Consider the following 144,179-nt stretch of genomic DNA (forward strand, 5'->3'; position numbering starts at 1 on the left):
CTGTACCACAACATCTAAGACTTAATAATCCATTGCATATATTGTCCTCTATTGTTCTGTATTATGTCTTGCCCAGGCTTCCTTTACTAGATGTTAACTTCCTAGAGACTAAAGAGACTACTTTGGAGCTTCACGTTGTGCCTAGAACAGTGTTACATAGGTAGGAGTATCTCAATAAGTATTTGAACTAATAGATTTTCATCTGAGATTTGGAATTGTGGTGGCAAGAGAAAGATAGACAGGATCATAATTGAAGGTTTAAAAAATTCATCCTTTTGCAGCTGGGCATTAGTTTTGAAAGTGGAGGAGAATAGAGGCTCCTTAAGGAATTGGAGTTCTTTCTGGAACTAGAGGAGAAAGAGGTAGAATAATCACTATCACACTGTGAACGGAGTAACCCTCTAATCAATGAAGGCAATAAAGTTTGCTTTAGGATCCTCTCTTTTTCCTTTTCTTAGTGTTTCCTTGTTCAGGACTATCATTATTTTGTCCCTGAACACTTAAAGATTTTGTTTTGCTTCAATCTACAAAATAAAACTAATAAGACCTAACTCAGAATATGGTTCCTCAGTCTAGAACACTTGTTCAGCCCCTTCTCCCCATTTTTAAGGAAAATATGTCTCTTTTGTTTTTGATGAAAACTATAATTTTTGTTATGATTGCCAAATGTATAAATAAATTTTTATATATTAAATTGTGGTGGGTCAGTCCCCTGGAGACTGTGGAGGGAAAAAAATACCTTATAGAGTGGGTTTAGAAAATGAGTTGGTTTTTCACTGAGATTCAGAATCTCATTTAGCTGTGTTCTGAAAATGATTTGAATGAGGGCCAAAGGATGTCTCTGAAAGGGAAATTGATCTTTGTGTAAGATCCAACAGGAGGTTGGAGCTTTGAAACAAGAAGATATAAGGAGCTTGCTCAGCCCTTTGGAAGGTGCAAATGAGATGTGGATGGGCTCCAGGGAATGGTGGTTGAAGGGAAAGTATTGCAAAGTGTAAAGAATCAGGGATATGATGTAATCAGACAAGCGTGCAATATCTATTTCAGCTACTTAGTAGTTTTGTAATCTGGATCGAGTCAGCAAACATCTCTGAACCTTTCCTTTCTTTTTTGTATGATAGGGAGGTGGGAAGATTTCTAATTCATATTCCTCTATGAATGTTACCATTAGCTAAAAAGATCACTGGAGAGCAAAAGAAAATTATGAACAGATAAAAGCTTAGGAACATAGAGAAGAAACTGAGCTTCATTCATTTTAGTAACTGGATAGTAATGAAATGGGCCTGAAACATAGTAGGTACTCAACAAATATTTGTTGAATGAATGCATCAGAAAAATGGAATAGATCAAGAGGAAGAAAAGCCAGAGGAAAGCATCAAGACCAAAGAGACTCTCAGGCCAGGCATGTAAGAGATAAGAGGAAGGAACTTAGGAAGGCAGTAAGAAATTGTCCTCTTCACCCAGGTATCAGGACCAGGAAAAGCTGAAGAAGCCAGGGTAGCTGGAGCATAAAAGTGTTGAGAGACCATTACCTGTAGAGATTGACAGGCACATTTTAAAGAATTAAGATTCACAGTAGTAATGCCTACACAAATACACCTTAAACAATGAATCTGAATATTTGGATTTACATTTAAGATAATTAGAAAGCAATGTGAGGAGGAAGGGAAGTGAGGAGTCCCATGAAATCGTCATAGGTATTCAGACAGACTAGAGTTTAAATCCAAGGTACCATTCACTAAAAGTATAAAATATTAGCAAAAAAATTAATCTCTCTGAGACATCTAGAAATCAAAGACTTTAATTCTCAAAAATGAAAAAGAAAATTATAGTATCTACTTGGTAGAGCTGTTTTGAAGAATAAATAAGTGAATATATGAAAAGGACCTAAAACATGCCTAATATGATTTTTTTAATGGTTACTATTATCCTTATTATTGTTTTTGCTGTTACTATAGCATTTATGCCCAATAGGGTGTGTATCAGCCAACTCCATTTTTTGGCTTGCCTTCAAGAATTTGTGATTTGTAAAGTAAATTGTTTATTTTTGGTTTTTCTTCCAAGTGTGCTTTTTTCCTTCTCAGTGCTCTTTTAAAGCACTTCAATGCCCCCACGATTCTCACTTCAGCCTTAGCAGCACCAAGGAGAAAGGACCTTTCCATACTCAGTCCAGGGTGACTAAGTGGCAGGAAAGGCTGTGGGCTGGCCCATTAGGTCTAGGATCTCAGATCTCAGAGGAACAAAAGAGCCAGGGCAGAACCAGGGGTAGGGGAGGTGTTGAGACAGGGCTGTCTCATGATTCCATATAAGAGATGGACTGCACCACATTCAAATATACTTAGATCATCTTCCCAATAAGAGATGGTGCTGCCCTCAAGTGCTTGTTTACTTGTTGATAATGCCATCATTGGAGTGGAGAGCAGAACTCTCGCTTCATAAAGGCTACTGGTTCGTAAGATACATACTTCTAACGGTAGACAAAGTTAGATATGATGCCAAAACTTTGTAACTGAACAGATTAATAAGAAAATTAATATAAGATTTGTTATGGAAATTACATTAATACTGATAACTTGCCGAGAGGTGTACTGGAGTTACCTGACGATATGGCTTGCTTATCACTGCTAAATCAAATTTCCAAAGACATTTAGTTCTGGTGAAATGTGTTAGACTGTTAAGCAGAGGTTTTAGCTAGTTTTGAAGTTACCTTCATTCCCAAGAGATTTTCACAGAAACAGGCCTCGTTCTGTCATGTATAGGTTCGTTCCTGCCTTAAACTTCCTGATCGAGCATAGTTTTGATGTTACCTCATCAGCTGGGAGACCTGCATTCTACTTTAGTTCAAGAATGATCAAATCTGGGGCCAGGGGAGGCCAAGAGTAGCTGAAGATGAAGGGAGGGCTGGGTTTCACCTCTTTTTGGCCCAAGCTTTCATGCTGAGGAAATTGTTTCTAAGTACTGAGAGGAATCTCAGTTCTACAATCCCAGTTAGAAAGTATGGTTTCTGTAGGAAAAAGGTCCCTTAACTCATAAATCTGTGTGTAAAGATAAAGTCTAGGGAATACACTCAGATAAAGTGTGACAATAGCGGGTAACACAGAGGGTGCTGCTCAGGAGTGTGTAGGACGTGGGCTCTGCTTGTTTGCTTCAAGCCCTCAGAGAGGGACAGACGGGAATTCAGAACTGCACTGACTGAGGGACTGCGGACGGGAACCCTGAGGTGCTGAGATATTCTAAACAGGAGGATAAGGCGTGAAGAAAACAAGGCTGGAATCGAACAAAGGCGCCGTGGGACGGCAGGAGGCAAACCGAACCGCTCTAGGATTACTCGGAGGACTACCTCGAAAGCCTAGCGCCGAGAGCCAGCTGTGCAGCGGCAGCGGGAGAAACTCCACCCCGAGGCCCCGCCCCCAGAAGCTCCGCCCCTTAAGCTCCGGACCAATAGGCGCTCGGAATATTAGCGGGTGGGAGGCGCGGCCGGGTTGCTACAGCCCGGGCGGCGGCGGCGGCGGCGGCGGCGGCGGCGGCGGCGGCGGCGGCGGCGGCGGCGGCGGCGGCGGCGGCGGCGGCGGCGGCGGCGGCGGCGGCGGCGGCGGCGGCGGCGGCGGCGGCGGCGTGGTGCTGTTGGAGGAGTCTGGCGGAACTCGAGGCGGTGGCGCCATGGAGTCACTGGAAGGTGAGGAGGTGAAGGGATGCGGGCCGGGCGTCTGGGGGTGGGGTGGCTGGCAGGAGGGGCTGCCCTGGACCTCGGTACCGGGGAGGCCAGGGCAGGTCCGGAGAGATGGACCCCGCCGCTCCTCGGAGGCCCGGGGAACAGGCGGGCGCCCTGCAGCCCCAGCGCGGTCGAGTTAATGAGCCTCAGGCTGCCCCTCCTCAAACAGTCTTCACCTGATGCTTCCCCACCCCGGGCCTGATGCTGGTAAACGCCTGCAAATCCCTTCCTACCATTTTCTGGTCTTGCCTGACTCCCAGAGGGTCCTGTTGGTAATCACAGCCTCCGGCCAGATTTTATTTTCCTTGCAAAGTGGACTCTCCGTTAATGTCTACCGCCTCCCCACCGCCAGCCTTTGCTGGAGGCCCGTGGTGTGTCTCCAGCCTCGAGCTTCTGATACTTTTCTTGGCCACTTCCCTTGGTTTCCCTAGGTAACCGTTTTTCCATTTCTACAGCATCTTCTGTGGGAGCGATGCCAAGAGCATCTCCCAAGGAAGTGTCACTGATCAGCTTTAGAGCCGGGACAATAGATTAACCGCAGGATTTAAGGGTTTATTCACGAGGACTCTGTAAGGAAGAGCCAGCATTGATTCGTTATCTTTAGGTTTATCTTTGTGCTGTAACCACGACTCCACATTTTGCTTTGTTCCCAATTCTTTCACTTCTCTATTCTCTTTACCCATTTTATCTTGTGTAATACAACATTCGCTTAAAAACAACAAAGGGGGGAAGAAAACCCAGCTAGCATTAGCAACAACAGTGTCAAAATTCCTTTTCAAATTGTGGTCAATCCTTCTGATGAATAATAAGCCTGCAGAATTGCCAGATCCTATTGTCTTGATTTAGCCTTGATTTTTTTTCCCCTCTTAATTTACATAGATTCAGGTGGAATTAATAAACAGAGGCACTGAGTCCTGTGTATTGTTGCACGCTAGAGAGTAAATTGTTTCAGGTTGTGTTATGAAAGGAAAAGTAATAACTGATGACTGTTTACAGTGACCTAGGGTCACCAAAAAACAAATGCAATAATGAGTGTGATAGTATTTCATGCTTTTGCTCCTAGGCGAAGCTCTCATAGTAAACACCTTGAGGATGATAGATAATCAAGAATTCTGATGATTTTTCCACTTGTGAGCTGCTGCAGTATACTACGACAAATGAAGTTCTTGTTCTTTGCTTAATTTTAGGCAGATCACTCAAGTTTCCATGAAATAGGAATTGTAATGAAAGTATTCCTTACTCAAGATACTTTTGTTTAGAGAACTCCTGGAGGCAGCTTTTATTTTTTTTTAATAAATTTTCAAATGTGGTATTATAGCATAGTGGGTAGGATCATGGGTCCTGGAATTCTCATGAAATTATCATAATATACATAAAGTACTTTAGAATAGTTGTTTTTCTGCAGATTTCTATTATTTTATTCAACATTTATAATTGAGGCAAAGATCTTCATCTGATTTTTCATTTATGTGTTCTAAGCATCTAAAACAGTGTCTGACACAAAGTAGGTATTCAGTAAATATTTCTTGTTAGATAAATGACTTTATCTATGAGAGGCTCTGGGGATGCAGAAAAAAATAAAAATTCAAAGCCCTGTTCTCATGGAGCCTACGTTTTAGGGAATCTCATATTTTAGCAGTGCTAAGACATTACTATTGAAATCTTACCAAGGATGCTTTTAAAATATAATGAAAACGTATTATAATACTCAATTACATGGGTGGAGGAAAACATGAATTCTGGTGTAATATGGTATGTTATCGTGGGCGTGTTTTAGGGGGCCAGCTTGTGATGTTTCATGTTAAACGGTACTTGTTCTTTACTCATTTTTTTTTTAAACAAAATAAGTTGCTGTCATTAACTATGATGTGTTTAATTGTAATGAATTAGGTTAAAATATATGAAATTATTCTTGTAGGCCAAAACAGTTGAATATTGGTAACTTCAAATAGTAATGAAATAAAATTTTTTATTTTAATAAAATAAAAGCTCTAAGAGTCTTTTGTTGAAGTTAGTGCCTTTCTTTTACTCCTTTTTTAAAATTAGTCCTTGTTAGGTCATACTTTATAAAGATGAACTTTGAGTCTCAGGGTTACCATTCATTCATTCATTCATCTACGCCTTCGTTTAATAAACAGTGATACATTGGTACAGTGATAGTTAAGATAGTTCTTCCCTATTGGAAATTAAAACCTAGCACTTTGAAGGTGTCTAATGAACATTATATTACAGTAGAAAATCTTTAAGAGTTTGCTTAATATATATCATAGTAGTTGAGCAAATATTGTACTGCTTGGCATTAGACCCATGTTTTTAGTTGAAGCTAGTTAGCAGACTAATCTTGATTGTAAAACCAGAAAATATACGGACCCCTGAAAAATTTTATTGAAGATTATCATACTCTTTATTTTTAAAATAACTTGCATGTAGATCATATATCGCTTACATTATTTTTGGTCTTTCTGGGACTTTTATATTTCCTGCATTGTCAGGAGTTGAGCTGTTAGGTTGAACACTGTATTTCAAAATAAAATATTAAATTATTGCTCATGATTTTGTATACTCTGTATCTGAGCACTTCTGCATTGTGTGTGCAATTAGAGTAAAGCCTTTAATTCCTTTTCACCTAAAGCTCGTGCCCTTTAGGTATGTCTAAAGGCAATAGACGTATTTCTAGATTTGGGAGAGTTCAGTCTCTCATAAGCTTTTCATCTGTAAAATGGAGAGATGAAACACCCTAAGCAGATTTTATCCATATTATTTTCATTCCTTTCATAATATCTTAATAAGCAGTTATTAACAAATATGACAGAGATCAAGCTGCCTATTCCTCTTTTGGACTGCTAAAATTAGTAGATCTTAGTGTACTGCCCTCTAAAACTTGATTAGAAGTCTGATTGCTCTTTTCTAATGTAGCTCTTGATGTAGTTGAAGACAGCCATGCTGTCCCATTAGGGTTTTTTGTTTTGTTTTTCCCTAATCTAAGCAATGGTTTAACTGAATAATTCTTCATCTTTATTAATTTATCTAGATTCATTTTTTGTGTGTGTGCTGAATCTGATGCTAGGTTATTTTAATAGTCAACATATTGGACAGGTCTGTGTTTGGATTCTTGCTTTGTTTTGTTTTGTTTTGAGCTCTGTGATTTGGTTAATCTGAACCTCAGTTTCCTCAGCTATAAAAAATGGAGCTACTAAATACCAATCTACCTGAACTATATTAAGAATTTAATGATGAAAACATGTATAAAGCATTTGGCAAGCCGCCTAGTACATAGGAGGCCCCCTCCTGTACTTGTTTGTTGGATGGATAAAATCACAGGACATGTGTTAGGACCTTGAGAGTGGTTCAGTATAGGTAAAACATAGCAGGCTTGGAAGGGACTGTGGGCAATCTCACTAGATAATTATGGCAGCAGGATAGATTGGGGAAGGGAGAGGCTGGAAATACATATATGTGATAAGGATTTGAAGTAAGGCAAAAGTAGCAGAAATTAAAAGGGGTATAGATTTAGAAGATATTTCTGAGATGGAAAGATGAAATAGAACTGCTCGAAGTGAGAGGGAAAAGGAATCAAAGATAAAGCAGCTTTCTAGCTTGGACTTAAGAGTTAACATTAAGATCTTTAACCAAGAGAAAGACAAATTTGGAAGATGAGGTAATGATTTTGGCTTTAGAAGTGTTGTGTTTGTATGGTACTTGGGGCATATCTGGTGGAAAAATTTTATAGCTACTTGTAAATATCTATCTGGAGTTTTTAGTTTAGTAGTCATCAGCATATAAGTGACAGCAAGTGGATGTGTTTGCCCAGGAAAGCTATATTTAACAAAACAAAGAAAATTGTGAGGGACTGATGCTTTAGGGTTGAGCAAGAAAGGAAGTTGGAGTGGGGAACGGTCTTTACAAAGGTTTAAAATTGTCAAGAAAGGGAATTGGGGGAGAACAAATATTTACTGAGTAATGAATATGCTAGAAAAAGCCTATAGCACCTGGTATTCCTGGAGATCTAAGTAGTAACTAGGTCAAACTCTGCTTAGTTGTGAAATATGAAAAACTTGGGCTTAGGAGAGAGAAATACCATTGAAGCCAAGAGAGAAAGGACTTTAAAGGCAGAAGGGATTGATCAGCAGAGCCTCATGATGTAGAAAGGTCCAGTAAGGTGACGATTCAAAAGAGCGCTTTCAGTTTGACAATTAATAGGTTAACAGTGATCAGTTGCCTCTGTTTCTTAAGGTCTTTAATGCCTCATTTTTTTTTTTAACAGTGAGTCTAAATTACTTTGTTTTCAAATTTCTTCAAACATGAAGGAATTTGAGTCTATGCATTGTTCCCTGAATATAAACTCAGTTGGTTTAATATAAAGTGTTAAATGTGAAGTATTCTCGTTTCCATGCTTTCTAGATAGTATGTAATTTCAGTTTAAAATTTCTCTCTGATTCAGAGGTTATTTATGAGAGTGTTCCTTAACTTCCAAAATGTTAAGATTTTTTTTTTTGTTAAGATGTTTTTAGTCATTAGTTTTTATTTACTTTTAATTTTGTGTGTTCTATGAGTAGTCTACCTTTCAAAAAGTTTTAAAAAGTTTTCTTTGTGGTCAAATACACCATCAATTTCTCCATGTTTTATAGTCATACAAAAATGCACACTCTGAATTGGTAGGAAACAAAGTACATACAATTTTTTAAAATACATTTATTTATTTATTTTATTGTTGGCTGTTTTGGGTCTTCGTTGCTGCTCGCGGGCTTTCTCTAGTTGTGGTGAGCAGAGGCTACTCTTCGTTGTGGTGCGTGGGCTTCTCATCTCGTTGCAGAGCACGGGCTCTAGGTGCGCAGGCTTCAGTAGTTGTGGCTCGCGGGCTCTAGAGCACATAATGCCTCCTTATTAAAGAAGCTTTCAGTGATCTTACCCACTTCTCAAACACACACATAACAAAATATATAAAATGTCAGGTAGTGAAAAAAAGTGATTTTTTTTTTTCCCCAAAGAATAGAAACTCCATAAGATCAGGATCTTTGTTTTTTTATCACTGTTTGCCTAACTCCTAGAACAGTTCCTGTCTCATGCTAGGTGCTCCATAAATACTTGTTGAATCAACAAATGGGTCTATTTTAATATAGTGTTTAATCCTGTTAAAGCTTGCCTGCAGTTCAGATAGGGGGAGAATGAGAGGTAGAGAGGAGCTAGTCAGTAAATGTAAGCCAGTGTTTCAAAAAATATGATACTTGGGGCATCAGTCCTAAATACCTTTTAGGGGCAGAAAGAATTTCTGTTGGGGAAATAACAGCATACTAAATCTTTCTCTGTCTTTTTTTTTTAAGACTGAGGAAGTTCTGTTCTAAGAAAACCTGTTTGTTTAATTTAGCATTTTCCAAACATTTGACCATGAGCAAAGGATTTAAGGGTGCTTGGTAGAAGTAGTGGACATGACTAGTCAGGTTCAGACTGGATAGGAAGGGAAGTGCCGTCAAGAATGGGTTATCAAGAAAATGCAAGTCACTCTGAGATCAAGAAAGTGATTTAGAGGTAGATGGTAGAAGCCTGTGGTTCCGGAGGGAGCTTGTGTATTTTAAGAGTCCAGAGGTGGATCATTCTAAGTTGTTTTAGCAGTGGTTGTTTTATGCTGAACTGGAGTGCAGGCCACTGAAGTGGAGTGGAGGGTGAAGGATGTGTGCTGAGTAGGTTAAGCATGAATGTTGAAACGTTGAAATCTAGGATGAGCTGAAAAGGAATATCTTGTGAGATATTAGAGATTGCTGACCTGGAAGTAATTCGGTTTTAAAAAAGGATTGTAGGAAGAAAGTAGTAAAACAGGTGCTGTGTACTTCGAAAGAGAGGTTTGTTGAGTTTTAAAGGTTGGTTTCAGATAAGCAGTGACCAGTGGTGAAGGAATAGACATGAAACACAGAGCCCAGAATTGTTCTTGATTGCCAAGATTTTTCTTTTGGAAATGTTCTCTACTATTTCTTAAATATATACATTTTTAGAATGTCATAACTATTTTAGATAAGAGCAAATTATTTCACATCACCTGTATAATAGTATTATATAAAGATACCATTTTAAGTCTTATTATCGTGCAGATTTTGAAATTACTCAATACAGTAACTCATAACAGAATCAACAGTATGTACAGGATAAATTTTGTAAGGAGAGGTTGGCTTCTTTAAAGTTTTAGAATATTAAATACTTATTCACTTGGTTCTGTCTATCAGTTTGAATGCTTCTTTCAGCAGTGAATATCATCTCTCTCTACTGTATTTATATAAGCCGCACAATTCTCTAGCATTCGCCACTCAGGAGAAAGTAGTGGAGTTTGCCTGTATGCCCTGGAGAGTAGTATTTTTTATTTCATTGGTTGTGAAACATTTTTATATATAACATCTCAGTTGATCCTTTTAAATTTTCAGGTAGATTGAGCGGACGTTATCTTCATTTAACAGATGTTAAACTTCAGGCTACCTATATGATTAGTCATACATTTTCTTGTAGTTCATATAGTGAAAACTTTTCCAACAAGGAGAGAGACATCATGTTCTTTGCTATAGGTCCTCGCAGATTCTCAGTTCTATATATAGACAAGTGGAAGTGATTTCCTCAGCATCCTGCACACTACCTGAAACATTCATTCTACTGTCCACAATTGGTCAATTGGTTTAATCATTCTTATGTGTGACCAACTTTTTTTTTTTTAATATAACATCAGTAAGGGAGGTGTCTTATCATCATTTACTTTTCTTATTAATGTGGTCTTAAGGTAGATTTTATTAAATAAGTATGCTATATTTATTATGGCATAATAGAGGTAGAAGCGGGCCACATAGTTCATTTAATCTAACTTTCTTATTTTATGCAAGAGGAATGTGAACCTTAGGTTAAATATCTTGCCCAGCAAGTCATAGCTCTAAGTGACAGAGCTGGGACGTGAACTTAGATAGTATGAGACAAATTCCAGTGCCTTTTCTACTACACTCTCCTGTCTTTTAATGAATGCCATTAGAACAAAATGTGGTGGTGTGACTCTAAACCCTAAGCTGCTTATCATTACCTGTCGGTAGAAGTTCTTTTCAGGGGATGTTGATACCAACACACATGATATATTTTGTGGATTATAGGGCTATACTCTATAAGAGGAAACTGTAAATTTATTTATTTATTTTATTTTGAATAAAGTAATAACTTAAAAAATTTTTTTTGTGATAATTGTTTTTAAATGTTTTCTCTTTAATGCTGTTTTCTCTTTTTTATGCCTTGTAGTGATAATAATTTTCTTTTCCTTTAAAGACAGTCTGAACATGTTTGATGACTTGTAGGAATTAATCCCAGGAGTTGGATTTTATTTTATGTTAGTATTCTAGTTGCTGTTATATTAAGTTTTAAGCTTTTGTATTAAAAAAAAAAGGAAGATGATTTGGCTCTTAGATATAGTGAAGAAGTAAATCATGTAGACTGTTGGCTTTATGAAGCAAAGATTGTGTGACTCCACCCTTGTGTCACTGTTACTTGGTACATGCTTGGCAAGTATTGATAGTAGGTACTCAAGTAGACACTCACATTATTTCCATGTGTTGAATTGATTTTTCTCAATAGTTAATTTTTTGTAAGATTTTGCTTTGTTTTCTATTTAACAAGGAAATACTGAAATATACTTTTAAGCAAGTAACATAGTGGTACTTTTCAACATTTTATATGGATACATTTTTAAATTATTGTTTGGAATTTAAAGGAAGACATGAAAACTAAATAGGCAAGCCTAATAGATTATGCAGTATGTGGTATCACTTTGACAGTCGTTATGAAGACATTCTAGTCTTCATATACCTAATGGATTCCATCCAGCAACTGCTTCAACTTTTTGGATAGTTAATGGAATTAAGTGATCCAGATAAATGAAGCTGCTTTGCTCTCCCTCCCTAAATAACCTCGTCTTTGCCATTGGAAAACACAAATCAGGCAAATCTTAGTTTTGCTTTTGTAGTGTTCACAGCTTACCCGCCACCATACAGACTTTGGCCTCCATCTATCTGCCACTGAAATAGTGCAGTAGAGTACTTGGAGAATGAGAGAACAAAACAATTCTTCTGTTACTGTTTGATTGCGTTCCCACCAATGTCTTTTTTGATTCTCCTGATAAGTTTTCTGTGGACTCACTAAATGCCTTGGAACAACACATTACATGAAGTCCATAATCGTACTATTTCATGAGTTTGTTACTTCTGAAAGAAAATGTTTTTTTACTTTCATATGATAAAAGAATTTTAACAGAAATTCAGCAGAAGATATAAGGATATCATTTTTGTCGTTTTTATGAAAATTACAAGTATGGAAATAAATTTAGGTGTGATGTTTGGCTGGATAATAAAATGACAAATTGACTTAGTTATGTAGGATTCCCAAAGAATGTAGTTTGTGTGTGTGTACATGTGATGAAATTTGTTCAGTGCAAGTACATGATAGATGCATTAACTTCTGATTTTGTAAAAGTTGCAGCTATTTCTTCCTTATTTAATCAGTTGTGCCGATAAGGTCAGATTATCTCAATTTGTTGGTCCAGTGAATCTTAACATAATATTATATGTATAAATTAATGAACAATTCACATAATGCGTAGTAACTAGGTGATCTTTTACTTAAAACCTAATACTTCTGTTGTCGGGGAGGACAACATTCTTTTTATTCTAGACTCCATAATCATATCAGGAAGCCACCTCACTGATCTCCAGGGTTATTTCTTACTTTTTTTTTTTTTTTTAGTTTAAAAAAATGTTGTATTGTGGAAAAATAGACATAAAATTTACCATTTTAACCATTTTTAAGTGTACAATTCAGTGGTATTTAGTATATTCACATTGTTGTGCAAATATCATCACTATCCATCCTCAGAACGTTTTCATCATCCCAAATTGTAGCACCTGGTTTTTTTGTTTGCTTTTTTTTTTTTAACATCTTTATTGGAGTATAACTGCTTTACAATGCTGTGTTAGTTTCTGCTTTATAACAAAGTGAATCAGTTATACATATACACATGTTCCCATATCTCTTCCCTCTTGCATCTCCCTCCCTCCCACCCTCCCTATCCCACCCATCTAGCTGGTCACAAAGCACCGAGCTGATCTCCCTGTGCTGTGCGGCTGCTTCCCACTAGCTATCTACCTTACGTTTGGTAGTGTATATATGTCCATGCCTCTCTCTCGCTTTGTCACAGCTTACCCTTCCCCCTCCCCATATCCTCAAGTCCATTCTGTAGTAGGTCTGTGTCTTTATTCCTCTCTTACCCCTAGGTTCTTCATGACATTTTTTTTCCCCTTAAATTCCATATATATGTGTTAGCATACGGTATTTGTCTTTCTCTTTCTGACTTACTTCACTCTGTATGACAGACTCTAGGTCTAACCACCTCATTACAAATAGCTCAATTTCATTACTTTTTATGGCTGAATAATATTCCATTGTATATATGTGCCACATCTTCTTTATCCATTCATCCGATGATGGACACTTAGGTTGTTTCCATCTCCGGGCTATTGTAAATAGAGCTGCAATGAACATTTTGGTACATGACTCTTTTTGAAGTATGGTTTTCTCAGAGTATATGCCCAGTAGTGGGATTGCTGGGTCATATGGTAGTTCTATTTGTAGTTTTTTAAGAAACCTCCGTACTGTTCTCCATAGTGGCTGAACCAATTCACATTGCCACCAGCAGTGCAAGAGTGTTCGCTTTTCTCCACACCCTTTCCAGCATTTATTGTTTCTAGATTTTTTGATGATGGCCATTCTGACTGGTGTGAGATGATATCTCATTGTAGTTTTGATTTGCATTTCTCTAATGATTAATGATGTTGAGCATTCTTTCATGTGTTTGTTGGCAGTCTGTATATCTTCTTTGGAGAAATCTCTATTTAGGTCTTCTGCCCATTTCTGGATTGGGTTGTTTGTTTTTTTTGTTATTGAGCTGCATGAGCTGCTTATAAATTTTGGAGATTAATCCTTTGTCACTTGCTTCATTTGCAAATATTTTCTCCTACTCTGAGGGTTGTCTTTTGGTCTTGTTTATGGTTTCCTTTGCTGTGTAAAAGCTTTGAAGTTTCATTAGGTCCCATTTGTTTATTTTTGTTTTTATTTCCATTTCTCTAGGAGGTGAGTCAAAAGGATCTTGCTGTGATTTATGTCATAGAGTGTTCTGCCTATGTTTTCCTCTAAGAGTTTGATAGTTTCTGGCCTTACATTTAGGTCTTTAATCCATTTTGAGTTTATTTTTGTGTATGGTGTTAGGGAGTGATCTAATCTCATACTTTTACATGTACCTATCCAGGTTTCCCAGCACCACTTATTGAAGACGCTGTCCTTTCTCCACTGTACATTCCTGCCTCCTTTATCAAAAATAAATTGACCATATGTGCGTGGGTTTATCTCTGGGCTTTCTATCCTGTTCCATTGATCTATCTTTCTGTTTTTGTGCCAGTACCATACTGTCTTGATTACTGTAGCTTTGTAGTATCATCTGAAGTCAGGGAGCCTGATTCCTACAGCTCTGTTTTTCGTTCTCAAGATTGCTTTGGCTATTCGAGGTCTTTTGTGTTTCCATCCAAATTGTAAAATTTTTTGTTCTAGTTCTGTGAAAAATGCCAGTGGTAGTTTGATAGGGATTGCATTTAATCTGTAGATTGCTTTGGGTAGTAGAGTCATTTTCACAATGTTGATTCTTCCAATCCCAGAACATGGTATATCTCTCCATCTATTTGTATCATCTTTAATTTCTTTCATCAGTGTCTTGTAATTTTCTGCATACAGGTCTTTTGTCTCCTTAGGTAGGTTTATTCCTAGATATTTTATTCTTTTTGTTGCAATGGTAAATGGGAGTGTTTTCTTGATTTCACTTTCACATTTTTCATCATTAGTGTATAGGAATGCCAGAGATTTCTGTGCATTAATTTTGTATCCTGCTACTTTACCAAATTCATTGATTAGCTCTAGTAGTTTTCTGGTAGCATCTTTAGGATTCTCTATGTATAGTATCATGTCATCTGCAAACAGTAGCACCTGTTTTTATCTTATTTTTTTCTTCCAGTTTTATATATATAATTGACATAGAGCACTGTGTAAGGTTTACAGCATACTGATTTGATTTATATACATCATGAAATGATTACCACAATAAATTTAGTGAATATCCATCATCTTATACAGATACAAAATAAAAGGAAAAAAACCATTGTTTTCCTTGTGATGAGAAGCTCCTAGGATCCAGTCTCTTAACTTTATATACAACATAGAACAGTGTTAATTATGTTATCATATTGTACATTACATCTCTAGTACTCGTTTATCTCATTAGTGGAAATTTGTACCTTTTGATGATGTTCGTCCAGTTTCCCATCCTCCCCCCCGCCCACCCCGTGTAGCCACAAATCTGATCTCTTTTTCTATGAGTTTGTTTAGGAAGTATATTTGACTACAAAACTATTTTTGTTCCTGGTACACAATTTAGCAATTTGATGCTTCTCTACATTTCAAAATGATCCCCATGATAAATCTAGTTATCATCTGTCACCATGCAAAGATATTACATTATTATTGACTATTTTCCACACTGTACTTTTCATACCTGTGACTCATTTATTTTGTAACTGGAAGTTTGTTTGTCTTAATCTCCCTCACCTATTTCCTCCCCACCCCACCAACCCCTCTCCCTTGGCAACTACCTGTTTGTTCTTTGTGTCTATGACTGTGTTTCTGTTTTAAGTTTGTTCATTTGTTTTTTAAATTCCACATATAAGTGAAATTATACAGTATTTGTCTTTCTCTTTCTTACTTCACATAGCATAATACCCTCTAGTTCCATCCATTTTGTCACAAATGATAAGATTTCATTTTTTAGGGCTGAGTAGTATTTGTGTGTGTGTGTGTGTGTGTGTGCGTGTGCACGCACGTGTGTCATTTTCTTTATCCATTCCTCTCTGGATGAGCACTGATTCAGTCAATGCTCATATATTTTTCTAGGAATTTGTCCATATCTTCTAACTTGTCCATTTTATTGGCGTATAATTGTTCATGGTAATCTCTTATGATCCTTTGTATTTGCATGGTATTAAGTGTAACTTCACTTCCATTTCTGATTTTTTTTTAATTTGAGCCCTCTCTCTTTTTTTCTTGATGAGTTTAGCTGAAGTTTTATCAATTTTGTTTAGCTTTTCAAGGAACCAGCTCTTACTTTAATTGACATTTTCTATTATTTTTAGTCTCTATTTTATTTATTTCTGCTGTATTCTTTATGATTTCTTCTACTAAGTTTGGGTTTTGTTTGTTCTTCTTTCTCTAGTTCCTTTAGGTATAAGGATAGGTTGTTTATTTGAGATTTTTCCTGTTTCCTGAGGTAGGTTTGTATTGCTATAAACTTCCCTCTTAGAACTGCTTTTGCTGAAACCTATAGACTTTGGATCATCGAAGTTTTCATTTTCATTTGTCTCCAGTTATGTTTTTGATTTCTTCTTTGATTTCTTCAGTGACCCATTGGTTGTTTAGTTCCACATGTTTATGGGGTTTTTTGCAGTTTTTTTTCCTTGTAGTTGATTTCTGGTGTCATACCACGTGCCTGAAAAGTTTCTTGATATGATTTCAGTCTTCTCAAATTCACTGAGACTTGTTTTATGGCCTACCATGTGATCTATACTGGAGAATGTTCCATGTGCACTTGAAAAGAATGTGTATTCTGATGCTTTTGGATGGAATATTCTATATTTATTAAGACCATCTGGTCTAATGTGTTGTTTAAGGCTAGTGTTTCCGTATTGATTTTCTCTCTGGATGATCTGTTCATTGATGTAAGTGGGGTGTTAAAGCCCCCTACTGTTATTGTGTTGCTGTCCATTTCTCCCTTTTTGTTTGTTAATATTTGCTTTATGTCTTTAGGTGCATCTATGTTGAGTGCATATATATTTACAATTGTTATAGCTTTTTCTTGGATTGATCCCTTTATTATTAGGTAAAGTCCTACTTTGTCTCTTGTTACAGTCATTGTTTTAAAGTCTACTTTGTCTGATATAAGTATTGCTATCTCGGTTTCTTTTAAATTTCCGTTTGCATGGAATACCTTTGTCCATTCCCTCACTTTCAGTCTGTGTGTTCCTTTAGATCTGGACTGAATCTCTTGATTAGCATATATACAAGTCCTGTTTTTGTATCCATTGAGCCACCCTATGTCTTTTGATTGGAGCACTCTGTGTCCATATACATTTTAAGTGTAATTGTTGATAGGTATGTACTTATTGCCATTTTGTTAATTGTTTTCAGGTTTAGTTTGTAGTTTTGTTGTTGTTGTTATTCTTTCTTACTTTGCTCTCATTCCTTGTGATTTGATGACTGTCTTTAATACTATGTTTAGATTTCTTTCAGTGTTTTGTGTTTGTATCTGTTACAGATTTTTAGTTTGGTTACCAGAGGTTTATATATAGCAATCAATATATATGTGATTATTTTAAGTTGATGTGATGTCCTCTTAAGTTTGAATGTATTTTAACAACCCTGAGTTTTTACTCCCCTTCTATGTTTAATGTTTTTGACATCATAGTCTACATCTTTTGGGTATTTCTTAACTACTTATTTTGTGTATAGAAGATTTTACTAGTTTTGTCTTTTAACCTTTCTACTAGCTTTATAAGTGGTTGGTCTACTACCTTTACAGTGTATTTGCTTTTACGAATGAGATTTTTCCTTTGGTAACTTTCATATTTCTAGTTGTGGCTTTTTCTTTTTCACTTAGAGAAGTGCCTTTTCATTTCTTGTAAAGCTGGTTTTGTGGTACTGAACTTTTTTAGCTTTTAATATTTAAAATTTATTTATTTAATTTTATTTTTGGCTGTGTTGGGTCTTGCTGCGTGCGGGCTTTTCTCTAGTCACTGTAAGCAGGGGCTACTCTTATTTGTGGTGCGTAAGCTTCTCATTGCAGTGCCTTCTCTTGTTGTGGAGCATGGGCTCTAGGTGCACGGGCTTCAGTAGTTGTGGCTTGCGGGCTCTAGAGCACAGACTAAGCAGTTGTGGCACACGGGCTTAGTTGCTCCGTGGCATGTGGGATCTTACTGGCCGAGGGCTCAAACCCATGTCCCCTGCATTGGCAGGTGGATTCTTAACCATTGTGCCACCAGGGAAACCCCTTTTTAGCTTTTGCTTGTCTGCAAGACTCTTTATCTTATCTTTCTGAATGATAGCTTTGCTGGGTAGAGTATTCTTGGTTGTAGGTTTTTTCCTTTCATCACTTTAAATGTATCATGATATTCCCTTCTGGTCTGCAGGGTTTCTACTGAAAAGTCAGCTAATAGACTTATGGAAGTTCCCTTGTATGTAACTAGTTGCTTTTCCCTTGCTGCTTTTAATACTCTGTCTTTAATTTTAGCCATTTTAATTATGATGTTTTTTGGTGTGGTCGGTTTGGGGTAGATCCTGTTTGTAACTGTCTGTGCTTCCTGGACTTGTATATCTGTTTCCTTTCCTAGGTTAGGGAAGTTTTCAGCCATTATGTCTTCAAATATGTTTTCTGCCTCCCCTTTTCCGTTTGGAACCCCTATAATGCAAATGTTAGCATGCTTAGTGTTGTCTCAAAGGTCCCTTGAACTGTCCTCATTTTTTTTTTTTCGGTACGCGGGCCTCTCACTGCTGTGGCTTCTCCCGTTGCGGAGCACAGGCTCCGGACGCGCAGGCTCAGTGGCCATGGCTCAGGGGCCCAGCCGCTCCGCGGCATGTGGGATCTTCCCAGACTGGGGCACGAATCCGTGTCCCCTACATCGGCAGGTGGACTCTCAACCACTGTGCCACCAGGGAAGCCCTGTCCTCATTTTTTAAACTCTTTTTTTTTCTCTTCAGCTTGAGTGATTTCTACTACTGTCTTCCAGCTTGCTGATCCATTCCTCCGTATCATCTAATCTACTGTTGATTCCTTCTAGTATGTTTTTATTTCACTTATTGTTGTCTTCAGCTCTGTTTTGTTCTTTATATTTTACAACTCTTTGTTAGCTTCTTACTGTGTTTTTCCATTCTTCTCCGAAGTTCTTTGAGCATTTTTATGATCATTACCTTGAACTCTTTATTGGGTAAGTTCCTTAGTTCCACTTCAATTCTGGTATTTTATCTTATTCCTTTGTTTGGAACAAATTCTTCTGTCACCTCATTTGCCTAACTTGCTGTTTTTATTTCTGTGTATTTGGTAGGTTGGTTACATTTCTTGATCTTGTTGAAGTGGTCTTTTATAGGAGAGGTCCTGTGCATCTCAGCAGCTCACTTCCCTTAGGTCACCAGAGCTTTATGTTCCAGGAATGTCCCCTATGTGGGTTTCATGGGCCCTTCTTTTGTGGTGGGCTGATTTCTACTGGTGGTCTAGTAGGCATGGATGGCCCCTGGTCTGATTGATTGGCAGGCTCTGCCTTTGTGGATGCTGACAGCCGCTGGTAGGTAGGGCCAGGTCACAAGGTGGCTGATTGTGAAGGCTTGGGGGTCCCTAGGCTAGTGCTGGTCCACTGGTGGACAGAGCTGGACCCTGGTGTGGCTGGCTGAAGGTGTCTCACAGATGGTCTGCACGCTGATCGGCAGCACTGGGGCCAAGGGAGTCCAGTGATTGGTGCCTGCCCATTGGTGGGCGAGGCCAGGTTCTGGAGTTAGTGCCAGCCCTCTGGTGGGTGGAGCTGGGTCCTGGGTTCTCTGGTGGCAGGACTGGGTCCCTGGGTGACTGGGGGAACCAAGGTGCCTATGGTCATTGCCAGCCTGCTGTTGGGTGAAGCTGCCCCCACAGTTAGCTGCCTGGCCTGTGGGTCCCAAGGACTGTTGCAGACTGGCTGGTGGGTAGGGCTGGGTCCTTGCACTACGAAGCTAGAAGGAGGACTCCCTAATGTTTCTTGCCAGCACGAGCATTCCTCATGGTAGAATGAGCTCCAGAAAATGGCTGTCATCAGTGTCTGTGTCCCCAGGGTGAGTCCCACATGCCTCCTCCTCTCTGGGAGGCTCTCCAAGATCAGCATGTGTGTCTGACCCCAGGCCAGTTTAAAATGATTGCTTCTGCCCTGGGTCTTGGAGCATGTAAATTTTCTGTGTGCCCTCTAACAGTGGAGTCTTTATTTCCCACAGCCCTCTGGGTCTCCCGAAAGTAAGCCCCCTGGGTCTCATCTTCTCATTGCAGGACCCCCCGGGTTGGGGAGTACAAAGTGGGGCTTGGACCCCTTGCTCCTTGGGGAAAAACTCTGCAATTGTGATTATCCTCGTGTTTGTGGGTAGCCTACCTGTGGGTGTGGGTCTTGACTGTACCATGTCTCTGCCTCTCTTACTTGTCTCATTGTGGATCCTTCTTTATATCTTTAGTTGTGGAAGATCTTTTCTGCTAGTCTTTAGGTTGTTCTCATCATGATAGTTGCTCTGTAAATAGTTGTAACTTTGTTGTGCCCATGGAAGGAGGTGAGCTCAGAGTTTTCCTACTCATCTTCTCCATTCCACTAGCCACCAATGTTATTCTTTAATGCTTTGAAGATAAATAATGTATTTAACCTTCAGATAAATTTGGTTTTTAAACTTCAGTAATTTACAAAGAGACAGCCTATAAATTAAGAGACTGACAAATTGATTTGGTTAAAATAGAAGAAAACCAGATATTTCCAACATTATCAGTTTGGTTCTCCTTAAAGTATGAACTCTGTATTTGGCATTTGCCTTTTTGACCACTGATAACTTTAAGTCTTCTGCCCATTTTAATTGATGATGTTACTTATTTCAAAATGACATGACATTTTTCGCAAGAACTGACAACTTACATATGAAACTAAGTGAAGACATTAAAATTTGGAAGTTTCACAATTTGAGCCACTGAGTATATTGACTACATTCTTTTCGATTTTAGAAAATGGAAGTGTCCAAGTTGGAGAATTGTTACCTTGCAGGATTTGTGGAAGAACATTCTTTCCAGTGGCATTAGTGAGTACCTTTTTTTTTTGGAGTTTGGTAGATCTTTAATTGTTTAATAGTTCAGGACAATGGAAAGAACCTTTGGAATAATTTAAAGAGATACTGGCTAGTATTCAGTGCTCAGGAGTATCAGTTCCATCTTTTTTTTTTTTTTTTTTTTTTTTTTGCTATACGCGGGCCTCTCACTGCCGTGGCCCCTCCTGCTGCGGAGCACAGGCTCCGGACGCGCAGGCCCAGCGGCCATGGCTCACTGGCCCAGCCGCTCCGCGGCACGCGGGACCCTCCCGGACCGGGGCACGAACCCACATCCCCCTGCATCGGCAGGCGGACTCCCAACCACTGCGCCACCGGGGAAGCCCTCAGTTCCATCTTTGTCATTCTTCCAGAGTGCTCTCTTTCCTTCAGAGTTTGATTGGTCTTCAGAACTCCTCTCTGTTAAACTATTAAAGTGTTTTCTCCCTTTGTGGGACTATTAACAAAAATAAAACCAAAATAAACTCTTAGAAATACTGTTAGAAATAATGTATTTAAAGAAGCAGAAGGCTATGATGTATGGCATTTTCTTTAAACTTCAGGAAAAAGTGCTGGGGCTGGGATAGATGAAACAAGATTGCTAAAATGTTGGTAATTGTTGAGGCAGGGATGAGTAAATGGAGCTAATTACACTATTCTGTCAATTCTTATGTATGTTTGAAATATTCCAAAGGAAAAAATATTTTCGTTAAAAGTGCACCTAAAATATATTATGCATTCTTTAGATGCTTAGTATATACAAATAGAAGCACATTTAACTGATTTTAATATAAAATCTCTAGCTAAGTAGAGAATAAGAAAGTCAATATGCCGTATTTAACTTCAAGTATAAATATGTATTAATATTTTGATGTGGAATAAAGATTTTTCTTTGAGTATGGGTCTGCTGATTAGAGTTTTGCTACATTTTATTTTGCATCCTCTCATTGTTTCCAGTTTTTCTTTAAAGCAGTGAGGAATTAATGACCCAAAATGTCCACCTGACTGCAGACTCCTCTTAAATATTAACAGCTTTCTTTCTTAAACCTTTCTTGCCCCACTTAATTCATCCATTTTTTGTTATTAATTAGCTATTTTTCAAACCATTTTCAAAGCATTAAGCTGAGTTTTCACTGGGAAAATTATGCCTTTTTTTGGTCCTCATTATATATTTAATATTTAATTAAATGATATAATCACGATAACAACTACAATTTGTATACATCAGTTTTGGGAACAGGCACTACATACTTTTGACATATACAGCTCAATGTGAGAACAGACATTCTCTAGAAAGTCGCCCATTAGCCATCCTTTTCTTTTTTTAATATTTAAGAGATTTTATTCTAATAGTTACAGTTACTGTGTTTGTCAGAATGATATCCAAAAACAAGTATGTAAAACAGTTGTGTATTGAAAATATTAGAGACTCCATAACATTGAATCAACCAGTTCTGAGGTTCCTATTTTCCCAGATAAAGTTTAGCAGTTCTGACTTGTTCATTGTTTATCAAAATACAAAAGAAAAAAAGGGCATTTAGCATCCTCTATGTTATTAGTCAACATGTTTTATTTAGGGGAAGGAGAATTATTGTTTATCCAGTAGGTTAATTTGAGGTCAGTTAAGAGAGCTTCCATTATAATGTCTTTAAAATGAATATATGAATGACTGAATGAGCTGGCAGCCATATTAAAACAGCAACAGCAACAACAAACCCCCATCCCCCGCAACCAAAAACTGTAGGAGTGGGACACTAGGTAGCACAAGAAAAATCCTTGGTTAAAAAAAGGTGGAAAATTTGAGTTCCAGAGAGGGGGAAGGGATGATAGTGGAGTAAGGACACAAACCTGACCACCTTGTCCTATATTCTGTGTTAACAAACTACTATTTCGTTAACTTGAGTAATCCCAACTATTATTATTATGTTAGCTTTTGTAATCCTAATGCTAATGTGTTTTCCATTTACATTCCTTTTTCTGGTATCTATTTTCAAGTATTTAGTAATAAAGGTAACTTTTTTCCCACTTCAATAGCTTTGACTTGCTTACATTAGTTTCCTTATTCTTAGCAGTGTAAAAACCAGGAGACTATTAAATAACTAAAAAAAAATTTGGGAGAGTATTTATCAATACTTTCTTGTTGTGAGAAAGATAACTTGTAACATGCGTTGCATATATTTTTTTAACAATTTTAGCTAAAACATTTCTTATTTATGGATTATTATTTATTTCATCTTTCAGGTTTTTAAACTGGTCTCAAATGACAATTTAAAGTTTTATAGTCTTTTTGTAGAAAAGAAAATGACATGTTGTATTTCCTCATCTTGACAGAAAAAACATGGACCTATTTGCCAGAAAACTGCCACTAAAAAACGGAAGACGTTTGATTCAAGCAGACAAAGAGCTGAAGGAACTGATATTCCAACAGTAAAACCTCTTAAACCTAGGGTAATTATATGACCTTGTGAACAGTATGAACCTTGCTGCTATGTGTAATGAAAAAAATATAATAATCTATTATACTAAGATTGAAGAATAAGCAGAATTCTGTGTCATGTTCTCAGTTTAGAAGTGATCAGAAACTTGTTTATTTTGAATTTCGACAAAAGGGAGGCCAAAGTACTGTTCAACTATTACAGGGAGGTTTTTGTAGCATTGGAGAGCCAATTGCTTAGCTATAGGCTAGAAATAACTGAGAAGTCCTCATACATTCATTGTGAGTCGTTAATTACTTCAGCTATAATTAGGTTTATGTCTCAGTATGTTACACTATTACCAGTAGTGTAATCCCTGTAGTATACAAAAGGAAAGCTATTAGTTACAAACATCTTAGCATAATAAATATTATCTTGACTGATTGATTTGTCAGCATTTATCATCTTATTATGCTTTCTGAGGAAAAGTTTTATACATTGCTCAATTGTTCATATATGATCATTGTCAGCTTATTTTCTTCTTTGTAACTAAAAGCAATGAATCTCCTATGCTAATCTCTCCTTAATACCACCTTTCGTGATATGTTATTTGCTAAGAATAAATCACATAAATGCTTTGTCCGACATAGTTTTAAAGAGTTATTTCAGTGTAATAGTCAAAATTTGAGTACCTGACTTAAATAGGTTTTGAAACAAACTACTTTCAGTGGTAATAACTTTTCCCAGTGTTACAGGAAAACATTTCCCTATGGGGCAATTAATCTTACTAATAAAATCCTTTGATAACAGAAAAGTCAGTTCATCTTTGTTTTTCAGTTTATGAATATTTAAGGGAAGGATGGAGAAGCTTGAATAAGGTACATAAATTATTATTTAAAGTTTCTCTTGGTAACCTGCCAGATGTATGATTGTATTAGCTTTAATTAGCTTAGATAAATTAATTAAATCTTGGTATAGCATAGTGGGTTTGAAAGCTGGCTCAAGATTCAGACCGCCTGGATTTAACCCTGGCTCTGCTACTTTGTTGTGTTGGGTGAGTTCACACACAGAGGCCTTATTTGTATCTGTATCTGGTACATCAGAAAAGAGAACTGTTTTGTATAGCCTAGAAAGCTACCCTGGGCTGCTCTTTTCTCCCAGAAACTCTTGTAAATAGCTGTACCAGGAAAACCTAACTCATTCAATGATGGGTAATAAAAAACATTAGCTAAGCATTAATATAATAATATATATAATAATACTTTGAGAAGAAAAGGTAGATGAGAGCAGCAAAAATTAGTAATATTCACTGTGGAACAGATGAATGTTGTGATCAGAAATCTCACTATAAAGTAAGAAACTAAAGAATCAGTCATCTCAAACATCTAAATCTGCTTTTATTTAGTTAAGATTTTTGCATCTATATTCATGAGAAAAGTGGCCTGTGATTTTTCTTTTCATCAGTTTTGTTGCTGTCATAGGACTAGTTGGAAGGTTGTTCTCTTGTTTTCTGTTTTTCAAAGAGTTTTTAAAAGATTGGTGCTGTTTCTTCCTTAAATGTCTGCAAGTATTCAACAGTAAAGGCATCTGGGCCAGGAGTTTTCTTTGTGGGTCTTTTAAATAATAGATTCATTAAAAATAAATAAATATAAGACTATTATAATTTTTCTGTTTCTGGTATCTGTTTTGTGGTGTTTGTCAAGGATATTATCCATTTCATCTTAAATGTCCCATGTATTACCATAAAGTTTTTTTATAATATCTTCTTATGTTTGTAAGAACTGTTTTCCATTCCTTGGTAATTTTTGTTTTCTCTTTTTTTCTAGATTAGTCTTGCCTTATAAGTGTTTTTAAAGAACAGTCTTTTGACTTTGTTGGCTCAACATAATATTCTTGATTTGAAAAACAAAGACATAATAGGAATAATCAGATATTTCAATATTATAACAAAATAAATTTCTTTGTAGCACACAAGCCAGCAGTATGTTTAATGGAAAGATACTTAGAGGTAGTTCCATTAAAGTCAGGAACAAGATTAAGCTCCAACCAATACAGTAAGTGCTAGTCAGTAGAGTTAAATAATAACAAGAAATTAGTTGCATAGGAATTGGAAAAGAGGGGGTAAAACTATCATTATTAGGTGATGATATACCTGGAAAACCCAAGAGATCAACTGAAAAATTACTACAAACAATAAGAGAAATCAGTGAAGTAATGAGATGTAATGTTAATATACAGAAATTATCAGGTTTCATACTTCAACAAACAACTCCTTGAAATATAAAAATGATTAAAAGACACTTATAAAAGAACAACACAAAATATAAAATATTTAGGAATAAACCTTATAATAATGAAGGTGCAAGACTTCCACAAAGACTACTTTAAAAAACCACTGAAAGACACAAACGAACCCTTCTTCAAATGGAAATATATCTCATTCTTGGATAGGTAGACTTAGCAAAATAGAGTCCTTAAGTTCCTTAAGTTGTTTATGAATGTAATGTTTAATTTTTCTGGTTAAAATGTAGTTTAAAAAAATAGACAAGCTGAATCTAAAGTTCATATGGAAAAATACACATATAAGAATAACCAGAAAAGATTGAAAGAAAAGCAGAATAAAGTAGGTTTACCTTAGTGGATATTAAAATATTATTATAAAATCTCAATATTTAAAACACGGGTACTGACACACATAGTCAGAACAGTACAACAGAGAATTCAGAAATAGACCCAAATGCCAAAGAGAATATGAGAAAGGTGTTCTCTCAATTCACTGGGGAGAAAAGTTAATAAAGGATGGTGAGATAACCACATAGCCATGTTAAAAAAATAGAAAATAGAGTCCATATGTCATAAATCAGGATAAATTCCAAATGAATAAACAATTTAAGAATGGTTCTAGGTAGAAACATGGAAAAAATTTATTTTACCTTGGTGTGAGGTTGGGCCTTGCTAACTGAATGCAAATCTGGAGACTATAAAAGGAAAAGTAAGTTAAACTACATTTAAAAATAATTCTGCATATCGGAAGACCCTTAAACAAGGTTAAAAGAGATGTATTGTGGGGGAGGGGTGGGGCTAGTCTCCTATAAAGAATTACTAGAAATTGTTAAAAAAAAAAAAAAAGGCCAATAACCCAATACATACGTTGACCAGGCTTATAAACAGTTCACAGAAAAGACAATACAAGTGATTCTTTATGATATGAAAAGATGTTTGCTCTCATTATAGGAAAAAAAGCAGTTAAAACCACAGAGAGAACTATTTTTCACCTCTCTAATCAGTTAAAAAACCAGAAGTTTAGTATCATACTATGTTGGAGAAACTATGGGAAAATAAGGAAATACACTCTTAGTGGTGGCTTAAGTGTTTGTAACACCTACAGGAGGCAATTTAGCAGTGTCTGTCACAATTAAAATTGTATTTTAAAAATTGCATATAATTTAGTTGTCTAAAGTTTCTTTTCAAAATTATAAATTTGGGAGGGAGATCATTTAAGGACTCCTGATGAGGGAACATTTTAAAATAATATGGTGTTTTCTTGAGTTTTATTTTAATTTATTAAAAATTGTTTTGAAACTGTTTTTTGTTTGTTTTTTTAATTTGTTTGCAGCCCGAACCACCAAAGAAGCCATCTAATTGGAGGAGGAAGCATGAAGAGTTCATAGCCACCATAAGAGCAGCTAAAGGCCTTGGTCAGGCCCTTAAAGAGGGTGGCAAACTTCCTCCCCCTCCTCCACCTTCTTATGATCCTGGTATATGTCATATTGTTGACAGAAATTGTTCATGTGGGAAAGAAATATCGATAGTATTGATAGATTTCTTATAAATTTTAAGATATTAAACTTAACTTATAATAATTGAACCTAATGAAGCATGATCTTTAAAAGTTTTCCTACAAAACAATGGTGACAATCCAGGTATTTAGGCTTATAAAGACACATCAGTGTTGGACATAGAAATGCATTATCTTTTTATCTCAATACTTTATAAAGCATTTAATATCATTTAAAAATTATGGTAGTAACTGTTAAATGTTAATATTCCAGGAATTTTTTTTTTTTTTTTTTTTTTTTTTCCCCCCGATACGCAGGCCTCTCACTGTTGTGGCCTCTCCCGTTGTGGAGCACAGGCTCCGGACGCGCAGGCTCATCGGCCATGGCTCACGGGCCCAGGCGCTCCGTGGCATGTGGGATCTTCCCAGGCCGGAGCACGAACCCGTGTCCCCTGCATAGGCAGGTGGACTCTCAACCACTGCGCCACCAGGGAAGCCCCTCCAGGAGATATTTTAATCATGCATAAAGTCTATTGAAATGTAGTCATTCAGTAAGATTCAAATAATTATGTTGCCTGGTTCTTTGGTATCTTCTAATCTGGGAAGGGAAAAAAAAATCATAATTTTGCTTCTAAAAATGTATTATTCTAGTGGGGTAACCACCGTATAGATGGATATACCTAGATTATGCCCTAAATTCATGTATTTTTATATTTTCTTCATTGGGTGGGTAAAAGTTTCTTGTTTCTTATTCCCAAAAGCAAGGCAAGATGCTGGCAACCACATATGAGATAATTGAGATGATGAAAGATTTAAAATAGCACCGTTGACATTTTGACAGTGGTTAATGGAGTAGCCTCAAGAGGTAGTTATTTTAATATAACAAGTTAGCTGCATTAAAATTGTGTTAGTATTCTAAGTTGGGATTAATTTCTTAGTAAAGAGCAAGTTAGGTATGATCTTTATAAGGAGGGGTTGATACACAATTTCTATAAAGGACCAATAGTTAATATCTTAGGTTATGCAGTCCATAAGGTCTCTGTTTCAACTCCTCAACTCTGCCACTGTTGCAGGAAATCAGCCACAGAAAATATGTAAATGAATGAATGTGGCAGTGTTCCAGAAACATGCACCAGGCAGGCTGGATTTGGCCCATGGGCCCTTGTTTGCCAACTCCTGTTTGAGTCTTAGTAATTAACTTTAATGCTATGAGTATTTCTGGAATGTTCCATTTGGGTTTGCATCTCTTCTATTTCTACCTTAATTTTCCCCATGAAGTTGAATTCTCTCTTTGTTTTAGAGGTATTTGTATATTGCATCTTATTCAACACAGTTATATTTCTCATGTTTATGTTAAGTCAGAGCGGGGGCGGGGGGCAGTTCTTCAGGATAATTTGGACTTCAGAAATTTTTTGATCTCTTAGTCCTGACAGAACAACTTCTTTGTTATTAGAGATTTTAGACCTATTTTACTAGTTAGCAGGACTAATTTCTGAGATTCAGATGAGTGTAAATTCTAAAGGGCAAAAAACTCCATCTCAAAAAGTAAACCTATTGAAATAAATTGAAGATTTTTTTTGACACTGCTAAGTTGTTATATTTATTTCTTTTCTGTATCTTATAGAGTTGAAATCTTTCACAGTGCTATAAAATTTGGTTCTTTCTGGGATAACTTTAAGATTTATTTTGTGAGAAGTTTTGTTTGTACTGTATATTGCATTTGGGGAGAATATATAATCTGCAACATTTGCTGTTTCTTAAATTTGAATTAATTATGTTAGGAGATATATTTTTATTATTCCATCTGTTGGGATCTCTAAGAGAAAATAAAACTGTATAAAGTCTATTAAATTATTTCTTGACAGCTTTCCTCTAATTGAAGTTAAAGATTTTAACAGATGAGCCCAAATTTAAAATTTTTATTTTATGTAAATTTTTATTTAATGTAATGTGTTATTAACTACTTAACCTAGTCTATCTTATGAAAATATATATTTGTGATGAAAACATATGGTAATATAGAAGCAAAAAATAATTAACATTTTTCCTTATTCATTTTTATGTAGGGACGATTTATCTTTTTTTTCCCCTCAAATTTGATTCTAAGCTGGGAGAAAATTGCAGTTTATCGTATACTAGCATACTTTTTTTCTTAAATGTCTTTACTAAGTTTAGATAAGTCAGGTTGGGTGGTTATAAGAAAGTGAGAGTTTTTGCTTAGCAGTTGTTATTTATGTTATATGTCTTGAGTTACTAACTTATAACTCTTTATGTCCCATTTCAAGTATTATGTTACTAATCTGTTTCTTTTTTCTGTTTTAGATTATATTCAGTGTCCATATTGCCAGAGGAGATTTAATGAAAATGCAGCTGATAGACATATAAATTTCTGTAAAGAACAGGCAGCACGTATTAGTAATAAAGGCAAATTTTCTACCGATACCAAAGGAAAATCGACTTCTCGGACACAGGTAATCATTGTGGTCATTTCTACAAATAAATGAGAAAATGACTTTAAGTTCACAGTTTTGTGTTTATTCTTTATAGCACATTTAACTGCAGTTTCTCACCTGCTAAAATTTATATATTACTGTTCAGGGATTTAGTAAGAAATTTGAATGGCTAGTTGAGAACAAAATTTGAAGTGGACTTGAGTTAGTAAAGACTTAAAAATATACAGATTTAAAGAGGTTTTAGGAAAAAAGGGAGAAAATTAGTTTAAAATAGATGCAGCAGATTCAGAGGAAACTAGAGGGGTTAGATGAATGAGAAAATTGCAATAAAAATCCACATTTGAAAATCATGTAAGTTGTGAATGTTTCCATGTTATATATGAGTAACACATTTGAGGAAATGAAAACATGGGGTTACATCCAGACTGCTACTTTTGAACTTTTAGACAAATGACATTAATGTATGTAAGCCTTCATTTCTTCATCTGTGAAGTGGTAATCTACATAACTATAGTGAGAAGCAAATGAAATGATGTATGTGAAAGCGCTTAGAGAACCATAAACCATATAAGGATTTTGTTATATTAAATTTATTTTTACACTACTGTTGTTTTTCTTTAAGCATATTGTCACATAAAAACTTTGACAATATCATACTTTTAAGCAAATTTTATTTTTCACAAAGCTTTCATCTGTAAACTTTTTTTTAGTACTGTAAACTTAGCAAACAGTAAATAATCAAATCTATTTTTTTGTTACTTATGAATAAAATATTGGATTAAAAGACCACATTGCAATTGAGACCTCCTTGAGAGAATCCTCCTATTGAATTTTTGTTAATATCATTGGAAATGGAGTATATCATTATTACCATCATCATTGTGGGGAAAGAATAGCGAAGAAAACTCATTTAGAAGAATTTCCAAAACAGATGGAAAACAATGTATATCTTTTGAACAGTTAAGAACATCAATAGGATTTTGTTTTGTTTTAAGAATAAAATAGTAGAGCAAAGGAAATACAATAGAATGTGTGCATTCCAACAGCTTGGTGCCAGGTGATTTGTAAATGTAAAATCCAAGTAGTTTTTAAGTTCCCACCTTAAATTTTATCAGTTCTGATACCATGCCTAGTCATATTTATTTATTTATTTATTTATTTCAGTCTGACCCCATATTTTCTCATCTGTATTCATTCAAGAAGTTTCTGAGTATTCTCTTTGAACCAGACACTACCCGGTACTGGATCTACATTAGTAAACTAAGTAGAGTACTTTTCCTAAACACGCTTAAATGCTTCCTTGTCATATTTAGCAGCTGTAATCTGGCTTGATTTCAGCCCACTTTTTGACCCTGCTCTAATCAAAATAATGATACAAACACAGTGAAGATCAGATTTTTATAGGTAAAAACAAGAAGTTCTACCGTTCAGTTAAGCTGTCATAATCCTTCACTAGGAATTTTATCAAATTTAGGCATGGTTGTATTAAAGTAGACCCATGAAGACATAGGAACCAAAAATATCATCTAATGTATGCTAAATTACATGTCTTGTTATTTTAAAAGAACAAATTATTTTGAAATAACTCATGCATAATTTAGATCCTGCAGTAGTCTTTCATCAGATTAGGCTAGGCTGAGTTACCTTATGAGTTTAAAGCAATACGATAAGTATTTTATGATTTACGAATTTTCCTAATCATATTCTGATAGGAAATCATATTCTGATTTCCAAATCAGTATTCTGATTGATTCTTACCCTACTTATTCTAAAGTAATGAAGTTTTAAGTCTGGAAAGATGATATGCAATTTTTAATAAATATTTTTCTGATTATTAAAAGGATTCCTATTCTTTATGGAAAATTTGAGAAATATATATATTTTAAAAGTTATCAACATAGTTAACATTTTAAATATCTCTAAGCTCTTATTTTTTACAACACTTTTATTCAGATTTTTTCTTACAATTTTCCCATTATTTTTTTTGTAAATTATACACATAGAAAACAAAGCATAAAACATAAATACATACATAACCACAAGAAAGTTGAGAAATACAATATTGTTAGTCTTACAAAAGCCTCCACTAGTGTTTCACTCCCAGAATGTAATGTTCTCTCACTCCTAGCCCCCAACACCCATGAAGTAGTCACTATTTTGACTTTACATATAATCAATTTTTGTCTTTTTATATAGTCCCCAGACCACATTAATATTTTTATTTACTATAGCTTTATGAATTTTTTTAATTGAAGTATAGTGGGTTTACAATATTATATTAGTTTCAGGTATATAGCATAGTGATTCAGTATTTTTACAGATTATACTTCATTTAAATTTATCACATAATAATGGCTATATTTCCCTTGCTGTACAATACATCCTTGTTGCTTATTTATTTTATACATAGTAGTTTGTATCTCTTAATCCCTTATGCCTATTTTGCCCCTCCCACCTTCTCTCACTCCACTGGTAACCACTAGTTTGTTCTCTGTATGTGTGAGTCTCTTTTTTTGTTATACTCACTAGTTTGTTTTTTTTAGATTCCACATATAAGTGATATCATACAGTATTTGTCTTTCTCTGACTTCACTTACTATGATATTCTCTAGGTCCATTTATGTTGCTGCAAGTGGCAATATTTAATTCCTTTTTAATGGATGAATAATATTTCATTGTGTATATATGTATATACCACATCTTCTTTATCCATTCATCTGTCAGTGGACATTTAGGTTGCTTCCATGTCTTGGCTATTGTAAATAGTGCTTCAGTGAACATTGGGGTGCATGTATCTTTTAGAATTAGTTTTCGTCTTTTCCAGATATATGCCCAGGAGTGGGATTGCAGGATCACATGGTAACTCTATTTTTAGTTTTTTAAGGAACCTCCATACTGTTCTCCATAGTGGCTCTACCAGTTTACATTCCCACCAACAGCGTAGGAGGTTTCCTTTTTCTCCACTCTCTCCAGCATTTATTATTTGTAGACTTTTTGATGATAGCCATTCTGACTGGAGTGAGGTGATACCTCACTGTAGTTTTGGTTTGCATTTCTCTGATAATTAGCAGTGTTGAGCATTTTTTCATGTGTCTGTTGGCCATCTCTGTCTTCTTTGGAAAAATGTCTATTTAGGTCTTCTGCCCCTTTTTTTTTTTTGCGGTACGTGGGCCTCTCACTGTTGTGGCCTCTCCCGTCGCGGAGCACAGGCTCTGGACACGCAGGCTCAGTGTCCATGGCTCACGGGCCTAGCCGCTCCATGGCATGTGGGATCTTCCCAGACCGGGGCACGTATCCGTGTCCCCTGCATCGGCAGGCGGGCTCTCAACCACAGCGCCACCAGGGAAGCGCTCTTCTGCTCATTTTTTAGTTGGGTTGTTTGTTTTCTTCATGTTGAGTTGTATGAGCTGTTTATAAATTTTGGATATTAATCCCTTATCAGTCACATCATTTGCAAATGATTTTCTCCCACTCAGTAGGTAGTCTTTTTGTTTTGTCAGTGGTTTCCCTTGGCGGTGCAAAAGCTCTTAGGTTTAATTAGGTCCCATTCACTTATTTTTTCATTTATTTCCTTTGCCTTAGTAGGCATATCTAAAAAAAATATTGCTATGCCTTATGTCAAAGAGTGTTCTGCCTGTTTTCTAGGAATTTTATGGTTTCTGGTCTTACATTTAGGTCCTTAATCCATTCTGAGTTTATCTTTGTATATGGTTTGAGGAAATGTTATAATCATTCTTTTATATGTAGCCATCCAGTTTTCTCAGCACTACTTAATTACACAGACTGTCTTTTCTCCCTTGTATATTCTTTTTTTTTTTTTTTTTTTGCGGTACGCAGGCCTCTCACTGTTGTGGCCTCTCCCATTGCGGAGCACAGGGTCCGGATGCGCAGGCTCAGCGGCCATGGCTCACGGGCCCAGCCGCTCCGCGGCATGTGGGATCTTCCCGGACCGGGGCACGAACCCGCATCCCCCGCATCGGCAGGCGGACTCTCAACCACTGCGCCACCAGGGAAGCCCTCCCTTTTATATTCTTGCTTCCCTGTTGTAGATTAATTGACTATAGGTGCATGGGTTTATTTCTGGGCTCTCTATTCTGTTCCATTGAGCTAGGTGTGTTATTTTTGTGCCAGTACCACACTATTTTGATTATTGTAGCTTTATATTATAGTCTGAAGGCGGGGAGCATGATACCTCTGGCTTTGGTCTTAGCTTTATAAATCTTGATATCTGGTAGAACTTTTTCTCCTACCTTCTGTTTTTTAAGGTTGTTTTAGCTAATTTTTGTCCTTTGCATTTTCACATAAATTTGAAATTATCTTTTTAACGTCATTGCACACATGTGCACATACATACCCACCTGTATTCGATTTTTGATTAGGATTGCATTGAATTCAGCTGGGATTGAGTTTATATCTTCACTGTCTTGGGTTTTCCCAGACTCAGTATTATCAGTCTTTTTCATTTTAGCTGTTGTAGTGAGTGTGTGGTGGTGTATTGTTGTGATTTTAATTTACATTTCTTTGAAAACCAGAAACCAATTAGTTTTAGTATCATTTTGTGTTCTTTTTTTTTGTGGTACGTGGGCCTCTCACTGCTGTGGCCTCTCCTGCTGCGGAGCAGAGGCTCCGGACGCGCAGGCTCAGGGGCCGTGGCTCACGGGCCCAGCCGCTCCGCGGCATGTGGGATCTTCCCAGACCGGGGCACGAACCCATGTCCCTGCATCGGCAGGCGGACTCTCAACCACTGCGCCACCAGGGAAGCCCTCATTTTGTGTTCTTATTGGTCATTTGTGTTTTCTGTGAAGTATCTGGAAGGTTTTTCTGGTCCTTATTTTAGGTTCTCTTATTGAATGAAAGCACGTGTTAAATATTCTCAGTCTTTTCTCAAATGTGTATTAACAATATTTTCTTCCCTTCTGTGTCTTGGCTTTTTTTTTTTAAGGATGGCTTTTGAAAAGCAAAAGCTTAAAACTTTGATAAAGTCTAATTTATAAATTATTTCTTTTATGACTTTTTTTCTTCTTGGTTCTAAGGAATCTTTACCCTTACCAAGCTTGCAAAGATTTTTCTCCTTTATCTTCTAGAAATTTTATAGTTTTAGCTCTTACATTTAGATCTGTGGATTATTTCAAGCTAATATTTGTATGATGTGAAGTAAAGGGCAATTGTTAATTTTTTTCTATATGGATAATCTGTTGTTTCGGCACCATTTGTTGAAAAGACTTCTTTACCCAATGAATTTGCCTAAGCACCTTGTTTGATCATCAGTTGAATGTATATTTTTAGTTCTATTTCAGGACATACTGTTCTGTTCCATTCATCTGTATGTCTGTTCTTTTATCAATACCACACTATTGCCATACTAAATATTATACCATATAAGCCTTAAAATCATGTAGTCTAAATTCTTCAGCTTGTTTTTACTTTGGTTATTCTAGGTTGTTTACATTATATATAATTTTTTTTGTTTTGCTAGTTTCTACAAAAAAAGTCTACTAGTGCTTGATTGAAATTACATTAAATATATAAATCATTTGGGGAAAATTAACATCTTAATATTGAATTGTCCAGTCCATGAATTTGTTATATTTCTTGCTTATTTAGGTGTTCTTTTTTTTAATTGAATATAATTGATGTAGAACATTATATTAGTTTCAGGTGTACAACCTAATGACTCAATATTTGTTTATATTACAAAGTGATCACCACAATAAGTCTAGTTAACATCCATCATCATACACAATTACCTAATTTTTTTTCTTACGATGAAAAACAAAATTTATTTCAAGAGTGTTTTCCTTATCTTGTTTGATCTTGACGTTGTTTCTAATCTTGCACCCTACTATTTTGTTAAATTCACTTATTATAATAGCTTATTGTAGATACCATAGGGTTTTTCTATGTACACAATCATGTCATCTGTAAATAAGGACAGTTTTACTACCTCCTCTTCAATCTCTATGCCTTTTTCTCCCTGTAATAATTTATTACACTAGCTAGAATTTTCAGTCCAGTGTTGAGTAAAAGTTGTGAAAGAGAGTTGCTTTCTTCCTGTTCTTAGGTGAAAACCATTCAGTTTTTCACCATTGAGTACGATATTGCTGTGGATTTTTGTTGATGCCCTTTGTCAGGCTGAGAAAGTTCTCTTCTAATTGCTGAGAGTTCTTTTTTAAACCGAGAATGCATTTTGCATTCTGTCAAACGCTCTTTATCTATTGAAATACCATAGTTTTTCTGTTACTCTGTTAATGTGATGAATTGCACTTATTTTCAGATGTTAAACCAACTTTGCATTCTATGAATAAATTCTATTTTGTTATGAATTATTGCTCTTTTTATAAATTATTGGATTTGATATGCTAAAAATTAGAATTATTGCCTCTATGCTTGTGAGAAATATTGGTGTGTAGTTCTCTTCGTTTGATGTTTTTAGCTGGTCTCTTGGTATCAGGGTAATGCTAGCCTCATATGGATTTGCAGTTATTTCCTCCTCCATTGCCTGAAAGAGTTTGTAAATTCTTTTTTTGTAGACTTTTACAGTAATGGTATTATTCCTATTGTGTATGTTTGCTAAAATTCACCAGTGAAGCCATCTAGGTATGGGTTTTTCTTTTTTTCAGAGCTTTTCATCTACATCATTTTCTTGGGTAGATACAAAGCTGTTCAGATTTTCATTTCTTCTTGGTGTCAGTTTGGGCAATTTGTATCTCTTAAGTAATTTGTGTAATTGGATTTATTGACCTAAGGTGTTAACTTCTTAACGTAGAAATACGTTGTGATATCCTCTTTTTCATTCCTAATACAGGTATTTTGTATTCTCTTTTTTTCCCTCTGGTTAGTTTCTTTCCCTTGATTATTCTGTTTAGAGATTTATTGATTTCATTATATCTTTTCGGAGAAACAGCTTTTGGTTTTATTGCTCTAGCATTGCTTTAGCTACATCTCAAAAATCTGAATGTGTTTTTTTTTTCTTATTCAGTTCAAAACATTTTTAAATTTGTGACTTCTTTTACTCAAAGTCTAGTCAAATATGAGTCATTTACTTCCAGATACAGTCATCCCTTGGTATCTTTGGAGGACTGGTTCCAGGAACCCCACCCCACGCTCCCTGCCCCACCAAGGATAAGTCCCTAATGTAAAATTGCATAGTGTTTGCATATAACCTACATCCTTCCCACATATTTTAATCAGATCATCTCTAGATTACCTATAATATCTAATACAATGTAAATGCTATGTAAATAGTTGTAAATACAGTATAAATGATATGTAAATAGTTGTGTGCATGTGGCAAATTCAAGTTTTGCTTTTTGGAACTTTTTGGAATTTTTTTTGACCTGTGGTTAGTTGAATCCATGGATTCGGAACCTGTAAATGTGGAACCAGTGGATGTAGAACCCGTGGATACAGAGGACCAACTGTGTTTGGAGCTGTTCTAGATGTTTTGTTGTTGTTGTTTTAATTCTGTTCTGGTCTGAGAATGTACTTGGTAAGATTTTTATCTTATTGGGATTTGTTTAATTGCCTAGCATGTGGTCTCTTAATGAATGTTCTGTGGCATATGAAAAGCAGAGTGTATTCTGCAGTTGTTGGGTATAAAGTTTTGTAAATGTCAGTCAGGTAAGGTGGCTGGTAGCTTCATTCAGATCTTCCATGTTCTTTTTATTCCATCAGTTACTAAGAAATGTGTTAAAATCTTTATGATTGTGAGCTTTTCTGTCTCAGTAATTTTGCCAGTTTTTGCTTCAAGTATTTTGAATTTCTCTTATTAAATGTGTTTTACATTTACAAATGTAATAGCTTCTGTATTTATTGATTCTTTTATCATATGGAGTGTCCCTTTTTGTCTTTAGTGACATTCCTTGTGTTGAAATTTGTTTCATCGATAACATAGCTGTTTCAGCTTAATTATCCTAATTTTCCTTCTATTCTTTAACTTAAATTTGTAGGTTTGCATCTTCTGTAGACAGCCTATAGTTTTCTTTAATCCATCTGACAACCTCAACCTGTTTGTTGAAGTGTTTTGGCATTTACACTTAATGTAATCATTGATATGTTTGTGTTTAGGTCTGCTATGTTGCTATTTTCTATTTTGTCTTTATTTTTGTTTTTATTCCTCTGTTACTTCTGCCTTGCCTCTCTTGTTTTAGTAGAAGACATTTTATTTTCTCTATTGGCTTTCTAGCCAGAAGTCTCTGTATTTTTTAAAGTCGTTACTCTAGGAATAACAAAATGCATCTTTAACTTAACCCTGTCTATTGATACGTTTATATACCTCTCACCAATCTTAGTGCTGTTGTTGTATATATGTAAAACTCTGTAGACATAAAGCCATCAATACTCTTGATGCGTATTGTTGTAAGTGTTATACTTACTGCTTTAAAATCTGTCTTTTAAAGAAATTAGGAGAAAATAATATGTGAACATATATTTATACGTATATAGGCACACACACTATATATATTTATGCATACATGTATATACTCTGCATTTTGTATTTACTCACATATTATCATTTCCAGACCTCTTCATTTCTTCTTATAAATCTCTGTTGCCATATTTAGTCATTTTCCTTCAGCTCGAATAAGTTTCTTTAGCCTTCTAATAGTACAGATCTGCTGGCAATGAATTCTCTGTTTTTGGTTATCTGAAAAAATGCATATATTTTACATTCATTTCTCTGTTGAGATTCCCTATATTGTTCATTCACTGTTACCATATTTCCCTTTAATTCTTGTGTATATGTTCCTTTACTTTTTGAACATATTTATAATAACTGTTTTGAAATTCTTAATTACAAAGTCTTACACACCTGTGCCCACTTGAAGTCAGTTTCTGTTGACTTTTTTTGCTGAATATGGGTCATGCTTTCCTGTATTCATTTTCCTTTTCTTGTCTCCCCTTTCCCCTTCCCTTCCGCTTCCCTTCTCTTTCTCGTTTCCTGAAATTAAACCCAGAGATACACAGTTTCCAGAAGGACTGCTTTTGGATGATTTCCAATCTCTTAAAATCCTTTTTTTAAATCTATAGGAGGATTATATCTGTATCTATAAGGAGGATTATAGATTATCTATAGGAGGATTATACAGCTGCTTCATTTCTGCACCATTGAATTTGTAATCTGTTATTTTATTTTTAATTTCTTCTTCTAATTTTCTATGTTACTTTCTATAGTTTCCAATTCCCTGTTGATATTTTCAAAGTTGTCTTTTATATCTTTGAATGTAGTAAGCATAATTGTTTTATGTTATGTGTCTGATAATTGTTACATCGTGTGACCTTTATGGATATGTTCTTGCTTTCTTTTTCCATTTGTGGTTCCTTATATCATTATGTTTGTAATTATTATCGACCATTTTCTGCTGTTGCCCTTAAAATGTTATTCTCGAGGATTAATCTTGTGAAGTGCCTTTTTCAGAGAAAATTTGTACTTGTTTATTCCAGGTATCTACCAGTCTGGAGACACATTAAATTAAATTACTGGCTTTAGTTTGCTGTACCATCTAGTAATGCATAATCATAAAGCAAATCCATGTGATGGCCAGACCCTGTTACAATCTCACATGGTGTTGGCCTGGCAGTTCTTTTTCCTCTCATCTGACATTCAGTGCTTTTAAAATGATTTTTTATACTTTCCTGAGCATTTAAAATTTTTTAGTTGAGGGGTTGGTACAAATGGTACCTTTTACCATTTTATCAGAAATGAACATCCTCCACATTCTTTAAGCTTTTTCCAGTTTCAATAAAAAGTCTTCGTAAATATAAATATGTTACTAACACAATTTATTAGATTTGTGATCTGTATAAAAACACATGAAATAATCACCTAACAAATACTTACATGACGAATGAAATATGTATTGAGTATAACTATAAAATCAGAGTTTGTTCTTTTGATCATTAAAGTAATTTTATACAAAATGGTTGCTAGCTAGAGTCATCCTGAAAGCCTACCAGTAGAATTTCAGCTTGATGTTGTAGAATAGATAAAATACAGGTCAGTAAGGAAGGAGTCATATTATCTAGGTCAGGGGAACAGCAAGTTACTGAGAGACAGGTGAATATGTTTTAAACAAGAGGCATTCAGAGTAGTATGAGGATTCAGTAAGGAAACTAACGTGACTAGTTTGGGTTGAAAGTAATAGGAAATATTACAGGAGATAGATAAAGTTGGGCTAGGTTCTGGTCATCTCAGATCTGACCAAAAAATTGAGTAAAATAGTAGGAGGTCTCTACGGAGGGGAAAATCAAAGCACCTTTTGAAAGGAATATTCTGCCTTTTTCTGTTTGTAAGCCATTAATTAATAATAGTAATTCCTAATATGTGAATAAAAATTTCTAGTACTGGTATATAATGCTGCCAGGGCCCTTCCTGCCTAAAATTTGACCTCTCAATGTGTAATATGCTATACCAGTATCTTTTATTAATGCTAATCATTTTGCTCTGTTTTTGGTAATTAGCACAGTATGAGTGGGTCACCAATCCTGTTTCTTAATCCAATTTTATTGACCCTATTTTTAGTAGACATGCCTCTAATATTTTGACAAATCTTTGTTAGGTCTTTTTTTCCGTATTGTTAGTTTTAAAATCTTGCCTAATGTCTTCATTAGCATTGGTATTTTAGTAGGAGAGACTGACACTAACCAGAAATACCCCTTAGGTTTTCAAAGAAACAGTATATTTATATGGCTCATCTCCAAAGTCTCCTAGTCATTTGTTCATTTGACAGACAGTTATCGAAGGTTTTCTAGTTGCCAAGTGCTTAAGAAATTGCAGTTTCTGGCATTATACTGCCAGATGTCCATGTTATGTGTGTGTGTGTGTGTGTGTGTGTGTGTGTGTGTGTGTGTGTGAGAGAGAGAGAGAGAGAGAGAGAGCGAGAGAGAGAGAGAGACCATTTTACCAAGATTTGTTTTTGCAAAAGGTCAGATACTGAATTTTGAAGAGAGATAATGTTTGAGTTCAAAATTTGTGCTTAGCAGTTTTCATTAGTAGCAAGCACATCTTAAATTTTATACTGATTATAGGTTATAAATGTGATTTGATTTTTGAAAATTAGGTTTAAAAACAATTTTTCTCATTAAGTCCAAAGCAATCTAAATCATGCATTGGGCTCAAGTACACATACATGCAAGCACAGTAATCACCTTATAGTTGGAGTATAGGGCTAGAACTAAGGTGGCGTGAGTCTTAATTCCTATTTTGTTGTTAAGTTGGGGTGTAACCCTGGGCAAATTCACTTCTTTATCTTGGAGTGGGTGTTCAATAAGATTCTTTTAAATTCAGTAACAGAGCAAAATTTGGCTCAAGTAAGAGACAGTAAAATAAAATTAACGATGATATCTCTAGAGAAGAGAGAAAAAATGAGAATAAACGAGATAAGCTAAAATACCCTATCTTTCTCAGCCCACATCCCATTCATCTAACATGGTCTGGTGAGGTTAATAAAGCCAGAATTAGCTCTTTCTCTCCACACTGGGGCAATAATCCATTAAGCAGCTATTGTAAAACTTGTTCAGACTGATAGGTATTCTTATGAATTTTTATCAGTAAGAAATATGACTGGATTATATATATGAAATATAAAACCATACCCAGGAACATGTAAGAATATTGACCTTTAAAGCTACACCACTGAGTGAGCATCATTGGGTGTTTCGAAGTTTTTCTGTTATTATGGTTGGCATTTAAAATCTTAACATTGAGGGCTTCCCTGGTGGCGCAGTAGTTGGGGGTCTGCCTGCTGATGCAGGGGACACGGGATCGTGCCCCAGTCCGGGAAGATCCCACATGCCGCGGAGCGGCTGGGCCCGTGAGCCATGGCCGCTGAGCCTGCGCGTCTGGAGCCTGTGCTCCGTAACGGGAGAGGCCACAGCAGTGAGAGGCCTGCGTACCGCAAAAAAAAAAAAAAAAAAATCTTAACATTGAGGAAATTTTTTTTCCATTTCATCCATTTTGTTTTCTTCGAATGAGGAAAAGTTGCTCTTAGTTTATTTTAGCAGTACAACATCTGAGCCAAACTTTTAGTACTCCAGTTTTGAGAAGAAACATATTTTGGGAAACCTCTCTGTGAGGTGATATATTTTAACCTACACTTTCTAAATTTGGATAATTCAGGAACTAATAAAGAGATTGCTCATTTAAGGTAATGTATGCTTTTGAAATACTGTTTACAATCCATAATCAAAGAGTGATGATGATCAAATATTTTATTTTCATTATTTTAGTATAAGCCTCCTGCACTTAAAAAGTCCAGTTCTCCTGGAGCCACCTCATCAGGATCTTCACGATTACCACAGCCAAGTGGCACTAGCAAAACTGTTGTAGGTAATGAGATCCATAAAATAACTTGATTTTTTTTTCTTTTAACAGTGTTGGTACAAAAGGAAATGAATATAGTATTCTGTTCTGGATTATTCAAAATAGATTTATAATTAGGACGAGATGTGGAGGATAAGTAATTATTTTGGTTTAGAAATAAAGTAACTTTCAGTAGCTTCTACTTTAGATATTTTATAGTCCTTTTTTTTTTTTTAGCTATATGTCTACCCTCAGTGTTGTAGTGATATATCATCTCTTGAGAATAGTCAACCAAGTTCTTCTCTTGATTCTTTGACCACAGTATTTTTCCCCTCATTTCTACCTATCCCTCTCTGAACTTGACAGTTATCCTTAGTAGACAAATATTTAATGATTTGAAGGAAATATTGATTACTGAAGTGTATCTTTATTTGTATATAAATTGTAAGAAAGAAATACAGAAATTATAAATGAAGGATGTGTATGTTGTTCCCTGGAAATTTTATTTAATTTTTTTTTCTTATTTGATAACTCATTTTGTTATTTTGCCACAAAGATTTATTGCCACTAAAGCACTGTTTTCCTTGTCAGATGCTCTGTTTTATGTGATTTTTGTTTTTCAGACTGTCGTTAAAACTAATACCTTTTTTATTATAAGGTGTTCCTTCAGGTAAAGTGTCTTCAGTTAGCAGCTCTTTGGGAAGCAAACTTCAGACCTTGTCTCCCTCCCATAAAGGGATAGCAGTCCCTCATGTAGGGTAAGTCTACATTGAATTTAATTTATTAGTGATACATACATACATATATATATACACACATGATACTAAGGTTTTATTTTGTTTAGGTAATTGGCTTTTTCATTAATCTTAATTTCTAAGTTTGTCTTTTAACATATTGCTCATCAGGAGCTCACACACTGCTATTGAGAATCTAAATTAGTATAACCAGTTAGGAAGAAAATCTGGTGGCATTTATCAAGAGTCTTAAAAACATTCATATCTTCGATTGAATGATTTTATTTCTGGGAATCTAGTCTAAGGAAATCACTTAAAATATGGTAGATTTTTATAATCATTATTTTTTAAGCACGTATCAGGCACTGTGCTAGATATTTTACATTATTTTTATTGAAACTACCCACTGCCATAGGATGAGAGGATCAGAGAAGCAGAGTAATTCGCTCAAAGCTACACAGCTGTTAAGAGTTGGAAGCAGGATACAAATTGGAGTCTCTTTGGCAGTAAACACTGGTCTCTTTTCATGTTTTTTCTATAAAGTAAAAAAAAAAAAAAAAAACCCAAATGTCTAGCTTTGTTTGAATAGCAAATTGTGAAAATCTACAAAAGAATATTATACAATCATAAAATATATATAAATTTTAAAAAGATGATCCTGCTATTATGAGAAGTATGTGGGATACAAATTCCATGTATACTTTGATAGATGCTATAAAAAATTAATAATTTTAAAATACTTTTTGTCTTTCTATGGTTTTATATACATGGCTTTTAATAAAGTAGCATAATTAAGCTTTCAACAATTATTTTAATCTGGGAAAATTTGTTGATAATACTAGAGTTTTTAATAGAAGTCTTTCTATTCCAGTAGAAACTCATTTTCCATTTTGATAAACTAGAAAATTAAGAAATTGCCATATGATTATCTTTGGCAATGCGGCCTTATTCTTTATCTTTACACATACTGATAAAGTTGATTTAGGAAACATAGCGTACATTATTTTCAGATCTAGGTTCTCACTTTGGTTTTTATGTAGGAAATATATATGATGGTATCTATCCATAGAGACTAACTGCCTTTTGTTTCCTAATTTGGACTACATAGAAAGTGTAAGACCTAAAAAGAGTTTAATGTAATTATTGTAGAAAAAGAACGAGATCTGATTAGTTAAATGTCTTTCCTCTTTGTTGTGCTTCCAAAAAGAAGAGACAGGCTATCCTTAAGAAAGAGACAGGTTATCAGTAGAACAGGTGGTTGAAAAGTAAAAAGCTCATCTTCCAGTGCTAAAAAAAACTCATCGATTTTTGTTTGTTTGTTTGTTTTGCTTCTCTGCTGAGTTGACCCACTAGATATTTAACTGAAGTATAGACATAGCAATATGTTTTAACTTTACAAACAGTAGTTTCATTTAGTTGATTATGAATTAAAGGCTGGTAGTTTTTTAGTACCTTTCCTTTCATACTGGTAATTTTATCAGTTGACACTATTAAGTTGTACTGACACCGTTTTTAAAAGAGGACATGTGAAGCTGACTGGTAAGATGCAAAGGGTTACTGACTTAGGATTAGAAAGCTAGGCTTCTAGATCCTACTTTGCCCCTAAATACCTATATGACTTTGTGCATATCTCTTTTCTCTGTCTCGCTCTGACAACTTTCTGTGACTGCTTACACCTTGACAGATGATCTAAGAAAATCTGACCAACATTTATCTTTAGGAGAAAATTTTTTACTAACTAGCAAAGGCTTTAGGCACAAGAATTTTATAAGTTATGTGCTGCTACAGTGCTATAAAGATTTAAAATTTTTGGTGGTCCCATATTATATTAAACTGTCAAACATAACTGTTTAAATCCCAATTTTATATATGATCCTTATGTGTTAAAGGCGTTGTTTCCAACTACTGGAAGGAGAGTGGTGATGTGTGCTTCTGATCAATATATTACTGTATTAACTGGAACATTACTGTATTACTATATTGAATAGAATCCTTCATGACTATTTAGTGGCACAGCTGGTTATGTTTTTTAGATTATTGAGGTAATGATTTGTCTCTTGTCCTTACTGGATTATAAGCTCTGTGATAGCAAAGCCCTGTGTCTGCTTTGCTTACAGATATAACTACAAAATGTAAATAGTGTAATGCTTGGCATATAGGCACACAAATTTTTGGTGAATATATGAAAAAAATAGTGAATCAATAAATTCCTCATTTGTCAATTTTTTGACCCATCACAGAATCATGGTCTGGTAGTGGTAAGAAAATTACTAGAGGTTTATATGATAATAATCATTTTTATTGACACAGATAATTCAGGATTGAGTAAAGATAGAATTAAGACATCTGACTAGCTGTGATGTTCAAGCAGTTGAGCACCCTTCTGAGATTAGTAAAATGAGTCGTTTTAGTGGCTTGATTATTTAGAGCCTGGTATATATAATCTTTATTGTGGTCAGCTTTAATCATACATATCAGTGGTCTGTAATGTTTAGCATATATTGGAGTCATACCACAGAAAAATTTATCTTTTTACTTGGAAAAATTCTCATATGTTTGATAATTCTAGACAACCTGTGGGTTGACTGATTTAAACAGAATTTTTATTTAAGCAAAACATACCCCTGATAGAAAATTTTTTTCTTAGGTAAAAGATGATTTTCTTTACTCCTAGAGATTTTAGACGTATGATGAAACACAGAGCTTTTAAATAAATATTGCCATGCTTGAATTGTATCAGAGAGTTTACATAGTCATGTCTTGAGAATTGTTTTTTCTTAGTGGTTAATTACTAGCTTAAATGAATACTTCAGCTGATAATTTTCAATAGCTAAAGTGTCAAATTTCAAAGATTTACTTCTGTTCAGTTACTCTGAAAAACAGGAGTTTACTTTGAGATATAATGTAATAGATTTGGTAAAACTAGAGAAACAGAATGCATGTAAGGAGCACTTTTTAATTAAAAAAAGAAAAGAAATTAGTTTCTCATACTTTATATTAACAAAAGTGAGAAATAAATGTCTAGGTTTTTTTTTCTTTTTTTTGTGGTACGCGGGCCTCTCACTGTTGCGGCCTTTCCCGTTGCGGAGCACAGGCTCCGGATGCGCAGGCTGAGCGGCCATGGCTCACGGGCCCAGCCGCTCCGCGGCATGTGGGATCTTCCCAGACCGGGGCACGAACCCGTGTCCCCTGCATCGGCAGGCGGACTCTCAACCACTGTGCCACCAGGGAAGCCCAAATGTCTAGTTTTTAAGTATATTTTTGTATGAGTGGAAGCAGGCTTTTCTTATAAGTCAATCTTTTGATGTGTGTGGTTTGTGTGGACCATTATTTAGATTTTTCTGAATTTCTCTGTCTTTTAATATTGATATAGAAATGCCACAACCTAGAATTTCAGAGTTTGGCTTCTTTTGTGGATAACAATGATTTAGGCTGTTGGACTAGGGAAGCTCACTTTGCCATGGAATTGAGATACTACATTATCTATATAGGATTGATGAGTTTAGGATTAAAATTAATTTGTCATTAATTTTATGACAGATTTCAAAACTTTGAGTGCCTCAAATTATCAGAGCTATAGATGTCTACAAAGATACAAAATACCACTTGATAAATTTTTCCCCAAATTATTTCAGACATCATTTTTTTATTTTATCTATTCTGCTTTGTTAGTCGTACAGGACTGAGTGGCTTATTTTCTAAGGGTTCATTCTAATGGTATCAACAATAAACAAGGACCTTCCCTAGGTTAAAGTTTGTCTCAAATTAGAAATAGATTGATACTGTTGCCAAATATTTTTTAAAATGCTCATTCAGCTATGAATATTTGGAAAGCCTGCCAAAATATTGTTCCTTTCTAGATATGCTAATGATATCATAGCAGTTACATGCAACTAGAGATAGTCCTTTTAAAAAGTCTAGGTCAAAATTGAAGAGTTTATCATCTATAGAAATGTATTAGCTTGACAAAAAGTTAAGTGTTTTTGTCTAGGAATACAGGATAATCTAGTGATATTTATCATAACTATAGTAAAATTTTAAAGATCATCATTGAAATCTGCCTTTCATTTAGATTTTCAAAATCTTAAAACACTGGCATGCTCTCATGTATGGAATTTTGATATTTTAGAACAGGTGATCTTTTTGTACTTTTTTTTTTTTTTTTTTTTCCGGTACGCGGGCCTCTCATTGTTGTGGCCTCTCCCGTTGCGGAGCAAAGGCTCCAGACATACAGGCTCAGCGGCCATGGCTCACGGGCCTAGCGGCCCCGCGGCATGTGGGATCTTCCCAGACCGGGGCACAAACCCGTGTCCCCTGCATCGGCAGGCGGACTCTCAACCACTGCGCCACCAGGGAAGCCCCCAACAATTGTTTTTATTGGAACATTGCCACACCCAATTGTTTATATATTGTCTGTGGCTGCATTCATGCTACAGTGACAAAGTTGAGTGTGACAGAGATGGTGTGGCTTACAAAGCCTAAAATATTTACTGTCTGGCTTTTTACAGGAAAAGTTTGCCACTCCCTTTTTTTCTGAATGAGCGAGTTGTCATAGGAATTAGATATTTATAATTTGAAGGTATGGGTTTTAAGGATTCTTCATTTATTCCCAAGAATGGAACTGTTTTTAAGTCATGTGGAATATCTAGGAAGTTAGGCCAAAGATTAGTGTTCCCGTGAACCAAAGGGTTTTTTAAAAAAAACCTTTTATTAATCCATTCAAACACATTACTGTGGTTGAATTGAAAGAACAATAAGAGATTAAAAATACACTTTCATGTTGATTCTGACCAAATCTAGGTGCCAATTTCAGGACATATCCTTGAATTTCGTATGGGATTCTACGTTATGTGTAGAATTGCTTATTCTGCACCAAATTTACCCTGTGTAGGTGTGCTTGCTTGGCTTCAAAATACCTTCCTTTTTCTTCCTTAGCAGTAGCAAGATTTCTTTTACTGCTGAATGGATTTGTTTATTCCTGCCTTAATTTCTTTCATACCTTGGGTGTATCACTGTCATTACTGAATTGGACCCTTTAAAAGAAAAATAGCATAGAGGCACTCTAAAAACATTGATATTGATAGTCCATAATTATTACTATCAAATTGAAATTTCTCAAACTTTGTAAATAATGTAAAAATACATTATAAAGTAGATTTCTCATTGTACTTTTTCAAAATTTATTAACAGAGTAACCCCCAATGTAGATAGATGTATAAATTCAATATTAAAATCAACAAAGGTGATTTTTTTTTCATAACTTGAAACATCTAAGGCCCCTGAGGGCAGGCCAAACATGTAATAGAGAACTCCTGGTTCCTTTACTTGTTTTATTCACTTCCTTAAGTCAGTTACTGATGGTGTGCAAGACCAAGAAAGACATAGAGAAGGAAGGAACTTTGACCAAAGAGCAATCAGTTGGGTTTAAAACTTTAAATTGCTTTTGAAAATATGTCACTACTTTCGCAAAGATTTCAGTTTCTTTTCAAGTATCCCTTTATCTTGTTCCTGCTTTGACTTATCTTTAGTACTACTGAAGGTATAGGGACAGAAAAGAAGGGGTTTAATAGAAAAGGAGACGTGAGCAAAGAAGTGTTCTTGTTCACTAAAATAAATATGAAGATGGTAAATGGTCTGGATCCGAGTCAGTTTAGGGAACCGTTTAAGTATTTGAAAGGTCTTCTTTCATAAACTGATAATTTTACCTTTTAAATTTTTTATTGAAGTATAGTTGATGTACAGTATTATATGTTTCAGGTGTGCAACATAGTGATTCACAGTTTTTAAGGTTATAATCCATTTATAGTTCTTATAAAATATTGGCTATATTCCTTGTGTTGTTCAGTATATCCTTGTAGCCTGTTTATTTTATACATGGTAGTTGGAACCTCTTAATCTCTTGCCCCAAACTCTCCCTCCCTCCTTCCATCTCCGCACTGGTAACCACTAGCTTGTTCTCTATGTCTGTGAGTCTGTTTCTTTTATGTTATATTCACTATTTTATTTTATTTTTTAGTTTCCACATATAAGTGATACCATACAGTATTTGTCTTTCTCTCTCTGACTTATGTTCACTTAGCATAATAATACCCTCCAAGTCCATCCATATTGTTGCAAATGGCAAAATTTCATTTCTTTTTAAGGCTGTATAGTATTCCGGTATGTCTGTGTGTGTGTGTGTGTGTGTGTGTGTATGTATGTATTCATTACATATGTGTGTGTGTATATATGTACATATATATGTATATATCACATCTTCTTTATCCATTCATCTGTTTATGGACACTTAGGTTGCTTCCATATCTTGGCAATTGTAAGTAATGGCACTATGAACATTGGGTGCATGTATCCTTTTGAATTAGTGTTTTTTTTGGATCTGTACCCTGGAGTGGAATTACTGGGCCATATGGTAGTTCTATTTTTAGTTTTTTGAGAAACCTCCTTACCGTTTTCCACAATAGCTGCACCAGTTTACATTTTCACCAGTAGTGTACAAGGGCTCCCTTTTCTCCACATCCTCACCAACATTTGTTGTTTGCGGTCGTTTTGATGGTAGCCTTTCTGACAGGTGTAAGTTTTGATAGCTCATTGTGGTTTTGATTTGCATTTCTCTGATGATGAGCATCTTTTCATGTGCCTGTTGGCCATCTGTAGGTGTCTTTGGAAAAACGTCTATTCAGGTCTTTTGTTTGTTTTTTTTAATGTTGAGTTGTATGAGCTGTTTATATTTTGAATATTAACCCCTTAAAGGTCGTATTACTTGCAAATATTTTCTGCCATTCAGTTGGTTGTCTTTTTGTTTTGTTAATGGTTTCTTTTGCTGTGCAAAAGCCTTTAAGTTTAATTAGGTCCCAGGATAATTTTAAAATGTATTTAATTAGCCCAACATTGACTATTATTTCATGGTATTTAAAATATATATGTAAGCAAAATTTATATGTAAAAACACTTAAATATATAAATTCATTTATATAAAATTATATTTATTAAAAATTATAGAAAATACTTTATGTATAAATTTATGTATTATATAATCTTGATTACATTATGAAATTTTTAAATTTTATTTTTGTACGGTTAGACCTTGATAATAACATAGCATAACAGTAGCAGATTTTACTGGAACATAAGTTCAAGTGATTTGAGCTTAATACAACATATGCTAACATTTAGCCTAAGTAACATTTGAACACACACATACATATACATAGGTAGATATATCAACTGAGTTGAATTTCATAACACAGGTATGTGGTACAGTAAAATCATCATTGGAACTGCCTTTTAATTACGTTTTTAAAATCTGAAAAATACTAGCAGTTTTTTCATATATGGAAAATGTGTAATATTCCCACTAGATAATTACCTTTAGATTTTACTCATCTCCTTTGTTTTATCGTACATAAGATTTTAATAGTTCTTATCATGTTAGAGGAATTCATTTGTAAAATGTTTCTAAATTTTTAAATTTTAATTGCAATAACTTTTTTCTGAGGAAGAAAGTAAGATCTTTTATTTCTTTTTCCAAATCCACAGATGGCTTTTGTGAGATAAACACTGTTTGGAACAATAATGTTTTGATTGTTATTAAGTAATTTAAAGAGAAATCTGATTTCTTAAGTAAAATTCGAAATAGGTGAATTTTCCAGTAATCTCTCACAAATAAAGCCCATAAAATTAATATTCTGAGACATGAGTCTCAGAATTAATGTTCTGAGACTAATGTCTCAGAAATTTCAGAAATTTTGATATATATACATATATTTAATGGAGGCATCTAAAAAATCCTTTAAAATGTTTTTGGGAGTATGATGTAAACACCTAATTTAAGTATCACCACCAGCAAAATATTAATATCACCTTTTACATCAAAATGCCTGCTATGTATAGGATACTGAAGGAACAGAAAGTGGATAAAATGTGTCCTTCCTTAGAGACCCTTATTATCTAGAGGAATGAACAAATTCTTTTTAGACACTAAACTCCTTAGTAAGAACAAAGCATCAGGTCTGTCTTATTTGCCACAATATCCCCAGAATTTAGCATAGTGCCTGATACATAGTAGGTGCTCAGGGTTTAAATGAGTTAAAAAAAAAAAATCCCTTTAAAAAAACTATACCTTTTTTTTTTTTTTTTTTTGCGGTATGCGGGCCTCTCACTGTTGTGGCCTCTCCCGTTGCGGAGCACAGGCTCTGGACGCGCAGGCCCAGCGGCCATGGCTCACCGGCCTAGCCGCTCCGCGGCATGTGGGATCTTCCTGGACCGGGGCACGAACCCGTGTGCCCTACATCGGCAGGCGGACTCTCAACCACTGTGCCACCAGGGAAGCCCGATACTTTTTAAGTTATCAAGCAGTGATGTGTCATTCAGTAGTCATTTAAGATAGTTCTAGTTTCCTAATTTAATTTTCCCTGCTCCCTACTATGAATGGATATTGGTTGGTGATAATATAATTTGGTTGATGTAAAACAATGAGTTCTTTGCAAACCTGTAGTTTTTCTGTTATTCACTAGATGGAAATCCTTTATACTTCTGGTTTAAAAAAAAATTAGTAAGTTTCAGATGGCATGGCCACTTAACCTTTTTACATGTGATTTTTAGAATTGCCATCCACATTTTCATAGGATCATGTTTTACATTTCTCTGGATAAATTTTAGAAATAGTCATTCTTTGTTAGAAAGTCAGATAGAGATAAAGATAAAAATACATTATTTGATTCATTATTCTATATTTGGAATTTTTAAAGGTAGGGGAAATCATAAAATAATAAAGAAGAAAACAGAGAAAGGTTCTATGATTCAAGGAAGGGGAAAATTAGATTATTTGTGAGCTCCACAAGAACAAACGTCAAATCTGTCTTTATTTACCAGACCAACAACTTTCAGTTCATCTCTGGCTTCACAAATTTTCTTTGAAACAAATCCTTCTAAAGTTTTTTTTTATTGATTCCATTGCCCTGCTGTGTATAAGTGTGGGATTTGTTAGGATATTTATCAAAATTGGCAGGGTGGCCTGCATAGTCAGCATATTCATATCTAATAATGGACATTGTATGAACTATCTGAGGATTCTTTTTTGACGTTAGTCCTTACCCTGGCAGATAATTAAGAGCTTGGGGGTTGGTTTTCTGATGAACCAGAATAATGTCTTAAAAAATTTTTTTTTTAATATAAAGAAACAAACAGTAGCATTCTCCTTATGGGTACACCTTTATATATTTTAATAGTAAGATGGACAAGTTAGGCCCTCCACTTCGAACTGGAAGACATGTGCAAAGGTTGCATGACAGTGATACAAAATCAGACAGTGCCATCAAAAGACATGAGTTATTACCCATTTACAAGTAAGTATTTGTAACTCAGTTTGATTAATCTTTTTCAGATATTTCCTTAAAGGCTTTATATAACGGAACACTGTAAATTTGTACATTCCTATACTTAATTTTTTTTTTTATTTTAATCATTTTTAAGCCAAGAAGTACTAAATACTCTTCTAGGATTTATCACACTTTGATTTTTGATGAACATTTCTATTGTCCTAAATCTGTTTTTAGAGCTTTCATTTTATTCCATTAAATTTTAATTTTTAGGGGGTCGAAATAGGAGTCACCTTCAATAATTGTTATTTTTATGAAGCTCTTTTTTAGGAGTAACATTTTTTAAAGAAGAATACGGGGAATATTACATCATATATAACACTGTTAGATTATCTTTTAGTTAAGCAGACGATAAATTATTATAAAAAAGCTGGAGAAAAAAGAAATCTTAGAAAACATTCAATCCAGGATCCTCAGTCTTTTTGTTAGATGCTTACAAATTCCACATAAAACAGGGAAAAGGTTATGACACTGCCAAGCACACTCCCCTCTGTGTACTGGCCTAGCAGACTGAGTGAGGCAAGAGTGGCAGTGGCAGTCTTGGAGCTCTCCTGCACAGGCCTTCAAGGTTTACTAGTTTGGGCCCCCAAAGCAAGTCTAGCCCTCTCATCTTAAAATGATGAACTTAGGGTCTCATAAGTTAAACTACATATTAACATTGAAAAATATGTTGTTAAATAGAGTTTACTTAGTTAAATTTTAAACCAAGGCCCGCTACAACATTCTCTTAACACTAGATTATAATAAATTTAACTAGATATACAATAAAACAAAGATGGGAAAAGTCTTTGATGCATTAGCAGCCATCATGTGTTATTCTTAAGTAGTTAGTGATAAATCCTAGAAGGAAAAATTTGTGCCCTGAGCCTTTTTCTTTGTACTCCAGCTCTCTGTACTCTCTGAAGCAGATCTCAAAGAAACAGTGATTAGCAGTGAGGTAGATTAAGTGCAGTTCCAAAATTAAACCTTCTTTGTTATTGCTTGAACTACAGCAGGCAGACTATAGATACATAATATGGGTAGCACTTTTCAGACTCTGGCCAGGAAGAAAAATGTGTTGACCATGTGAGACTGGGGCAACGTGTTTTAAGTACTGCTCAAAATGGTTCTAGTTCTCCAGTCTCTTAAGAATGGTTCTCAACATTCCGATTCTACTTCATAGATGTTACTAAAAGTACACGATTGGCATTGAATAATGGAAGCTGTAGTTGATAACCTTATATTTTTCTTTAATTTTTAAAATTTTCTAATTATTTGAATAACTATTGATAATGAAGTTGTGTGTGTATATGCATGGGTTTGTTCGCATTATCTATATATCTCATGTACATATTATATGAAGGTGGTAGGATTTCTAACAAGACTTTATTCTAGAGCCCCCTCAAAAAAGAAATGTGTCCTTCCTGATTCTCTTATAACTCTTATTACTTGGAGGAATTGCCATCCTTTGGCAATGAATTTTCAGAGATTGAGTTCCTAAAAAGGCATGTGATAGTTCTACAACATCCCTAGAGAGGCTGTATAAAAGTAGAGTAGAATACACCTCATGGATGGGCTTGCATATTGAATATAAGATTTGTAATAAGACCCACCTAAATTCAAGTTCAAACATTCTGGCCATGTAATAGCTTTGCACTTCACTTAATCTCTGAATATGAGTTTCTTCAACTTTAAAATGGGAATAATATTTTCTGAGATTTTTGTGAAGATTAAAGAAGCAAAGTATGTATAGTACCTGGTATCATATTTGGCATGCAATGGGCATTTGAAAAATAGTAGATGTTGTTATTTCCTGCATGTATTTTGGAGATAGCCCTTTAAAATTTTGGGAGACTCTCTCCAACTTTGCTGTATAAGTAGAAAAGGAAGAATTTCAGCCAGTTTGAGAACTTCCAATATAAAGGCATTTTTTAAAGTATCCTACTTGATCATATAACACAACATTGCTTATCTCTGAAATGAAAAGATTTGACTAAATTTCTAAAGAGTGGGAGGGAATTAACACTGTATTGAACATCTTACCCCTGGTTCTGCAACATACTGACTGTGTCTGTCACCTTGGGTAAATTACTCTTTGCCTCAGTTGCCTCCTTTGTAAAATGGAATTATTAATCCTTCCTACTTCATAGGATTATTTTGAAGATTGAGTTTTATATGAAGGCAATTAGAAAAGTAGCTATACCAAACGTAGTAAGCACTGTTATATAAATGTTAATTTGTAGTAGCAGTAGCCATAGTAGTATTACCACCATCAACTATGCTAAATGTTTATAAAAATTACAATTTATATATCTAACTTTCTGTAAGATAAGCGATGATGGCCATATCTTATAAATGAGGGAACTTGGACTCAGAGAGATTGCCACTACCACAGAGTTGTTCAGAAACAGTTGGAATTTGAATCCAGATTCATCTGAATTCCAAAGCCTATACTTTTACCATTATTACCTCATATAGTTTACAAGCTTTCTTTGATTCTGACAGTTTCAGAAAGGGAATTCAGTTATGATCCAACCACAACTTCTTCTTTACTGGTAACAGGTAGCCCAGGCTGTATAGTTGGTGAAATTAAATCTTTATATTAACCCACTTATTTTAGCTGCTCTTTCCAACAACAGACTTTCGTAAATAGAATATTATCCTTTTAAAATGGTTAGCTGATTTTTTTAACCACACCTCATACGCTTTTAACATTATTATTTAAGTTATTCATAGGCACTTAACGAAACACATCTCTATTTTGAGGGAACTGTAGATTTCAACTTTAAAAAATTTGAAACCTTTTAGAATGATTAACTTATAAATTTCATCTAAAGAATATATACATATGTCAAATGATTTTATATACCATCAAGATAATGTTAGTAAATGCAGAATGCTTTGGTTTATCCTTAGTATTAAGGATTTCAGTTTTGAAATAATCATTTGGATTTTAATCTTTTGAATTTACCTCTCTACAGCTTCTAATTATTATTATTTTTTATTGGAGTATAATTGCTTTACAATGTTGTGTTAGTTTCTGTGGTACAATGAAGTGAATCAGCTATATGTATACCTATATCCCCTCCCTCTTGGACCTCCCTCCTACCACCCCCTCCAGCCTCCCCCATCTAGGTCATCACAGAGCACTGAGCTGAACTCCCTGTGCAGCAGGTTCCCACTAGCTCTCTGTTTTACACATGGTAGTATATTTATGTCAAACCTAATTTCCCAATTCGTCCCACCCTCCCCTGCCCCCTGTGTCCACATGTCCATTCTCTACGTCTGCGTCTCCATTCCTGCCCTACGTATAAGTTCATCTGTACCATTTTTCTGGATTCCACATATATGTGTTAATGTACAGTATTTCTCTTTCTGGCTTACTTCACTCTGTATGACAGACTCTAGGCCCATCCACATCCTTCACATGACCCAATTACATTCCTTTTTATGGCTGAGTAATATTCCATTGTATATATGTGCCTAATTATTTTTCTAATCATGTAAATAAGCAATTTGAGAAATAAATGCTTACTATTCAGTAGGTTTTTCATTATGCCATCTCTTTCTCTCTTCTAGAGCTAACATCAAACCTCGAAATTCCACACCACCTAGTTTGGCTAGAAATCCTGCCTCAGGTATGCTTACAAGCAAAAGAAAAACATATACTGAGAGCTACATGGCCAGGTATGTTTAGCTCTGATATTCTAATAACTAAAATAAAAATGAGTATATGCTGCTTTTCAAGGACCATATACAAAAATTTCTATCAGGCTATTTATAGAAAATCTAATTTTTCCTTTGCTATATGATTTAATTTGGCTTTTATGTTATACACTAAAGAAATAGTTTGGGCATAAATAATGTTTTCTTATACCTTATAATCTTTATGGTAAATACTCAAGGATGTTTGTTCATTTACAATGGATGCATTTGTTTTTTATGTCTTAATTTTAACTGCAACATGCTTATTTTTACCTCTAGAAATTGAATTGACCCTTTACACCACTGCTATTATAATTTTCAGCAGCGTTTTTAATACATTTAAATTCCCCTGCTGAGATTGTGATTATCTATGTACTTCCCTTTCTGATCTGTCACAGTATTTGTACAGCTTCGACATTCACTCTGTTTTTAAGTATATAATGAAATCATTTCAGTTATATTTATTTTTTATATGTATCCCAATTTATTCCAGAAGGTTTTAAGGAAAGGTACAGAAGGCCATGATGTATAGTGAGATACAGCATTTTTTTTAAATGAAGGAAGAATAGGAAAAGGAAAGACGAGAAATGGAAAAAGGAATGGGGTTAGTCCACAAAATGTGTGTCATGAGACCCTGGAGATGGACTAGCCCTGGGACACAAAGTGGAGTTTGAACTTTGTTTTAGGAGCCAAAGTACAGGAGAGGATAGGAGTAGTTACATGATTCATGATGTCTAAAACATAAAAATAAATCACTCTCTCTGTGAAAGTACAACTAGTTCTGAGGCTTCAAAAGTTCTCCTTTGATTTCTCATAAGGAGACACTGGATAACTTAATTGTTAACTTCTTAATTAACATCCCTACTGAATCCATACTAAATATGGCAGTGGATTTCATAGGGTGTTTTTTTTAAGATGCCCTCAATGCAAGCCTATAATGTGACATCCTATGATTCACCAAAACCAGTTGTGATGTGGGTGTGTTATGTGTAACTGTATATATTGTCTGCTTTTGTTGTAAGTATGTAACCTGTACATAGTCATTATTCAGATTTAATCCGGGGATAGATTTTCAAGTATCTAAGATGCTAGCTCTCCATTCTGGTTGCCCATTAAAAAGAAGCATCTGTGGAGCTTTCTGAAAATGAACACGTCAGGGTCCCTCCCTGAGATTTTGATTTCTTTAATTTGGAGAGTGGGATCTGGGCATCTGCCATTTGGAAAGTTTTAAGAGTGATGCCTATGCATAAGATGAGGACCGTAGAGGAATTGGTGAATTGCTGTCTTTTCAGCTAGATTCTGTAAGAAATATTGTTTGTCTCACCTGAGGTTTTAATACATGTTAAATATCAAAGAAGTTAACTTATGTTTCTTAGAGTCCTGGAGTGTGGTTGTACTATGTTGTTGTATATGTGTGGAACCATGTTTTGAATCAATGCTGAGTATAAGATTAACATTCTTATAAAATGGAAAACTTAATAAATACATATGATTGAATAAAAGGATCATTTTGTCTTTCCAAAGAGGTGGACAAAAGAAGTGTCAACAGGCAGGAGTAAAAATCACATTAAAAAATGTTTGGCTTCTTCTTTTTTTTTTTTACTTTTTAGAGCTTTATATGTGATAGGAAGGCTTGAGCCTTACTCACTTGACTTATACTCTGCCCCCATCCCAGACAGAAATAATTATAACCATAACAGATAGAGAATTCTCAGAGATTTACTTTTCTGGCAGAGTGATAGACTACATTTCCAGGACAACCCCTCCCACCCAAAACACCTAGAAATGCTAGATAAAAAAGAAAAAATATCTTTCTGAATGTATAGCTTAGCTCTCAGAAAAGTAACGGGAACTTCTACAGACGAAAATATAAAGGAAGCTAGAGGTCAAATTGTAAATTAACTGTCACACTGCAGCTACATTTGAGGTTTTCAGTGATCTTCACTATGTAGAGACTTGAGTTTTAAGGTCGTTGTGGTAGAGAGGAGTTGACTTCTTGGACTTGTACAAAATGAAGTGTTAAAAACAACTTTTCCTTACCCTTCCCGCCGTTCCCGCCGTGCCTCTTGCTCTAAGCCAAGACTCTTGAAAGATTCAGTAAGGAGTCTTCTTAGACTTAGCCAGAGATACTTATATGACAGTATATTACATTTGTCACTGGAATTGTGTACAGAAATATAGGATAATAGCAGGGCAGTGTTAGGTGTTTCTCTTTCATGGGAGCCCTTGCAGCGGTCCTGGAGCTCGTCTTCCTTGGCTGTCTAGCTGACAGCTTAGGTGTGAGAGAATAAGTTCTCATAGGTGGGTGTAGGGACAGTTTAATGAGAAATCCTTTGTCCCCAAAGGGAACCAGTATCTCATATAACAGTTTCATAGGCATAGCTTCCAGGTTATCCTGAGGGAGATATCCAGTTTCAGTGGACTGCTTACAAACACCGTTGCCTAGAAACACAGCTGGCATTTCACCTATGTTGGGTTTTCATTAAACAGAGCTAGGAAGTTATCCCAAGGTCAAATATGTCCACAGAAAAGGAGAAAGAGTGTGTTAACCCTTCTCTCACAGTAATCAAAGGGTTATCTCTCAGTGAAAGGATGGACTAGGAAAAACAATTTTTTTTTACCACCCAGGAATAAGAGACTCCAAGGAAACTTGTCTGTCTCAGCCATGGCTCAGAGGGATGTGAGAATTCTCACCAATAATTCATAACTATAGGCGCACCTTCCCATGAGTTTAAGGTTTGAAAGCACAACATCTGCATATTCTAAGAAATTCTTAACTGAAAAAATAGCTTAGATACTCTTGGTTTAAGAGCTTCCTTGGAGCTTGTAAAAGCAAAAGCAAAAGGAATCATCTCTGGTGTGAAATGCTGTTAACCCAGGCCTCCTGATTCTCACAGGTAAACATGAGCTTGCAATTCTGAATTACAGGACACACATGGAAATTTCACACTGTACAAGGAAACAAGGAATCAGTCATGAAAGCAAAAAAAACGAACACATGTGCCCATGACTTATGATACTGAAATCATCATAATTATGACTTGTAAAATAAGTCAGTTTGAAGTATATAAGGAAACAAGACAGGGAATTGAAGTCATTGACAGTGATAATATACTATCAAAAAAAGATTAGAGCATCTTTACAAAAGAACCAAACAACTCAATATAAGGGGAAAAAACCTCAAAAGATGGTGTTTAAATTGTAGATGAGACCCGGCTGAAGAAGAGAGGAGTGAACTAGAGGAAAGATTCAAAGACATTATCTAGAGTGTAGTCCTAAGAGAAGGAAAGCGTGAGAGAGATTAAAAATCATAGGTGGTAAAATAAGGTCTATGATGTGTTGAGTCAGAGGTCGAAAGAAACTAGAGTGAGTGAGAGGCAACATTTGAATAATTTATACCTGCAAATAATCCAGGATTAATGAAAACCATGAGTTCTCATAATCAAACAACAACAGTCCCAAGCAGGACAAATGAAATGAAAACAACATGTAGATGCATTGTAATGAAACTTGGGAAGACAGACCATGAGGAGGTCTTAAAAGTAGCCACAGAGGAAAGACGTTACTTAGACAATGTGAGGATCACCCAGCTAGTACAGAGCTAGCTTGCAACACTTGGAGCCAATAGACAATGGAAATCGATCCACACATTCAGGGTGCCGAGGGAAAATAACTGTGGACCTTTGATTGTTCACCAGCTGAACCAGTGGTTCTCGAGCTTTAATGTGCATCAGAATCCCCTGGAGCACTGATTTCAACACAGCTCGTTGTCCCCACCTGAGGATTTCAGAGTCAGTGGGGTCTGGAGTGGGGCACAGGTTTGCATTTATAGTAAATTCTCACGTGATGCTGATGCTGCCAGATTAAGGACATCTCTTTGTGAACCACTGAGCTCTACTGTCAGTCCAAGAATGAAAATGAAATAAAGCTGTTTTCAGACAAAAAATATTGAGAAAATTTACCAGCTGTAGACCGTGACTAAAAGAACCTTCAAAGGGGGTATCTTGGGAAAGAGTTAAGTGTCCAGAAGAGGAGGAATTTTGCAAGGCGGACCGGTGAAGAAATCAGTAATTAAGTAAATCGAAACTAATAGTACATGAAATAATAAAGATAAAACAGAAATTAATGAAATAAAAAGATTATAATGGAGAGCATTAAGGAAAAAAACTGGTGGTCAAATAGGAGCTTCCTCCCGGATGGTGCTCAGCAACTGCAAGAGATCCTGATTAGACCAGTAGATCCGAATCTTGGCTTCTGTATCTTTGTTGGCAGGAGGTAGAGAGGGAGCTTCAGAATTCTGTGTGGTACTTCACCTTTAATTAATTCAAATTCTCATCAGCCTGCTGTCATCAGGTTGAATTTTGTCAGGCCCTTTGTTCTAATTTACTTTGTTGTCACAACATGCTCCAAACTCTTTCATTCTTCATCCCCTCTACTGCAATCCTAACGGCTCTGACCAGTCTCTGCCACCCTTTACCATGTCCTCTTTGCTTTATTGTTTTCTAGCTGACATGCTATATATGTTATTTATGTTGTTTCTTCTCCATAAAACTAAGCTCCCTAGGCACAGGGATTCTTATCTGTTTTGTTACTGCTCTTAACTCTAGGATCAAGAGGAGTACTTTACGTAAACTAGGCTCCCAGTAAATATTTTTAAATGAGTAAGTGAATGAATAACACATGATGAAGACTCACAAAACGAGAAGGTTGGTTGATTTAAAATGATAAACTTCTCAAGATGGATCAACAAAAAAGGAGAGACGGTACAAATAATATGCAGAATGAAAAGAGGAATGCAACCACAGATGCAGCAGAGATTTAAAATTATAAGAACAACTTTTTGCCAGTAACTTGAAACAGATAAAATGCACAATTTCCTAGAAAAATATAACTTTTGAAAACTTATTTCAAATGAACTAGAAACTATAATCATTAAAGAAATTGGATCAGTAATTAAACTATGCTTGCTTCCTCACTGCACGAGTGCACGTACACACACATACGGTGTACACACACACACACACAGACACACACACACAAAATGGGCTCATGATAGTTTTATATAGTAAGTTCTACCAAACTTTTCCAGGGGAGTGAGGTGAAAAACAACATTCTTCAACTTATTTTCAAAGGTTAGTGAAACCGTGATATCCAGACTAATGAGAGAATGCAAAATTATGATCAGGCTTACTTATAAACTTGAAAATACATATAAAAATCTCCAAGAAATTTATCAAACCCAGGCCACAGACGTGAAATTCATGACACTGTAGATTCATCACAGAAAATGATTGATTTAACATTAGAAAGTCTATTAATATAATTTTTCACATCAACAGATGGAAGGGTTAAAAAATATTCGTCAAATAATAATATATGATTTACCACCTATTTTTGATTTTTTTTAAAAAAGCTCTTAGAAAATTGGGAATAGAAGGGAATGTCGTTAAATTGACAAGAACGCTAGATTTACTAGAACCCTACATCACTCTTCATATTTAGTGGTGGCATGTAAGAAGCATTTTCTGTAAAAGCAGAAATAACACAAGAATGTCGGCTATAATTTCTATTTTCATCTAGCTAGTGTAGTAAAAAAAATTAAAATTACAAGACATGGAAATAAGGACACAAAACTGATATATTTACATATATATATTATGATTATATATAGAATACCTAAAAAAAGACAAATTAATAAATAATAATGAAGTCTTTTAATAAATTTGCTGGTTTTCTTATTATTATATTGAAAGTTATTGCGATCTGTTTATCAGCAACAAACAGAAAATGCAGTCTTCAGAAACATTCTCTCTCTCTCTCTCTCTCTCTCTCTCTCTCTCTCTCTCTCTCTCTCACTTAAGGTATTTAGGAATCAATTTAAAAACCAAGCAAGAAGTTTAACTTTGATGGAGAAAATTACAAAACTTCAAAGATGAAATATACCTTCTTTATAAAATAGAAAATTCAATATTATAAAGCTATCTATTCTCTCCTAAACCAGTGTATAAATTCTGTGCCATTTTCAAACAAAGTTTATGAATCCTGACAAGTTCTTTACATATGAAAGAACGAAAGCCTAACATTAGCCAGGACAAGTTAAAGAATAATGCATGAATGATTTGTGAAGCTATAGTAATTAGTGTGATACTGATTCAAGGGTAGACAAATAGAACAATGGATCATGATGGAGTGGTTAGAAAAAGACCCCATGGATTTTGTTTAATCTGAACTAGAAGAATATTAACAATGAGATTAAGCAAGCTTTTAGTTACACTTAATATTATGTTCTGTTTCCCAAGGCTTACAGATTGAAAACTACTGACATGAACTTTGTGTTTCTACTCTCTTTCTGTACCTCCCCAGGCCAGATGGAGACTATGTCTCCTCACTTAATGGTGGAAACATTAAAGGCATTGAAGGAAACTCAGTGGGACACTTACCAAAATTCTGCCATGAGTGTGGGACTAAATACCCTGTAGAATGGGCAAAGTTCTGCTGCGAATGTGGCGTTCGAAGAATGGTTCTGTGAACAGAATCCAAACAGAAAAAGAGCTAAGTCCAGAATTTTATGACTGTTGCTGCTTGGACATCTAGAGCACTTCCTCTAGTGATCTTGTGCTAAAATCATTCATAATACTTTTTTCAACAGTTTTTGGAGCATAATCCTTTGGCTGTGTAATGTGTGTGTGTATATATGTGAGTGTACATATACTGTATATAATAAATACCTGACAACCTAAACTGTGCCATACAAGGAGATGTTCACTTATCAGTCAGAAAATAATTTCAAGTGGAATCATTAACTTAGGTATTACTTTTCTGTTGTTGTTAAAGCACATTAAGCATACCTCCACCAACTCTCAAACACTAGTGCTTAGCCCTTTAAGCTTGAGGATGATCATTACTTTGAGCAGAAAATCAGAATAAACATTTTTATTATTGGTACCTATTTTCAGATAGTATCATTTAGGATGGGATGCTTGGAATTTTGGAACTGAAGAGAATATTTTTAGTTACACTTAGTTATGTGAGGTCATTTTTCTGTAGAGCTCTTTAATTATTAATTTTATAAATATTTTTTAGAAGGAGAGGGGAAAAAACCCCCTATGGTCTCTGTTGCCCTTTACTCGGTGTATTATTGATTATATAATTTAGAGATCTTTGCTCAATTCTTTAAAATGCAATTATGCAATTATTTTTTTGGAGATACAAGGCTGAAAATACAGATGTATCTCATTCTAGTTATAGCTGAATGATTTTTTAACTGTGTATTAGTTGAACATATATTCTTTCTAATTTCACTTTTTTCCTTTCTTTTCCATAAACTCATGTCTGAACAGTAATTTTAATTTGCTACTTCATTTTTGCAAAGTTTGCATATTAATTATTTAATAGAAGATGCAAAAAACTCCTTGCAAAATCTTGCATTTATATCTATGTACTTGATTTAGAAGAAATCATATTAATGGATTTTAAAACAAACCATCTCACCTAATAGACAGTAACTTCCATAATTAATCATTAGTGCAGGGCATGCAGGTTTAAAAGGATTTGAATTTTAGTCACTTGAAGTATAGTTATATGTAGTTATGGGTAGGTTAAGAGAACATCTAATTTTTCCTACTCATACTTCCTTTCTAGTGTTAAACACTGGATCACCATTCACATCAGAATAAAAAGCCACTGAAAATGCATTGCTTTAATGGATAGCTGATTTATTATGTAATTAAACATTCACAAAAATGTAATTATACTTCCTCTTTAACTTTGACTAAAATACCGCTTTTAGTCATTGTCACTTTCAGTGTAACATAGTATTTAGTAGTAGACACCTTTGATTGCTTGTGCAGCCATATTCAGTAATTCAGTAGTAGTTTCTGTCGAATCAAACCTAACAGAGCCTTGATCTTATTATAAAGGTACAAGCAGAGCTATATAGGTAGTTTCTAACTTCTTATTTATGATTCTGATCAATTGTAAGGATCATTGTAGAAATTTGTGGCTTATAATTTTCTCTGAAATTTATTTATACATATACTTTATAATTTTATTCATTAGTTTTTTTGTTTTGGGTTTTTGTTTTTTTTTTTTCCATTTGGGCAGGGGATAACTTAGTAGGAATGGGAATTATTTACCTTATAGTTTCTTTCCTTTCTATTAATTTTTTTTCTGGTTGCCTTTATTCAATCATATTGGTCAAAAGGAAGGGTCAAAAGTCAAAAAAAATATTACAGCTTATTCCATCAACTAGAATAAGCTGTAATAAATTTAGGAGAATAATGTACATATTAGGATTCCATTTCAATAGTTTGTTCTTCTGTTCTAATTATTATAAATCATATGAAGAAGAACTTCAAACTCTTGTCTTGATCTAGAATTGAGCACTGTCTTCTTTCAAATATTTTTAAAGATCACATTTTTTGTCTGCCCAAGGAAGGGATAGGTGAATGAGCTTAAAGTGGCACATGTTTGTTTCTCACTGAATTTTACTGTGGCAAGTAAATGTTATAATGTACTACATGGAAATGGGTTGGTAAGAAATCATCTAATTCCAGAACCCAGAGATTATTATAAACAGTAAGTAGGTGAAATATATTTATGAATTATGAACCATGATGCAATGTATTTAAATGCATTTTTATATTACTTGCATATATTATTCTCATGTTGATTTGTTGTGCAATAGTTCAGTTTTTAAGAAATTTTCCTTGATCTATGCATCACTTATTTTATTTTTATTTATTTTCACAAGTATTTTCCATTGTGGTAGGATAAAAATATGACTGTAAGCATAAATTAAAAATGTAAAAATTGCTTATGTAATATTCTGAAAGTTATTAGCTTGGAAAAGTAAGATTATTATGGCTGTTGTTGTCTCTTGTTCACTGTTTTTTAATTACAAATAATGTCTTCATTTTTGAACCTGTTCAATAAAGACATGAAGCAAAAAAATGCTAGTTGGTTTTCACTGATGTCTTATCTTTTATCCAGAAACAGGTAGAAAGATAGGAATGTACTGAAATATAAAGAAAATATTCGAAGTCAGAATATAGACTTTTTAATGAGAAGAGTTCTCTTTGGCAGTTTTTTTGTGCTGTCAGCTTTTAAAAAAATTATTACTATTTTATTGAATTGAAATGTTTTATAACTTCAAAGCATTATAAATGTTTTTTCACAAGATTTTTAAGGCATAGAAACATTCTCTTCATAGCCAATAAAATTTAGCAGTTGAAAACATTAGGGAAATCAAGGTTGATAGGAAACATTATGGATATTTCTAATTAGTTAATATACAGTTGAATGGCAGAAAGTATTTGTGATGACTACTTAGTGATTTAGATCATCATATTTAAAATTTTAAACAGGAGCTGTCTCGTGAAAAAATCAGATTAGACATGTTTAATTTGCACTCAATTTTCCTTAGGCTAGAGGTGGACACTTTCTACCATGAGTAGAAGCTCAGGGAATGAAAAAATAGTAGAATAGGTACATAGCTACAGAAAGTCAGCAGAACTCTTATGTCTTTATTAGCATTGCAGATATATGTATTTTTATATGCTAAGTATATTTTCAGTTTTTTAATGGTAAGTGTATTTTTAGTACTAAGGTTGATTTTTTTCAACTGACTATGTTATTGCATAGAGCGGTGGAGAATCATTGAAACAAAGTTTATGGTAGCCACACTCATTTTTATTTTCATTTAGAAAATTTTTAGTTAAATGTTATTGTCATGACATTCATTATTTTTATACAATTTTGCTTTTATATGTGAATTGCTTTTTTGCCACTAGAGGGTGCTTTTGGATAATCTATATTGCCAGCCTCCAGCTATTACTTGAAGGCCGCTCAGCAATAAGTATATTTTTTTGATAACGTGAAATTACAGAGATTTAAAAGATGTAGTTTTTTGCTGTTTATTTTGTCATGATTTTAATATCCCATATGTTTTTTTGTTTGTTTGTTTTTAAGAAACCTAGTGTAGCTCATTTTGGGTACCAGCCTGGCAGGTTTTGATAGAAATATTTCATATTAACACCTCACATAATTTTGTTAGCAAAATTATGTATCTCAAACATATTACTTATGCACATTACCAAATAATTCTTGTACTATTACTTTAACATTTCATCTTAATTGTATAACAGTTACAGTCTCCTTTTAAGATGGGGATTTTTTTTTTCCTTCAATCAGCTAGTCTTAACATTATATCTAACATACGCAAGTGACATCGATTTAGATAGGTGCTAAATAAGTGGTTACACCAACTAATGTAAGATGCACAAAGCTAACACTTTCCAAACAGTTAAAAAAATGCTTTACATGTTCTTAAATCTATGAAATGCTAGGAATCAAGAGATATAAGTAAAATGTGATTTAGTCCCTGTCTTGAAGTTGATAATTTATTTGGAAAAGCTGTTATATAAACAGACAATTACAACTTAGGACAAAAAGAAGGATTTTTAAAAATTGAAGTATAGTTGATTTACAGTGTTGTGAAAGGATTCATCGTACTGGAACTTTTCCTTACCAAAGTACCAACAAAATGCTTTATTAAGCGTTGAAGCTTCTTATCACAAGTCATACAGTTGACCATTTCCTATTTTCTTTTTTTTTCCTTCCTTGTGCCAATGCTTAGGAGAAAACTTGGTAGAATATAAGTGAGAGCTGCACCACCTTTTAGTGGGGAAAAGGCAAGTGACAGTGGAGAAGGATATGTGTGTGGTGGGGTCTGTCAGAGCTGTAAAATGTGAACTTACGTGGACTGTCCTGAGGACTGAGGAAAATCAGTACTGAGTAAAAGTTACTGAAAATTCCAGCTGTTCAATCTTATCTCACATAACTCTTCACTTTAACTTTCACTGTCCTTTTTTTTTTTTTTTTCCTATCTGCTCCGTTTCTATGCCTGTTTTGAATCTGCAACAATAAGGCCAGGGTTAGGAGGCTGCCAGTATTGGTGAGTAGATTATACTTGACAATGAAATGCTGATTTTCACTCATCAAATCAGCGATCTTAAATTATAATAAAACTGAAAACCATCTGGGGCATTAAGATAAATGTCCTTATCTACTGATGGCGGAGATATAAATTGATGATACTTTTTGAAGAAGTTGACTAAAATTTACTTTAAAAGCCTTTAAAATACACATGCCTCATAACCCAGTAATTTTATTTCTAAGATGTATTTCTTCTTGAAGGAGTAATCTAAAGAAAAATATTTATGCAGAATACATTTAATAGTACTACTATTTGTAGTGATAAAAATTAGTAAGTTAATAAAGCACTTTCAAATAATTTTTAATGGCATGATGAGGTTATGTTTTATTAGGACAAACAGCCTAAAATAGGGAATGTGTGTAAAATATGATTCCAGCTATATAAAAGATTGCACAAATAAAAAGGCTTGAAATATATTCCTTATCATATTTTCCTTGTTTCTACTAAGTATTTGTGATGTTACATATTCTTTATATTTTTTGTATTGCCAATTTTTAAATGAATATATAATACTTTTTTAATCTTTAAAAAATGAGGGTTATGTTTTTCAGAATCACTTGTATGTGATAATCGTTTATTTAAAATCACTACCTCATCTTCATTTGTTTTCTGACATTCACAAATGTAGATGATAGCCCTTGTAATATAGTTAAGCTAGTTTGTTTCTGATACCTGTTGCTGAAAGTGGTTTCTGTCAACTCTATGTATAATTTTAATAAGATAATTTTTCTTGAATTTTAGTCGTATTATATTCTTGTATAGCCCTCCTTCCCTTAACTGTTTATCACCTGTGATTTGAAGAGTCCAAGGAATACAAGTGAAATTTTAATTTATAGAGCATAAAGTAAAAATTAAACCTGGTCTAAATATTTTAGAGGTTTTTTGGTTTTTGCCATTCCATTTTTGAGCTGCGGGGGCAAAAAAATATATGTGTGTGTGTGCGTATATGTGTGTGTGTATATGTGTGTATGTGTGTGTGTATGTGTGTGTGTATGTGTGTGTATATGTGTGTATGTGTATGTGTGTGTGTATTTGAAACATTCACATCTATTTTCACATACCTACTATACTTTAAAACTTTAAAGATTTTTTTAAGTTATCTTACTTTCTTCTTGTTATTTTAATCAAGAAGAATACTTTAAGAACCAGAAAGTTTTAAAAATAGATTTCCATTTTTACTAATCTTCCCAAACTTAAGAGTCCTTATAGGGAAAAGTCATATGTACCTCACAAGAAACATCAGAAATTCTTTATTTTGAACACTAATTCTTCAAGGATGATTCTCTTTGGAAACATACTATTCTGTTAATTTGAAAATTTAAAACAATAGGTTTGTTTTTCAATTTATTCCTTACTATAGACAAAATCAAAACACCATTTGAATGAGCAACACGTCTGCTAGATCAGCTCTGTATCCTTGGTGAGGCACTGTATTCTCATGGTCTTTACTTTTGATAAACAGTGTTATGATTCTCCCTCAAGTATCTCTAGAAAGATTGTTTCTCACTGATGCCATTACCAGAAAGCTGATATGAGGCGGAGGGGCACTTATCACTCACTGCCTTAGATACTTTACTATAATTTAAGTAGAAAACTTTGAACAATACTAGTAGTTAAACACTGCTCAAAACATAGCTAGTAGTGAAAAATTATCTTGATCTAATTTTAAACAAATTTTCTTACTATCTGTAATGGTCATTTGTCCAGTTTATGGACAGCATCTTTTGAAAATCCTGTGTTTGGTGAGTTTTCTGTATTGAATCTCACTGCCTTGAAATCATTGCCAGAGTTTAGTTTTCCATCCTTTCTTGTGGCTAAGGAGTAGTCATGTGACTTGGGAACTACGGACCAGACTCAGATTCTGAAACAAGTAATGCGGGGAAGCAGATGCTGTGTAGCATCTTTTTCTATTGAGGATGGTGGGGAGACACAGGACTTTGAAGGGGACTGTGGCAGAGTCAAGAAATTGCACCCTTATTGCAAGATGTGACTTGTTACTCTTTTTTTTTTTTTTTTTTTTGCGGTACGCGGGCCTCTCACTGTTGTGGCCTCTCCCGTTGCGGAGCACAGGCTCCGGACGCGCAGGCTCAGGGGCCATGGCTCATGGGCCCAGCCTCACCGCGGCATGCGGGATCTTCCCGGACCGGGGCACGAACCCTTGTCCCTTGCATCGGCAGGCGGACTCTCAACCACTGCGCCATCAGGGAAGCCCAGTTGTTTTAACTTGAAAATTTAAAGTCACATGTCCCCATGGTGGCACTTTAGCTGACTGTCCTCCACTGGAGTAGTGTTTCATTATGATTTGGGCATTGTTTCTGGCTGAACAACTGCCAGACTTGATTAGCGGGCTCTTCCAGAGATTCTGTGAGTTACCCAATAGCTTTTAACAAATTCCTTTTTGCTTAAACTAAGTAGACTGGCATCTGTTATTTGAACTAAAAAACCTTTCAAAGGTAGACTTTGGTATGACCTTGTGCTTCACTTTTGAAAAGTGCTTAAAACCATATTCTACAGCTGGACTCTTTAATGTACTGAGTTAAGACAACTTTCCTCATCCCAAGCATGGTGTTAGATAATCACAAACTGAATTTTTTTTTTTAAGTATCAAAAATGAGTGTTTATTTGAAATTATGTCTTCTTTACTTTTCTGTTACATAAATGCTACCATTTAAACAAAACAACAGAACTAGTCAATAACGGTGATTAGTAGTAACTGATAGTAGGATAATTAAGCAAATATGGTTAAGAAAAATATATTTTATAAAGTTTCTTTCTGTTTTTTGATATAGCATTTACTTTGACTTAAAAACTCTGTTGCTTATTTAAATTTTATAGGCTATATTATTATATATGTATTAATATTATGCATCTTAATATTTATGTATTAAGATACATAAATTTAAGAGTTAAAAAAATTGAATATAAGTACAATCAGATTGGTTAAACAGACACTTCATGTATTTATTTTTAACAGCTTTATGAGAGATAATCGATGTAACACATCGATGTAACATTATGTAAGTTTAAGGTGTACAAGGTGTTTATTTGATACACTTATATAGTGCGAAATGCTTACCACCATAGCCTTAGCCAACACCTCTACCGTGTCATATAATTAGCATTTATTTTTTTACATCTTTATTGGAGTATAATTGGAGTATACTTTATTGGAGTATAATTTTTACAATGGTGTGAGAGTTTCTGCTTTATAGCAAAGTGAATCAGTTATACATATACATATGTCCCCATATCTCCTGCCTTTTGCATCTCCTTCCCTCCCACCCTCCCTATCCCACCCATCCAGGTGGTCACAAAGCACCGAGCTGATCTCCCTGTGCTATGCGGCTGCTTCCCACTAGCTATCTATTTTACGTTTGGTAGTGTATATATGTCCATGCCACTCTCTTACTTTGTCACAGCTTACCCTTCCCCCTTCCTATATCCTCAAGTCCATTCTCTAGTAGGTCTGTGTCTTTATTCCTGTCTTACCCCTAGGTTCTTCATGACATTTTTTTTTCTTAGATTCCATATATATGTGTTAGCATACGGTATGTGTCTTTTTCTGACTTACCTCACTCTGTATGACAGACTCTAGGTCCATACACCTCACTACAAATAACTCAATTTCATTTCTTTTTATGGCTGAGTAATATTCCATTGTATATATGTGCCACATCTTCTTTATCCATTCATCCGATGATGGACACTTAGGTTGTTTCCATCTCCTGGCTATTGTAAATAGAGCTGCAATGAACATTTTGGTACATGACTCTTTTTGAATTATGTTTTTCTCAGGGTATATGCCCAGCAGTGGGATTGCTGGGTCATATGGTAGTTCTATTTGTAGTTTTTTAAGGAACATCCATACTGTTCTCCATAGTGGCTGTACCAATTCACATTCCCACCAGCAGTGCAAGAGTGTTCCATTTTCTGCACACCCTCTCCAGCATTTATTGTTTCTAGATTTTTTGATGATGGCCATTCTGACCGGTGTGAGATGATTTGCATTTCTCTGATGATTAATGATGTTGAGCATTCTTTCATGCGTTTGTTGGCAATCTGTATATCTTCTTTGGAGAAATGTCTGTTTAGGTCTTCTGCCCATTTTTGGATTGGGTTGTTTGTTTTTTTGTTATTGAGCTGCATGAGCTGCTAATAAATTTTGGAGATTAATCCTTTGTCAGTTGCTTCATTTGCAAATGTCTTCTCCCATTCTGAAGGTTGTCTTTTGGTCTTGTTTATGGTTTCCTTTGCTGTGCAAAAGCTTTGAAGTTTCATTAGGTCCCATTTGTTTATTTTTGTTTTTCTTTCCATTTCTCTAGGAGGTGAGTCAGGAGGATCTTGCTGTGATTTATGTCATAGAGTGTTCTGCCTGTGTTTTCCTCTAAGAGTTTGATAGTTTCTGGCCTTACATTTAGGTCTTTAATCCATTTTGAGCTTATTTTTGTGTATGGTGTTAGGGAGTGATCTAATCTCATACTTTTACATGTACCTGTCCAGTTTTCCCAGCACCACTTATTGAAGAGGCTGTCCTTTCTCCACTGTACATTCCTGCCTCCTTTATCAAAGATAAATTGACCATATGTGCGTGGGTTTATCTCTGGGTTTTCTATCCTGTTCCATTGATCTATCTTTCTGTTTTTGTGCCAGTACCATACTGTCTTGATTACTGTAGCTTTTTCGTATAGTCTGAAGTCAGGGAGCCTGAATCCTCCAGCTCCGTTTTTCGTTCTCAAGATTGCTTTGGCTATTCGGGGTCTTTTGTGTTTCCATGCAAATTGTAAAATTTTTTGTTCTAGTTCTGTGAAAAATACCAGTGGTAGTTTCATAGTGATTGCATTGAATCTGTAGATTGCTTTGGGTAGTAGAGTCATTTTCACAATGTTGATTCTTCCAATCCAAGAACATGGTATATCTCTCCATCTATTTGTATCATCTTTAATTTCTTTCATCAGTGTCTTATAATTTTCTGCATACAGGTCTTTTGTCTCCTTAGGTAGGTTTATTCCTAGATATTTTATTCTTTTTGTTGCAATGGTAAATGGGAGTGTTTTCTTGATTTCACTTTCAGATTTTTCATCATTAGTGTATAGGAATGCCAGAGATTTCTGTGCATTAATTTTGTATCCTGCTACTTTACCAATTCTACTGATTAGCTCTAGTAGTTTTCTGGTAGCGTCTTTAGGATTCTCTATGTATAGTATCATGTCATCTGCAAACAGTGACAGCTTTACTTCTTTTCCAATTTGGATTCCATTTATTTCCTTTTCTTCTCTGATTGCTGTGGCGAAAACTTCCAAAAGTATGTTGAATAAGACTGGTGAGAGTGGGCAACCTTGTCTTGTTCCTGATCTTAGTGGTAATGCTTTCAGTTTTTCACCATTGAGGACTATGTTGGCTGTGGGTTTGTCATATATGGCCTTTATTATGTTGAGGAAAGTTCCCTCTATGCCTACTTTCTGCAGGGTTTTTATCATAAATGGGTGTTGAATTTTGTCAAAAGCTTTCTCTGCATCTATTGAGATGATCATACGGTTTTTCTCCTTCAATTTGTTAATATGGTGTATCACGTTGATTGATATTTGTATATTAAATAATCCTTGCATTCCTGGAATAAACCTCACTTGAGCATGGTGTATGATCCTTTTAATGTGCTGTTGGATTCTGTTTGCTAGTATTTTGTTGAGGATTTTTGCATCTATGTTCATCAGTGATATTGGCCTGTAGTTTTCTTTCTTTGTGACATCCTTGTCTGTTTTTGGTATCAGGGTGATGGTGGCCTCGTAGAATGAGTTTGGCAGTGTTCCTCCCTCTGCTATATTTTGGAAGAGTTTGAGAAGGATAAGTGTTAGCTCTTCTCTAAATGTTTGATAGAATTCGCCTGTGAAGCCATCTGGTCCTGGGCTTTTGTTTGTTGGAAGATTTTTAATCACAGTTTCAATTTCAGTGCTTGTGATTGGTCTGTTCATATTTTCTATTTCTTCCTGATTCAGTCTTGGCAGGTTGTGCTTTTCTAAGAATTTGTCTATTTCTTCCAGGTTGTCCATTTTATTGGCATAGAGTTGCTTGTAGTAATCTCTCATGATCTTTTGTATTTCTGCAGTGTCAGTTGTTACTTCTCCTTTTTCATTTCTAATTCTGTTGATTTGAGTCTTCTCCCTTTTTTTCTTGATGGGTCTGGCTAATGGTTTATCAATTTTGTTTATCTTCTCAAAGGAGCAGCTTTTAGTTTTATTGATCTTTGCTATCGTTTCCTTCATTTCTTTTTCATTTATTTCTGATCTGATCTTTATGATTTCTTCTGCTAACTTTGGGGTTTTTTTTTGTTTTTCTTTCTCTAATTGCTTTAGGTGAAAGGTTACATTGTTTATTCGAGATGTTTCCTGTTTCTTAAGATAGGATTGTATTGCTATAAACTTCCCTCTTAGAACTGCTTTTGCTGCATCCCATAGGTTTTGGGTTGTCGTGTCTCCATTGTCATTTGTTTCTAGGTACTTTTTAATTTCCTGTTTGATTTCTTCAGTGCTCACTTCGTTATTACATAGTGTATTGTTTAGCCTCCATGTGTTTGTATTTTTTACAGATCTTTTCCTGTAATTGAAATCTAGTCTCATAGCATTGTGGTCAGAAAAGATACTTGAAACAATTTCAATTTTCTTAAATTTACCAAGACTTGATTTGTGACCCAAGATATGATCTATCCTGGAGAATGTTCCATGAGCTCTTGAGAAAAATGTGTATTCTGTTGTTTTTGGATGGAATGTCCTACAAATATCAATTAAGTCCATCTTTTTAATGTATCATTTAAAGCTTGTGTTTCCTTATTTATTTTCATTTTGGATGATCTGTCCATTGGTGAAAGTGGGGTGTTAAAGTCCCCTACTATGAATGTGTTACTGTCAATTTCCCCCTTTATGGCTATTAGTATTTGCCTTATGTATTGAGGTGCTCCTGTGTTGGGTGCATAAATATTTGTAATTGTTATATCTTCTTCTTGGATTGATCCCTTGATCATTATGTAGTGTCCTTCTTTGTCTCTTCTAATAGTCTCTATTTTAAAGTCTATTTTGTCTGATATGAGAATTGCTACTCCAGCTTTCTTTTGGTTTCCATTTGAATGGAATATGTTTTTCCATCCCCTTACTTTCAAGGTGTATGTGTCTCTAGGTCTGAAGTGGGTCTCTTGTAGACAGCATATATATGGGTCTTGTTTTTGTATCCATTCAGCCAGTCTGTGTCTTTTGGTGGGAGCATTTAATCATTTACATTTAAGGTAATTATCAATATGTATGTTCCTATTCCCATTTTCTTAATTGTTTTGGGTTTGTTATTGTAGGTCTTTTCCTTCTCTTGTTTTTCTTGCCTAGAGAAGTTCCTTTAGCAGTTGTTGTAAAGCTGGTTTTGTCGTGCTGAACTCTCTCAGCTTTTGCTTGTCTGTAAAGGTTTTAATTTCTCCATCAAATCTGAATGAGATCCTTGCTGGGTAGAGTAATCTTGTTTTTTCTCCTTCATCACTTTAAATATGTCCTGCCAGTCCCTTCTGGCTTGCAGAGTTTCTGCTGAAAGATTACCTGTTAACCTTATGCGGATTCCCTTGTGTGTTATTTGTTGTTTTTCCCTTGCTGCTTTTAATATGTTTTCTTTGTATTTAATTTTTGACAGTTTGATTAATATGTGTCTTGGGATGTTTCTCCTTGGATTTATCCTGTATGGGACTCTCTGTGCTTCCTGGACTTGGTTAACTATTTCCTTTCGCATATTAGGGAAGTTTTCAACTATAATCTCTTCAAATATTTTCTCAGTCCCTTTCTTTTTCTCTTCTTCTTCTGGAACCCCTATAATTCAAATGTTGGTGCATTTAGTGTTGTCCCAGAGGTCTCTGAGACTGTCCTCAGTTCTTTTCATTCTTTTTTCTTTATTCTGCTCTGCAGTAGTTATTTCCACTATTTTATCTTCCAGGTCACTTATCCGTTCTTCTGCCTTGGTTATTCTGCTATTGATCCCATCTGGAGAATTTTTAATTTCATTTATTGTATTGTTCATCGTTGCTTGTTTCATCTTTAGTTCTTCTAGGTCTTTGTTAAATGTTTCTTGCATTTTCTCTATTTCCAAGATTTTGGATCATCTTTACTATCATTATTCTGAATTCTTTTTCAGTAGACTGCCTATTTCCTCTTCACTTGTTAGGTCTGGTGGGTTTTTATCTTGCTCCTTCATCTGCGGTGTGTTTTTCTGTCTTCTCATTTTGCTTATCTTACTGTGTTTGGGGTCTCCTTTTTGCAGGGTGAAGGTTCTTAGTTCCCGTTGTTTTTGGTGTCTGTGCCCAGTGGCAAAAGTTGGTTCAGGGGATTGTGTAGGCTTCCTGGTGGAGGGGAGTAGTGCCTGTGTTCTGGTGGATGAGGCTGGATCTTGTCTTTCTGGTGGGCAGGTCCACATCTGGTGGTGTGTTTTGGGGTGTCTGTGGACTTATTATGATTTTAGGCAGCCTCTCTGCTAATGGGTGGAGTTGTGTTCCTGTCTTGCTAGTTGTTTGGCATAGGGTGTCCAGCAGTGTAGCTTGCTGGTCATTGAGTGAAGCTGGGTGCTGGTGTTGAGATGGAGATCTCTGGGAGATTTTCGCCATTTGATATTATGTGGAGCTGGGAGGTCTCTTGTGGACCAGAGTCCTGAAGTTGGCTCTCCCACCTCAGAGGCACAGCACTGACTCCTGGCTGGAGCACCAAGAGCCTTTCATCCACACAGCTCAGAATAAAAGGGAGAAAAAGAAGAAAGAAAGAGAAAGAAAGAAAGAAAGGAAGGAAGAAAGGAAGAAAGTAGGGAGGGAGGGAGGGAGGAAGGAAGGAAAAGAAAAGAAAGAAAGAAAGACAAAATCTCACACAGAAGCATACACATGCACACTCACAAAAAGAGGAAAAGGGTAGAAAATAATAAATCTTGCTCTCAAAGTCCACCTCCTTAATTTGGGATGATATTTTGTCTATTCATGTATTCCACAGATGCAGGGTACATCAAGTTGATTGTGGAGATTTAATTCGCTTTTCCTGAGGCTCCTGGGAGAGATTTCCCTTTCTCTTCTTTGTTCGCACAGCTCCTGGGGCACAGCTTTGGATTTGGCCCTGCCTCTGCGTGTAGGTCGCCGAGGGTGTCTGTTCTTCACTCAGACGGACGACGTTAAAGGAGCAGCTGATGCGGGGGCTCTGGCTCACTCAGGCCGGGGGGAGGGAGGGGTGCAGATACGGGGTGAGCCTGCGGCGGCAGAGGCCAGCGGGATGTTGCACCAGCCTGCGGCGTGCCGTGCGCACAAACTGAATTTTGAGAAATGTATTTAAGTTAATGTAATTATATCCATCTGGCAGGGCTAATTTTAGGATTAGCAGTAATGTGTATAAAATCTTTGCCACAAGGTCTGACACTAAACTGGTTTTCAATAAATGATATAAATTACTTACTATGTAATTTTGGATATATGTACATGTTATATGTTCCTCAAATAATTATTTAATTCCTATTATGTGCCAGTCACTATTCCAGGGGCAGTGAACAAAACAGTCAAAAGTCCCTGACCTTTTGAAATTTACATTCTAGTGGAGGAAGATTGAAAATAAAGAAGCTAAATAAATAAATATATGTTGTATTAGAATGTGATGAGTTCTATGGAGAAAAATGAAGCAGGGAAGAGATGGTTAGAATGAGATAGGAGGGAGAGTGGACATGAGTTGCAGTTTTAAGTAGGGTGTTGAAGGATGATGACAGAAAGTGACATTTGAGCGCACAACTTCAAGAGGGATGAGCCCTTACTGTTTGTCCTTTTTGTTTCCTGTGTTGAATTGTCTGTTGGATCGTTCCCCCTAATTTTAAGTGCTTTCTGTTAAGAGTATTTAATATCTTGAAGCATGCAGGTGGACAAGAGAGAAAAGAGTATTTCATGCAGAAGATAAAAAAGAACAGAGGCTCTGAGGTAGGACCCCTGGAAATATGGAATGGTGTGAGCAAGGAACAGAAGATTAGAAATTTAAGGTAGCCAGATTGTTCATGCTGTAGAAGCCACCAAAATGATTTTGGCTTACTCGGAGTAAGATAGGAATAGGGAGTGACATGATCTGCCTTAAGCATATACTCTGAGTGTGTGTTCTTTGGCCGCTAAATGAATGAGAAATAAAAGGCAAAATAAAATAGTCGTCACCCATTCTATCCTAAAATGTCCGTGTGTATCGATCACATTAAGTTCTCTTAACACTCAGCTTCGTGAAAGAATTACATGATGCAATTTAGAGTTGAAACAAACTGAAACTTTCCAACCCCACCTGAGTATAACACAAAATGAGCTACTTCTTCATTTCACAGGTTTCCATTCAGTAGAAATGAAGCCCTATTTGTTATTGACGCAGCTATTTTGTCTTACTTAGGGAGGCAAAGTTTAGTCATTAATTTTACCTTCTTAATATAGTACCTAATATTCATAAACTTACATTTCATTCTTATTTCCTCATTCATCAATGTAAAATAATCTCAACATAACCTTCAAATGTGAGGAACAGAGATCCTTCTAAGATACCTTGAAAAGCAGGAGGGAGGGTTAATAAAAGATGCATGTGGACTAAAACTGGAAGGTCATTAGGTCCTGAGGAAGCTCTAAGTATTGGTCCATCTGCCAGCCTCTATGCTTTTCTTAGCTCATCTGTCCATTCTCTAATTGCCGATCTTCTTCACTCACTCCTGTGTACATTTCTTGTTCTCCCATTCCTTAGCTTGCCGATGCCCAACTTAATAAAACCTTAAAACATTCTATTTCAGACTTAACTTTGGGCAAATTTATTTAGGATCGTGGCTCAAATTTCTGGAACAGAGCACCTGAACTATTTCCTCTTCTCAAGCTATGTGACATAAATCACAGATCATTACCCAGTCTATCAATTAGTTGTACTTTGAGCAGATGCCCTATACCCTCTTCCCATTAGTTGGGATAGAGGCATGAGTTCACGTGGTTAAGAACAGAATCACTTAGCAGAAGTCATGGGTGGTGCAGACTCCATTACAGGAGGCGTGGATATGTCAGGGAATGACTGACATGTTTAGAAAACAAGTATTTGTTTATATTTGTAATAGTCTTCAAACTAGCAAATTTGAAAACTGAAGTGAAATGTTTTATGTAGAAAATTTGTTAGTAACTCTTTATTAGTATTAATCTGGTGCAAAGATTCTCAATGGCAGTAGAGAGACAAACCTCTGGGAAATACGTATCCAAATTTTCTGATGATATAGTGGAGTAATGTATAGTTTAAAAAAGCAAATTCATTGTATCTCTTACTTTCATAATACCTCAAAAAGTAAAGCTTGACAAAATCTTGGCTGGTTGGGGTTATGTTGAAGGTAAATTAAGAATTTAAAAAGTGATTTTAGAAGTTTCTACATTCATGGAACACATGACTTCTCTTTACAGATGACATGATTTTCTATGTAGAAAATCTCAAGGAATCTACCAAAAAACCTAGAACTTATATAAGTTTAGTTCTAACAAGGTCATAGGATCCAAGGACAATATACAAAACTCAGTTAATCCTATATGGCAGCAATAAACAATAGGGATTTGAATTTTAAATACAATAGCATGCAGGCATATACACACACAAATAGTTATGCATAAATGTGACAATATATGTGTATGCTGAAAACTATAAAGCACTGATGAAAGAACACAAAAATTTAAGGATATATATACTGTGTTTATTAATTCAAAGAATAAACATAGCATAGATGTCAGTTCTCCCCAGTTGAATCAATGCAATCTCAATCAAAATTCCAGCAAGTTTTTGGGTTTTTTGAGGGGGATGGAGTTTGTGGTTTGACGGCCTGATCCTAAAATGTATATGGAGAGGCAAAATAACTAGAATAGCCAAAACAATTCTGAAAAAGTAAAACTTGGACGACTCATTCAACCCAATTTCTAGATATTATAAGGCCATAGTAATCAAGTCAGTGTGATTTTGTAGAAAAGATAGACATTTAGATCATTGGAACAGAATAGAGCATCCATAACTCAATCCACACAAAAACAGTCAGCTGAAATTTACAAAAGCACAAAAGTAATTCAGTTGATAAAGTATAGTCTTTTCAACAAATGGCAAATGATTGTCCATATGCAACAAAATGAACCTTAATACACACCTTATATTCATACAGAGTGAAGTAAGTCAGAAAGAGAAAAACAAATATCGTATATTAATGCACATATGTGGAATCTGAAAAGTTTGGTATAGATGATTTTATTTACAAAGCAGAAATAGACACAGATGTAGAGAACAAATGTATGGATACCAAGGGGGAAGGGGGTGTGGGATGAACTGGGAGATTGGGATTGGCGTATATATACTATAGATACTATGTATAAAATAGATAACTAATGAGAACCTACTGTATAGCACAGGGAACTCTACTCCGTGCTCTGCGGTCACTTAAATGATAAGGAAATCCAAAAGAGGGGATATATGTCTACATATAGCTGATTCACTTTGCTGTACAGTATAAACTAACACAATATTGTAAAGCAACTACACTCCAATAAAAAAAATAACTCAAAATTAGTCATAGACCTAACTGTAAAACATATGTCTCTAAAAACTTTTAGGACAATAGTTTCAACTGTCTCTCTGGGACAGTTCAGCAATGGCTGGAGACATTTTTGATTGTCACTACTTGGAGAAGAATGCTATTGGTGTCGAGTGAGTAGAGACCAGGGATGCTGCTAAACATCCTACAGTGTACAGCATAACCATACCCACAACAAAGAATGCTAATTTTTTAGTTTGGATAAATGTACTATGGTTTTGTAAGATATTAGCATTAGAGGAAACTTGGTAAAGGGTATATGGGAACATGCTGTACTCTTTTTTGTAACTCTTCTATGCATCTGAAATTATTTCAAACTAAAAAGTAAAGCTTGTGTATCACTACTTTAGGGTAGCAGACTACTTCAAAGTCAAACATTTGGTAATTTCATAATTTATTTCTATGACAGCATCATGTACTATAGTTGAAGCATTGTTTTGATTTCTGTTGCAAAATCACTTGAATCCTTCAATGAAATTTATTAAATGTGTAAATATTGCCAGCCATGTATTAAATGCTAAAATTTTTGAGACTAAGAAAATATTTTCAAAAGTCTTCTCTTAAAAGGGGGTCTTCTTTGATTATCTAACCTAAAATACCACCTCTTTCCACCAGTCTGTTTTTTTTTTTTCTTTTCCATTAGAACTTGTTTTCTGTAGTAATTTTGTTTATTTATTGTTTACTGTTTCCTCTCCTAGAATATATGCTTCATGAAAGCACAGACTTTATTGTACCAATAGGATTAGGACCATCACATTAGAGATGGATGCTTAATAAGTATTTGTTGAGTGAATGAATTATCTATTTGTGTTGCATCTTCCTGTTAAGCGGTCAGTATTTAAAAGTTGGAGCTTCTTCTTTAAACCCACTGGCTCTGAATATATTAGTCCCAACCCTAGTAATTTCCCAAGTGAAACTCTTCCCTAAGCAGAAAGATGTATTGGTCTACACACTTAAGATTTTTCACAGCAAAAGACAAATCCCTTTCCTCCTTTCTGTTGGGAAGGAGGCAAGGAGATGACAGTAAATAACTGTTGTTTTGTACTTTTCTGTCAGATCTTTCTGGTACTACTAGAAGGCTTTTATCTCACCATATTAGATGCCCTGCAAACTAAGCTCCTTTTATTTGTGATAGTATTTGGACCACTGCCAGGACAATTTATTAGATTTTCTTCTGTTTAATTAAATTTTTAAGTAAAATGCTCCTGTTAGAACCAGATTATTTCAGACATAAGAAAGTTTGTGATAAGCATCAAAGATGGAAATTGGCAAACACATGTCCACTTTCCACATGGTAGCATCTGGTGATTGAGTTATTTGCTGAGCTGAGCAGTGGCGGTACAAACAAAGGAATCGTCAACCCCACCTGGGAAGGTGTGAAGACTTCAAAAAGGATGGGACCCTTAGAATGAGCCTTGAAAGAAAAGGAATAAATCAGCATGCAAGAGTAGCTAAACTTAAATTGTGAATATTGCCACTTGTCTACATTTTCTTCATTTTAAATGTGATAGAAAATTAATTCACCTTTAGGATAGTATCTTAAAGAACACTAACCAATCCCCCACTTAGAAAATTTCTTATACAGAAAAATGTACTTCTTTCTTACCATTTTGTATAGAGAGGTAGAAAAACAAACCCCAGTTTATTCCTAAACGAGAATAACCATTTTTGCATCTTTCTCAAATACTAGTTTTGTGGATCTAGATGAATACATATATTTTGATATGTAGACATTAAAAACTGTTGGAATTGGCAATTATCAATGTATCTACCTAGTTTGTTTCTCTTATTCGGTAAGATTTCCTATTAGGTCAGAATCAAGACTGAAAGATGTTTCACAACTAATAACGTTTAGAAATCAAAGAAAGTTCTATTGAGATTGTGAGAAGATGACGTTGAGGGGTCATGTTCATTTAAATTAGTTATGTTTTAGGGCCTTATCTATCTTTAAGTAATCTATATTATAGAAATTTATTTTCTGGATTATTTATATAGGTTTTATTAATTAATTTACAATTCATCTTTATTAACTACCATATGTGTGGCTTTATCCATTAGGTGCTGAAGGAAACAAAAGGTCATACATTCTTTCAGGGGAGAGAAAACATTTTAAACAACTGTGAATAGAAAAATTAATAATAATTGTATTTAAGATAAAGTAGTAAGAGGAACATGATCAAATAATAATGTGCAATGCAGGCAATTAAGTTCTATGGGCAACTAAAGGAGGAAACATTAGCGTTAGAGGCAGACTTTTGAGATACTGCGTGTTCAGTTCCAGACCACCACAATAAAGCGAGTCACGTGAATGTTTTTGGTTTCCCAGTGCATGTAAAAATTATGTTTACACTATCCTGTAGTCTAAAAAGTGTGCAGTAGCATTGTGTCTAAAAAAAAAGCAATGTACATACCTTAATTAAATACTTTATTGTTAAAAAATGCTAAGCATCACCTGAACTTTCAGTGAGTTATAATCTTTTTGCAATAGTAGCATCAAAAATCACAGATTACCATAACATATAATAATAATAAAAAAAGTTTGAAATATTGCGAGATTCACCAAAATGTAACCAGAGACGTGAGCAAATGCTGTTGCAAAAAATGGTACAGATAAACTTGTTTGACACAGGGTTGCCAAGAGTTTTCAATTTGTAAAAAAACAGTATCTGTGAAGTGCAATAAAGCGAAGCACAATAAAACAAGTTTATCCCTTATCTACAACTATCATGGAAGTCACAGCAATTGAGAAGAAAGGAATTAAGATGCCCCTAGAAATTTGAGCAGGATCTGATAGAATTTGGAAGCACTTTCTAAGCAGTAAGAACATAATGACTAAAGATATGAAGATTGCGTTGACAGGGTACTATACAAACCGTAGAGTAGAAATGTGTGTTTCTGGAGAAATATTTACAGTAGATTTGATGAGATGTCCTTCTTAAACTGGCTGTCAATGAAAGAATGGCTTAAAGAAAAGAAATGCTTCTAATTGTAATAGAACTATCTTAATCCTGAAAGGAGTATTTCCTTCAGCAGATCCCTTTAAAGCTTATTTTAAAAGACTTCTAATGGAGTTTCTTTGTATAAAGCAATATTCCTCAAAGTGTGATAGTTTAGTGGTTTTTACATAAAAGTGTTCTGTAGTCAAATTGTGGAAATGCTATGTTAGTGTTAAACTTTTTTTAAAAAAGCTTTATGAGTTTACAGAGTTTTAAATTACTTACATGAATTATGAGTCTCCAAGAGAAAATTATCTGACCTCAGAACTCAGAATTCTCTGGGGTTTTAATTATTATTATTATCATTATTTTTAATAATCAGTAAGTTTTAGAGTTTCTTGAGACAAACTTTAGAAAATGCTGATTGAAAGCATCCACGTACATATTTGAAAGAAAATGTTCATTGAGATAAAACAAGTCTAACGGGGATAGAAATAATAAAAAAATATAGTATCCAAGATCATTATTAACCAGCCTGCCTTGTCTTTACTTACCTTGCTAGTAGCTAGGAAACACAGAAGGGAAATATAACCATAAAAGCCTGGGTATTTTTTTCCAAGCATTTGACACCATGCTGAATAAAAATTTTTGAGTGCAAATTTTCTGTAAAATTCAATTCTATCATAAACAAATGATAAAAATCAAGGTCAAAGGTTAAAATAAAATGGAAGAAAATTTTAATAATTTGTAATAAAGCACTTTAAAATATTGTTCCTTATTTTGCCACAATCACAGAATTTTTTCAACACTGTTGGGAACGTTATAAACAGCCTTCAAGGAAACATCTTAAAGAACAGTTTTAAGTTTCCCTTTAGAAATTTAAAATTTCACCATTTCATAGCTGATGGTTTACCAATAGCACCAGTTCATCAGGGTGGAAGTGTACCACATAGTTGACCTGTTTAGTGGTGTAAGGAAGAATAGCCTACTTTGAAAAGTCCATCTGAAGAAAAAGCTTGCTGAAGAATCATTTGCTCCTACAAAGTGTTAGTAAACTCCCTTTTCTGGAGTTAATAATGAAAACCAAATAGAAAACATAGCTGAGTCAACACCTCATTAATGGGGTAATCAGTGAATTCTATACAACAGTCTGTACAATTCTATACAGCTACTTGCACCAGTGAGGAAGAAACTCCATATAGGTTGGGGAGAGTGAGAAAGAGATGCAGAGAGACAGACACGAACTGAGAGGAAGGTCTTACCTCCACACATTGAGGATGGCACCTGAGCATCGTCAGCAGATCAAATAAAGCCAGTCAGCTCTTAACCAGGTGGTGATGAGGCTGTGGTGGCTGTTTTAGAACTCTTGGCTTGCCTAGAATAGTGTTTTCAGTTCCCTTTATAAGTAAGTGAAGACTGTTGGCAAACCTTTCTAAGCTGCATCTGGTATATACAAAAGTTTCTTTAAAAAGACTAAAATTTAACATGGGAGGTAAAGCAGTGTTCCTGTTCTTGTATAGTTTGGCGGTCCAGGTCTCATGTACATTCTCAATAATAAGAGAATAAAGGTTATATTTCAGTGAAAGTGAGAAATCAAATAGTGGTGCAGTATTAAAAATCTTGATCTTAAAAAATTCTGTTGGGGGAATTCCTGGGCGGACCAGTGGTTAGGACTCTGCACTTCCACTGCAGGGGGCCCAGGTTCGATCCCTACTTGGGGACCTAAGATCCTGCAAGCCGCATGGTACAGCCAAAAAACAAACAAACAAAACTCCTATTGGGATTCATTAAGTGAATCTGACAGTGTTAATACATAGGTCATTTATTATCAAAGGAGAAATGTTATCCAAAGTAAGCAATTGTAATACTGTATGAAAATATTTTTATATACAAATAGAGTGTCAAAATTAAATATATACATTCCATTAATTAAAAGGCCAACATATATTATTCTCTTAAAAATATAGTTCCCAAATTGCAAACTCATTTAGACAAATTTTATTACACATAAATGACAAAAGTAACTTAGTACTATGGTCTAGCATTCTTAGAACAGATGACTTTCTATTTTGTGAAATTATTCTTTATCTTCATTTTAAAGCATCTGTTATATCATTTATTAAAGGCACTGTGTTATACATTCATGTTTAATTACATCTCTCAATTATCTTGGATTCCTTTATGCTACTGCTTCTTTAAGCTGTATGACTCTTGTTCTCATGGGCCTTATGCATATCTCACTGTAACTCTGAAACATTTCCAGCACAGATGACAATTTCCACTCTCATTGCAGTATGCTGATGCATAGTGGGCCATACAATTGGTAATAATGAAATGTTAATTTTTAATCCTTGTAAACTTTATACATTTCACAGAATTTATATGTCTTCTGAAAATTTTAAACAGGTTTAAAAAGTATTATTGCAACTAATATCTTACATAGATTATCTTACAAAAATCAGTTCAGAATTAATACCGATTGATATATGTCCTCATGCATGTGAAATAGTTTGTTGATTGCAGCGTTTCCACTGTTGGTTGCAGTGGTTTCCACTGTTTATGTCCATCTTCTAGCACTACAGTAAGGATTTCTCAATTGCCATAATCCGTTTTTACCAGGATGCATTCAGTAACTTCCAGAAGGCATTTTACCCTGGAAAATTGCATAAGCAGATAGATTCTTGGAGGATACAAATAAAGCTCTTAAGTTTTTATATTGCCACTCCGTATTTTTCAATGTTCTTTAGCGCCCCTCAAAATTTTATTCCAACAAGTTTTTATCTTTTGTAGTAGTATCTTTAGGAAACACAGGTCATTCTGTTTTTTCTGTTCCTTTAAAGACTTATTCTCTTCCTAGAGAAATACATAAAAAAAGTTTGTAAGTTCATATTTTTATAAAAATACACATTTTAAAATATTTAATCTTTAATATCCATTATGCTAGCTTATACTAAAAAATTGGTTTAATTAAAAAGAATCTTGAATGATATTTTTTAAAATATGGTTTCTAACTATAATTGTGATCATTGATGTGTAGGAAAGTCAAGGTTGTTGTGGTTTAAGATTTAGGATTAATTAAAGAGCTATGTTAGGTGGATGTCATTTTCACCACTGCAACAGTGGACATAAAGAGTGCTATTTAAACTTTTGTGAGAAAGATTTGTACATTATTCAATTGAGTTTTTTACAATGGAAAAAATGTTTTTATGGAAGGAATAATTAATACTGAAAATATTCAGTTTATTTTGTCAAAGATGATTAATAAGGACATACCTGATAAAGCTTGTTCCCTAGTCTTCCCTAGAGTATGGAAGATGCCTGCCTCATAAGCTAGTTTTCAGTCCCTGACAAAAATCTAATAAGGGCTACCTGTACAGCCTACAGAAAGTGGAGAAAGAGATACCTCACACAGAAAAGACATATAAGAGAGTAGCTGTGCATATATACTCAGTTATATTTCTGTGAGTCTCTGGGAAGTGGATTAGTACAGGGTTGAGTAATTTCTTCATTTAAATAACAACCAATTATTGGGTGTTTGCTAGGTCAGGTATTGTGATCAGTGCTATACATACATTATTTCATTTTATCTATTTAGTAATTATGAAATTGATGATTTCACCTTTCACATTTGAGGAAACTGAGATGTAAAGAGGATAAATAAGCCGCCATTGTCACACATCAAGTAAATATAATGACTGGGTCTTAAGCTTGTTTGTCCTATTTTTAGTTTAGTCACATTCAGATCTCTTTTAGCTATATATTTAATAACAGTAACACATACCCTTTAAATAATGCATTTAAAAGATTAGAGGACAGATTTCAAAGATAAATATGAAGGAGAATTTCTCATATTCTTCTCTTTAATGAGGGTCCCAGGACATCTTTAAAAAGTACAAATTGAAGTTTATGTGACTAAGTAGGTTTGAAATACATAGATGTGAATATTTCATGACTTTTCTCAAAGATCAAGATTGAACATTCATTAAAAAGACAAAAAAACAAAGAACTGTGATTTTGCCTCTGTAATCCTGGGAACACAGATGTTATCTCCTTTTTCTAAACTTTCTTTCTAAATTCCCTTAGCCAGAGGCCCTCAATGTATTTATTTATATTGCTCAGTTATTCATTTCAACTATTCCACTTCAGGTGGAATTCCTAGAGTTTCCTGAGTCCCAGGGTGTGCAGACTCACACTGCTTCTCTAAGAGGAATAAGGAATTTCCGTATATATATATATAGTGGTCAAATAACGGAAGTGTGAAAAAGGAATCTATCACTCTCATGAACCAGGTGTGTTCATTTTTCTGTCTCATCCTAGTTAATATTTATATCATTGTAATGTATAATCAGATTTAATTAAATATTCTGACTTTTTCATTCATATTTTCTACATTGGTATATAATTTTGTGTAATAATCTAATAGAATGTGTGCAAGTATATATAAATATAGAATATTCAAATACTATTATACATATACAGTATATACTATACAGTCTATACTAATAAAATGGGTTCTCATTTTTAGTATGTATTTCTGTACTAGAGTAACGTTTTTTCATTGTGTCTTGTTGTTTAGTTTATTTTCTCCTATATTGTTCATGTCCTTTGCTATTACCTACTGAGGTTTTAATTTTGTTTCTTTTTAAAAAATCAATGCTCTGACATTTTCCCTAGCTTCTTTAATTTTAAAATAGTGGTTTTTAAAAATTCAGTTTAAAGGGATCCAATTTCTAAGGGGTACCTCCCTTCTCCTTTTACCAACATTATAATGAATATTTTCAAAATCGAGCATATAAAAGGAAACAATTCAAAGAGAAATATTAAGGAATTAAGTTGAGTAAAAAGCTGATAAGAAAACTATACAATCACTCTTACCAAATTCTTAGTGGGTTGGGCTTCACCCAGGGAAGTTGATTTTCTTCCTTTACCCTTAAAAACCAAGTCATATTTATAATATTGATTATTAATCCTTTATTACTCCTTCCATTAATATAATTGCTAATTTTCATATTACTCTCAGCCCATCTAATCTATTTGAATATCTACTTTAAATTATTTATTGTTAGTGTGGCAGAATACTAATTTCATTTAGAAATTGAATAACAGGGAGAAGGGAGAAACAAGAGAGGTTAGTCTTCCGAATAACCTGGATGCATAATTTTGCAAATATGCCCAGCATTGTGTTAATTGCTGTGAGGTATGAAAAGCTAATATAGAAGGGTATACTAACAGAGACAAAAAATTAGAATTTTAATCAACATGAAAATAACATTAGCATTAAGTTGTTAAATCCTTATCATAAATTTTATTAAGCTTTACCCATCAGAAGCAAAATGAAATAACTATAAAAAGCTTGTAGCATGCCTAACTCACGAAGAAAATTCAATATAGCTGACCATCTTTAACATCTTGCCTTCTCATTTCAAGAAAAATTTGGATTGTAGCAGGTTAATTTTGTAACATAATTTTATTTAATTTCAAAATTTAAATTATTTGTGTATTTTCTTTTTCTACAATTAGTTGATTTTGGAATATGGTAATCAATGCAAAGCTCAACACATGAGAGAAAGAATTGCAAATATACAGCATACCTATAACCTTTAACCCTTTGATATCGCTAGTTTGCTCTGCATTCTTTTCAGTTAAGCCCTGACTTGAAGCTTATGCACAACATAAGCCATTACTAAGTAACTGGATGTGTAAGCAACATGAAACGAACTTGCTATTCCTGCATTAGATAGTACAGTAGTCTCTCTGTATTTGTGGGGGATTGGTTACAGGACCCCAGTGGGTACCAAAATCCAAGGATGGATGCTCAGGTCCCTTATATAAAATAGCGCTGAATTTGCATATAACCAGGCACATGCTCCTGTATACTTTAAATCATCTCTAGATTACTTACAATACTCAATACAATGTAAATGCTATGTAAATAGTTGTAAACACAAAATAAATGCTGTGTAAATAGTTGTTGATGTGTCTTGACAAATTCGAGTTTTGCTTTTTGGAACTTTCTAGAGATTTTTTTCTGAATATTTTTGATCCACAGTTGAATCTGAGGATGCAGAACCATGGATATGAAAGGCTGACTGTACTTTAAATCACTATAAATAAGGATTAAGAGATGGTAGGCTAGAATGTAAAGTCTTCATGAATCTTAAGCTTGGCCTTAAAGGATGCATAGAACAAGAGAGATCAGATTTACAGAAAAGAGAACAGTAGAAATTCCATATAAGGGACTAACATTATAAGGGAACAAGATTGGAAATAAGCTTGGCAAATCCACAACACCAAGAGGAGACTGGCTTGCATCAAGTAGATAATGTAATGATAAATGAAGTGGTCCAACTTATACGGTCCAATATATATTTTCATCACTGTCAGTAGGGCTCAAGGACAATCTTACCATTTTACCTTCTATGGGCAACTACTAGTATTAAAAATTAAAAACACACACAATCCTTTTTCTATCATAAAAATGTTAAAATTTTCTTTTAAAAATTATAAGAAATATTTTTGGCTTTATGTGGCAGCTGGTAACATTCCTGAAGAGGGAGTAAAAATAATAATAGTAATTATAAAACATTTATTGAAACTTTTTAGTACTAAGCACTCTATATTATGTCATTTTCACATCCTATAATGTAGGTACTATATTTTTCTCCACTTTGCAGATGAAGAAACTGTTGTCTAGTCTCAAGATAATGTCTTCCAAATTTTGTTTTATTGTTTATATTTCATGACCACTAGCAGAGAAGTAGGAAAAAATTAGCGCTATACTTACCAAAATTATTGAGGCAAAAAACTTGAAAATTGTTGGACATAAATATGCCCAATTTTTGTATACAAATATATTTGTTAAATACATTTGATTACCCGTTTTATTTGCTATGCGTTCTTATAAGTGTGTACATATATGGATTAAAATTATTAAGACATTTTAGAAATAAAAATTTACCATTCCTCACCCAACTTATCACACTAGCCTCCTTGACAGTTATGACAATAAAATTTATTATTTTCTTTATTTACTTTCCTTTTTTCTTTTCTTTTTTTTTCTTTTTTTTTTTTTTTTTGCGGTATGCAGGCCTCTCACTGCTGTGGCCTCTCCCGTTGCGGAGCACAGGCTCTGGATGCACAGGCTCAGCGGCCATGGCTCATGGGCCTAACCGCTCCACAGCACGTGGGATCTTCCCGGACCGGGGCACGAACCCGCGTCCCCTGCATCGGCAGACAGACTCTCAACCGCTGCGCCACCAGAGAAGCCCTATTTTCCTTTTTTAACTGAAGTATAGTTGACTTACAATGTTGCTTTCATTTATTTTTAGTACCTTTTTAAAAACAATTTCTTTGCCCTAGCCAAGAGATGAATAGGTACTTTACAAGTTGAGGCTTTCCTCTTCTAGAATTGAGTAAATGTATTTCAATTTTCTTATAAGCACTTAGATTTCTATGCTAACGGATTTGATCATCAGAGAATGATAGTATCTTATCACTGGAGTTGTTTACATTTTTGTACAAACAGTCCTCAGCTTACCTTGTTGGTACAGTTCAACAGTGTTAATGTGCCCTGTGAAACTGTTGATAGGTGAAGATTGAAATCGTCACTGATATTCATTTTAAGGAATTGCTTCAACTTTCGAGCAGCACGATATAAAAATGAAGCTTCCTATTACAGAAAAAACATCAGAAGGGCTGTTTCAAATAAAATATTAAGAAGTGATAAGCTTTCCTAAGGAGCCTAAGGCCAGAACTGTATTGCTAAGTAACACCCCACCTCCACCCCAGTTTTCTTCTATTCCAGTTAATCGCATGACTGAAGAGCAACTAGACTGAAACTGTTTAGCTCCCAGGTGACAGCCTAAAGTGCCTAGAACCCAGTTTAATGATTATCTGACTTTTTAAAGTCTCTTTTCTTTGCTATGTGTGATCTTATCGCTTATGAGTGAACATATAACAAGTTTATTCAATTTTAAACAAGATAACTAAAGGAGAGGTCTTCTGGAAGCAATAATAGTGAAAGGTATGTGTGACTTTTCTTGTTGTTATTATTTTTGCCCTTTTTGAGCTATGGACGAATAGCTGGCAATAAGAAAATAAAGGGCCTATTCACCTAAAACAAGTTTTTCAAATATTTAATGTAAGAAATTTAAAAAAAAACAGAATTTATGGATATACTCTTAAATGCCATGAAGTTAACTCAGCTATTGTGAGTTTTAAAAAAGTCTATTGAATAGCACACTAGTTTCTGCAGAAAGAGATGACACAAATTTTTGTTGGAAGTTCTGTAGATTGTAATATTATACCAAATAGAAGTGGTAGTGATTTGAAGATAAGCAAATATTGAAAGAAAAAATTTCAAAATGCCTACAACTAAATTACACCCATTACTTGTGTGTGTGTGTGTGTGTGTGCGTGTGTGTGACAAGCATTTTCCTGCATAAAAATTTTAGAAATAAGAGATATGTGTCTTTGAATTCAGCAGTTCTTCTAGTATTTTCAAGGTGAAAATGAAATGCTAAAATTAAAAGGACTATTTATCAAATAAGCATAGGGCTATTTGTAAAATAAAAGTATAAAAGACCATAGTATAACTTAACATATCAATGGGAATTGTCGGGTTAGAGCCAAAAGACTGTGTTATTAATATAATCAATATAATTAACAGAGATATAAAAAATATAAGCTTCTATGAAATCAAGCTTGAATGACATATAAACTCCAAATAATTGTCATTACCTTATTATCATCACATGAATGTTTTTTAAAAAAGTTAGGTTCGTTATTCAGGCAATTGCTATCAAAGTCTATCATGCTGTCCTGTAATAAATAATATAAAATAATATGGTTAAACTGGGGACCTTTCTATCATGTAGTAATTATAAAAATAACAATGTTATAATACTTGGTATTTATATGTGCATTTTAAGGAAAATAACTTTAGTCTGACTTAGCTGACTAGGCAGGAAGAATAGTTATCTATAGTTGAAGAATAAACAAGTATATACACAAACCCTCACGTATTTAGAGCTTCCCCCAGACTCCATAGGTTAATCTCAGAAATCATTGAGAGAAACTGGCTTTTTTGGGGAAATAAAAGTACCCATTTTAGAAGTTATACTATATAGACAGTGTACTATAAATTTTGAAATCATGAAGTTGAGATGCATTTAAGAGGTTATTTGGTCCAATTTCCTGCCACTATCAAACAGCAACAAAGAGAATTTACTTTAGAATGAAGGCAAAGCCTCTTGACAGTGAGTAAAGTTGAAATTCATTCTGCAGCATTTTAAATAATCCAGTTGGGGATGTTTGAGGTAGAATTTAGCTGAGAGAAAAGTGAGATTTAATATGTGCATTGTCATTGTCATGTAAGAGGCAGGGAAGGCAGACTGGCACATTCTCATTTTTCTTTTCTAAGGAATGTAGTATTAGAAGGTGGGGATTAGCTGAATCAAGAATGTACTTGAGGGCTTCCCTGGTGGCGCAGAGTCCGCCTGCCAATGCAGGGGACACGGGTTCGTGCCTCGGTCCGGGAAGATCTCACATGCTGTGGAGCGGCTGGGCCTGTGAACCATGGCTGCTGAGCCTGCACGTCCGGAGCCTGTGCTCCGCAACGGGAGAGGCCACAACAGTGAGAGGCCCACGTACCACAAAAAAGAAAAAAAAAAGAATGTACTTGACATATTAGGAAGAATTTCCTAAGGATTCAGATTCTTTATGCACAGGATTGGACTAGCTCTGTCCAGCAAACTAGCCATTTCATGCTATCAGAGCTTCTAGAAGGACTTCAAGCAATTTTAGCCTATGTGTTGTCATCTAAGGAACAGATAAAAAGTGGAGTAATGGCAGGATGTAATCATGGGCTTCTAATCTTCATCTGCCTCTCAGAAAAATATGCATTACTCTTCTCACCACTGAAAAGCATAAATGGTCTCTGGATTCATCCTGACTTTAAATGTATCTGTTTTATCTATAGGAATTACAGCCTGAACACGTAATCATTTATTTAACCATTCAACACTTACTACAGGCCAATGGGCAAAGTCCTCTGCCAAGCTTGATAGGGGAACAAAGACAAGAAAACACAGTCCCATTTTCTTATGCCATTTGATGTAAAGGGCAGATGCTGCATCCTTGGACACTTGTACATCACTTCTTATATTTGTAAAAGTATACTTATGTAAACAGAAGATTTGTTAGTGCCAAACATCCCAGTCATACTGCAAATATCTCAAGTGCAAATAGATATATTTTTCTATAACTATCCTCATGTTGCCATTATACATATTCCTGAAAAGATAGTGGAAAATTAATGTTTGCCTGTTAAATCATTTTCCTATTGACTTGCATTTAACCCTAAGAAGGATAATAAATCATATATACATTTCTCTCTGATAAAACCTGCTTTTCATTTTTGCCATGCCATCCATCAAATAAAGAAGATAAACAAATGTGCAGCTAATCTGTATGATTTTTTCCAATTTACCAAAAATATTATATGAACTAGTACCTATTTCTTGGAGCATTTTAACCAATTGCATGACACACGAATATTTGAAAAGCCATATTGGTTAAGCCATTTCATTGCTCCAGGTATTTAACAAAACTCATTTTTGGCAGATACAGAAAGGGTGTTTTTATACCACGTAATTTGTTTGCCAGATGTGTACAGCAGTAGATAAAAGTCTCACTTAAAAGTTTGACTTAAAAGGTTGACTCCTATAAAAGTCACAATTATAGTTGACTAGTTGACTTTAGTGCATTTTATGAATAGATTTAACATAAGCATACATGAGTGCCAACTACAGTTGCTTTCTGAAATTGTTTCCATTTAAGCCCTGTGAGAAGGGTGGCTCAGACTAAGATAAGTAGAATCGTGGAGTTGGAAAGAACCTTATATATCTATCTTTTGATTTAACAAATAGTAGAATTACTTTATCAGTAATAGTTTCTTACAGGCATCTTGACATATTTGAATATTTCTTCATATTTATTATGAATATGAAAGAAACAAGAGACAAGCCAAGATCACATTGACTGTGAACTCAGTATTTTCCAGTGTAAAACATTATGTTACATAAGTTGTTCCTAAAATATCTAATGTTCTTTCGATTTGTAGAATTGCATCTTCTTTCATTTTAGCATAGTTTTCTTCTATCTTTGAATTTTTTTCTAAGGCATGCACAGTAGCCCCTTCCCCAGAAACACTAATTATATACACAGTTGATTTTCTATTTCACTTTTTTCTTTTATATATTTATATTTGATTTTTTTAAGATTCAATTTTGTGTGGTTTTCTCCAACATGTCTTCCATATGCCTGTTCTAATGGGGAACTCATGGTTACATGTGTTCTAAGTGAACTAATGTCTATTTACTGCCCATAAATGATTCTCATTGGCAGCTACATAACTGATAGCTGTCTCCTTTCTATTCTCCTTCTATTTTGTAGGTCTGGGCCTGAGGATTGGGGTTTTGATATGAAGAAGAAAGATTCAGTCTCGTGTCTTACTATTCTTTGAAAATGAACTTGGTCCCTACAGAAATCTTTTTCATTTCTGATTATCACTATCACAGCACACTCATGGCCCAAAGTCTTATGGCATATAAAGACTCATTTGGAGGACCTTTTGAAAAGTGAAACTTATTTTTAATGAAATCTGTAGCCTGTATGAAAATTGAAAAAGTCTGTATTGTTCTTGGAATCCTATTTCAAATGTTACAAATTTTACCATTAGGTGGCTTACCAGATTATTGTAAGAATTGGTAGTTAATTCCTTGCTTAAATTAAAAGTCATTCATTTATTCTTCAATCAAATACTTGTCGAACATCTACCATGTGCCATATAGTAGTGAAGAGAGAATCGTGATCAAAATCACAGAGGGTTCCTTCCTTCAAGAAATTTACTGTCTGGTGGTAAAGACAGACATCAATCCAATAATCACAATCAAATCTCAAATTAATAATTGTTATGAATAAAAAGTATATGCTACCATAAAGCCTATAAAGAAGGATTTTACTTAGGAACCTCAGTAAAGCCTTCCCTAAGAAAGGAACACTTCAACTGAGATCTGAAGCATGAGTAAACTAGAGAAAAAGAAAATAGAGGAAGAGTAAAGATGTAGAAAACAGCATGTATGGCTTCAGTTAAGTGGGAGGGAATAATGGCAGATAGGCTGCTGGATGAAAGAGAGCAAGGGAAAACCGGTATATAGCTGAGAAAGCAAGAGAAATCACCGGTTTCATACGAAAGAGATCCGGAGGAAACTAAATTATGCTGGGGCTTAAGGACATGTTAAGGAGCTTTGTCTTGATCCTAAAATCAATAATTAATGACTAAATACCTTTTTCAAAGATCATATTAATAGCAGCATGGTAAATGGTTTGGAAAGGTTCAAGAAAGTATGTGTGTGAATCTTTAGGAGACAATTACATAGTGCTTGAAATAATGGTTTATTGGACTTGGTGGTGGGAAAGAATGTAGAGATAGGTGAAAAGACTTGAGAAATATTTAGAAAGCCAATATAACACTATTTGAGAATTAAAGTTAAGGAAGATTGACAGACCAGGGCTGATCCCTGGGTTTCTGGTGTGTGCAGCAGGATATACTGTGTTGCCATTCACTGAGATAGGGAATAGTAGTAGAGATGGTGTGAGTAAAATATGTTTGGTTTTAAACAGATGAAGCTTGAGTTTACATTCAGAGATCCAAGAACATACATAAAGAAGCCAGAAAGCTAGAAAACCTGGGGAATAGACTGTTTTAAGAAGGTGGTGATCCAAAATATACAATGCCAACTGAAAGGTCAAGTTGTCTTGTACAAAATCTATTCACATAAAGAAAGCGAGTCTAAATTAGAAAAACAGCTGATAATAGATGGTAAAATGAAGTATTAAGCAGATATGATATTTGTTTTGAGATAATATTTATAAGCAAGAACATATGCTTATAATAAAACATGCGTATAATAAAAATCTTTCGAAAGAAAAAGGTGTTCTATATAAGCATATATTCAAATGTATATGCATAGGCACAAACATGAACATATGTCTAAGAATTGACTAATTAATCTTCATTTAACTTGCTGGGATAATCAATATTCTACTCCTTCTGTAAAACATATTGACTAATGCTCACAGTATACCAAAGACTCCCAACTCCAGTTTCTGATATACTCATGTGTTTTTGCATTCACAATTGGAGTTGCATATTTACTAAGTCAATTCCTTAACACTAAGTTATACTTCTTATTTAATTAGATCACTTAATTAAATACTATATAAGTCAAAGAATATTAGAATGAAAATACAGTTGTGTGTAGGACTTCCAGTTTCCAGTCTGGGAGGTAAGGAGCTTAGAAGTCGCCATTCCATCATAACAACAAGTAAAATGCTGAACAAACTGAAGAATCAGCAACTCTTCTTATATCTGTCAGAGAAGTGAGGTCACAGGGTAAACTGCCTCCCCAAATATTGGAGAAACAGACAGCTGATGCAATAATTACAATTTAGAGAACCAGAAACCCAGGAGCGGAAACCTCCATGTGAACCAGTGCTGGGATAGAAAAACCTGAACTGTAATTGATGAATTACTGGAAGCTCAGAATGGACAAGTCTTAGAGATAAAATTCCAAGGGGACCTACCACTGGAGGTCCCCCCTTTGCTCACACTTTTTCTGAGCTTTACTTACAGGAGTTCTATGAGGTCCTCACAGTGAATATGAGAAAAATCCCCATGTGCTTCTGGCAGAGAGAGGAAAAAAGCATTGATTTTGAAATATGCCAGAGTGTTATGTTATTCTTAACAAGGCCTCCCCTTACGAGAACCTAACCTGCTGGAATTTTATCAGAGCCTAACCTATCTGGGGTAAGGGAAATACCCAGCTCCAGTCCTTGCTAGACATCCTTTCTCACCTAAGTGGATAGGTATTGAGAAGCACTGGTAAAGTTTACAATCCAGGGGCACAGACTCATCAAAAGACTGAGACCTAATCAAAGGACTATAGAAAGCTTCCCGTCTCCCCACACCTTATCACTATATTACTAAAAGCTCATTTACCACAGGTTTATTTATGCAGAACATCATGTCCACCTTCCAACAAAAAATTACAAAGCATACTAAAAGGCAAAAAACACAATTTGAAGAGACAGAACAAGCATCAGAACCAGAGATAGATATGGCAGTGATGTTGAAATTATCTGACTGGGAATTTTTTTTTTTTGCGGTACGCGGGCCTCTCACTGCCATGGCCCCTCCTGTTGCGGAGCACAGGCTCCAGATGCGCAGGCCTAGCGGCCATGGCTCACGGGCCCAGCCGCTCCGCGGCACGTGGGATCCTCCCGGACCGGGGCACGAACCCGTGTCCCCTGCATCGGCAGGCGGACTCCCAACCACTGCGCCACCAGGGAAGCCCCTGACTGGGAATTTTTTTAAAAAATTATTATTATGCTATGACCTTTAATGGGAAAATATGCAGAAAAAATGGATAATGTAAACAGAGAGATGGAAATTCTAAGAAAGAATCAAAAAGAAATGCTAGAGATAGAAAGCACTGTAATGGAATTATGGGCTCTTTATTAAATTAGACATGGCTGAAGAAAGAATCTCTGAGCTTGAGCATATGACAATAGAACTTCCAAAACTGAAAAGAAAAAAATAAAAAAATACCAGGGGAAAAAATGGAACAGAATATCTAAGACTGTGGACAAGTACAAAATGTGTAACATATGCATAGCAAGAATATCAGAAGAAAGAGAGAAAGGAACAGAAGCAATATTTGAAGCAATACTGGCTGAGAATTTTTCCCAAGTCAATGCCAGACATCAAACCACACATCCAGAAAGCTCACAGAACACCAAGCAGGATAAATGCCCCAAGTCATATACCTAGGCATATCATATTCAAACTTTAGAAAATCAAAGATAAAGAAAACATCTTGAAAGAAGCCATGGGGGTCAGCAGGGGAAAATTACTTACAAAAAAGCAAAGATAAAAATTGCGTCCAATTTATCTTCTGAAATCATTCAAACAAGAAAAAAGTGAAGTGAAATATTTAAAATATTGAGAGAAAAACCCACCGACCTAGAGTTCTGTACTCTGAGAAATTAGCCTTCAAAGGGAAAAAAGAAATAAAGACTTTCTCAAACAAAAATTGAGGTAATTTGTTGCCAGTAGAACTGCCTTGAACAGAACGTTAAAAGTTCTTTAGAGAGAAGAAAAATGATACAGATCAGAAACTCAGAGCTACATAGAAAAAGAAAGAGCATCAGAGAATGAATAAATGAAGAAAAAAATAAAAACTTTTATCTTCTTATTCTGAATTGCTCTAACACTTTGATTAAAATAATAATGGCAACAGTGCATTTAACTATATATAATTTGATTACATATATACATATATATAAAATACATGCTTATATATAAGTGAAATCAATGAAGCAGTGATATGAGGGACAGGAGGAAAGAAAAGAATTATTAGCAATATTTTGTTATTTTAAGGTACTTGTACTACTTGTGAAGTGGCACAGAGTTATTTCAAAGTGGACTTGGATTAGTTGCAAATATATATACCAAACTCTAGGGCAACCAGTAATGAAAGTTTAAAAAGAAGTATAATTGTTATGCTAAGAAAGGACAGAAATGGAATCATAAAATGTCACAATCATAAAAGACAAAGTGTGAAGACAAAAATAGTAACAAAGAATAAGAGCAAAAAATAGAAAACAGTAAAAAACATACGGTAGATATTGGTCCAACTATATCAATAATCACTTTAAAATGTCAACAGTCTAAATACACCAATTAAAAGACAGAGTTTGTCAGAGTGGGTCAAAAAAACACAACCTAATTATATACTGTCTATAAAAAACCTACTTTTAATATAAAGACACATAGATTAAAAGTAAAATGAAGAAATATATACTATGCTAACATTAATGAAATGAAAGCAGGGTAGCTATGTTCATTTTAAACAAAGCCAACTTCAGAGCAAGGAAAGTTATCAGGATGAAATGGACCTAACATAATGATAATGGAGACAATTGTCCAAGAAGATATGATAATTCTTAATGTGTACGCGGCTAACAACAAAGAGTCTAAATACATGAGGGAAAACTGATAGAATACTAAGAGAAGTAGATGAATCCACTATTATAGTTGAAAACTTTAATATCTTTCTATCATAAATGGACAGATCCAGCAGGCAGAAAATCAGTAAGGACATAGTTGAACTTGACAGCACAATCAATTAACTCTATATAGTTGGCATGCATAGACAACTTCATACTTCATCCAACAGCAGCAGATTACATAGTTTTCTCAAGAACACATTGAATATTCTCCAAAGAGAGCAAATTATGGGCCATAAATTGAATCTTAACAAATTTAAAAGAATAGAAATCATATAATGTCTGCTATTAGATCACAATAGAATCAAACTAGAAATCAATAACAGAAAGACAACTGGGACATCCCAAAGTATTTGGAGATTAAACAATACACTTTGAAGTTATATGTGGATTGAAGAAGAAATTTCAAGAGAAAATTTAAAATATTTGAAATAAATAAAAATATAACATTGAAATCTGTAGGATGCAGTGAAAGCAGTGCTTAGAGGGAAATTTATAGTATTGACTGCATGTGTTAAATAAGGAAAGTATCTAAAATCAATAATCTAAACTTCCACCTTAGGAAACTACAAAAGGAGAGAAAATTAAATCCAAAGTAAGCAAAAGACAAAAAAAAAAAAGTAATAATAAAAGTTAAAGCAGAGATCAATTAAATTGAAAACAGGAAATCAATAAACTCAACAAAACAAAAAACTTCTCCTTTGGAAATATAAATAAAATTGATAAGCCTTAGCCAGATTAACTAAGAAAAAAAAATGACACAAATTTCCTAATATCAAAAATGAAAGAGGGGACATCATTACAGATCCCATGAACATTAACAGGGATAATAGATACTCTAGATGATAATTGATAATCTAGATGAAATTGACCAATTCCTTAAAAGACACAATCTGCCAAAATTTACCAAGGAATAGGCAATCTGAATAGGCCTATATCTATAAAAGCAGTTCAATCGTCAATAAGCTTACAAAACAGAAGCACCAGGCCCAGATGGGTTCACTGATTATTTCTATCAAACTCTTAAGGAAGAAATCATAGCTATTGTCTATAATCTCTTCCAGAAGAAAGAAGCAGAGGGAATACTTCCTATCTTGTTATATGAGGCCGGGCTTACACTAATACTAAAACCAAATGAAGACAGTACAAGAAAAGAAAACCACAGATCAATATATCTTGTGAAAATAGATGCAAAAATCCTCAACAAAATATAAGAAATTGAATCCAACAATGTATAAAATAATTATACACCATAACCAAGTGATATTTACCCATATATGTAAGACTGGTTCAACATTCAAAAAAATCAAAGAATGTAATCTATCACTGTAAGAGGGTAAAGAAGAAAAATCACATGATCAAATTAATAGATGCAGAAAAAGCAGTTGACAAAATCCAACATCCATTCATTAAAAACAAAACAAACAACCCCCCCCAAAAAAAAACCTCTCTGTAAACAAGGACTAGAGGGGAACTTCCCCAGCTTGATAAAGAGCATCTTCAAAATCCTATAGCTAATAGCATACTTAATGGTGAGAAACTCAGAACTTTCCTATGATCAGAACAAGGCAAAGATGTCCCTCTCACCATTGCTTATCAACATTGTATTTTGAAAAAACCTAGGTGATTCAATGTGACAAGAAAAGGAAAAAAAAGATATAAAAATTAGGAAGGATGAAATATAACTGTCTTTTTTACTAGATGACATTGTAATTTATGCAGACAATCCTAAAGAATAAACAGGAAAAAAAAAAAAAACCAAACCTCCGGGAACTAATAAATGATTATGCAAGGTTGCAGTATACAAAGTTAGACAAAAGTTAATAGTTTTCTTCTATACTAGCAATGAACAAATGGAATTTGAAATTAAAAACACAACACATTTAGAGTACTTAGGTATAAATGTAACAAAATATGTACACGATCTTTATGAGGAAAACTACACAACTCTGGTGAAAGATCAAAGGAGACCTAAATAAATGGGAAGATAGTCCATGTTCATGGATTAATGGATTGGAAGACTCAACGTTGTTAAGATGTTTGTTATCCCAGATTGACCTATAGATTTATCATAATCTCAAAAATATCAGCAAGTTATTTTGTGATATCAAACAACCTGATTCTAAAACTTATATGGAGAGGCAAGGAGAGGACTTGTTTACTAAGGTTGTTCATACAGACAGGTGGGGGAATCAACAGATTAACATTCTGTCATTTAATGACTGCATTTGTGATTAGCCTTACATTCACAGTGACTGATTTCTTAAGAACTTAAATGTTTTTAAATATCATTTAATATCAGCATTCTAGCCAGAGGTGATTTTACCTAGACAAGATGAATACCGAGATAGAAGTGTAACGTTCTCTTGCCACCTAGGGTCCCATAAAAGTGGCCCAGCGTATATTGAAACCATAGATTCCTGCCTTAGCTATATCAAACCTCAGACATTTTTAAAATTGAGACATAATTGACATATAAGCTTTGTTTCAGGTGTTCAACAATAATTTGATATTTTTATACATTGCAAAATGATCACCACAATCAGTCTAGTTCGATAAGTTTAGTTAACATCCGTCACTACACATAGTTACAATTTTTATCTTGTGACGAGAACTTTTGAGGTTTACTCTATTAGCAATTTTCAAAATATACAATACAGTATTATTAACTGTAGTCACTGTGCTGTACATTACATCCCCAAGACATAATTCCCAGTTTTCTGGGATCATTCTGGATTATACCAGAATTACAACCTGTTTGGTTAGCTCCCTCTTGCATTCTTAAAAGTGTTTCAGTTTGGGCAATAACATATTTTCTCACCCTATTTGTACTATGGTGTTTTGATTTTGGTTTGCATGATATGGTTTTCCTATCTTTTAACTTTTTAAATTATTTTGAACATAAAAATATTTTAATGTCATATATATTACTTGCTTATCATTATTCAAACAATACTGAGATATATAATGAAAACCTTAAAATTTTTCTCCACTGCACCCACTAGAATCACCTACCTGAGGTGATTCATATTAGCAGTTTGATAAGAATACTCTTCTTGCTCAAAAAACCTATGCATATGTGTAATGTACATACATGCATACAAAAGTCACACATATACATGCATATATAGGGATTATGAAGGCACTTTCCTTTACCATTTAAAAATATAGGATCATAATATATACATTACTCTTCGACTTGTTTTGTATTATTTTATATTATGATCATCATTCTAAGTCAAACATATCTAGAACAGCTTTTTTAAAATAGCTACATAATATTCTACATTAAGTGTATTCCAATGTTTATTCAACACTTCTCTTATTGATGAAAAAAGTCAATATTTGCTCCAACAAACAATACTACAATAGACATCTTTGTATGTGTATGTGTGTTTATATATTTGTATGTGTATATTATCTCCTTTTATATTAATGTTTGCATTTTTGTAGAATTGGTTCCCATAATTGAGACTTGCTAAAGGAAATGGTATATTCATTTAAAAATCATTGTGTTCAGTAAAAATGATTCATACTTCTACCAGCAAATAAGGGAGCCCGTTTTGTCACATCCTTGTCAGCACCAGATGTCATAAGCCTTTCACAATTTTACCAACCCTGATATGTGAAAATTTGTGCCTCATTATAGCTTAAATTTTCACTTCCATGACTACTAGAGAATGAGCATCATTTCATGTTAATTGACAGTTTGCATTTCCTTTTCTATGAATAGCCTGTTCTTAACAATTTTCTTAGGTTGTCTGTCTTTTACTGATCAGTTTCTACATTTTATATAAGGATTTTTTTTAAACTTTCTATGTTTTGTTTCAGGTGTATTTCTTACATAATGCATTTTTTTTATACAATTGGTTTTAAGTTCAGAGATTAAAATAATTCATATTTATTATCAGATATTCTTTACTATTTCTTTATGCTCCTTTTCATTTTTTTTTAATTTTGGTATATTGTTGGCTTTAGCATTTATTCTTTGTTATGAGTAACTATGCTCTGATATTCAAGAACTGGGGGAGATATTTAATAGCTAAAATGTTTCCTACTAAATTTTATGCTAAAATTCTAAGGTGAATATACAGTAGTATTAATTAACAACTATAAGTTAATTAATCAAAGCTCTGAGGCTACCAAAGTGTGATTATGTTATTTCCAGTCCTTCCTATGACCAAGAATAGCCAAAGTAAAGCAATTCTAATGAAATTTATTGTCATTTTGCTTCTCATTTAACTTACATTCATAAAATAGTATGTTTTATATTGCGTGTCTCCATAGTACATAAACAACAGTGGAAATAGGAAGTTAAGTGATTTAACAATTAATATTGATGGTCATTCTGTAGAGAACAGGCCAGGAATAAAAGCAAAAAACACCAGTCCAAAAATAACATTGAAAATGACTCTATTATCAAATATAGTGTATCAAAATAATATAATAAAGGTACCCTCAATATGCTTTTTATGCAGAAAAGTTAGGAAAGAAAATTTGTTAATGTGAATTTCAACTTGTGAAAATACCTCTATAGAATTTCTTTGATGAGGCACAATTATAAAAAAGTCAATCATACAAAATGCTATGTATAAAATAGATAACAAGATCCTACTATATAGCACAGAGAATATATTCAATATCTTGTAATAACCTGTAGTGAAAAAGAATATGAAAAAATATATATGTATAATGGAATCACTTTGCTGTACACCAGAAACTAACACAACACTGTAAATCAACTGTACTTCAATAAAAAAAAAATTAAAAGTCAATCAGCCAGCAAAATTCATTAGAAACTCTTACAGTGTTATGAATACGAAACAAAGGGGGATACCACGAAAGGGTAATAAGTAAATCTTAGTTTTATTATTTATTTATTTATTTATTTTTTGCGGTACACGGGCCTCTCACTGTTGTGGCCTCTCCCGTTGCGGAGCACAGGTCCCGGACGCGCAGGCTCAGCGGCCATGGCTCACGAGCCCAGCCGCTCCGCGGCATGTGGGATCTTCCCGGACCGGGGCACGAACCAGTGTCCCCTGCATCGGCAGGCGGACTCTCAACCACTGCGCCACCAGGGAAGCCCTAAATCTTAGTCTTAAACCCATTTTTTATCTTGTGTAAAATTGTATATGCCTTGCATGTCTTTTCTGGAAGTGAATATATTTGCTCTATTTATGGGATGACTTTCCAGTGTTAGCAACACCCCTTAGATACATAACTTGATATTTTATTCATTTGTGTTAATCAAGGTGTGGCTAGGTAAGCTTGGGGATAAGAAACAGTGTTCCAGGACTGGTATTATTCAGCAATTGGCAGATTTCCCTAGATATCAATGTTCATGTCAAATAGAAACACGGAATAATTACTGAAACCTGGCAGCATATTCACCTATAGCTGGTGTAGTGCCACAGATCAAGAAGTTGTGATATCTACTCTGGATGTGTAGGAATGTTATTATGAGACATATATAAAAGTTTCATACAGGGCATCCATTCTCTGTTTCTTCTAAATAGACTGTAGTCCTACATCAGTGCAAAGGGAAGAACACTGAAACTGAGGTGTGGATAACTACATCTTAACATTTCCACTATCTGCATTAAATAATTTTTCAGCAGTAATGGACTTCAGAGATTATGCAAGCCAAATTTCTAATCTTATGAATTAGAAAAGTAAGGCACAACAGCAGTTAACTGACTTGTTCAAAGTCTCAAAGACAAAGTGGCAAAGCTGGGACTCTGACCCAAACATTTTCATTCCAGAACAGTAGACCTATAACACCATGCTGACATATGGTAGCCTCTCCTTGAATTTCTTCATCTGTAAAACTGAGTTCATTGAACTTGAGAAGTAGTTTTCATACAGGATTACCCCAGGTAATCCTGGGGTTCCACAGGATGACTTGGGGGGCCCTTATAAATAGGCATGAGATGATGCATAATAGTCAAGGTTCAGGGCCTCACTGGAGTTCTATGTAGGGGTCATTTGAAAAAAAAATTCATGGATTAATAAATATTTGAAATCACAGTTATTAATGATTTACTTCCAAGTTCTATAGATGCAAAATCGTCATGCATAAGTTTGAAGTTCAATAGAATTTCACCCTGATAAATCAAGCAATTTATAGTCTCCTCTTTTTCTCTCCAGCTGCTGGGGGATATTTCAGTCCCACTACTCCTTTTGGGAACTTTGCTCTAAGAACTCCATCTACTCACTACTTTTTATTTACTTGTTTCTGGTGCAAGAACTACATTTCATCAGTTTTTAAGTTTTCCATTGTATCTTCATAAAATCAGAGTTACTGCTTGATTGACAGTATCAATAGTCACACATTCCCAAACTTTCAGAGGACATCCACTGTCATATGTAAACTCTGAATACTGAAATAACCATTTTTCTGAATATTTCTCATCTCTAATTTATTTTATATGAGCCATATGAATTACCTTTCTAAATCCCAGATCTAATTCTATGAAGTTTATGAAGTTTAAAAAGCCATCAATGGCTCCCTATTACATAGTCCTAGAAAATCAAGTTCACATTCCTCAGGTTGCCACACAAGGTCTTCCAAGATCTGATCACAGCCTAACTTCCAAACTTTATACACTCACATCTCAACCAAAGCTCAAGCCACATAGGCCATTGACCGTTAAAGGCAACTCCCCAACTCCCATACCTTATAAGTTTCTGTCTCTAAATATTTTTATCTTTAATATCAGCATTATCCCATTGTGTTATAATTCTTTATTTAAAAGTTTGTCTCTCCTCAAAACTGTGATCTTACAGGACTGGGACTTTGTCTCGTAGACTGGTCTTTTTTATACTCATGTTCAATATCTAACAGCTTACCAACAAGGGATTAATTTCCAAAATATACAAACAGCTCATATAGCTTAACGTCAAAAAACAAACAACCCAATCAAAAAATGGGCAGAAGATCTAAAAAGAAATTTTTCTAAAGAAGACATACAGGTGGCCAACAGGCACATGAAAAGATGCTCAATTTCACTAATTATTAGAGAAATGCAAATCGAAACCACGATGAGGTATCACCTCACACCAGTCAGAATGGCCACCATTAAAAAGTCCACAAATAATAAATGCTGAAGAGAGTGTGGAGAAAAGGCAACCCTCCTATACTGTTGGTGGAAATGTAAATTGGTGTAGCCACTGAGGAGAACAGTATGGAGGCTTCTGAAAAAACTAAAAATAGAACTACCATACGATCCAGCCACTCCTGGGCATGTATCCAGAGAAAACTCTTAATTCGAAAAGTTACATGCACCCCAGTGTTCATAGTAGCACTATTTACAATAGCCAAGACAGGGAAGCAACCTAAATGCCCATCAACAGATGAATGGATAAAGAAGATGTATATGTATATATATATATATATATATATATATATATATATATATATATAATGGAATATCATTCAGCCATAAAAGAGAATGAAATAATTCCATCTGCAGCAAAAGGGATGGACCTAGAGATTACCATATTAAGTGACTTCAGACAAGACAAATATCACACGTTATCACTTATACGTGGAATCTTTAAAAATGATACAAATGAACTTATTTACAAAACAGAAATATACTCACAGATATAGAAAACAAACATGGTTACCAAAGGGGATGGGGGGAGGGGAGGAGAGATAAATTAGGAGTTTGGTATTAACATATACACACCACTATATATAAAATAGATAACCAACAAGGACCTACTATATAGCACCGGGAACTATTCTCAATATCTTGTAATAACCTATAATGGAAAAGAATCTGAAAAAGAATGTATATAGAGATATATATCTATATCTCTATCTATATATGTATAACTGAAAAAAATTAACAACTTGCAGGTAATGACTAGCAGACATTTTGTAGATGCATACAAAATTGCATTAAAACCTGGACTCCAATCTTACTTCCTTAAGACCTACCCATTTTTCAAAGTCCTATTAAAATTGTAATTCTCCAGTCACTAGAGTTCTTAGAGAGAGTGCATATCATACATCTTTGAATTGGCAGATTATAATCGGCAGATGCTTAATAAATGCTAAACTGAACTATTAAGGAACAGAAGTTAAGATTTTACAGAGATCTAGAAAAACTCATTGCAAATCTGCCAACGTATGCACAATGATCATTTTAGGAGATTTTAATCACTCATCAATCTTAAGGTTAATATGCAGTAATGGTTACATATTATGTCATAAGCATGGCAATCAGCAATTAACAAATGTGCCAAATATAAAATTCTAATCACCGGTGCTTGTATACTCTATTCTCTAACTGCCTTACTACTTGCCTGAACTTTATATATCACTGTCCAACTATAGGACTCATAGGATTTTATGAATGAGAGAAAATGAGCGGCCAAGAACTAGACTGAATCTATTTAAAGATTCTGCTGAGCTGAGGTGCGATGGTCACGGGTAGAACAAAGATAGAGATTTACTGAAGAAAAATGTCAAGGAAAGCAATATAACCAAGCATGGTAGACCAAACTATCATGCAGAGTCACAAGGGAGTGCTTTATTCTGAAAGCAAAACTGTAAACAATGCCTGGTCCAGCAACAATAAGCAAGACATTAGGTAAATTACATGTACGTGTATTGGTAGCACATAAACCAAGCGTGGTAAGAAGTCATGAGTATAGCTAGTATGGTAAAACCTGTAAGTCATGTAATAAATTTTACAATGTCACACATGTACATTAACATCTTTACACTATAATTTAAAAATGACATTTCAAGTTTTTTATATAAATATAGTAAAGTATGTACATTCATTCATTCAGTCAATAACTGTTTTTGAGGGGTCTACTCTGTGCTAGGTAATAGTCTAGATGCTGGGGGATAGTGATTAACAAGAGAGTCTCTGCCCTGACAAATAAGAAAATTTCAGATAGTAGCAAGAGGTATGAGGAAAATGAAAGAATATAAGACATTGCAGGGAGAGGAGAGGCCACTCTAATTCTAGAAGGAAGTGAATTTTATGCTCATCAATTCACTTTTCACCACAGAGTCTGCATTTTTCTTTTAGTTGGTTGGATTTTGTGGCTACTGTAGCAGATTTTTTCTTCTTCTTTAAGAAAAGGCTCATGAGTGCTCTGTCCCCTACATTTTGACATGGATGCATAATTTTCTACCCATGAACTTTATACTTAAACAATAACTTGGCTAGGTATAAAATTCTTCAAGTCACATTTTATTTCCCTTGGAATTTTGTGGCTATTATTCCATTATCTTTTGTATTTAGGTGTGGAAAATCTGAAGCCACTTTGATCACTGCCCCCTCCCGCCCCAGGATGATGTGCCGTTCTACCTGAACGCTTAAATTATTCTTCTTTTATCTTGAAGTTCAGTCATGCTACCATGATATAATGTACTGGCAATCATTTTATATTAATTTTTAAATAGTATATGATATTCCCCTTTGTTAATTCCATTGTTTCAGTCATTTGGAGGAAAATTTTCCCCTGTCACAAATTATTTTACTTTTCCATTTGAGGGTTATCTTTTGTAGGAACATTTATCTATAAATTGCCTTATTACTGTCCCTGGTATTTCTATATAGTTGCCCTGTTATTTTCATCTGAAATTTACTGTGGCCAACTCTGTTCTAATATTTATTCTCTACTCCTTATCCCATGACACTTTTCTCACCTACCAGACAACATTGTCTTTTCTCAGCACTTCTAAATGAGGACATGGTATTGTCTCTTCTATCTGCTCTTATGAAGTCTGGGAACACAGGGTGGATGGATAGGGGTGTGTGAGGGTGGTAGTAAAGCAGGGGAATGCAAGAAGGCAAAGTTATGGTCAGTTGTATTGGTGAGCAAGGATGTGCTCCTTTTTTAACAATTTATTTTTTTAAGTTCATTGTGGGGTTTGATGAGCTGCCTTTCTTGGTGAGAGAGTGGTCACTTGGTCTTCAAGATTTCCTTCCAATTAAGAGTGAAGTGTTTTGCTTTTGACAGAGACTATGATATTCAGGGGTCATTTGCCCACTTCACTTGCCTTTCTCCAGCAGACATGTCCACTGCCTCTCTCCAAGGTGGAGTACTACTGAGATCTGTTTCAGAATTTTACCCACTTTTGTTACCATCTATATAAGTTTTCTATGACTGCCATAACAAATGTCCGCAATCTGGGTGGCTTAAAACAATAGAAATTTATTCTCTCACAGCTCTGGAAGCCAAAGTTTGAAATCAAAGTGTTGACAGAATTCCATGCCGCTCTCCTAGCTTTAGGAGGCTGCTGGTGTTCCTTAGCTTGTAACTGCCTAACTCTGATTTCTGCCTCTGTCTTCACATGGCTTTTTCCTTTTTGTCTCTTTTCCCCCGTTCTTCATTTGCAAGGATGCTTGTCATTGGATTTAGGACCCACTTAATCCAGGACTATCTCATCTGGAGATTCTTAAATTAATTATATCTGAACAGACCCTTTTTCCACATCAGGTCACATCCACAGGTTCTAGGTGCACATATCATTTGGGGTACCACCACTCAATTCACTACACTATCTATATTATTATTTTTGGAGGGGTGTCATTTTAGGAGATGCTATTAGTCATGTGGGTTCTTGAAAGATTTTTCTCATTCTCGGGCTGCCAGCTTTCAATGACTTTTTTGCATAAAGTGTCTTTTACTTAGTTTGATTCTCTATTTTATACTTTCGTAAGGTTTTAGGTACCCAATTTTAGCTCATTTTAATGTGCTTCCATCTGTCATCTTACCCCACCAGTACATTTTACTTTATGAATGACAGGGATACATATACCTTTAGACTCTATTGTGTAATCATTAGATTAGTATGTTAAGTCCATCATGAAGGTCAGAATCTATGTTATATCATTTCTTTGCTGTAATGAGTAGTTTTAGAAAGAGTATGATATGCCATCAAAATAGGTATGACATACTTCAGCAGATTGAGAGTACTCATGATGTCATATCTTTTCAATTTTTCCAATTAAACTAGTTCTATCTCCACTTGCTAAATTTGTAGAAATCTCAAATTTTTGAGATTTCTTTTTGGTCTCCTGAATTGTCCAAGAATACAGAGTTTGTCCAATGAGAACAAACTAGGTTTCTTTCCAAATGCCATCTAGAGAAAACAAGATTATCTGATCCATTCACAGATTTTGGTTTATGCTTTTCCTGTTTTTTGTTTTTTTTTTCAAATTTTTGTTGCAGCTAAAAGGTATCAACACAGTGCAACATAGTTTGATGTTCTTGCTGGTCCAGATACCTGTACAAGCTCCAACGGTGCACAGGTCTGAGTCCCAAATTTATAATTATCTAATTCATACTTATATGCCCAGCATTGTCTCCAAAGAGATCTGCAATGTCAGGGTTCTTGGATCTGAAAGTGATGCCAATCCTTACACTCTTTTCCAGAGTAAACGTTTCTCAACAGATATCTTGAACCTGGCATTGAGTCCAGGTGACCAGTCAGTATTCTTTTCTCTCATGATGAATTCACCCTGTCAGTGAATATCAGTCAGGAACAATTCACTCTTTCGTAAAGACTATCATGGGACCTCAAAAAAATAAGAGGTTGGGTTCTTAATCTCATTCTGCCCAGGAAACTACCTATGGAAATGTAATTATTTCCTCCTTAGCACCCAGTTGTGCATAAAAAAGCATATTGGACCTGTAGAATTTAAGTCACCATAAAATAAGTATTACTAGTCTTCATTTATTTTTAATTAATTATTTTATTTTGCATCTTTTGGTAAAAAGAATAAACTGTACTTTCTTTTTAAATTGAAGTATAGTTGATTTTCAATGCTGTGTTAGTTTCTGGTGTACAGTAAAGTGATTCATATATATATATATATATATATATATATATATATATACACACACACACACATATATATATACCTTATACCTTTTCATACTCTTTTCCATTATGGTTTATTACAGGATATTGAATATAGTTCCCTGTGCTATGCAAAGGACCTTGTTTACCTAAAAAAAGGACAACGTTCACATATATCCCCTCCCCTCCATCCACAGTTTCCTTTATTATTGATGTCTTGCATTAGTGGCGGCTTTGTTACAATTCATGAATCAATATTGTTACATTATTATTAAGTTCATTGTTTACATTTGGGTTCACTCTTTGTGCTGTAAAGTTCTGTGGGTGTTGACAGATGTATGCCATGTGTCCACCATGAAAGTGTCATATTGAACAGTTTCACTGCTCTAAAATTCTCCTGTGCAGCACCTATTCTTTCCTCCCTCCCACCCTTCTCAATCCCTGGAACCATTAATCTTTTTACTGTCTCCATATTTTTGTCATTTCTAGAATGTCATATAGTTGGAATCACACAACAGGTAGCCCTTTAACACTGGCCTCTTTTGCACAATATGCATTTGAGATACCTCCATGTCCTCTGTGGCTTGATAGTTTATTTCTTTTTATCACTGATTATATTCCACTGAATAGATATACCACATTTGTTTATCCATTTACCTGTTGAAGGACATCTTGGTTGTTTCCATTTTTGACAATTATAAGTAAATAAAACCTCTATGAACATTGGCATGACAGTTGGGAAGAATTGACATCTTAACAATAGTGAGTTTTCCTATTGATAAATATGGAATATCTATTTACTTAGTTCTTTTTTATTTCTTTCATCAGAGTTTTATTGTTTTACTCATATATATATAGTACTTATTTTGTTATTGTACTTATTTTTACCTGATTACTTCATTTTCATGCTAATGTAAATGGTGTTGTGCTTTTAATTTCAAATGACAATTGTTCATTACTGGTATATAGAAATCAATAGTCTTTTGTAATTAACCTTGTATCTTATAACTGTACCTTTCTATAATTGCTTATTAGTTCCAGGAGTTCTTTTGTTGATTCTTTTGGGTTTTTTTTATCAAGACAATCATGTCATCTAGAAACAGAACACTTTTTTATTTCTTCTGTATGTATTTTACTTCTTTTTCTCATTTAATTAGATTAGCTATATTTCTCAAATGATGTTGATACGAGTGGTGAGAGGATTACATCATCAACTTGTTCTTAGTCTTAAAGGAAAGCATCTAGTTTCTTACAATTAAGTATGGTGTTGGCTGTAGGTGTTTTGTAAATAAATTTTACCAGATTGCGTAAATTACTCTCTATTCCTAGTTTGCTGCAAGTGTTTATAATGAATCCCTGTTGGATTTTGTAAAATCCTTTTCTGCATTTATTGACATGATTTTTCTTTTTAGCCTGTTGATGTTATTGATTAATTGATTAAATTAACTGATTTTCAGTTATGGAACCAACCTTGCATACCTGGAATAAATTCCAGTTAGTCATGATGCATAATTAATACACTATTGGAATTAATTTGCTAATATTTTGTTGAGTTTTTTTTCCCACCTACGTTCATGGAAATATTCATCTGGAGGTTTCCTATCATGTAATGCCATCATCAGGTTTTGGTATTAGGGTGATGCTGGCCTCATAGAATGAGTGAGTAAATATTCTCTCTGTTTTTACTTCTACAAGAGTTTGTAGAGAGTTGGTATACCTTCTTCCCTAAATGTTTGGTAGAATTCACCGGTGAAACCATCTGAACCTGGAATTTTGTGTTTTGGAAAGTTATTAATTGTTGATTCAATTTCTTTAGTAAAGAAAATAGACCTATCCAGATCATCTGTTTCTTCATGTGTGAGTTTTGGTCACTGTGTCTTTTAAGGAATTGGTTCATTTATCTAAATTATCAAATTTGTGGGCATAGAATTGTTCATAATTCATTAGGCAAGGTTCTCCAGAAAAACAGAACTAATAGGGAGTATATACATACATATATATATATATGTATATATATATTTATATTTAAGTAATTAGCTCATGTGATTTTGGGAACTGGGAAGTTCAAAATTCGCAGGATAGCTCAGTAGGCTGGCGGTTCAGGGAAGTTGATGTTGGAATCTTGTATCTGAAGGCAATCTGGAGGCAGAATTCCTTCTTCTTGGGAGAACACAGTCTTTACTCTTACAGTTTTCAAGAGACTGAATGATGTCTTAGTCTGCTCAGGTTGCTATAACAAAATACCACAGACTAGGTGGCTTAAACAATAGATATTTATTTCTCACAGTTCTGGAGGCTGGAGAGTCCAAGATCAAGACGCCAGTCAAGTTGGTTTCTGGTGAGAATCTTCCTGGCTTTCAGAGGACCATCTTCTCACTATGTCCTCACATGATGGAGAGAGGAAGCTCTGATGTCTCTTCCACTTCTTATAAGGGCACTAATCCCATCATGAGTACCCTACTTTCATGACTTCATCTAAAATTACCTCCTGAAGTCCCAACCTAATACCATCACAGTTGAATTTAGGGCTTCAATATATGAATTTTGGGAATAATACAGGCATTTAGTCCATAACAAACAAGGATCATCCACATCAGGAAGGTAACTTAACCTGTTTTCTTCATAGTCTATAGATTTAAATGTTAATATCATCTAAAATATACCTTCACAGCAACATATGGACTGGTGTTTGACCAAGCAACTGATTACCATAGCCAAGCCAAGCCAACCCATAAAATTAAACATCACAGTAATATTCCTTTATTATTCTTTTAATATCTATGGAACTAGTAGTAATGACCCGTCTTATTTCTAACGTTAGTAATTTGTCTTCTGTCTTATTTTCTTGGTGAGCCTGGCTGGAGAGCCGTTTACCAATTTTATTCATCTTTCAAAGAACCAGATATCAGTTTCAATGAGTTTCTCTATTAATTTTTGTTTTTAATTTGTTCTCTAAATTTTGTTAATTCTTTTCTTCTGATTAATTTAGTTTTTTTTTTTTAACATCTTTATTGGAGTATAATTGCCTTACAATGGTGTGTTAGTTTCTGCTTTATAACAAAGTGAATCAGGTATACTTATACATATATCCCCATATCTCTTCCCTCTTACATCTCCCTCCCTCCCACCCTCCCTACCCCACCCCTCTAGGTGGTCAAAAAGCACTGAGCTGATGTCCCTGTGCTATGCAGCTGCTTCCCACTAGCTATCTATTTTAAATTTGGTAGTGTATATATGTTCATGCCACTCTCTCACTTCGTCCCAGCTTACCCTTCCCCCTCCCCATATCCTCAAGTCCATTCTCTATATCTGTGTCTTTATTCCTGTCCTGTTCCTAGGTTCTTCAGAACCACTTTTTTTTTTTTTTTTTTTTTAGATTCCATATATATGTGTTAGCATATGGTGTTTGTTTTACTCTTTCTGACTTACGTCACTCTGTATGACAGACGCCAGGTCCATCCACCTCACTATAAATAACTCAATTTCATTTCTTTTCATGGCTGGGTAATATTCTATTGTATATATGTGCCACATCTTCTTTATCCATTCATCTGTCAATGGACACTTAGGTCGCTTCCATGTCCTGGCTATTGTAAATAGAGCTGCAATGAACATTGTGGTACATGACTCTTTTTGAATTATGGTTTTCTCAGGGTAGAAATTATGGTTTTCTCAGCATTTATTGTTTCTAGATTTTTTGATGATGCCCATTCTGACTGGTGTGAGGTGATACCTCATTGTAGTTTTGATTTGCATTTCTCTAATGATTAGTGATGTTGAACATCCTTTCATGTGTTTGTTGGCAATCTGTATATCTTCTTTGGAGAAATAGCTATTTAGGTCTTCTGCCCATTTTTGGATTGCATTGTTTGCTTTTTTTGATATTGAGCTGCATGAGCTGCTTGTAAATTTTGGAGATTAATCCTTTGTCAGTTGCTTCATTTGCAAATATTTTCTCCCATTTTGAGGGTTGCCTTTTCGTCTTGTTTATGGTTTCCTTGGCTGTGCAAAAGCTTTTAAGTTACATTAGGTCCCATTTGTTTATTTTTGTTTTTATTTCCATTTCTCTAGGAGGTGGGTCAAAAAGGATCTTGCTGTGATTTATGTCATAGAGTGTTCTGCCTATGTTTTCCTCTAAGAATTTTATAGTATCTGCCATTACATTTACGTCTTTAATCCATTTTGAGCTTATTTTTGTGTATGGTGTTAGGGAGTGTTCTAATTTCATTCTTTTACATGTAGCTGTACAGTTTTCCCAGCACCACTTATTGAAGCGGCTGTCTTTTCTTCATTGTATATTCTTGCCTCCTTTATCAAAAATAAGGTGATCATGTGTGTGTGGGTTTATGTGGTAAATGGGAGTGTTTCCTTAATTTCTCTTTCAGATTTTTCATCATTAGTGTATAGGAAAGCATGTGATTTCTGTGCATTAATTTTGTATCCTGCTACTTTACCAAATTCATTGATTAGCTCTAGTAGTTTTCTGGTAGCATCTTTAGGATTCTTTATGTATAGTATCATGTCATCTGCATGATTAATTTAGTTTTAATTTGTTCTCTTTTTTCTATTTTCCTAATATGGAATCTTAGAGAATTAACTTACCTCTTTCTTCTTTTTTAATATATGCATTCAATGTTCTAGGTACTGCTTTTACTGTGTTACACACATTTTGTTAATATGTATTTTATTTTCATTTAGTTCAAAATATTTTAAAATTTCTCTTGAGACTTCTTCTTTGATCCATATGTTATCTAAAAGTGTGTTTTTTAATCTCCAAATATTTTGGTATTTTCCATCTATTTTTCTGTTGTTGATTTCTAGTTTAATTACATTTTGGTTTGAGAGCATACTTTGCATGACTTCTATTTTTTAAAAACTTGTTAAGGTATATTTCGTGACTCAGAATGTGTTCAACCCTACTGAAAATTCCATGTTAACTTGCACAAAGTGTGTATCGTGTAGTTGTTGGATTAATTATTTTACAAATGTCAATTAGGTCTGGTTAATTTACAGTGCTTTTTAGTTCAATTACATCCTTACTGATTTTCTGTCTGCTGAATCTGTCAATTACTGCTAGAGGAGTGTTGAAATCTCCAGTTATAACAGTGGTTTTATCTATTTCTTCTTGCATTTTATCAGTTTTTGCTCCCAAGGTTTCAATGCAGTTGTTAGGTACAATCACATTAAGAATTATTATGTGGGCTTCCCTGGTGGTGCAGTGGTTGAGAGTCTGCCTGCCAATACAGGGGACATGGGTTTGTGCCCTGGTCTGGGAAGATCCCACGTGCCACGGAGCGGCTGGGCCCGTGAGCCATGGCCACTGAGCCTGCGCGTCTGGAGCCTGTGCTCCGCAACGGGAGAGGCCACAAGAGTGAGAGGCCCGTGTACCGCAAAAAAAAAAAAAAAAAAAAAAAAAAAAGAATTTTATGTTTTCTTAGAGAATTGACCCCTTTATTATTATGTAATTCCCCTGTTTATTCCTGAGAGTTTTTCTTGCTCTGAAGTCAGCTTTGTCTGAAATGAATATAGCTACTTCAGCTTTCTTTTGATTAAGGTTAACATGACATATCATTCTCCATCTTTTCACTTTTAACCTTTATGTGTCTTTATATTTAAATTGGGTTTCGTGTAGACAACATAAAATTGGGTCTCATTTTTTTTTATCCACTCAGAGAGTCTCTGTCTTTTAACTGGTGTATTTTTATTTCATTTTTACAACTTTACAAAGTCATTAATTTTTAGTTTTTTAAGGAACCGCCATACTGTTCTCCATAGTGGCTGTATCAATTTACATTCCCATCTACAGTGCAAGAGGGTTCCCTTTTCTTCACACCCTCTCCAGCATTCACTGTAGATTTTTTTTTCTTTTAGATAAAAGGAGCATTTTCATTTATTTATTTATTTATTTATTTCGTGCAGTTTTTTTTTTCTGACAAGTTGATTAAGATATAATTCACATACCATAAATATCAGCCATGTAAAAGTGTACATTTTAATGACTTTTAATACAGTCACAGAGGTGTGCATCCTTCCCCATAAAATGTCAATGCTACTCTCTCACTTCATCCTACCTTCCCCTTCCCATGCCCCATGTTCTCAAGTCTGCTTTCTACGTCTGCATCTTTATTCCTGCCCTTCCACTAGATTCATCAGTACCGCTTTTTTAAATCGCATATATATGCATTATGATACAGTATTTGTTCTTCTCTTTCTGACTTACTTCACTCTGTTTGACAGACTCTAGGTCCATCCACGTCTCTACAAATAACTCAATTTCGTTTCTTTTTATGGCTGAGTAATATTCCATTGTATATATGTACCACATCTTCTTTATCCATTCATCTGTTGGTGGACACTTAGGTTGCTTCCATGTCCTGGCTATTGTAAATATTGCTGCCATGAACATTGTAGTATGTGACTCTATCTGAATTATGGTTTTCTCAGGGCCATTAGTGGGATTGCTGGGTCATATGGTAGTTCTATTTTTAGTTTTTTAAAGAACCTCCATACTGTTCTCCATAGTGGCTGTATCAATTTACACTCCCACCAACAGTGCAAGAGGGTTCCCTTTTCTCCACACTCTCTTCAGCATTTATTGTTTGTAGATTTTTTTTTTACATCTTTATTGGAGTATAATTGCTTTACAATGGTGTGTTAGTTTCTGCTTTATAACACAGTGAATCAGTTATACATATACATATGTTCCCATATCTCTTCCCTCTTGCATCTCCCTCCCTCCCACCCTCCCTATCCCACCCCTCCAGGAGGTCACAAAGCACCGAGCTGATCTCCCTGTGCTATACAGCTGCTTCCCACTGGCTATCTACCTTACGTTTGGTAGTGTATATATGTCCATACCTCTCTCTCGCTTTGTCACAGCTTACCCTTCCCACTCCCCATATCCTCTAGTTTTTTGATGATGGCCATTCTGACCAGTGTGAGGTGATACCTCATTGTAGTTTTGATTTGCATTTCACTAATGATTAGTGATGTTGAGCATCTTTTCATGTGTTTGTTAGCAATCTTTACATCTTCTCTGGAGAAATGTCTATTTAGGTCTTCTGCCCATTTTTGGATTGGATTTTTTTTTTTTTTTTGGTATTGAGCTCCATGAGCTGCTTGTATATTTTGGAGATTAATCCTTTGTCAGTTGCTTCATTTGCCGTTATTTTCTCCCATTCTGAGGGTTGTCTTTTCGTCTTGTTTATGGTTTCCTTTGCTGTGCAAAAGCTTTTAAGTTACATTAGGTCCCATTTGTTTATTTTTGTTTTTATTTCCATTTCTCTAGGAGGTGGGTCAAAAAGGATCTTGCTGTGATTTATGTCATAGAGTGTTCTGCCTATGTTTTCCTTTAAGAGTTTTATAGTGTCTTGTCTTACATTTAGGTCTTTAATCCATTTTGAGTTTATTTTTTTGTATGGTGTTAGGAAGTATTCTAATTTCATTCTTTTACATGTAGCTGTCCAGTTTTCCCAGTACCACTTATTGAAGATGCTGTCTTTTCTCCATTGTATATTCTTGCTTCCTTTATCAAAGATAGAACTACCATATGACCCAGCAATCCCACTACTGGGCATATACCCTAAGAAAACCATATTTCAAAAAGAGTCATGTCCCACAATGTTCATTGCAGCTCTATTTACAATAGCCAGGACATGGAAGCAACCTAAGTGTCCATTGACAGATGAATGGATAAAGAAGATGTGGTACATATATACGATGGAATATTAGCCATAAAAAGAAACGAATTTGAGTTATTTGTAGTGAGGTGGATGGACCTGGCGTCTGTCATACAGAGTGAAGTAAGTCAGAAAGAGTAAAACAAACACCATATGCTAACACATATATATGTAATCTAAAAAAAAAAAAAAAAAAAAAGGTTTTGAAGAACCTAGGGGCAGGACAGGAATAAAGACGCAGACATAGAGAATGGACTTGAGAACATGGGGAGGGGGAAGGGTAAGCCGAGACAAAATGAGAGAGTAACACTGACATATATACACTACCAAATTTAAAATAGATAGCTAATGGGAAGCAGCTGCATAGCACAGGGACATCAGCTTAGTGCTTTGTGACCGCCTAGAAGGGTGAGATAGGGAGGGTGGTAGGGAGAAGCGAGAGGGAGGGGATATGGGGATATATGTATACATGTAGTTGATTCACTTTGTTATACAGAAGAAACTGACACACCATTGTAAAGCAATTATACTTCAATAAAGTTGTTAAATAAATAAAATAGTTCCAAGAATTTCCAATATCATAAAAAGAAAAAAGTCATTAATAGAATGAAAAGACTTACCTCTTAAAAGGTTACTTTTCCTGTTAGATTGTAACTGATTCATTTATGCTGCTAAATCATATACACAGGAAATTTGGTTTATCTTCTAGCATAACTTGATTAATAGAGAACTAATTTAGTCTTTATTTAGTCAATTTAAATCTCTTCTCCGTTAATTACAGTTATTTAAACATAATATACTTAGACATATTTCTAAAGTAATATGCGACTAGAATTTGATCATTTATTTTCTTAGCTGCCTCTGTTAACATACCAATCAAATGCAAGATCAACAGATATTAGGGGAGAGAGACTTTAAAGAATTAAAAAGTTTTTGAAAAGGAGAGAGAAAGAGTATTAGATTTGATTTTGGAAAGATAACTCAAGTGCCAGTAAAGAGGACAGATGCACTCAGGTGACAGGGAGATCAGCTGGGGCTTACTGAAGGGTATAGAAGTGGTTCCAGTGAAATTTTATGATTGCCTGAACTAAGACTAAGCTAGTGGAAGTCAACAGAGTGAATGACTTATACAGATGTTAAGGAAATATACTACTCTGTAGGATTTGGTGATGGATGAGATGAAGGAGCAAATGTATTAAGAGGGAGTCCAGGCTTTGATGACTAAATGATTGGGCAAATGTTGCTCCCTAAGACAGAGAATGTAGAAGGAGGAACAGGCTAAAAGTGATGATAATCAGTCTTCCATTGTGCCACATACATCTGGGTAGAGATTTCTAATTGGTATTTGACTTGAATGGTTTTAAAGTTCACAAAAGAGGTATAGACTTGAGGGTATTTGAGAGCTATCTATGGAATTTAAATCTGTGAGGGCCCCTGGAATAGAGACAGAGAGAGAATTAAAGATATTAGAAATGATAAAAACCAATTATAAACTATTAATCATTAGATTTTATAATTTAAAGGGCAGCCCTTTATATGCCTGCAATTAGACTGAGTCATTCCCAGAAAGTATTTGGCCATATTTATCAGTCTTTATTATTTTTACCAGACTCTGTTTTGGTGGCTAAGAATTACATCATTCAATCATATGAGTCATATTTAGGCAAAACGATTTTTATGGATAAAATAATGTTGTATACATCTAAAACTAGCTCATACTGGATATCAGAAAAGTACTTGACATTTGATTCATAACAAATTTCTAAACAAACAGATGTTCAACAAAAAGAGACTTCTTAGCCTATTTGAAACAAGTTCTGGATTTCCATCAAATTATGGTGTCAATTTACAATTCATAAGTTATTTATTATACATTATCACAATTCATATTATTATTTACATGAAAAACTACAATGTGCATCGTATTGTGCTGAGCATTCTGTGGGATACAAAGATGAATCAGATGTAAACTGTCCTTAAAATACTTATAGACTCGTACGGGGAACTAAGACACAGACTTAGGTAAGTATACAAGGAGTACAGAGTTAAGAATCACAGACAATTTTAAAATGAAATTAAGAGAACAATCCTATTTGCAATAGCATCAGAGCCACATAAAATATTTAGGAATAAATTTAACAAAATAAGTTCAAAGCTTACAGTCTGGAAATTACAAAACATTGTTGAAAGAAATTAAAGAAGATCTAAATAAATGGGAAAACATCCTATATTCATGGATAAGAAGCATTGTTATGCATTGTTAAAAAGGCAATACCCATCAAATTGATCTATAGGGGCAATAAAATCCTTAGCAGAATCCCAGCTGACTACTTCTGAGAAATTAAAGAGATGATTCTAAAAGTCTTATGTAATTGCAAGGGACTGAAACAGCCAAAACAATCTTGAAAAGAACAAACCAGAAGGATTCACACTTTCTGCTTTCAAAATTTAATCCAAAGCAATGGTAATAAAACTCTGGTAGTGGCACAGGATAAATATGTATATGAATGGAATAGAATTGAAGAGTCTAGAAATAAACCCATACATCTACAGTTAACTGATTGATTTTTGACAAGGTGCTAGGACTAATCAATGGGGAAAAGAGTAGTCTTTTCTTCTACAAATATGGTTTATTTGTTGCTTTATAAGATAATTATTTTTGAATAAATTTCACTCCAGTCCTTGATTATATATCTTTTGGCAACAGATAGCTTATTGTTAATTATTATTAACTTAGAGGCATAATGTTTGACACAGAGCATTCCACATAGTAGAAGATTGATAAATATTTATAAAAGGAGGAAAATAATCAATTTAAGGCCAGTAATGAAGGAAGGGAGGAAGAGGAAGAAGAAAATAAAACATGATTTCTTTTCCCTGTCTCAAAAAATTTGAGCACTATGATAGACCCCAGAGATAATTCAATTTTCACATTTCATAGGGAATTTAAAAGTACTAAAGAGGTTAAATGAGCTATCCAAGATCACAGTGCTTGCTAATAACAAAGCTAGTAACAAATTAGGTCTTCTGATCCTTCACTCAGTGTCCTTTACACTGCACTGCAAAGCTATTTCACTGAAAAGAAATCTAATCAAGGCTATCAATGAAAATATATTTTTCCATGCTGCAAAAGATTGCTTTATTTATCCTTAAAATAGATGTTTAATCATGGATTCTAAAATAAAATGGATAACTTTAAAATAATGGCTAATTGAATTTATTGTGTAGCTTTTCTTACTGTGGTTGAGCTAAATACTGAAAAAAACAAAGAAGCCTCATAGCAGCTGATACCTGCAGAGTGTAATATATGGCTTTGCAGATTTGATGCAATAGAATTTAGGTATCAGATTAAAATCAGGGTACTATTCTAATTTTTCCTTTAACTTTATGAATTTTTTCCATACGCGTCAAGGACATACGTGAAGTTATCCAGTGGAATTCCCAGATGGCCAAAATTCCTCAAAAATAGGAGCCTCTGGGAGTAGGGCCCAGAAATTTGTGTTTTAACAAGGCTTTCAGTTCATCTGAAAGATGCTGAAGTTATGAATCACTGCCTTAGTCTACAACCATCAATGATTTACACCTAAATCACTGAAGTTGTTTCCCACTGTCTCCTTGCTTTCCATCCTAACACACAAATTATCTACATGGTTGCCAGAAAACAGTTATAAGATAAAAATCTGATGATGTTATTTCATTCTTCACTCATTCATCAAATATTTATTGAGACTTCTAACCCTTCAGGGTACAGCAGTGAACACAAAGAACAAAGATTTCTATTCTTGTGGTGGTTATATTCAATGCCTTTTATTCCCCTCCAAATTCCTCAGTGACTTCCTAGTGCTTAGATAAAAAATTCAAAATCCTTTTTATAATAGGCCCAGCACTCAGTGGTCCAGGCTTCCTCTGAGGATTTGGTTCTCTTCTTGTATCCTATAACCCAACCACACCATGCAGTTGCTTTCTTACCTACATTCATTTGCAAGGTGATCTATCCCCTTCCTGGGGGAGACCCCCAACCCTGTTCTGCTCCATTTTGCAAAACCTACATGCATTTTAAGATTCAAGAATTATTTGTGACCAAAATTCACAAGAAGAAATAGATGATCTGAATAGGCCTATATCTATTGAAGAAATTGAATCAGTAATTAATAACCTTCCAAAACAGAAAGCACCAGGTCCAGATGGTTCACTGGTGAATTCTAACAAATATTTAAGAAAGAAATTAGACCAAATTTCTACAATCTCTTTCAGAGCATAGAAGTAGAGGGAACACTTTCTAACTCACTCTATGAGGCTATCATTACTTTAATAGCAAAATGAGATGAAGACATGACAAGAAAAGAAAACTACAGGCCAATATCTCTCATCAACATAGATGTAAAAATCCTCAGTAAAATATTAGCATATCCAATCCAGTAAAATACAAAAAAGAATTATACACCAAAACCAAGGGGGATTTATTCCCAGCATGCAAGGCTGATTCAACATTGGAAAATCAATTAATTTAATCGACCACATCAACATATATATTTTTTAAAATCACATGATCTTATCGTTTGATGCAGAAAAAGCATTTGACAAAATCTAACACCCATTCATGAAAAAGACTCTCAACAAACTAGGAAAATAGGGAGCTTCCTCACCTTGATAAAGACTATGCAAAAAAACTACAGCTAATGTCTTACTTAATGGTGAGGAACTCGAAGTTTTCCCACTAAGATCAGGTAGAAAGCAAGGATTTCCCCTCACACCACTCCTTTTCAAAACTGTACTGGAAGTACTTGCTAATGCAATAAGTCCTTGTTAATGCAATAAGTCAAGGAAATAAAAGGTATACAGATTGGAAAAGGAGGCATAAAGCTGGAAAAGGCAAAACAATGAGACAATATAAAGATCAGTGGTTGCCAGAGGTTGGGGGGAATGGAAAGATAAATAGGCAGAGCATAAAAGGACTTTTAGAGAAGTGAAAATACTCTGTATGATAATACAATACAATGATGGATATATGCCATTACACTTTCTCCAAATCCATAGAATGTACAATACAAGAGTGAACCCTAAGGGAAAACTGTGGACTTTGGGTGATTATGATAAGTCAATGTAGGTGCATCCTTCATAAAAAATGTACTTCATAAAAAAGCGAGTGATGTTGATAATAGGGGTGGTTATGCATGTGTGGGAGCATGGGTACATAAGAAATATGTACCATTCTCTCAATTTTGTTGTAAACCTAAAACTGCTCTAAAAAGTTGTCTTTGAAAATAAGTCAAGACAAAAAAAATTCATGTGTTCTATGAAGTCTTGACTGACCTCCTCCCTAAAGAGGGAAATGGCAGCTCCCATTTTGATGCCTACATTGTGCCCTATTTTATATGTAAATCTATTTTATAGATGTGACTACATAAAATAAAATCTGTATATCAAAAAAAACAAGATAAAAATAAATGATAAACTGGAAAATGTTTTCATCAAATATGACGGTCATAAAGTTATCATACTTAATATATAATGAGCTCTGACCAAGTGATGGGAATATCAATAAAAGCCAATAGGAGAATGGCAAAGGATCTTGAGGGCTATAAGGGAGAAGATATCCTTAAGCTGGTCTCCGCCTTGTCCACTGTTATTGCCTCTGTCCATGCCACTGACTCGGCCATGATTACAGGTGTGTGGAGTTATGTGGTATAATTATTGCACAGAGGAATGGCATCACCAGAGTTTTGTACTGCATTTAAATTCTAAAGCTTTTAAACGACAGAATCCCTAAGTAGAATAAATATCAACAATTGATTTAATATAAGTGATGAGGAACCATAAGAGCCAAAACAATCTTAAAAAATACATAGTTGGAAGACTCACACTTCCAATTTTAAAACTAACTACTGAGCTACAGTGATCAAGACTGTGTGGTACTGACAAAAGGATGGGTATATAGACAATGGAATGGAATTGGAAATCTAAAAATATACTCATACATTTTGATACAATTTATTTTCAATAAAGGCGCCAAGACAATTCAATGGGGGGAAATAGTCTGTTCAACAAAAGGTGCAGGAACAACTGGAAAAGAATGAACTTGGACCCCTATCTCATATCACGTAAAAAGATTAACTAAAAATAGATCAAAGACCTAAATATGAACTAAAGCTATAAAACTCTTAGAAAAAATGTATAAGTGTAAATCTTTGTGACCTTGGAATAGGCAATAGTTTCTTAAATATGACACCAAAAGCATTACCAAAAAAAGGAAGAATAAATAAATTGGACTTTATCAAAATCAACTTTTGTGCTTTAGAGGACACCATAAAGAAAGTGAAAAGAAACACAGAGAATGGGAAAAAATATTTGCAAATTGTACATCTGATAAAGGTCTAGTATCCAGAATACATAAAATGCTCTCACAACCAAACAATAAAAAGACAACCCAATTTAAAAGTGAGCAATGTATTTGGAAAAAAAAATCTTCAAAGAAGATACACAAATGGCCAGTAAGAATGGTCAATATTGAAAAGATGCTTGACATCATCAGTCATCAGGGAAATGTAAATCAAAGGAAAAGTGAGATACCACTTCACACCCACTAGGATGACTAGAGTAAAAAAGTCAGACAACAAGTTTCGGTGAGGATACGGGGGAATTGGAACCCTCCTCATACACTGATGGTGTGAGTGTAAAATGGTACAGTCACTTTGGAAATAGTTTGACATTTCCTCAAAAGTTAAAAATAGAGTTACCATATGACCCAGCAATTCCACTTGAAGGTGTATATCAAAGAATATTCCACAAAAACTTGTACAACTAACATTTGAAGAAGCATTACTTGTAATAACTAAAGAGTGGAAACAACTTATCCATTCAACAGATGAATGGATAAACAGAAATGTGGTATATACATTCAACAGATTATTGATCTATAAGAAGAAATGAGGTACTGATTCATGCTATAATATGGGTGAATCTTGAAAACATTACGCTCAGTGAAAGAAGTCCAGTACAAAAGGCTGTGTATGGTATGATTCCATTTGTATGAATCACCTAGAAAAAGCAGATCCATAGAAACAGAAAGTAGATTAGTAGCTACCAGGGTCTGCTAATGAGGAATGGAAAACTAGAGTAAATGGTTTTATCAATCTTTGAGGTGATGCAAATGTTCTGGAAGTAGATAATGATGATGATTGCACAGCTTGTGAATACACTAAAAGCCACTAAATTGTACACTTTAGAGAGTACATTGAATTTTATCTCAATGCAAAATAAACACAGAAAACATAAACGATGGATACATGTTAAAAAAAAAACAGTCAATGTCACTAGCAGTCAAAGAAATGTAAATCAAAACAGAAGGTTATTTTTCCACTACCCTGGCAGATATTATCAAAAATAAAAATGCTGACAAAAATGATGATCTCATATATTGTTGTAAGAACTGTAAACTGATGGGTCCTTTCTGGAAAATAATTTGGTAATATGTATTAAGAAGCTTAAAGTGCTGATTCTATTTAACTTAGTCATCCCAGTTCTAGGAATCTGAATTCCTTATTTAGTAGACCATATAGAAGAAGGACCTTTGTTATTTATTATGAACCTCCCATTCCCTCTGAGCTAGGTGGAAAAATGTGTCTCACTCTTACCCTGGGCCCTATTTGGACTCTATGTAATAGTTCCCATCATTCTTATTTTCTTACTTCTACAACTCAATTCTACCTTATTGACCTGCTCTGGATGATTTTAACAGTATTCAGAATATCTGTGCAGCTCCCCGTCACCTTTCCCTACAATTCAACTGGTTCAGTCACCATCTAGTGTCCCTGATACTCTTCTTTCATTATGTTCTCATCATAACTATCTTGTGTTTTCCCTCAAAAAACAAAAAAAGAAACAAACAAAAAAACCAGGGCTATTATCTGCTTTGCCTCATAATAATGAGGGCTTTTTCTGGAACCAGATTGCTTGGGTTTAAATTCCAGCCTTGCCACTTGCCAGCTATGTGGTCCAGGTCTCAGTTTTCTCATTACCTGGAATTATCGTAAGAATTATATAATTATTACATGGAAAGTAGTCAGAGCAGTTCTGGCACATAGTAAACCCTGAATTTGTGTTAGTTGTTATTATTATTATCACCTCATAGAGATATTATGGAGCTCAAATAAAGTAATGTGTATGAAACTGTTTTTTAATGCACTGCTATTATCATTTTGTGACATGTGTATACCTTAGTGACATGTGTATACCTTATCCTCATAAATTATAGAAGAGCAAGGACTATCTTATTTTTAATGGCTCACATTGCACATAGTAAATGCTCAAAATTTGCATTGTAATTCAATGTTACTTTTATGATCAAATCACTATTGACTTTTGGTTGTCTAAATACCATCACATCAAGACCACTGACAATCTTGTTATAACATATATCCACTTGTGTCTTCCACTATGTCAGCAGTCTTTTCAAAGTGGAATCCACAATGAACAATCCACTGCAAGTATGGGAGGAAAATTTTTAGGAACTCTATCTACATTTTTTCCTCATCTTTTGTAAATTTTCATTATTTGGTATTTATCATTACTAATGTGTGCAAAATTACTATGAAAATGCTATGACATATAAATAAATGCTAATGTATATTGGAAGTGCAGGCTCAAGATAGTTTTACTAAAGGGTGTACCGTCTAAAAAGTCTGGAGATCAACACACTATCCCACAATATGGTTTCTCTCCTAGGATCAAGCTGATCTATTCAACTCCTCCTAGAACACAGTTTATATCTCTTTGTTTCCAAATCTGACTCACAACCAGTCTGTCTGAAATGAGAGTATGACAGCCACTCCTTTTCAAGCTGCAACTTGCATTCTTCACACCAAGACTTAACCATCACCAAACGAAAGCTTCTTAAAAGAAGGGTCTGTATCTGGTCCACCTTTGTGTCTACTGCCACAGCTCCACCACCCCACCACAAAAAAAGGGTTTCCATAATAACTGGCACATAATAGGCTCCACATAAATGTTTGCTGAATGAATAAACTGGCAGAGAGATTGTTATTGGAAGGCAGGAGAGTGTGCTGGTTAATAGCAGAGGCTCAGATCCTGGCTCTGCCACTTAACTGGGTGGCCCTGGGTCTCAGATTTTTCCTCTGTGAAATGAAGATAATAAAGTAAGTAACAAGTAAAAAACATTATCTTAACTCAAAATGATTAATTTAGTAGCATAATTTAATGCAAAAAATGCCCCAATTAATGAAATATAAAATGGGGCAATTACCATGTAGTGAACACTTTTTTTTTTGTCAGTGGACAAAAATCAGCATTTCTCTGTGATACAGTGTTCAATACATATCATCTTGAGTTTCCCATATCCCTCCAAGAGGTATAACACTGAATTTCCCAAGGTGTCATGCCACTTCTCTATGAGTATGCGGAAAAGACAGTAGAGTGGAAGGAGGGGAAAGGTTAGACAATTTCCTCCCATCTTATGAACATCTGAGATGGTTTTCCTTTGTCATTTGGGGTTTCAAGTACTGGTCACTGTTAAAACAACACATCCCATTATTTTAATACAGCTCTTAAACTGTAAAAAAATTAATTTTGGTAGATGACTTATTTGTCTATGTTGAAAACCCCAAAGAACCAATAACAACAACAACAACACCTCCTGGAACTAAAAAGCAATTATAGAAAGGTTTCAGGATACAAGGTTAATATACAAAAGTCAGTTGCTGTCCTATATACCTGCAATAAATAATTGGAATTTGAAATTCAAAACAGAACACCATTTACAAAAGTACCAAAAATACAAAATACTTAGATATAACTCTAACAAAATACTAACAAGATCAACACAAGGAAAAGTGCAAAATTCTGATAAAAGAAATTAAAAAATTAAATAAATAGAAAGATTTCCATGATCATGGATAGTAAGATTCAATATTGTTAAGATAGATAAGATGTGAGTTCAGATACCTCACCAAGGAAGATATATAGATGGCAATAGTATATGAAAAGATGTTCAACATCATATGACGTTAGGGAATTGCTAATTAAGACTACAATTAGGTACCAAGGCACACCTATTAGAATGGCTAGAACTTAAAACACTGACAACACCAAATGTCAGGAGTTCTCATTCATTGCTGGTGAGAATGCAAAATGGTACACTTTGGAAGACAGTATGGCAGTTTAATACAAAGCTAAACATAGTCTTACCATATGATCCAGCAATCATTCTCCTAGGAATTTATCCAAATGAGTTGAAAATGTATGTCCACACAAAACCCTGCACATGAATGTTTATAGAAGCTTTATTCGTGACTGCCAAAAATTAGGAGCCACCAAGACATATCCTTTAATCAGTGAATGGATAAACAAACTGTAGTACATCCATTCAATTGAATTTTATTTAAAAATAAAAAGGAATGAGCCATCGAGCCACAAAAAGTCATGGAAGAACCTTAAATACACGTTGCTAAGTGAAAGAATCCAGTCTAAAAAAGCTACATACTGCATGACTCCAACTATATGACATTGTAGAAAGGCTAACCACAGAGACCATAACAGATCAGTGATTGCCATGGGTTCAGAGGCAGGGAGGGAGGGAGGAATCAGTGGAGCACAGGTAAGTTTTAAGGGCAGTGAAACTATTCTCTATTATACTGTAATGGTGGATCCACAACCTGATGCATTTGTCAAAACCCATAGAACTGTGCAGCACAAAAAGTAAACCCTAATGTCAACTACGGAATGTAGTTAATAACAATGTATCAATATTGGTTCATCAATTGTAACTAATGTAGCACACAAATGCCAGATGTTAATAACAGGGGAAATTGTGTAGAGGGAAAGTGGGTATATGGGAATTCTCTACTTTCTCCTCAACTTTTCTGTAAACCTAAAACTACTCTAAAGAATAATAGCTATTATTTTAAAAGTCCATAGTAAGTAAAAAAATAACAGCAAATTTTATATATATACACATATGTATAAAAATACCTAAGGATATTCATGTACACACTTTCAGATAAAATAAAATAACTATACAACTTTTTCACGATAATTTTTAAACATTATATTCCGGTATTTTCCTTCTCCTAATATAATATGTTTTTACAGGGACCATCAATGGGAGGTGAGGAAATGCAGATAATTATGCTAAGTTATGTTCAGAAAAATTTTGGTAGTGAAGGACAGCTGTGGGAGTCTGAGGTCTAGGAAAGAATTCTTTTTACAGGATATAATAATGCCAACTTAAAAAGAAATATTGTTAGCAGCCTATTTCAAGGAATATAAATAAATATTAGAACATAAAACTGCATACCAACAGTATATTTCAAATTTTCCCAGTGAGTTAAAACGTGAGGAAAACAAACACATACCAAATCATTGATGTTGACCATTAGAACATTCTGATAGGCTCCGCCGTCTTTACCTTCAATATCACAATCAGATGATGCTACTGGCAACAGAACAAGGATCAGGGGAGGAATTCCAAAGATATACCTAAAAGAAACTAAATTCAACAATAAGTAAGAATAAGCTAAATGTCATAAGTCATATTATATCATTTGATGGTGGTATTTCAATTGGCCTGACCACTTATTTCTAATAATTTTTAAAATGTATCTTGGTTTTACATAATGTAGGAAGAACTCTAAAGTTCAATATTATGTAACTACCAAAGAAAGACAATATTTTAGAGTCTAGGTTTCTTTCAGTTTTTATTCAGATAAAACTCTTTGGGAATATGCAGAACAAGTGTGAAGACAGCAAAATCTCTTTGCCTCATCAACAGAAAAACAGGTAAACTACAGGTTAACAATTATACATTTTTGAAATTTTGTGATCTAAGGCACGTGATTGTATATTTATGTAAAACTTGATGGTTGTTCAAGTGTCCAGCTGCTTCCTGGAAACAACATTGCAGGAAGTTTATCTGCATGGTACTGCATGGTGATTATATTCTTTCTTTTTAATGATGGATCCTAGAAGGCTTACCCTCCTCAGAACTGTGACAAAGTTGATATTTATATTATGAGACTCCTTATCTTTTCAGTATCTTCTTTTTCTAAATACCCAGAGACCGACATTCTCTTCAAACACAGCCCTGTTTAGCTTCTTGACATGTTAGGAAAACCCAATAAATAAATTCATACCCTGTAAACTAATGATTTATATCTATTTTTAAATAAGTCTTCTCATTTAGGGGCAACTGTTAATCAAAAGGAATGAAATTATAAATGGTATCATTTTGGGCAGTAGTAATACACTGCTAGAAAGCCAGTGATTCCCTGAGGCATTAAAATCTGGTTTTATAGGGACTGATTTTATTTCTTCATAAGCCTGCTGGAGTGTCTTGTTTGCATCTTTCTGTAAACCATCAAGTATTGTTGACAATATATTTCCTGTGATTTTCCCCAGTGAACTTTAACTGTTCTTGTTGAGTGCAAGATATTTCACATGTATGCCTTCTCCTGATTAAGATTACAAACAATACTCCTTGGAATCCAAGGAACTAATATTGTGAAAACAACCTAAAGTCTGTCAAATATATCATAAATTTCCCATAACATTCTCATCTATTACATCATTCCCTGTCATATAAAAATTAGTAGCTCTCCCCAGTAAGTTATGTGCCATTAGTGACCTATATTTTTACAATAGAGAATGTAGGCTGGGCAGCAGATAGGGGAACAAACATGAATCCTACATCTAATCTTAATATGTCACTGACACCTAACAAGGTAAGAGAAACAAGATGAGATGTGGAGTCTATTCATAGCTCTGCCACTAAATTTCTATATGCATGATGAGCAAGAATTCGCTTTGGAGATTAATAATGATGATGAGGCTAGTTACCTTTAATTGAGTACCTGTCATGTACCAAGCACTGTTCAGTGCCTTATACTTACTATCTAAGGAGCAAAAGTGTCCTACCTGCTAGTTAATCTTTTTATAAAACATAAATAGTAAGGTGCCAGGTCTGGATTCTAACCTGAGCTGGTTACTTCACCAGGATTTGATCAGAAATGCCCATTATCTTCTGATAACATGTCATCACTTTGGTATTCTGAATGAAAACCACTTCCATGTACTATTATACAGCCCTACCTCTCTTTCTTCTACCACAGTCCCTTCATCCTGAATATTCTCAAACAATGATCAATTGTTAATTATTTACTGAGTCCTAGCTTTGTATAGATTGCACAGAGCCAAACTTTTTACTTTCTCTGTCATCATACAGATGTCCAGCAGGGATACTTTGCGAGAAGTAGATGGTAAGGAAAATTTATACAGCATATAACTTGAAATGAGCTTTAAAAGAAATATAACAAAATAATTAAATACTAGAATGCAAAAGAGGCATTTTTACTATTTACTATACATAAACGTCATTTCAAAGGTCCACATTTTATGTTTTAATAAAGGAGGTGGTTTTATTTTCTATGAGCACTAGTTGTTGTGCCCTCTTCACTCCAAATTTCAGTAATTAGTGCTCCCAAAATTCACATCGACCCATTTACTCATTGGATGGCATTTTGTCAATGCTTTCAAATGATGGCTTAGTGGAAAATTCAGTCTTTTTTGAGTAACTAGTTTCTCAATTCTAAAACAATATTTGCCTTATCTGGAAAGCAAGTCTTTGGTTGCCATCTTTGTTGTTAAATAGGCTAGCCCCAGATAGACTAGGGCAATGCAAAGTACAGAGGGAGATGCAGGGTTTTGTGTTGGTATGCCAATGAGTTGTGTGACTGACTGAAGGACAGAGTCTCATAAAACTTCACTTTAGACTAAATGATCTCTTAATGTGGCTTTCAACTCTCAAGCACCTTAATTCTAAGAATCTACCCAGCCATCCAAATACAATAACTCTTTAGATTTGAAATCGCCTGACCAACAAGTTGCAAACACACCCAGGGCTTCAAATCCACATCTCAGAGGTTCCCAGGTTTCTCATTAATGACTTACAGTTTGGTCTGCAACTGAAGTCTTTTCTCCACACCACATAGACAATAACATATTAATATTGCCTAGTTTGAGCCCCCTTTTGACATTGTTGTCACAATAGAAAAGGACTCTGCTTTTATTTTTGTTTTAGATTATACATAGATACCCATTCCTTCCCTCCACCTTGAACTTTCCCTTAGGTTACAAAAAAGACAAACCATAAAGAATAATGCAAGGCAACCTTGGGCTTGTGGAATTTTCTTCAGATTTCCGGAAGGGATTGAAACTGGAGAATTTGTTTTCAGTAGGGAATTTGGTTAAACCAGAATGATGGCTGTCTAAAAAAATCTTGTTGGTTTTTAAATTAAGCCAAATAATACATTTAATCCTCAGATGCTTAAGTTATGGGGTCAAAGTGAACATGAACAAATTAGTTTCAACAGTCCTTCAAATCCAATCTTTCCTTAGTGTTTAAGACCGATCAGTGTTTATTGATTGTCTATTATAGACATTATATAGACCTATTTTCACTGGGATTTTAAAGAAATGGTCAAAAGACATTTAAGATGGAATTAAAGACATTATCTGAATATATAAGACTTGGCTTTAATATGAACAATTGGCACAAGTGAGTAAAAAAGAAAAAGTTAATAAACAGTAGGCAATAACCATATGTTATATGAAAATCAGCTTTTTAAGATTACAAAAATGAATGTGATTATGCTCACATAAAGAATTCTAATACATTCCACAAACATATTAAGATTGGATTATAAATTCTATCCACAAGTCCCATGATAAACAACAGTTAAAGACATTTCTGAAGCTATCCTAGAATACTGCATACAATATTTCATTTAATCCCATAACCATTTCTTGAGGTAAGTACTACCAATCACTAACATTTTTGCTGATGGAGAATCTGGGACCCAAACATTTTCCCCCATATAAAATATATCTTGTAAGAGGCATGATTCAAATCCAAGAGTCTAGAAACTAAGCTGTTAGCCGCTGAGCTGCACTGCTTCCTATAAAAATAACTGCATGTGTGTAGTCAAGGGAAATGTACAAAAGTCCATCTTCCTCCAGATGAATCTCACTACAGCGTTTCCTTGGCCAATTCCTGAAACACGGCATCACGTACTCCTATTTCAGGAAAAAAGACACTGATTATTTGCTTTATTGCGTTAGGTTATGTGTCAGAGATGAGGCCAGAAAAGCAATCTCACATCACATGTGTGACATCAACATGTAAGCTGGTCCTACAAAATAACATTTTCCATTTTTGTTTAAGGTATTGCAACACTGATGTGGTACCCTGTGTAACCCTCCTTTATACTTGTTCAGGCTTTTTAATCTTTCTCAGTTCTCTGTTTTTATTGTTATTCCATTTTTGGGTCCTCAAATATGATTAAATTATCTAAACTAGATAGCACAATTGAGGACCACATAGTACGTGCTCAACTACTTCAACTCCCAAAAGAAGTGGCAAAGTAAAAAGATAAAAAGTAACCCACAATAGAATTAGAAATGAAAAAGGAGAAGTAACAACTGACGCTGCAGAAATACAAAAGATCATGAGAGATTACTACAAGCAACTCTATGCCAATAAAGTGGACAACCTGGAAGAAATGGACAAATTCTTAGAAATGCACAAACTGCAAAGACTGAATCAGGAAGAAATAGAAAATATGAACAGACCAATCACAAGCACTGAAATTGAAACTGTGATTAAAAATCTTCCAACAAACAAAAGCCCAGGACCAGATGGCTTCACAGGCGAATTCTATCAAACATTTAGAGAAGAGCTAACACCTATCCTTCTCAAACTCTTCCAAAACATAGCAGAGGGAGGAACACTCCCAAATTCCTTCTACAAGGCCACCATCACCTTGATACCAAAACCAGACAAGGATGTCACAAAGAAAGAAAACTACAGGCCAATATCACTGATGAACATAGATGCAAAAATCCTCAACAAAATACTAGCAAACAGAATCCAACAGCACATTAAAAGGATCATACACCATGATCAAGTGGGGTTTATTCCAGGAATGCAAGGATTCTTCAATATATGCAAATCTATTAATGTGATAAACCATATTAACAAATTGAAGGAGAAAAACCATATGATCATCCCAATAGATGCAGAGAAAGCTTTTGACAAAATTCAACACCCATTTACGATAAAAACTCTTCAGAAAGTAGGCATAGAGGGAACTTTCCTCAACATAATAAAGGCCATATATGACAAGCCCACAGCCAACATCATCCTCAATGGTGAAAAACTGAAAGCATTACCACTAACATCAGGAACAAGACAAGGTTGCCCACTCTTATTCAACATACTTTTGGAAGTTTTAGCCACAGCAATCAGAGAAGAAAAGGAAATAAAAGGAATCCAAATTGGAAAAGAAGAAGTAAGGCTGTCACTGTTTGCAGATGACATGATACTATACATAGAGAATCCTAAAGATGCTACCAGAAAACTACTAGAGCTAATCAATGAATTTGGTAAAGTAGCAGGATACAAAATTAATGCACAGAAATCTCTGGCATTCCTATACACTAATGATGAAAAATCTGAAAGTGAAATCAAGAAAACACTCTCATTTACCATTGCAACAAAAAGAATAAAATATCTAGGAATAAACCTACCTAAGGAGACAAAAGACCTGTATGCAGAAATTATAAGACACTGATGAAAGAAATTAAAGATGATACAAATAGATGGAGAGATATACCATGTTCTTGGATTGGAAGAATCAACATTGTGAAAATGACTCTACTACCCAAAGCAATCTACATACTCAATGCAATCCCTATCAAACTACCACTGATATTTTTCACAGAACTAGAACAAAAAATTTCACAATTTGTATGGAAACACAAAAGACCCCAAATAGCCAAAGCAATCTTGAGAATGAAAAACGGAGCTGGAGGAATCAGGCTCCCTGACTTCAGACTATACTACAAAGCTACAGTAATCAAGACAGTATGGTACTGGCACAAAAACAGAAGTATAGATCAATGGAACAGGATAGAAAGCCCAGAGATAAACCCACGTACATATAGTCACCTTATCTTTGATAAAGGAGGCAGGAATGTACAATGGAGAAAGGACAGCCTCTTCAATAAGTGGTGCTGGGAAAACTGGACAGCTACATGTAAAAGTATGAGATTAGATCACTCCCTAACACCATACACAAAAATAAGCTCAAAATGGATTAAAGACCTAAATGTAAGGCCAGAAACTATCAAACTCTTAGAGGAAAACATAGGCAGAACACTCTATGACATAAATCACAGCAAGATCCTTTTTGACCCACCCCCTAGAGAAATGGAAATAAAAACAAAAATAAACAAATTGAACCTAATGAAACTTCAAAGCTTTTGCACAGCAAAGGAAACCATAAACAAGACCAAAAGACAACCCTCAGAATGGGAGAAAATATTTGCAAATGAAGCAACTGACAAAAGATTAATCTCCAAAATTTACAAGCAGCTCATGCAGCTCAATAACAAAGAAACAAACAACCCAATCCAAAAATGGGCAGAAGACCTAAATAGACATTTCTCTAAAGAAGATATACAGATTGCCAACAAACACATGAAAGAATGCTCAACATCACTAATCATTAGAGAAATGCAAATCAAAACTACAATGAGATATCATCTCACACCAGTCAGAATGGCCATCATCAAAAAATCTAGAAACAATAAATGCTGGAGAGGGTGTGGAGAAAAGGGAATACTCTTGCACTGCTGGTGGCAATGTGAATTGGTTCAGCCACTATGGAGAACAGTATGGAGGTTCCTTAAAAAACTACAAATAGAACTACCATATGACCCAGCAATCCCACTACTGGGCATATACCCTGAGAAAACCAAAATTCAAAAAGAGTCATGTACCAAAATGTTCATTGCAGCTCTATTTACAATAGCCCGGAGATGGAAACAACCTAAGTGCCCATCATCAGATGAATGGATAAAGAAGATGTGGCACATATATACAATGGAATATTATTCAGCCATAAAAAGAAACGAAATTGAGCTATTTGTAATGAGGTGGATAGACATAGAGTCTGTCATGCAGAGTGAAGTAAGTCAGAAAGAGAAAGACAAATACCATATGCTAACACATATATACGGAATTTAAGAAAAAAAAATGTCATGAAGAACCCAGGGGTAAGACAGGAATAAAGACACAGACCTACTGTAGAACGGACTTGAGGATATGGGGAGGGGGAAGGGTGAGCTGTGACAGGGCGAGAGAGAGGCATGGACATATATACACTAACAAACGTAAGGTAGATAGCTAGTGGGAAGCAGCCGCATGGCACAGGGGTATCGGCTCGGTGCTTTGTGACCGCCTGGAGGGGTGGGATAGGGAGGGTGGGAGGGAGGGAGACGCAGGAGGGAAGAGATATGGGAACATATGTATATGTGTAACTGATTCACTTTGTTATAAAGCAGAAACTAAGACACCATTGTAAAACAATTATACCCCATTAAAGATGTTAAAAAAAAAAAAAAGGTAACCCTATCCTTAACCTTCTAGTGAACTCTACTGGAAAAAAATCATTATCAAAATCACTCATAATTATTATTATTAGGAGTTTAGAATTCTAATATTTTGGTTGCTGATAACTTATGATGCACGATTGGTATAGATATACTTCAGGAAATAGAGGTTCCTTGTTAGTAATGGGCACCTTAGCTTCCTTTTCTTGTTTTACCTCTCCACTCCAGATCAGAGGTGATGGAAAGATTAGATCTGGGAGTGGTCCAGAAAAAAGCAATTGCAGGAGATCCATGGGCATTGTAAGGAAAACAGGAATATACCTAATTTCTAATTCTATATTAAAGTTCTGGAGGACGCCCATTACAAATCTTCTATACGCTAAACCCGCTCCCCACCCCCCTTTACTTTGTTACTGATCCGGTACTTCTTGACTATGTCAATTTTTGATGCTTTAATACCTGTGAGTAGGGATAGGTCTCTTGATCTAACGGTGCCGCCAGGAAAGGGCACAGACCAGGCATCAAACACAAGAACAATCTGCTCCCCATTCTGGCACCCTCCCGCACCCGTCTCCTTTTGCTTAAGGAAGTATTTACTATAAAGAAGTAGAATTTCCCTCAGCAAATCCTCTCCACTCACATCTCTTTTCCCCCTTTTTTCTTCCCGTCAGCTTTTGGACCCGTTACCTTGGCCATATGGCTGCCAACGGGAATCCAGCTCGCCTCAACTCTGCCCTTGTCCATTTTAAGTCCGTATTTCGCACAGATAAAATAGACTAAGTCTCGGGAAGGGTCTAGAATTTAGAATTATGCCTGTTAATCCTGCCTCCGTCCATGAGTACCCATATAGGAAAGAAACCAAAACCCTAAAGTGGCCTTGTGCCAGCCCGAGCACTTGGGTTCCCAGCAAAAGACACAAGGTACAGCCCCAGTTGGAAACTCCCAGCCTCAATGAGGAAAAACGGGGTTTTTCCAGAGACCTGTCCCCTTGAGGTTTAAAAGCGTGTCCCGTGGGAGCTTCGCTTTCGCTTCTCTAAGGGGTTGGAGCTGCAAGAGCCCAGATCCTCGCCCATCCCGGGGCACCTGTGAGTACCGTGGCGCGACCAGGAGCCCGGGGAGGGTGGGTTGGGCGCCGGGTTGACAGCGGGCAGCGCTGGCGAGGGGAGACTGACGGAGAGCATTGGGATCTGGGCGCGGGCTGCCACCGCTGAGCGGCTCGGAGGCTGCAGCGCCCGGTCTCGGGACAGAGAGCAGGCGTCGGGGACTGCTTCTCCCACGCAGCCCGCCAGGCTCAGCAGCCCCAGGTGCAAGTGGTGATGGGCCAGAGTACTCGGGTGAGGCTGCCGGCTGCCCAAAGGCAGAGCAGCCAGGGCTCTCCGCAGATCCAAAGTGCAACGCCGGGCTCTTCCCGGACGCGCCTGGGCGTGGGGCCCCGCAGCATGTCCCAGAGTACCCTGGCGTGCCGCGCGAGCGAATTTATGCGCCCGGGAGAGGAGCGCTTACCATGGAACATGGTCTGCGGGAGGCGGGCGTGGTCATGATGACCGCAACTGCAGCAGGAGCAAGCTCTCACCGCCCATAGTCACTCCCAGGACCCTGGTCTTCCGCGGAGTTGCCGGGAGTCCGTGCCGGCTAGGGCAGTCTCTGCAGCTGGTTCCTCCTACCCACGCCGCGCCTGCTGTTTCATCCATCCCAGGGGGGGCGTCACACACCACGGTCCGGCTCTGCGCTTTGCCTTTCCCATAACTTCCGTAGGATCAGCCAACAGTGTACTTTCAGTTTCTACTTTGCGCTTGGTCTGCAGGTTCGATCTCTGAGTTAATCACTGGGGCACCTTCACCTCCCCGCACACCTCCTTCTCCTGGTCACCTGCGTCCTCCCCTAGCGCTTCCTGTGCACCTGGACCAGGACCAGAGGAGGGCGCGGAGTCCCAAAGCACCGCAGAAGGAATGAGTTAGCCTGAATCGGGGCGATTCGAGGCAAAGACTTTCCAGATGACCTCTAAACCGCCTTGGCAAAGGCGGGCGACTAGGATCTAAAAGCATCGGTTGCTAATGTGTTCACAGAAGCCACAGATGTGTAGGGCGAAAACTGGGCTATTGCAAGCGGACGCCAGGGAGGAGGCGTCGCAGCTCTTGCCGCGGATGTGGTGGTGGACGACGCCAAGTCAGTCGTCTTGTTTAAAAAAAAAAAAAGGAAGTAAAGAATGATTAAGAGGGCCACGGGCCACGCCCTCAGCCTCTCTAACCTCTCTAGTCTCCTTCCTCTCTGTCTTTTGTACATGCACCTGCCCAGGTGAGACCTCAAAGAAAAATAACTCGGTGTGTCCACCTAATCTGGTAAGTGCTATCTTTGGACCTGATAATCAAAGCCCAAATTAGGTGGAGAAAGTGGAGACTGACAATAGATGGTAACAATGACTGCCTCGTGTGCATTTATCTGAATTGGCTAATAAATCAACTTATCCATCTTGACTGTCTGTTACAGAAGGGTTAATTTTTTTTTTCTAGGTCTGAATTATTTAGGTATTTTCTGTTTTCATTTGATTTCTGATATTCTGCAGAAATCCTGCTTAAATGAAGGTGGGTAATGTAAAGTAATCACAGTGATAATAGTGTTATGGCTATCATTTATCTAGCATTTGCTCTGTACCAGTATTGTGCTAAGTCTTTTATGTATGTCATCTCAAGCAAAATTTTCTGTGTGGTAGACAGTTTTGTTATCTGCGCTTCACAGACGTAGGAACTGAGACTTCCTTGAGTATCTGCCAGATTCACTCTGCTGGTTAGTAACAGGGTTGGGACACCAACCTACTGTAAACCAGCTCTAGAGTCCGCACTTGGACCCCTGTGTTAGAAGTCCTGTGAACAATGTAGACATTGATGCCAGGAGAGAGACAGGGTCACATATCATGTGAATGTGCCTTTGCCCCAGTATGGGGACCTCAGGGAAAATTTCTGGAGTTTGTGAATTCTGAATTGAGACCCGAGCAGGTCAATTAACTTGACCATGTGAACATTCCAGCTGCTATAGTGTGAATGAAGAAAAGAGGAAAAGAAAGAAGGGAGAAAAACAATGAAATAGAGAGTGAGGCGGTGTTGCTTAAGCCTGAAACTTGGATTCCTATTTCTCTTTTAGTCTCACTTCTCACATCCAACCCACAGGCAAGTCCTGTCAACTGTACCTCTAAAATAAATCCCGAATCTATTCTGTGAATTGCCTAAGGGTAAACCATTAAAACCCTGCTGTCTAGGGGATCTTCCAGCTTTCACTCTTGCCCACAACCCTTTCATTCTCTTCATAGCAGCAGCGTATTTATTTACATTTGCCACCCTCTGTGACCACTCTCTGGCCACTTCCCACTGCACACTGGGCTTTCAAGGCCCTGTGTGATCTGGGCCCCACTGTCCTCTGTGACTCCCTCTGGTACCCATGGCCTTTGTCCTCCCTGCGTTCAGCCAAGCTGACTTCCACTTAGAACAACATCTAGCACACAGCCATGCAGAAAGTAACGGAATGAGAGGGGACAACTGAGTGAGATGCATGAGCGAGAACATGTGTGGAAGGGAAAGTATGTGAAGGCAGGAGGGGAATAGGAGGAAAGGGGAAGAGAACAAGGGAAACAAATGAGCACAGGAGGCAGAATGTGGTGGGGAAAGCCAAGTATTTCCATCTGACTGGAACCTAGCCTGGAGGTGGGGAGCAGAGAAACAGGAGGCCAGAGTAACTGGTAAAAATGAATGCTGTAACTAAACACAACTAGCTTGGCTATTGATTTATTTAAAATCCCTGACAGCAGCATTGAGGTATGTAATTGCACACAGCCTGCAGGTTTTTAAAATTGTTTTAACACTTCAGGGACAGATAAAAGAGCATCCACCAATAACTTGCTCAACAGGAAATCCATCTTCCTTTTTCATGCAATCATCATAAAACCTGGTTGAACAAGGGCTTGTGCATAACTGAACTTTTGGGGAGCATGATTGGAAATTATTCAGAGCTCCAGGAGAGAAGATGTAAATTCCACACTGGACTCTGACCCCAAACGTGAAGAATCACTCTGAAGACAATATTCGTAAAGCGTTTGGCATTTTTATTGTTATATGAAAATTGGCACATTCTAACTACATCAAGTTATTTTCTTCTATGACAGAATTAATACCATTTGAAAAAAAATCCAAATGTAGTCTTAAATACGTGTTTGCTATTTTGATAAACTGAACATTATTTTTCATAAGACAGATAGATAAGGAAAAAAGAAATGTTTTATGAATTTTTATATGTCAATGTTTTATAATAGAGAAATGGAGTGGTTACCTTTATGTTCACTCGTAGACACAAGAATTGTGCAGGAAAGCCAACATGTAAACAAAGTAGTATATAGTTTATGAATTATAACCAATAAACATTAAGAAGGAAGACATTTTCAGAATGATTAGTACAATGTACTGAAAAAAATGGAAACAAAGCAATATGAATATCAACTTAAAGAGAGAATTGTTAAAGATTAACTAATGTCTTTTTAAATGTTCTACAATCTTCAATCTAAATAGTTTATTATGGGTAACCTAAAAATCTTTTCTTGATAATTATCTGTAGTATTTTTACCCAACTTAATACAACCATTCTTTGTAGTCTGAGATCTGAATGCTAGATATCATTCTGTCTATAGATATTTTCTGAAGTTCCTGTAACTTAATTTTCCAGGCATAATATTCAACATATTTCAAACACACACACACACACACACACACACACACACACACACACACACGAAGGACTTCTTCATGGGCATGTGTTCTGTATAGAACACATGGGGCCTGTGCTTAGAAAGGGCTCTGGGTTTGATTTAATGCTCTGCAGTCACTGTCTTGAAATTCTTAATTATTTTTGGACAAGGAGACTCTCATTTTCACTTTGCATTGGATCCCACAAATTCTATAATTGGTCATGCATACTCACACATATTAAGCTACACATGGTGAATAGCAAGGCATGTCTTCAGGTGGTTTCAGTCTGGTGGAGAAAACAGATGTTAAACATGTAATTTCAAGGATAAAGAATATTATGTAAAGGAAAGTTTGAGATGTATTTCAAATCAGAGGATTAAAGCAGTCTAGACTAATTTTAAAAATTAGTGGAACTAGCCTCCAGAATAGGTTAATTTACATCCAATGGAAAGATAGCTATAAGTGAATAACCTATAATTCTAAATCAGATATGTTTGATTTTCAAGCCTGAGCTTGAGGATGAATTTTAAGTTTTGTCAAATGACTGCCTAGCATCTATTTACATGGTAATGTTTTTTTGTTGTTGCATTCCTGAATAAACCACAAATTTACCATAATGCTTAATTCAAGTTGTTAATATTTTACTTAGAAGTTTGCAATTATATTCATAATTGGAGTGTTTGTTCTTCATATTATATTCGACTGAGCCAGGGCCATTTTTGTCCAATTTTCTTAGCTTCATAAAAGGATTTGGGCATTCTGTTGTTTTCTAGAAACTGTAATGTTTAAGCATTCATTATATGACTGATTTGAGTTCAACAATGAAACATATTTAATTTCATGGGATGAAGCCCAGGGATAGGATGTGACTACCAGTTTCAAACATTTCAAGAGTGAAAATAAAAAGGTTTCTTCTGAAGGCTGAATCAAAATGGCCCCATCAAAATATCAGGAACTGCTGGAAATGTGTATGTCAGCATTATCAATGATTGCTTGAGCCATGGAAATGAATGAAATCATTCAACCTGCAACTTCAAAGAGAGAAGAGAGAGACAGTCAGTGCAAGGAGAAACCTTGAGACATGGGCATTAAGGGTAGATGGAGAATTAGGTGCCAACAAACTGACAAATAATAGGCCGTGAAGTAGGAGAGGTATTAGCATCCCAGAAAGCAAAGGGAGATAGAATTTCAAAACAGATTAAGTAGTCAGTACTTCCAAATGTCACAAAGAGATTGAACAAAATGAAGTTTGAAAAGTGTGCCCACTGAGTTTGGCATAGTAGAGATTGTCTATGGTCCTCACGACAACAGTTTGAGAAGAGCAGTGTAGTTAGATGCAATATTCCAGTTTCTGAGACGTTAAGAGAAGATGCAAAGAAAGTGAGAGGAGACAACTCTTTAAGATGTCTGGTGAAGATAAAAGGAATCAGATAATGGTTTGAAAGGCATGTAAAGCGTAATGGAAGTTTCTGTTTTCATGTATGAGAGGTACTAGAACATATTTATATATTAATGGCTAAAATTGGGTTTTTCTGTAGAAGTAGGAAAGGTTGGAACCGAGAAACCCAAGACAGCAGATTTATTTTTTTTCCCTTGTGTTCCCTCCGCTTTCATTTCACTCCTTAAATTCTGTAATTCTAAATAATCAGAATCCACTATAAATCCACTATGCCTAATTTTATGTTCCTTATTGAAACGTTCTCTAGGCCACTCACTTGTCTACTTCTGGATTGAGTATTGGCTAGTCTAAGAGAAAAATACTGCCCAAATTGCCTTTCAGAAGGAGCAGCTGTAGCTTATGTAGTTTGCATTATCCACTCTGTTTGTACACTAATGGATGTGTTGTTGGCAATCGGAGGTCCAGTCAATTCCATTTACTGAAATAGTATATTGAATTAGCTGCACCTACACAACAGGAAAAGTACCGAAAGAGAACTGCCAAGGAGATTTACTTGCAAAAACAGGTTTGCCTTTAGGTTAATTTCCTTTTACAGTTTAATATTTGATAAAGATTTATCAGGAGAAAGAAAAGAAGGAATTGTATTAAGTCAAATTTACGTCACCAAAACAAATATTTCTCAAGGGCCTCAAAAGACCTAGATAAAACTAAAGTCATAAAGATCATAGTCTCAATCAGGATTAACACAAACCAACTATAACAATGACAACACCAACAAAGTATGAATTTGATCAACTCCATCACTTTTCTAGATTCAACTCCCCAAAATTTCTTTGGGCCTCTAATCTTTTTTTTTTTTTTCTTTCTGATAGTGATCTTTGTGGCTATTGAAAATCCTCAATTTTTTTTGTTTTGTTTTGATTGTTTTTAGATTTTACTTTAAAGTCACTGATTTAAATCTGGCGGTTATTGGAGAATGCCTGCAAAAACTGCTAGTTTCAGAGGATCATTCTTAAATGACCAATGTACCAGTACACACAACAGCCATTTTTTTGTCCTATTTTTTAATTAGATCTCATTGTAGGCCACTTAGAGCATGTATTACAAAATGAAAATATATATACTGAAAACTTAAAAAATAAATTGAAATAGCTTAATACATTAAGGACATATTTGTATTTGGTAAACAGCAAATTTTAAAATTTGCTATTTTAAATTAAAATAAGCTAATCTCAAAAGCTTACTTTAGGGTAAAGAAAAATTATAGTATGGGTTAGTTTGGAGTTAGATTCAAAGGAGCCTTCCTTTTCTAATCTGAATAGAAGTTTAGAAATCTCAGAGAATGAAAATGACACAGAATATAATTTTGAAAGGAGGGAAAAAACAAGAATTAGAAAATATTACATTTCACTGGCAAAAACAATGTCTTAGTTAAGACAGATCAGCCAAAAAAAAAAAAGAATCTAATGAGGAAGACATTGTTAGAAAACCTGTTAAACATTAGGGAGAATTGCTAGCATAGTAAAACAAACAAGCAAATCAAAACATAGAGCTGCCATTTCATAGGACATGTTACTCAAGAAATATATAATACTCCACTTCATTGTTTGAAGAAATCATTGTATCTTCCTAGAAATAGTCAAGGTCAGCACATAAATGTGCTCAAGTCTCTCCCAACCCTAAATAATACTTAAAAAAACAAATTCAGCACATACTTATCAAGTAATACTATGTGCCAATCACTGTTCTAGTTGTGTGGGATATTTCAGTGCACAAAACAGAAAAAAATAATTCCTGTTAAGTTGAGATTACATTCTAGTGGAGGAGGTAAACAATAGACAATAAAAAAGTAAAAATTATATTAAATGTTAGAAATTTATTAAGGTCTATGGAAACCAAGGGTAAGATCAAGATAGAGAATGTGTGTTGTGGAGGGGAGTGTGCGTGGGGAAGAGTGTTGTGATTCTAAATGGGCTTCAGTGGGAAAGTGACATTTAAACAAAG

The 144,179-nt window shown here is 35.1% G+C and overlaps 2 protein-coding genes across 6 annotated transcripts; one reads left to right on the plus strand and one right to left on the minus strand.

Moving 5' to 3' along the window:
* Positions 1-3,576: 3,576 nt before the first annotated feature.
* ZC2HC1A (zinc finger C2HC-type containing 1A) lies at positions 3,577-64,348 on the plus strand. 2 transcript variants are annotated; one of them, XM_030839172.2, is made up of 10 exons: positions 3,577-3,676; positions 20,586-20,659; positions 22,994-23,110; positions 26,693-26,834; positions 29,177-29,325; positions 41,536-41,635; positions 42,267-42,366; positions 51,570-51,686; positions 55,278-55,385; positions 61,767-64,348. In XM_030839172.2, exons 1-10 carry the CDS (start codon positions 3,661-3,663, stop codon positions 61,930-61,932), a joined length of 1,089 nt encoding a protein of 362 aa, XP_030695032.1. In that variant the 5' UTR covers positions 3,577-3,660; the 3' UTR covers positions 61,933-64,348. The 2 variants fall into 2 exon arrangements, with proteins under 2 accessions (XP_030695032.1, XP_030695033.1); XM_030839173.2 differs by lacking the exon at positions 51,570-51,686.
* Positions 64,349-84,674: 20,326 nt separating this feature from the next.
* On the minus strand, positions 84,675-137,559 carry IL7 (interleukin 7). 4 transcript variants are annotated; one of them, XM_060287443.1, is made up of 6 exons: positions 137,550-137,559; positions 128,948-129,087; positions 90,681-90,761; positions 89,479-89,610; positions 86,817-86,870; positions 84,675-84,794 (listed from the first exon to the last, which is right to left on the minus strand). In XM_060287443.1, exons 1-6 carry the CDS (start codon positions 137,557-137,559, stop codon positions 84,675-84,677), a joined length of 537 nt encoding a protein of 178 aa, XP_060143426.1. The 4 variants fall into 4 exon arrangements, with proteins under 4 accessions (XP_060143426.1, XP_060143428.1, XP_060143427.1 ...); XM_060287445.1 differs by lacking the exon at positions 89,479-89,610; XM_060287444.1 differs by lacking the exon at positions 86,817-86,870.
* Positions 137,560-144,179: the final 6,620 nt, after the last annotated feature.

The sequence above is a fragment of the Globicephala melas genome, chromosome 17 (genome assembly GCF_963455315.2).
Source record: "Globicephala melas chromosome 17, mGloMel1.2, whole genome shotgun sequence".
Lineage (NCBI taxonomy): Eukaryota > Metazoa > Chordata > Mammalia > Artiodactyla > Delphinidae > Globicephala > Globicephala melas.

Coding starts and splice junctions, on each gene's coding strand:
- IL7 (XM_060287443.1), bottom strand. Junction 89,611..90,680: donor ATTCATGTGATGATAATAAG/GTAATGACAATT, acceptor TTTCTGTAATAG/GAAGCTTCATTTTTATATCG. Junction 86,871..89,478: donor TGTTGAACTGTACCAACAAG/GTAAGCTGAGGA, acceptor TTGGTTTTTAAG/GGTAAAGGAAGAAAATCAAC.
- ZC2HC1A (XM_030839172.2), top strand. Junction 42,367..51,569: donor ATAGCAGTCCCTCATGTAGG/GTAAGTCTACAT, acceptor ATATTTTAATAG/TAAGATGGACAAGTTAGGCC. Junction 51,687..55,277: donor GAGTTATTACCCATTTACAA/GTAAGTATTTGT, acceptor TCTCTCTTCTAG/AGCTAACATCAAACCTCGAA.